This window comes from Pteronotus mesoamericanus, unplaced genomic scaffold, assembly GCF_021234165.1.
Source record: "Pteronotus mesoamericanus isolate MK-2021 breed Mesoamerican mustached bat unplaced genomic scaffold, CSHL_Meso_final contig_166, whole genome shotgun sequence".
Lineage (NCBI taxonomy): Eukaryota > Metazoa > Chordata > Mammalia > Chiroptera > Mormoopidae > Pteronotus > Pteronotus mesoamericanus.
In genome coordinates, this window is record NW_026555066.1 from 152,385 (window position 1) to 294,427 (window position 142,043).

Here is a 142,043-nt window from a genome sequence, read left to right on the forward strand (position 1 = left end):
AGGTGGGGAAGGCTGGCTTGAGGGAGTGGGGGAGAGTGGGACGTGCTGCCTCCACTTAAGGAGAACCTGGTGGAACTCCATTCCAGAGCCCAGAGCCCTAGCGCTCCCGCCAGCTCGGCAGCTGCTCCACTGACAGGTGATAGAGGCACTCACTGTTTTCCCCCTTCGAAGAGAAATGCACTTCAGAAACATGTTTCCAAAAAATGTTGCTAAGGGTTTTATTTCTAACAAGAGGAAAATAATAAAATAAAATTAAAATAGGCTTCAGTTGGAACCAAGTTTCTTGTTTTGCTTTTTCTTTTGAACAAATTAATTACACACCAACAATCTTGTTTTATTACAACATGAACCCAGGAGGAGGAAAGGAGACAGGGCAGAACAGGGAGGGAAGGTCCAGGTGGTTGTGAGGACAAGCACCAAAAGCTTTCTTCAGATCGCAGGGAGCCCTGGTGAGCTCCCCAACCAAATCATTTTTAAAAGAAACTGTGAGCACAGCTATGTGAAGTTTCCTCCTCCTGGGTGGCCCAGTCAGGAGAAGGAAGGAGAAAGGAGAGGGAGGCAAAGGGGAGAGGGAAGGAGGCGCAGGGGTGAGGGAGGAGAGTGAGGGGGGGAAGAGGTGACGTTAGTGTAGCCTGGCCTGGCCAGGGCTGGAACTGGGGCAAGGGAGAGATCCCCCCAGCTTGCATATGCACTGGCCTTGTCTCTGGAATGGTGCTGGCCCAGCCCCAGCCACACCCTGCCCCGCCCTGCCCCCCGCCCGTCCTTCTATCTGCCTCAGGTGTCTAGGAATGCTGGTTAGAGGCTACCAGGGAGGGGGACTCCAGGGGCCGGCCCCCAGGAGCTGAGGTCTGAACAATACCTTGGAGTCAGAATACAAAAGTCAAGGGACTTAGGGGTGGGCTGGGGTGGGGGGGGTGGCCATCCCCCCTACTTGCCCACCTCCCAAGAAGCAGGCTTGATGGTCAGAAAGAGGATCCTTGAGGCCAAGGGGGGGGGTCTCTGTTGGGGTCTGTGCCAGGCTCAGCCACTGTCACAACTGTTGGTGAGGCGGCTGCTGTGGGCAGGGCACATGCAGCCGGGGAGTCAGAGTGGAGAAAGGGGCCGAGGGGCCTGAAGTGGCCCCTAGGGCCGGCTCCAAGCCATTCTCATTCTCCTGGGAGCTGGGGCTGCCAGTGGTAGGGAGGGGTTGGGGAGGACCCTCAGCCCCAGTCTCCTCCTCCAGCTCCTCTTCCTCCTGGGCCTCCTCGGCCTCTGGCCCTGAGCTCCGGACCCTCTTTGGCTCTAGCTCCTCTCGGGCTGGGTCATCACCCTCCCCACCCCGATCCACCTTCCGCCGCCGCCGCCTCTCCAACGCCCGGCCCCGGGCCCGGCTCCCATGGCGCTCTGCCTTCTCCAGCTGTGATCACAGACAGGCAGAAAGAGGTGTGGGCCAGTGGTCAGGCCTGGGCTCCCCTGCCTGCCTGGCCTGATCTCCTGGCTCTGCCCACAATCCCTTCCTCACCTCTAGAAGTGTGCGGATCCGCTCCAGGTCTGGAGGCTGCCCAGCCTGGAGCAGCTGCCAGATGCTGTGGTTCTCATCCAGGGTCACCTCAAGTAGGTCCCCCTCCAACATGAGCTCCTCCAGCGGGGCCCGGGTTGCCTCAGGCAGCTCCAACACAGGGCCAGTCAACTGTGGCAACAGCGAGGACAGCAGCTCCAGGTCTGGGGGTTGCGGAGACAGGCTGGGTTAGAGGCTGCCCCTGGCTGCCTCCCTACTACCTTGACAGAGCCAAGGACCACGTGGGTCAAGTCTGGTGATATCCCGTAAACAGCCTACCCACATCTAGACCTACCTCTCTTACCTGAGCCTTCCCCCGGGGCTACCTTCTCAGGACTGGTCACACTGTCTCCATTCTCCAGCAACCCCTGGACCTGCCAGAAAGAGCAAGAACGGGGAGAGTGGTAACTGAAGACCCAGGACCTGTTCTCCCCCTCAACCCGAGACTCGGGACTCCCCACCTCCTGGAGAAGGGGAGACACAGGCTGCCAGCAGGGACCAGTCTAGGAATCTAGACAGAACAGAGGATGGGGCAGGGAGGATGGGCCAAAGGAGACCGAAGGTCAGAAGGTCAGAGATCGGAAGCAGGGCTGGAGCCTAAATAGGGGTGGGGGCTGGGACAAGGATTTGAGGACAAGAGCTAGGCTGGGCAACTCACCTTAGGCATATCCTTGCCACTGCCTTCTCTAAGAGGATCAGAGGCGGGGGCTGAAGGGTAGGTGGGGGGCTCCTCTGGTCTGGGTTCAGCCTGTAGCCGCTGGCGAAGTTCAGCCAGCCGTCCCAACAGAGCAGTCACATCCTCAGAGGCCAGCGCCTGTCTGGCACGACCCTGCCAGCTGATGGCCCTCTCTGTGAGGCACTGCAAGGCCTCGCCCTCGGGCAGCCGTACAGGCAGTCTCTGCAGGGCTACCAGCAGCGCCAGGATGGTCTCCAGGCGCGGACGCCGTGAGCGCATGCACAGCGGACATAAGAATTTGGTGTCCCACTCCCACCAGGCCAGCAGTGGGGATGAGGTGGGACTGGCCCTCGGGGAGCTGAGGAGGCGGGGTACTGACACACACCGCCCATGGAACCAGTCCTGACACAGGTCACACTGCAGGGCTCCCACCCCAGCCGGCACCTGCCCGCACACACAGATGGAGGTTGCAGAGGAGGCTGTGGTCGATGATGCCAGTGGACTGGGTTTGGCGGAGTTGGTGCGTCGCAGTTGCAGGATACCCTCCTTCTCCTTCTGTTCCCCCTCCTTGAAGGCCACAATCTGCATGCCCAGGATGAGGGAGAGGTGGTCAGCGGCCCAACCCTCCCTGGTCCGATGCCACGAACAGCCCACTCTCGGGAGAACTGAAGCCCAGGGGGCAAGCAGCCTGCCCAGGATCACCCAGCTCAGACACTTGTCGCCGGGCTCTTCTCCCCATTTGGCCCAAGCTCCTTACCACAGAGCCTGGGTCCCTGAGGTCCTGCGCAGATAGCCCCAGCAGCTCTGTGTCAGACTTGTACAACCCCAGCTCCTTTTCCATCCACCGGCTGCGTTTGGTGCTGTCTGAGCCGGCGTCTGCACACGGGCAGAGCACCTGAGGCAGGCGGGCAGGCAGGCAGAGGAGGGGCAATGGGCTTCCCCTGCTACTTACCCTCTCTCCTCCCTTCCCCAGCACCCCCGAACCCCCGTGTTCGTATATGAGCCGTCTCACAACAGTCAGGCCAGAGGCTGGAGAAGCTGTGGGTCAGGTCCCGGCCTCACCTCCAGCAGCGTGTAGCAAGAATTCTTCTTGAGGAAGGTCTTAGAGGCCTTCTCCCTCCAGGAGTGCGCTGTCAGTACCTGCAGCTCTAGCTGTCTCAGCTCCTCCAACCCCACAGGTAGGTCCCGGCCCACAGCCACCAGGCCCTCCAAGTCATCCAAGCAGGGGTAGTGGTCACCATTCTGGGGCAGGGGCAAGAGGAAGCTCAAGTCAACATGCCAATATCTACTGATGTCACTCTATGCCCGACCTTGAGCTGGGAAGACGAGATGGACTCGCAGTGTTGAGGCAGAAAAAAACAGCAATCATCCTAAGACAAGTATACCCACCGGGCTCTACCCCACAACTCCTATATCCTACGTCCACTGGCTCAGCCCCCAGATATCCACTCAGTCCCCAGGACCACCGGACAAGTTATTTTGTTGTGGTTTGCCTCTTCTACTCCTTGTCCCCACCATTGTCACCCTCACCAGCAAGCGTCCTCTCTTCCCTCAGGCCAGCCTCACAATCCCTCCTGACGCTGCTCGCTAAGCCCATTTTGCCTCTTCACAATGTGCCGGCCCGTTCCTCTCTCTAGCCAACCCAACCCAAACAAATGTATGTCATCTCTCCTGGCTGGACTGAAGGTCTGGGGTGGAGGCAGGAGGCAGGTGACAGGGTCCTCACTTGGATTTCATCCACATCAGCAATCCAAGCCCGGGCCTTAGCAAGAGCCTCCTTGAGAGCCTGGATGTTGGGCAGGTGAACAGGGATGTTTTCTGCCTCACGGATTATGGCCTCGAGTGTGGCTGGTGGATGCTTCTGCCTAAAGGTAGGGAAAAAAAGAGGCTTTAGTCTGGGGTGGTCTGCCTGACCAGAAACCCAGCCTGACCACCAGATTTATCGGCATGAGCCCCTGGGGCTGCCATGTGGGCCTACTTGCATGTATTCTGCCTACGGGTGGCTGCCAGTCAGTCACTGCTTGCTCCAGACTGCACGCACCCAACTTCTGCCAGAGCCCTCGTGCCTCTGCTTGTCCGCCAGTCTGTCAGCCTGCTGGCAGTGCCTACACACACAACCTGAGGTATTAATCTTGTGCTGCGATTTGTCAGACTGCCCTATGCGTAATGTCTTTCTACCAACATCTGTCCATCTGCCTGTTGGTGGATGTGCTCGTGTGTGGGAACACGTCAGCCTGCAGAGCTAGCTTTCTATATACTTCTGTATCTGTCCATCTCTGCTTCCCCACAAGCCTGTCTCTGCTTCTATGTGTATATGGAGTTTAAAAAAAAAAAGGATAAGATAGGGAACAAAAAAGGGAAGGAGAGTCAGTACACCAACACAGGAGTCTGGTGCCCAAGGCCACCCATGGGAATCATCTTCAGCTTCTCCAGTAAAGACTGAAGGTTGGAGTAGCGCAGGGAGGGGAAGAGGCTGGACTTACCTGGCCTCCAGGCAGAGGTGGGCCTTTTCCTCCCAGCGTTCAGCAATGGTCAGCAGCTCCTGCAGCTCGGCCTGGGCCTTATCCACAGCAGGGCTAGGGGCTACACTGGCACCCGCGACCAACAGTCCCCGCATGACAGCCAGGGTGCCCCTTCGGGCTGAGGGGGCCAACGTGCGTTTCACCTCATCCAGCCATCGCGCCTGTTCCACCTGCCGCTGGAGCTGCTGGGCCTCAGGCACCTCCACCCCCAGCTGCCGCCCCCTCTCCAACAGGGACTGCAGTAGCCCTGGACTGGAGGGTAGTGAGGCCAAGGCCTCACGGGCCTCAGCCTGGTAGGCCTCCACCTGTTCCAGAATACCCTACCAGGACACAGATGAAGAACAAAGTCTTCAGCTGGGCCCACTCAGAGGTCCCGTCACCAGATCCCCTTACCCCACCTACTTTCTCACCCTTCAGTATTTGGGGAGAGAACCTAACATGGGCTGGACTCTCCTCCTTCGCCATGCCCCAACAGTGGTTCCTAACACTCACTGCCTATTGGAATACCCCGGGGAATTTGTTAAAAATGCAGATTCCTGGGCCCCACCCCTCAGATTCTTAATAGGGGCTGGTAGCAGTCTGTGCTTTAAGTTCCCAGAGGATTCTGATGTATAGGACCAGGACACCCTCCGCGCTCTGCTATGCTTGGCCTTCTCACAAACCCCTACACTCACACCAGTGTCCACGGCCTTCTCCATCCCACTTTTCTACCTTCCTGAACTTGACTCAGCTTCCCAAACCCACAAACGCCCTCGTTACTTCCCCCTTTTCCTCTTTCACCTCCGCCAGGAAACCTTCCCTTGACTCTGCATCCTGTACTCATACCCTTGCCACCTGTCCCTCAAATCCCATTTCTAAGAGGCAGTCACAAGACCCTTTGCCTCCGACCTCCCATTATTTTCTCACATGTGCAACCTGTCTTCCCTAAATACTTGGTACTTTTTAAGGGCGTCAAACGTGGCCTGCTGCTCAGGTCCCCCAACCCTCCTGGTCATTCTGCAGCACTCCAAGTCCACCTTTACTTACCTTAACATCCCCAATCTGGTGCATGGCACAAGGCAGGTTGTTCATCTGGTCCAGAAAGGCTCGGAGCTCAGCCAGGGTCATCTGTAGACCAGCTACCCTGTGGGGACTATGAAGTTTCATAAGTGGAATTTCAGGTCAAAACCCAGTCCCCTCCTTCCGTGTCTATGCCGAGACCCAACACTTTCCTCACACTTTTCCTCCTTGATCTCTCATGCTTCACAGTTCCCCTCAGCTGCCCAGGGTAGGAGGAGGGCTCTAAGATACAAGCGCATTCATACGATGAGGGGAAAGAATTACGAGAGACGAATATAGGATGTTTCGGAAGGAGGGCACGTGCTTAGAAATTAACTATGGTAACAGAAGCTGGACTTTTCAATCTATCCTCTACCGTGAGCTCTATGGTCAGGTTTATGCTTCTCTGTCCTTTTCTTGCCCCAAACCTTCCACAGCTCCTCCCTGCCCACAAAATCCCTCAGCCTGTCTGAAACCTCCTCCAGGTACTGATAAAAGAACATTTCTAGCTTTCTTAGGACTGAGACTCTTCTCCACTCTAGTTGCCTGGTTTCTCTGCCCTCCCCAACACCCCCCAGGCCACCTCGCACTGCAGTACTCGTCAGCTGCCTACTGACGTTGTTGCCCAATGGTACTCAGAGTCCACCCCTTGTAGTACCTTTCCTAGGTGCTGTCTCAACAGGCTACCTGTGCCCAACACTTCATGCTGCCATACCCAGCTTCCTGGCCGCTGACCAGTCCCAGAGCCCGGGACACGCAAGCCTCTGCCTCACTCAGGCAGTTCTTCAGTCTCTGCAGCAGCTCACTGTTAGGAAACCTCCGCTCACGGGCCTCAGACTCTAGTGCTCTCAGCTCTTCAAGGCCTGGAGAGAGAATGAGAGCAGCAAGGAGTAGGCAGTATTGAGTAAGTGCAGAGGAAGGGGGTGGGGGGTACAGAAGAAAAGGGAGTAGAACTTGCCTGTGGAGTCCCTCTGTCCCCCCCATCACTCACTGCGCTTCCGCCCATCCTCCACCTCCAGGGCCACTCGCACTTTGTTGGCCCAGGTGTCAAAGGACTCAGCCCGAACCTTCAGCTTATGTAGCATGGCAGGGAGCTCATCCAAGGTGTACCGATACCTGGAGGAAGAGGGCAGGGAAGAGCACCTCTGGCCCAGCTCTGCATCTCCCTCCTCGGCCCACTTCCTCCAGGTAGGCCCCCTGCTCACCGCAGGTACTGCCGGCTACTGGAGCACTTGCAGAGGTCATTGATGTGGGAAAGGCAGACAAGGCCGTCTGGGCAGTCGTAGCAGGCCAGGGCTGATAGGAAGCATGTGGTCTTACACTTGATGCACTGGCGCTCATCATCCGGGAGCAGCTCAAAAGCCTCTCGCTCAGCTTCCGTGATGCCCTGGGGGCGTTCGACCCATGCACATTATATAGAACCAGAACAGGGCCGTAGAAACCCACACCTCAGCCACTACTGAGCCCCATGTTAGAAACAAATCTGTCCTGAGAGCTGTAGGGGAGACCAAACTTCAAGGAGCACACTGCTTCTATGAAGGCCAGACTCTCACAGCTGTGGGGAATCAGATGACCCCGGGGACAATCAGTGTGGGCTGAGCAAAAGAAAAATTAGATAAGACTCAGATCAGCTAAAAGGGCCTTTTGGATGGAAGAAGGTAGGGAAAGTGGTGGGCCAAGGCACCAGAGAGGTGGCAAGGTGTAAGAGTAGCTAAGAGAAAGGCCACGTACTGGGGGACAACGCTGGCTTCCACTCACTCAGCGCCCACTGTGTTCTAGGCACTGTGCTGGCTGCTTACCAGGCAGGACACACTGCATACACATATGTAAGTTACAGAAATAAAACTATGTGCTCGGGTCCACTGTTAAGAGATACTATATATTTTTAACAGCATGGCTTCTAAACCTAAACAATGACTTCATCTGTTGCTCAGATGAAGAAAAAGCAATCCATTCCAAAAATGTAGGACCAAACGGCTTTGTGGGAGAAACTGAAAGAATACAATGCTACCACTGTGGGCAATTTTAGAGATTTTAAAGGGACATTTTGATTAACAGTTTTTAATCTTCTGTTTTGACTTAACACCTAACCTCTGCATAAAATATGAGTCCAGTGCACATTACAAATCCCACTTGGCCATTTATTAGCTGTGTGATCTTGAATAAATTATTTAAACCTCTCTAGGTTTCAGTTTCCCTATCTTGTAAAATGGAGATAACAGTACCATCCTCATTGGGTTGTTAAGAGGAATTAACAGAGATAAAGCAACTAAGGACTTAGGAAAGTACCTTAACACTTAGAATAAGTAGAACCACATAAGACCCAAATAGCCAAAGGAATCCTTGTGAAAGAAGAGCAACGCAGGGGGTATGACACTTCTTGATTTCAAACTATTACTACAAAGATATAGTAATCAAAACAGTATAGTACTGACATAAAAACAGACACATAGACCAATGGAACAGAACTGAAAATCCAGAAATAAACCTGTGTGTATATGTATATAACAGCCAACTAATATTTGACAAGGGAGCCCAGACTATTCAATGGGGAAAAGATAGTCTCTTTAATAAATGGTGCTTAGAAAACTGGATAACCACATTGCAAAAGAATAAAATTACACCCCTATTTTACACCACTCAAAAAAATTAACTTTAAAGAAGTAAAACATAAGACCTGAAACCATAAAACTCCTAGAAGAAAACAGAAAAAAAAATCTCCTTGACAAAAAAATCATGCAATGATTTTTTTTGCATGATACCAAAAGCACAAGCAAAAAGCTAAAATAACTAAGTGGGACTACATCAAACTAAAAAGCTTCTGCAGAGCATCATTTTCAACAAGATGAAAAGCAAACCTATGGAATGGAAGAAAATATTTGCAACCATATTATCTGATAAAGGGTTAATATCCAAAATATATAAGGATATAAATAAAGTCAATGGCAAAAAAGAAACACTTTAAAAAATGGACAAAGGACCTGAAAAGATATTTATTTAAAGACATATAAATGGCCAACAGATATATAAAAAGATGCTCAACATCACTAATCATCAGGGAAATGCAAATCCAAACCACAATGAGATTATCACCTCACATCTGTTATTAGGGTAACTATATAAAAAAGTATTGGGGAAGATAAGGAGAAAAGAAAACCTTCATGCATTGTTGGTGGGAATATAAAATGGTGTAGCCACATTGGAAAACAGTACATAGATTCCTCAGAATATTAGAAATAGAACTACCCTAAGATCCAACAATTCCACTTCTTTGTATTTATCCAAAGAGATCGGAAACACTCATTCAAAAAGATATATGCACCCCTATGTTCATTACAGCATTAGGTACAATGACAAGATATGGAAGCAACCTTCAAATGATGAATGGATAAAGACAATGTATATACAGTTGACCCCCGAACACAGGTTTGACATGCATGGGTCCACTTACATGTTGATATTTTTCAAACCCTCTGTATCCCTGGGTTTTGCGCCCGCAGATTCAACCAACTATCAAAAACTGTACTTTTAATCTGCAGTTGGGAATTTGCAATGTAAGGGGCCAACTGTATGCATTGCCATTTTATATGAGACTGGAGCATCTGTGGATTTTGGTGCCTGTAAGGGGTCCTGGAACCACTCCTCCAATGTCAAACATTAGATGCAAGTTTCCACGTGCATGAGGCAGTGGGGAGTAGGGAGGGGGCTGGTGCCCCTAACCCCTGTGTAGTTCAAGGGTCAACTGTATATAAAATGAAATATTACTCAGCCATAGAAAAAAAGAGAGAGAGAGAAATCTTGCCACTTGCAACAACATGGATGAACCTAAAGGGTCTTATGTTACATGAAATGTTAAAGAAAAACCAATACCACATGATTTTACTTATACGTGGAATCTAAACAACAAAACAAACCAATAAAACAAAACAGAAACAAACGCAGAGATACGGAAAACAAACTGATGGCTGCCAGATGGGAGCGGGTGTGGGTGATGGGTGCAAACTGTCCATAACAGAGTAAGTCACAGGGATGTACTATACAGTACAGGAAACACAGGGGTGGGCAAAAGTAGGTTTACAGTTGTAATACAAATAACTAGTGCAATAATAAATAATAATATAAGAATAAGCTCCATGTTTCACATACTCACAACTGTAAACCACCTTTTGCCCACCCTGGATAGTCAATAATATCATGACTATGTATGGTGACAGATGGGTACTATACTTCTCAAGGTGATCACTTCCTAACATATATGCATGTCTGGTCACTATGTTGTACACCTGAAACTAATATAATAGTGTATGTCAACTATTGTTTAAAATAAATTTTAAAAAATAGAAAGAAAATAAAAATAAATTTTTAAAAAAGAAAAAAGATGATACACACACAATGGAGTATTATTCAGCAGTGAGAAAGAAGAAAATCCTGCCATGTGTGACAACATAGACAGGCATTGAGGGCATTATACTAAATGAAATTAGACAGAGAACTACTAATAGGATATCACTTATATGTGGAATTTTAAAAAGCTGAACTCACAGAAACAGACAGTAGCCTGGTGGTTGCCAGGAGCCTGGGAGGTAGAGGAAATGGGAAGATGCTGGTCAAAGTTATAAGTTTGGGGGCTCTAATGTACCGTATAATGACTATACAAAAAAAAAAGTGCTTGACAAATATTTATTGCTATTAGCTGTAATTTTCAGGTAAAAATACCTATTTCACAGGCCTATCTCACTTTACTAAGGAGGAAGAAGCTAAGTCTCAGAGAGAGAGTGTTACTAACTTAGCCAATGTGAGACTCTGCCTGCAGTCAATTCTGACTGAAGACAGAGAACACTCTAAGGACGAAGCCCCAAGTATTTTTAGATCATGGACTCCTGTGTGAATTGGATGCCAACTATGAGCCCTTTCCCCAGAAGAGTGTATACATGTACACACACAGAGTCTTTTACAGAATTTCAAGACTGGGGGTCCAGAACCATTCTCTAAAGTAAGGGCCAAGTATAAAGAAAACCAAATGATAGGATGAGAACAGCTAGTCTTCCCACCTTGGTTTGGCCTTCTTCCTGTAGTCTGGCATGGCCCTAGGGTCATTATTTAATAACAGTACTGAACAGAGAAAGAAAATGATGCCTGAAAATGCCCAGGGGCTCACCAACTAATGCTACAGAGAGGCGCCAGACTTCCAACACATATTCTTACTGCAATTCTCCTTACAGCCCGTGCTCATAGGGAAGTTGTTAGTGAGCTTTAAAGTAAGAAAGTGTTACCCTAAATGGGCAGCAAGGGATCCCTCAGGACTAGCATTCCTTTGTAATCCTATGGAGGGCTCTAGGTTACGTAATTCCCTAATTGGGCAAGTGTAGAGCTTTAAGACGGCAGCTGAACTGTACTCATCTACACACACAACTGACACATGCTTATGAGAAATCTATTAAAGGAGGACTGCTTTCTACTTGGAAATATTACCTTAGTGTAAGCTTCTAAACCATCTGAATGTAAAAAAAAAAATGGCATTTCCGAAGAAATATTCGTATTTTATTTTCTTCATGTATTATTATTATCAACAACAGCAGCTGCTATACAAAAGTGCAGTAATAGGTGCTTTGACATAAATCACCTTATTCAAGCTTTACCACTTTGCAAGTATTTATTTCCATTTCACAGAGTGGAAAAGTGAGACTGTGAGAGGTTAAGTGATTTGAAAAGGTCATCCAGCTAATCTGCATATGTCAGCCTGCCTTGTTGGGTTATTTAAATAATAATAGCAGCTATACTAGCACCTGCCTGGCTCAGCTACTTAATAAACATCATAATCTATTTAACTATTCAAAATATAGGTGCTATTATAATCCCAATTTTTCAGACAGGAATACTGATATTCACTGAAGTACTTTAACTTGTTTGTGGTTGTTGGTAAATGGTAGAGCATGGAATGGAATGTGGTTCCCCATCCAAATGCATCTAGTTCTTTTTACTATTTCCCAAAAACAGACATCCCATCTACTTCTGGAGGCTGCCCCTTCCTCCCCCACCTCTGATCCAGGGCACTTTCCCCACCACCCACCTTCTCCAGCAGAGCCTTTCGTAGACGCCGCTCCTCTTGCACCATGATGAACATCTCCTTATGCACAGCTGCTGCCAGGTTCAGGTCCAGCTTCTCTGGGCAGGCAGCCATCTTGCATATGAGCTCCTCATGGGAGAAGACGCAGTATCTACGGAGGCGGCGGTAGTGCTCAATGCACTGGCGCCCAGCTGGCAACTGTGAACAGGTTCAAAGTTGAGTTTGGCCAAGTCTGGAGGCCATGGTGCCTCAGCTTCCCCATAACCCTTCTGCTTTTTCCCTTCCAGCCCACCATACTCCAGACTCACCCAGTCAGCAGTGCAAAAGTTGACAGCCTCGGCAAAATTGTAGCCTTGGTTGAAGCCACTGTGGTAAGCCCGAGGGAAGGTTATGACAAATTCTCCTGCACACTGGTTTGTGCGGACCACCTGAGGAAGAAAGGCCAAAGTCATTGAGACAGAGGTTTTCCAGTCTGCGGAAACCTAAGAGCAGGGTTCTTAAGGGGACGAACGAAAGCCTCAGTGAACACAGTCCAACAACAGGTTCCCAGACCCTCAAATTCTTGAAAGGAAGGACCATTGGTCTCTGCTCTCAAAGTTTTGTATTGACAAATGACAGAAAAATTTGAGTCAAAAGTAAAAAACATACACACTAAAACATTTCAACTTCACTAATAATTTTTATAAAAATTTAGAACATCACCTTTCAGTAAACTAGTCAAGGTTCATTATTCAAAACTAATGAATAGTTTTATTCATTAATAATGATTTTTATTAGTCATATCTACAGCTTGGAGAGCCAAATCGTTCTGCAAGGTTTGTTATAAAGTCAGTGGGCCCTGCCATTCTCCACTCCCCAGAGCCAATCACTTTCACCTCTTCTATTTTGGCATTTACCTTAACACTGAATAAATAACTTGTCTCTATATGAAAAAGAGCCTACCTTTCAACATGCTTAATTTTCTACGCATGTATTAGTAATTTAATCCCCACTTAAAAAAAAAAGATTTTATTTATTTTTAGAGAGAGGGGAAAGGAAGAAGAGAGGGAGAGAAACATCAGTGTGTGGTTGCCTCTTGAGTGCCCCCTACCCAGGACCTGGCCTGCAATCCAGGCATGGGCCCTGACTGGGACTCAAAACTGGCAGCCCTTTGGTTCGCAGGTCGGCACTCAATCCACTGAGCCACACCAGCCAGGGCTAATCCCCACCTTTTGGACAAGTGTCCAACTCTACTACCAGTTTTCACCTTTCTTTAACAAGTCTCTCATACAGCCTTATTATCTGTTCCAATCTGGCCCCGCTGTCCTCCCTGGATCATCACTCTCCCATGAAGGATCACCTGTGTTCCCAGATCCCATGTTTTCCTTGCTTGGTTTATTCCTTTGCTGTGCTTGAGCACATTCTCCTTTAGCTTCCTGAGAAATAACGGAGAGCGGTTTTTTGGGGGGGGTGGGGGGGCTTAAATTGCATATAGAATTCTAAGTTGAAAATCATTTTAAAAGCATGGCTCTAATCTTCTAGATTCCAGTGTTGCTTTTGAAAAGTCTGACACTATTCTGATTTCTAATACTTGGAATTAAACCTGTTTTCTCTCTCAGGAAACTTGTAGATTTCTCTGGTCCCAGTGTTTGATATGAAAATCCACCAAACATACCTTGGTGTGAATTTATCTTCATTCATGTACTGGGTAGGCCCTTTGATTCTAGAAACTCAGTCTTTCGATTCAGGGAAATTTTCTTGAATGATTTCATTAATGATTTGATCCTTTCAGTTTTTATCTATTTTGTTTTCAGAACTCCTATTTGAACATTAAACCTCCTAAACAAATTCTGGCTTTCTTTGCATTTTTCCATCTTCATCTTTTTATTCTATTTTTTTTTTCCTGGGAGATTTACTTAACTATTCATCTTATAACCTTTTTAAAAAAATTTCTTTTAGTTATGCTAGCATGATTTTAATTTCCAAGAACTCTTTTTTGTTCTCTGTATGCTCTTTGAAAACAGTATTTGTTCTTATTTCATGTTTGCAATACACGTTCATCTCTGAAGACATTAACGAGGCTTCTTTTCCTTTCCTTTTTAAAGTTCACTTCTCTCTGCCTATGCTCCGTTTCTCCAAGTTGCTTTTCTTCCTGTTTGGTTCTATTTTCTACAAGTTTCCTTGGTTGTATGTTAATTTGTGGCTACTTATATTGAAGAGTAAGAAACAAAAAAGAGGAATAGAAACTCTGAATATATAGGTGAAGTTTGTCAACTGAGAGCTTCACAGTAGCGTGATCTGATGGAGACATGTAGTTTGGGAAACTGCAGGTCTTTCCTTTTGGGCCAGATTCCCCAAACTCTCCCATTTTTTGCCTGAAGGAAAAAGGTCTGATTGTCAGTGTTCTGAGAGCCAAGGGCAGGAAAATAGTTGGGAACCTCAGCATCTAATATGTACACAATAACAAATCCTACTATTTTCCACTGTACCTCCACCCTCAACTGTACCTAGAAGACCTCAATCCAGAGATCGATTTTAACCTCTTCAAAAGTAAATTTCCAGGCTTTTGCTTGAGTGAGGAAGGGTCACCTTTCCAGCTGCCCAGCATGGGAGGGTATCTCACAGCTTCTTATATAGAATGAACCAATCCTTATTTTCACCTCATTCTTCTTTATCCCCATAATGCCTGGTGCCACCAACTACTAAACCTTTGGGGGATTCTGAGGTATAGATCAAGTGGGTTCGCAGATGTACCAGTACCCGTTTAAGACTGAGTTTTCTTAATCTGTTTTCTAGTTTCGAGTATTTTGTTTATCATTGTCTTCTCTCATTTATCCATTTTTATTCTTTTACCTTAAAAAGAAAAAACCTTTTGTGCCATTTTAGTGGAGTTTCAGTATAGAATGGAGGTATCCATGTGTGTTTAATTCATCATCTTTACCAAGAAGTCTCATAAAGTTTTCTAAGATGAATAATCAATGTGATAAAGACAAAGTGAAGTAGGTACAGTGTCAATAAGGGGACCAATAACCTGTACTCTCTAAAGACAAAGCTGCTAATACCCATCAAGAACCTAAGACCTTTATATCTTCAATCCAATGATTCCTCTGCTAGGGTTCTAGATTAATGTGGAGAGAATTAACATCCTAACAATACTGAATCTTCCCATTTGTGAAAGCATCTAAACATTTATTTGGGTCATGCATCAACGTCCGCCTCCAATATATTTTCTTCTCAAATATATCCTTATTTAGAGACAACATTAGCATTTCTTGCCTGTATTATTGCTCTGGGCCCCATTACCAACTACTAGAATTATTTTCCAAAATGCAAATCAGACCCTACTAAGAAGCTGTCACTTGAATCCCCATGGCCACATATAAAGTGACTGACAGACACACTAACTCCTGCTCTTCCTTCCAGAGTCATTTCCACAAATGCTTTCTTGACCACCTCATATACCTCCCCCACCCCCCGCTCCGCTTCTTCCTAAGGACTCAGCCTGCTCTTTTGAAGCACCTCTAGCATTTTATTCTACTTGTTTACTCACCTCTGTCCTCCAGCCCTCTGCATACCCACAGGCAGGGACTGGTTTATTTACCTTCAGGGTGATGACCAGAGGCCTTGCACACAGAGGGAGTTCTAGCAATATTTGTTGAATGATCTAGTTCCAGTCTTAATTTTACAGACGTGAAAACTGAGTCCCAGAGAAGCCTCAAGTAGAAGAGCCAGAAACAGAACCTAACATTCCTGATTCTTTATCTCAACCTACCCCTTCCCTCATTTGGCAATGTCACTTTACTACTTCCTATGCAGTTATTTTAAAAAGCTCTCTTCACTTTCTGCAACTGTTAAAAAATGACCCAAATGTCTATCAACTGGTGACTGGATAAACAAAATCTGGTATACCCATACAATAGAAAATTATTCCATTATAAAAAGGAATGAAATTCCGATGTAGGACATAACATGGATGAACTTCAATAACTGTAAGGTAAGTGAAAGAGCCCAGACACAAAAGACCACATATTATTCCATTTATATGAACTGTCTACAAAAGACATTTGAACAGACAGAAGGCAGATTAGTGGTTGTCTGGGACTAGGGGGTTGGAAAGAAAAGTGACTGCAAAAGGGCATGAAGTAACTTTTTGGGGTTATGGAGATGTTCTAAAACTGGATTGTGAAAGCACAACTGTAAATTTGCTGAACTGTACCCTTAAAATGCATGAATTTTATGGTATGTAAATTATACTGCAATAAAGCTGTTATTTAAAAAGACGGTATTTTTTAAAAAAGATTTTATCTATTTATTTTTAGAGAGGGGGAAGGAAGAGAGGAAGAGAAACATCAACGGGTGGTTGCCTCTTAAGTGCCCCCTACTGGGGACCTGGCTGCCAACCCAGGCATGTGCCCTGACTGGGAATTGAACTGGCAACCCTTTGGTTTGCAGGCCAGCGCTCAATCCACTGAGCCACACCAGCCTGGGTTGACTTGGTATTTTTTAAAAGGTGCTTATAAATAGTTCATATTAAGAAAGCAAAAATCATTCTAAACCAGCACTGTCCAATACAATGCCAGTCACATAGGCTCTTTAAAATTCTCTAGTAGCCACATTTAAAAGAACAGGTGCAATTAATTTCAATATATTTTATTTAACTTAATATAGCCATAATAATATCACTTCAACGTGTAATTGGTACACAAAAATATGAGTGAGATATTTTATATTGTTTTGTACTAAGTCTTGAAACCCAACATGCGCTTTAACTTTTAGCATTTCAGTTAGGACTAGCCATGCTTCAAGTGCTCAGTAGCCACATGTGGCTAGTGGCTACCAAATTGGACAGTGCCATTCTAGACCACACACTCGTTATTGCTATGTCAAAATTTACACAGAAAAACAACACGTGGAAACATAAAATGTGAAGGAAATAAAGACCTTTCTATTTCCATTTTTTGGGAAGGGGGCATGTTTCTTTTATAATGAAATTAATACTTATACTATATATCTATAAAAAGAAATGGCCTTCTCTCACCAAAGAGGAAGGTGGGGCCAGGCTAAAGATAGCTCTGGGGGAGCTCCAACTGGCTAAACTGCAGCCTGCCAACACGAGAATATGAAAATCACAGATGTCTTGGATTGAGGGATACTGCCATGAGCAAGAGAAATGCTGTGGAAGCAAAGAGGACATGTTTAAAAGTCTGTGATAAAGTTTTCTAAAAAGAGGTAAAGGTTAAACAGCTACATATATATATATGCATCTTAGCTGTCTGAATCCTTAAGGAGAACCCTCCTTTACTCTTGTAATTTTTCTTGACATTGTAGGCAAGGTTTGAGGAAAGGTCAGACCCAATGTCTGGTTGAGAAGAGGACTGGAAGGGCCCTTGATCATCTCGACACCTCAACTTCAGTAATTCCTAAATGGAGTGAGGTGGAGATGGAAAAGGATACTCCACCTCTAAGTGGAACAAGGCTGCCCAAACTGTTGTAAAATGTTTCCTCTAACTCCCTAGATATCTCAATCCCTGGTTAAATATCACTAAAATGTGTAATAAAAAGTATTACTCAAAGAGTATGTAGTATATCAAAACAAGGTTAAGGCAAGAAAAAATTCAGATGAGAACCACTGACCCAGTCCAAAGCCTTACTGTACAGATGTCCAGGGATCTCAAGGAGACATCAGTTCAATATATACTGACTGCCTACCATAGCCCCTGCATAAGACTAAGTCGCAGGACAGGTAAGGGTGGGGGTGGTGGAAGGGAGTGGGGAGGAGTACGGAGTAAGACTCAAAGCAGAGGTGGTGAATATACTAATCCCTGTCCCTACAGGACTGCTGATTGGGCTGTTTTAAGATCCACCGCAGAAAACCAGCTGGTGCTAATCAATGCTGGAAATTCCCAGGAACATAAAAATCTCTTAAAAGTAAGCCAGGCTGTACACCCAGAGAAACGTTTTATACAGCGAGAAAGATCCACAGAGGAGGACAGTATAAGCCAGGACTTTAGATTCAACTTTTTTTTAATGTTGAAAGATATTAGCACTTTTTTTAAGGTTACTTTTTCCTCCCCCCTGGCTTTACTGAGATATAAAACATCGTGTAAGTTTAAGGTATACAACATATTGATTTAATAGACTTATATATTGCAAAATAATTACCACCAAATTGTGACCTGTTAAGTAAAAAGACCTACCCACTGCTCCAAGGGTTATAGTATGGGATGTATGGCAGCAACTGCTAGTTATCCCGATATTCTCTCACCTTCTTTCATAACATGACCTCCAATTTGTAGCTGGTACATAACCATCCAGAACAAAAATGACATTTCCCAATCTTCCCTAAAGCTAAATGTGGCCATGTGAGTAAGTTGTGACTAACAGGAAATGAATGGAAATGATGTCTGCCCTTAAAAATAAGGAGACTTGTCTTGCCCTGTCCTTCCCCCATTTCCCTCTTCCACTGGCTGAAATGTAAATGTCGTAAGAAGCCATTCCTAAGGTGTTGCCCGCAAACACATCACCCAGATGGCTCACCATGACACTGTATATCTAACCACTATTATTTTGGGTATCTGTGAGAGTTGTCAAATTGATAAACCAATTAAGATCAACAGGAATGAGAAAGGGGGAGGGATAGATTCCAGAAAAGGACCACCACCACCACTACAAAGGACAGCACTAACATCATTCCTACCCTTTGTCCCTGTTTCCTGCGCACTCACCGGCACACCATGGGACATGAGGGTATTGGGATTCATGAGGGTGACAAGTTGGTGCAGGAGGTCAGGCTGGCTGTCAAAGAGCTCAGGTGTCAGCTTCTTCATCACCTCCTCCAAATGTTCTGCTGCAAGCGAGGGCACCCCGTACCAAGTCTTCGGTTCACCCCTGTCCAAGGGAAAAGGGGACATACAGAGTGGTCATACCTGTGGTCCTGAGGGAGTCCACCCTGCTTTCCTGGCTCCCCAGGGTCCCACTCACCAGTGGAGGTAGTTGATGGAGTAACTCCAGTGATCTTCAATATGCCAGCAAAAGGCTGAGAAGACCATGCCTACATAGAGCCAGGGCACCTTCATGCCGGAGATATCTGCATTGATGTGGCACAGTACAGACTGCTCCAACACCGGCATCACATTCAGGTTCCAACCACTGGTAGCATATTCCTGTTAGGTCAATGATTTGTGGAAAGGGGATGAGGGTTTTGATAAGGACCTGAGATCTTTATCCCACAGAATCTTACTTTTGAGGCCACAGGCCTTTCTGAAACATCTAAGTATTCTTCCTCCCACAAAACGCATATGCACAAAATTTCAATTCAATTCAATTTCAGGGAGGTTGACAGATATGCCCACCCACCAGAATACCTGCGAGTTAAAAGGCCCTGCTTTGAACCAAAATGTACCCTTCCTTTCAGGCAGGCCTGGGCTCTCGTTTTGTCCTGCACTCACAATCTCGGCCCCTGAGCTTCTTATGAATGAGCCGGGTACCCTGCTAGGCATTTCACACACCTTCTCATTTAATTCTGGTAACAAATTTGTAAGGCAGATCCTATCCCCATTCTACAGACAAGAAAATAGCCAACCTCATGACTGGAGATGCCATGCCAGTACTAGGTTGTGTTCTTTACCACGTACCATCTCACCTAAACCCCACAGCAACCACAAAAGGTAGGCATAATTATCTGCACCCAACAGAGCCACTGAGTCTTTCAGACACTAAATGACTTGCCTAGGCTCAGAGAGCTGACATGTAACAATCGAGCATTCACTCACCTCCTCCTCGGGGGTTAGGTGCCGCTTACTGTCGCTCACAGGGAAACCGCTGCCAAATTCTTTGGAATGGATGTCAGCCCCATACTCAACCGTCACATCTTCCTCAATGCTATTCACCAGCCGCCAGAACTCCTTCTCCACAAGTTCTGTGGGCACCATCTGGGGAACAGGGGTAGCAAATGACTGTGGCCCACCATATCCTAGCCCCAATGACCCAGGAGAGCTAAGATCATCAGACACCGACACCTACGACCCTAGCCCTGACACTACCCCAGCCCTCCATCACCTACGTGCACGGGCATGTTGAAGTAATCGGCTTTAAAGGAGTCAGCCATCTCGCCAAAGCTCTGCAGAGTGTATTCCCGGGTAGCCTGCTCAAAGCCAAAGGCTTCGGGGGGGCGCTTACACTCCTGAAACCCAAAGGAGAACATGTCACCAAGGCAGAGGCAAAGAGGTGGAGAAGCCTCAAAAGCAGAGCTGGAATATGGGTAGGAGCAGGGAAGGAAAATAGCCCTAGGTCCGCACTCAAGGGCCCTGAGGCAGGCCTCATTTAATAGCTCCACCTTTTCTTCTAGCACTTCAGCTTAATTCATCTTTTCATTTCCCACATGCCTGCTACCATGCATTTGCTTTTCTCTTGCTTTAGGACTTGACTATCTAAACCACGGGCTCTGATTTAAATATACTATCCCATGCTCTTCTGCCACCATTTTTTCTCTTGAGGTAAAATATGAGTTTATACAGGGTTCTTAGGAAAGCTTTTTCATGCCCAGACTGAAACTACAGGCCTGGGTAATCGGCAGTAAATACTGTGGTATCTGGGCGGATGGGAAACAAACGCACTAGCTTTTATAGTGCCAAACCCTACACTGTTCCTGCTCTTTAGACTGTCTCAGAAGACTGGATGTGGGTCGATCTCACTTTGCACCTACATTCATGGTTTTAGATGACAGCCGTTATGTACCCCAGAGTCAGACACACACTCTTCTCATGTCTGAAAATAAATGCTAATCGGTCCACTGGCCCAGAGCCACTTACAGAGCCAAGCAGAGCTGAGAGTCTTTGCTGTGTATAATACTGTTGGTATTCAAACTCCTCCCCAAAGGAATCTCCACCACTACCAAGCCCATTCATTATGCACTGCCCTGCTCTCTTCCCTCATCTGTGTGTGTGCATGTGTGTGAACATGCACACCTGGTCTCTACAACCCCAGTTGCGTCCTTAAGATAAGGCTCAAGAGACTATCAACATTTGCTCTCCAGAAACCCAGAGAGAAATACAGATGCGCACTGAGAATTTGGATGAAGGTTGGAAGCTCATGAAACAGACCTGGCAGACTTTCCAGGCCTCTTAGCCCTCACTGCTGCTTTAGCTGCTCTCCTTACTGCCCCTCTTGCACTAGGTACATTCTCCCCATATACCCTTGCTTCTGCAGTCCTTCCCTTCTCCAGTCTAGAACTTCTGCCTACCTTTTCTAGTGAGAGTCTGCATCACTGCAAACCAATTTAATCATCACAACAGAAGGAAAGCAAATAAATATTATACCCATATGATGGACCCCCTATAAGAAAAGCAAACCATACCCATGAATAAATTTAATAATATAGAAAAATGATTATAAAGTAACAAATGAAAATATGCAGTAAGATCCCAAATTTGTTAAAGATATATATATATGCAACAACAAAAAGATGAGAAGAAAATATACCAGACTATTAACAATGGTTGTCTCTAGGTGGTGAGATGATAGGTAATTTGTCTATTTTCCAAGCTTTCTAAAAAAACAAAGAATAAAAAACTTGGAAATCAAAAGAACAATTTTTTCTTCATATTCCTGTCCTCCAAATCTCAATCCTGACACCTACCCTTAGTCATTTTCCTCTCCTCAGAACTTCTATACTTTCGAGTTTCAAACATCCTCTCCAGCATTTCATTCCATACAGTCTGTCTAATCAGGACTCTCACCGCCCCAGGCGGTCTGGGAGGTCCCAGAGGACACAAGCAAAGGCTGAGTTTCCCCCTCCTCCTTTTCCCGAAGCTCTGCCTAGACTAGCCCCATCCCAGCGGCCCAAAACATACAACTGTGGCTGAGCTAGAAGGCTGCTCTCAGTAAAGCCAGATGAAAGAGGGCAAGGATACCCTATAAGGCAGACACAGACTGCGGTTAGGGAAGGCCTTACCGCCATGACACACTTTGGGCACCGCCAGACACCCTTGGGAATCTCAGGCAGAGGAGGCAGCAGGCAAAAGATATGGTAGTTGTCATCACAGCCATCACACAGCAGGAGTTTGTCATCCTCATCCCCTCGGGAACACATCCGACATACATATGACTCAATCTGCCAGGGGAGGGAGGCAACAGTTATCCACCAAAGGCCTGTCCAGCCTTCACACAGCAGACTCCTCCAGTAAGGACCCAGGTCCACAGAGCTTTCCATCAGGAACCCACAGTGCCTGCCAGCGGGGGGTCATTCTCGGCCCTGTGTAGGCTAGTCATGCTGGGTCGGGAGTTGACCTGCATGCACGCACTGTCTCCCCAAATAAACTGGTAGAACTGTGAAAGCAGAGTCTCTATCATTCAATCTTGACTCCCCCATTTTTATTCATTCAATAAATACTTACAGAACACTTATGTGTTCTACAGAGTAATGGACTCTGCCGGGCAGCGATGAATGTCATCATAGCATCTGCCCTCTGAAGGCATAAGTACACAGAGACATGGGTTCATAGAAATTAACAAGCAGTGTAGAAACTACCTACAGTGGCCCGTAACGGGTACTATGGGACCCTAGAAAAGAAAGCACTCAAATCAGCTGGAGATAAGGGAGGAAAGAGTCTTAAGGGCTCCCCTGAAAAGGTAACACTTGAAACTGAAACATGAAAGCAAACTGTAACGAGGCGGAGTGCATGGGGAAACTCTTCCAGGCAGAAGAAACAGCATGTCGAAGGATGGGGAAGAAAAGAGGATGGTGTGTCAAGGTAACAACGAACACACCTGCAAGTACTACAGTGTGGCTACAGCAGAGGAGCCAAGGGGGCAGTGCTGGGGAATGAGGTCAGAGGTCAGCAGGGTTTGCATCAGGCATAATAATGAGCAGCTTAGCCTTTATCCTGAAACAGCAGAGAGGGAGTCTCCTTCTTTGGACCCTTGAGCCTCCTCTGGACCCTTTCTGCACTTCATGTTGACAGTATTTGATCACCCTTTCTTGTTCTTTGTTCATTGTGAGCTGGCCTGAGGGCAGGGCACACCAGGCCCACTTTTCTGCTTAGTGTAACCTGGTCCAGTGCCACGCTGGGGAAATGCTTGTTGAAGGGAAAAGGAGCAAAGCATTAGGAAGTCAGTCAGGGCTGGGTCCTTACAAACTGGGCATTGCTGTGGTTCCTCCGCAGCCTCATGGTCATCTTGGTGCAGGGCTCTGGGCTGTGACTCAGTTCCTCCTTGCTGTCCAGGAAGGTCTTCGGTGAGGTTGATTCCACCTTCACGTCCCCGCTTGACTCCTCCTTCACCACTACGGTGGGGGGACACTCAGGCCCTTCCTTATCTGGGAGAGAACAGAACAGCTCTAAAGTACAGATCTGGAACAATCAGGGCCCCGCCTCCTCTCCCCAGGTAAGGCCATCCTTTACGCTGCTCCAGCCTTTCAGGCCTCACCTTTCTTCCGCAGGGTCTTATCCTTGGCCATGAGGCCCAGGCCCATCATCTTGGGGCCTGCCCCATAGATCTGTAGCTTCTTCAGCTCTGGATTCTTTTCAATGTCTTCCTCCGTGGGTTCCGGCTGGAAGAAAGAAAGAAATGAATCAAGGCTGCCACCTGGGGCAGACTGACCCATCCTAAAAGAACAATAGCTTAGAGTATATATCACCTGAGCTTATGCCAGGGGCTGAAGCAGGGATGGGCCAGGGCAAGAATTCAGAGCTGCTTTTTGGGTTCTGGGGGTAAGTGAACTCCCACCTCAGCCCTCTCTTAGAAATGAATTAAGACAGTATCCCAGTTTTCCCAACTCTAAAATTGAGAATATTAACTCCTACCTTAAAGTTACAAGGGGGTTTGGCGATTATATAAATAAAGAAATCTAAAAGTATTTGTCACTACCAATAAATGGCAGTGACTAATATGATCTGCTAAATTGCATGCTTTGTTGAGTCCAGGGACAGTGTCTTGTTCTGTTGTATTGCCAGTGCCTAGAATACCTGGCATGTAAGCTTCTGCCTGAAGCTAGGATATAGGCGTGAAGAGAAAGAAGAGTTCTGCCCCTATGAGCAGAGTGAGTCAGGAAAAGAACAAGGCAGGCAAGAAGGGAACACACAGAAAAGATACTGCATGGGCAGATCAAGACCCAGCTCAGAGGCTCAGCGGAGAGTGCAGGGAAGAACGAGAGTGAATTCAGAGAGGCCCACCACTGTTCAGAACTAGAGAACTGAGAAGGGAGAGTGGAGTAGGTAACAGAGCCTTGACCAGAGGGAGGGAGAGGACTCTCTCCACCCTAAAGCCCTAAGTTAGGAGAAGGGCAGTACTCACATCAGGCTGCAGTCTCTTGGCCCGCCGGCCATAGCTGTTGAACTTGGAAGGCTGCACAGACTGTCGAAGGGGGATGCTGTGGGGTTTGTATTCCTTGTCCTTCTCCTCATTATCAAATGGACGTGTGTTGCACTGCTGAGAACAAAAAAAGGGTAGAGGTCAGGGCATGGGGTCCTAGCCCCCAAGAGCAAGGACTTCCCTCTACCCATACCCAGTGGCAACCAAAGCTGTGGCTGCACCTCGCTGACCTACACCAATAGGCCCTGCTCAACTGGTCTTTACCACTGATAACAGCATACACTTTGGGACGTCTTCTTGCTTCTCTGTTTATGCCATTCCTCTTTTCAACCACCTCCCCACAACTATCTCCCCAACTAAATCAGACTCCATCTCTTCCCAGACCTCTCCAGCCCAAAAGGTCTCTCCCTCCTCTGAATCCCTCTCTCAGCTAAAACGCTGTCATAGAACAGATAGTCAGCTGGCCATGCCGATGACTCCAGGACCTCTGACCCTGGGCAGTGTGGGAAGAGAATGAGCACTGCTAGAAAACAGTGGAATCTAGCTCCCAGGTCTTTAGTCCACTGAACCAGATTCATTAAGAGCAAGTGTGAAAATCTGTGTCTGGGAGAGGAAGCCTCCTTCCACCCCGGCCTGGCATCCTTACCACCAGGTTGGCTCCAGACTGGTACATCTCATAGGGGTAAACGATGCGTTCATAGTGGGAGCGTAGCAGGGAGCCAATGTTTTTGCCTGGTGGGTAGTTGAGGCGCTGGGCCACCCGGGCCCACCGACGGTCCTTGCAGATGGCTTCATAGCCACCTTCCTCCACCACGATCTGCAAGGACAAGCAGGAAGGGACGTGGATGTGCTGTGTATGTACATGAGGGAGTAGGCCTGAAGGAAGGGCAATGAGGATAACTCCAGCCCCTCACTGCACGGGGGGGCTACCCCTCCTCCTACCACCAACACGAAGACTCAGATTGCAGCAAGAGATGCCCAGAAGTTCTGATGACAGCTTCTGTGCTACCAGGCTGTGCCCCTTCCATTGCAGCCTAGAGATCCAATATCCAAACCAAGGGAACCTCCAGAACACCAAGGATATTAAGGTGTGGGGTGGGAAGGAGTTTGAGAAAAACCTGTTCTTACTTTGCTGAGGCTGTAGAGGTCCAAGATCCGCCGTTCGACATTGGGAATCTTTAAGGATGAGCCCTGGATTTCCCAGAATTTGGCAATCTGATCCAAGTAGTTCAGTTTTACTCTCGTCTGGGCCTGGAAAAGAAATGGTTCAAAGAGGCTGACCCTTCCACTGGATTCCGGTCTTCTGGTCTAATCTCAAGGGTGGAAGAATGGTACAGAGCAGACCACTACCCGGGGACTCTCCCAATGAACCGGACCTCAAACTCTAGGCAGTGGTTAGCCCACCTCACTCTCATCTCTGCCACCTTCTAGTCAATAGCATAAGCCCAAGGTCCCAAAACAGAAAGAGTTGGGTCACAACAGCCAAAGTTTTACATGTACTCTCTCTAAATCTCCCTGACAGGGCTGGATGAGTATAATCATCTCTTTCACAGAGGACCTGTGTCCTCTAGTGACACAGCAGGTACCAAGGCATCCGAATGTTAGTATGACATAATGATATAATGATACAATACTATAATATGTAACGTGGTAAATACTGCTACATCAGCAATCATATCACAATGTATAAGTGTATCAAAGTAATATGCTATAGGTACACGAACTTATACAATGTTACATGTCAGATTTATTCAATTAAACAAGAGAGAGAGCAATCTGAATGTCAGGTAACAAGTGTCAGCTTTTTGTCTGCTACTGATTTGTTGAACTGCCTGGAGCACAACAGTTTTACGCTCTGGATCCTCATTTTCTAATTGTAAAAGGGAAAGAAAATAAGTGCCCAGTCCACCTACCCCAGAAGGGTGGGCTTATGAAAGGAACAATGAAGGCCCTTTGGAAATTCCAGAATTTCATCTAAGCTCTAGGCATGTTTGAGAGAATGAAGGCTCCGAAAGAGCACATTCACCTCTTATACTCCACAAAACTTGCTCCATGGCAGATGAAGGGTGAGAGTGCATGCTACAGACAGAATGGCCTAAAGAACTAAGACATGGTATACTAAAGCAGCACTGGCACCTGGCCAACCCAGGACCCAGTGTGGGCCAAAGGTCCTAGGAATAAAGCATGTATCATGCTTCCCTGAAATCTCAGTGACCCAAGTCTATGACCACCTCACCCTGGTCAGAGGGCATGATTCTAGGGAGACCTAGGTAAGTCACTACTCTTTACTGCTTTGCTCTGACCCTATTAGGGGAAACAGGGACAAGTCTATTTAATAGATGAGGAAAACTAAGATCTATTTGCAGAAAGAAAGAACCTACGGATCCTTAGATGTCACAACCCCTAAGGGGCCAGGAACTCTACTCCTTCCATCTCGACCCCTTAGATTTCCAACCCCGGCCTCATCCCTGCTCCTCCCCATCATTAGACGGTACTCTTTCTAGAAAACCTGCCACTGTCCCATATTAGATGACACCTTGCCCTAGTTGTACCCTACAGATCTGGTCAGATCCATTTCTCTAAGTAACTTGTACTCCTTACAGGAGATGATTTTTGCCCTGATCCAAACACCACCTAGACTGACCCTCGCACAGTGGTTCTCAATGAGAGGCAATTTTGCCCCCAGGGACATATAGCAATGCCTGGAGATATTTTAGGTTGCCATAACTAGGAAAGGGTACTACTAGCATCAATGGGTAGGAGCCAGAGATGCTGATAAACATCTTGAAATGCACAGGACAGCCTTCCATGACAAAGTATTATCTGGGCCAAAATGTCAATAGTGCCAGGACTGAGGAACTATGGTCTAGGAGACAAGTAACCTTTTAGGTCATAGATATTCAGCTGAGTCTAATATCCCCCCAGGACATTTGGTAAGGCTTGTGGACACACAATAACAAGGGAGTAGAGTGGTAGCGTATTTCTAACCTACATGTTCCATGGGAAGCTCCAGGATGTTACCTGGAACAGCTTCAGGGCACCCATTCTCATTTGCCCCGGGACAGTCTAAAGCCCTTGGTGGAAAACCCCACCTACCCATGCAAAGGACCTGGACTTCCTGTACAGAACAAAAGGGAGACGGAAAAGTCTACCTGCCTGGCCCCCTGCCCAAATTTGTAACTATTCCAGCCTCCACACAGACAAGTTTTTGTGTTGCTCCCACCCATTCAGCTCATCAAGCACCATGGAAAGAAGATAGGAAGCACAGAGCTGTGTGGATGAATTGGATAATGAGGCCACATTTAGTTGCTGAAGCAAGAAAGGGTCTCAGCCAGCCCCATACATCCCTTTTGTTGAGCCAGCTAGGATAGGTTAGTTGACAAGGGATCTTCAGAAGTACCAACTCTCGCCCTGGCTGGCGTGGCTCAGTGGATTGAGCGCTGGCCTGCAAACCAAAAGGTCGCCGGTTCGAGTCCCAATGCAGGGCGCATGCCTGCGTTGCAGGCCAGGTCCCCTGTAGGGGGCGTGTGAGATATAACCACATATTGATGTTTCTCTTTTCCCCTCCCTTCCCCTCTCTAAAAAAAAAAAAAAAAAAAAAAAAAAAAAAAAGGGGGCAAATCTTTATGAGACAGGGATACCCCCAGTCTTTGGGCTACCAGGTCAGAAATGCTAAATGTCCATGTCCTTTGTTATATTCAGAGCCCTAAAGTTTCCTCCATGCCCTCCACGCAATTTTGCAGAAGACAGAATAAAGGCCTAGCCAGTAAAGTACCTTAGCCAGAGAAGATACGAGAAGAGGGGTCAGAGCTCAGGTATCCATTCTCCCAACCCCATCACCAGCTATTAGTCTTCTTACCTCTAGTTCATTCAGCCTCTGGATTCGGGGAGTAAATCTGAAGTTGTCCACTTCTACAGCAAAGGGTGGCTGCCAGTCCTGAGGGGGTACAAAGGGGAAAGGGAGTTGGGTTATTCCAGCAGAGTGCAAGACCAGAGGACACCAAAAGCAGCTCGACACCCTATTCACACCTTCCCAGACCTTTAGCCACCCCAGGCCTTTTATCCTGACAAACACCCAACCCACTACACCACACACAGAGCTCACAACAGGGCCTTAGCAGCTCCTCAAGTCCACACTCAAGGCCCCATGGACAGGCCCTGGGAAACTTCTCCCAAGTCCCTCCCAACAGTACAGTGTGCTAGGATTTCAAGAAATAGAGAGACGGGGCCCAAAACATTTGACCTGAAACTTTCTCTACAGCCACATTAACCCTTCATCCCCTAGGCATGTGCTGTAGGGCACATAGTCTTAAAGTACAGAAAGCACACAGGATTGGAGTCAGAAGACCTAGGTTTGTGTTCTAGCTCCACCACTTACTAGCTGTAAGATTTTATCTTTCTGCACGTATTTTTACATCTATAACGCAGGAATATGAACTCTTCTCCTGGCTTCATCACAAGACCAATATGGAAAATTAAATTGGTTTTTCAAGTGAAAATGTTATTCAGAGGTGCCATCGTTAAGACTTGACATCTAACCCTGGCCAGTGTGGCTCAGTTGGAACATCGTCCCATACACTCAAAGGTCATATGATCGATTCCCAATCAGGGCACATACTTGGGTTGCAAGTTCGGTCCCCAGTCAGGGCACATACGGGAGGCAACCAATCAATGTTTCTCATACTGATGTTTCTCTCCCCCCCTCTAAAATCAATAAATGTATCCTCAGGTAAAGATTTAAAAAAAAAAAAAAAAAGAAGAGAGAGAGAGAGAGACTTGACATCTAAGGCTGACCCTACCACACAATACACATGCAGGGTAGATCAGCTCTGATTCTGGCAGGATTTAAAGGTTTGGGTCTTCATGTCTGTTCTCTCAGTTTAAAGGGCCTGGGACACCCACTGCAAGGAACAAGGAATGAGAACGTGCACCACTGACCTAGTAGGCCCCTTGGGTCCTCTCTCAATCACCTGCCTGGTACAGGAAGAGCAGGGGAGAAAGCCCCAGGGGTAACCAGGAGGTATAATTGCAGGGATGTCCAACTATGGTGGCTGAGAACGGGAGGTTTTGGGGAGGAGGAGGGAAGTCAGAGAAAGGTAATAAAAGTGAGGAAGACTCTGTCCTGCCAAGCTGGAGCTTGTTGTGTCCTGCCCAAAGAGTAGCTATGGAGACCCGCTCCCCAATGCCCTCCCATACAGTCCTCTCCTCCCCAAAGCCCTGGTTCCTGCTGGGGTGGTGAAAACAATCTATAGTAGCCTAGACCCATGCCCTCATTTTACAAATGGGAAAGAAATGTGATTTCTCCAAAATCATATGCTGAGTCAGTGGTAGACCTAAGACTAGAACCCATGTCTTCTGACCGCTAGTTCAAGGCTTTTGCACTTCATCAGGCTACCAGTGGTCATATACACATGCATACATATGGGAGGGGGGGGGACAGTAAAAGAAAAGAAAAAGATGTTGGCCTCTTCCGCATGCACATTTTTAGAAAAGCAGCCAGAGCACTCACACTTGCATTGCATTCCACACATACTCCCTCTACTCCCCAAGCAGGTAGCAACACCTGGGGCTCAGTGAAGCAGGGGTAAAAAAAAAAAAAAAAGAAAAGAAAAGAAAAGAAAAGACTACAACATTACGGCTGAGGCCCAGACAAACTCTCCATGCCCTCTCGCCTCCCATTAGTAGGGCATTTCCCTCAGCACAGGTAACCCAGGTAGAAAGGTGCTCAAAAATAAGGGTGCCCAAACTCCTGGCACCCTTCTTTTCTGCTGAATCAAGTTCTAGATAAGAATAAGCACAACATCGAGCAAACTGACAGGAAATAGCAGAACCGAAATCCTAGAGCAGGAGCTGTGGGTGCAACAGATAGCTGGCGAAGGTCCAGCAAACCGCCCTGCCTGGCTCTTCCTGGGACCTATGAGCTCCCTCATCCTACCTTCAGTCCCATACTCCTATATGCTAAACACTCAGTATGCCAGTACTATCGGGATGGTGCTAAAAAGGTTGGCTACCTGATGCGAAAAGCAAGGCCCTTTAAGCACCCTGGGTCCACTCCAGGGTACTAACACTCTCCTCCAACCCATCTTCTCCAGGAGCAGTAGTTACCTGTCTATCAATTCAGAACTGAAATCGTCCTTCCTCAGGCAAACTTTTATTTCCAAGTACCCACCCGTACAGAAGTTCCCACCCTGGGCCCAAGCACCACTTGGGTGAGTGCTTCAAATTCCATACAGAAGGCCTGGCTGCCAAGGCAGCCCAGGAGCAGCCCTACAGGAGGGATAAAACAGAACAAAACCAGAGAGCCAGATCTCCTGAACTGGAGAAGGACACTGTTGAGGTAAAGAGAAGCATAACAAAGGACAGTGCCCCAAGTGTCATATACGCACTAAGGACATGTCACTTTTCCCTTTGTGGTCCCCCTCCCCCAAGGAAGAGTAACAACATCTGCGCAAGGCCGGGCTGCCCGGATAAATCCAAGAGAGAAAAATGAAAATTCACACCCTAACTACTCCCTGTGTCAGATGCCGCCTCCTCTGAGGCTGCCCAGGACTCCCGCATCTCCTTTCTGCTAGCCTTCCTGACCTTTCTCTACCCACCGCCACTCCCTCACCATGGACAAGGATACCTCAGAGATCTGTGGCCAGGCTCCAACAAGGAAGAAATTAGCTTACCCAACACCTCCCAGAGGATCCATTTGAAACCAGCCTAGATCTGCGGCAGAGCACCAGAAAGCACCAAGTTGAATAAGAAGGCCTGTGGTGCCCTCCTCAGGTGGCAGCGAGGCTTCCCAACCCGTTTCAGCCAGAGACACCTACTCAAAAACACCCTATTACAGGCAAACTCAATTCCTGCCCTTAGAATCCCAAGTGGTGACTGAACACACATATCATCATTTCTCCTCCAAGTCAGCCTATCCTAGCCCTTGGGCAACTTCTCCTGGCCTGAAGCCAGGCCTAGGAGCAAAGATATGCCCTTTGTCCTTGACCTCTGGGAATCAATTGTTCCAAAGAAGGCAGGCTTCCATAGTTCCATTCTGTTTCTGAGAGTCCAAGAATATCCTATCCTCTGGGACCACCTACATCCTGGGACAGGGCAGAGTAGAAATCCTCTTGAGGACACATACCCCACCCCTCAAGCCAACTGGTCCAAGCCTCTCCACAGAAGTCACAAGTCTGGGGAGGGGTGATGTGCAGGAAAGGCCCAGATAGTGTCTTCAAGTAGGAAAAGAAGGGGACACGGGGAGTGGGGAGCCTGGGCGGAGGGCAAAGGGGGGCGGGGAATTGGGACAACTGTAACACAATAAAAATTTTAAAAAAGAAAAGAAGGGGACAATTCCCTGAACCCATCTCAGGGGAGCCAGATAGAGCATTCTCTGTAAGACTGATTTTCTATCTGACCTACTGGGCTAGGATATCATCATAGATGGATTGGCTTGGCAGGGTGTGAGTAAATGAGTCAACTCACACAGGAGCAAACCAATGACTACATCAAACACCTTCACAGTCACAATAACTGCCACTTACCTAGTGCCTACTACACATAGACGCTACCTAGTTTAATCGAATTTTTTAAATAACTACTCAGGGGACTCATTTTACAGGCTTGGAGAGATTACGTTACTTGTCCAAGGTCACACAGCTTGGAAGCTGCGAAGTGGGATTTTAAACTCAGGTCTGTCTCCCCTGAGAGCGCTGGTCGCCCACTACAACACACCGCCTGCCTTAAGAGAAGTGATGACAGTAGACAGGAGAAAGGCCTTATTTAGTGCAGCCTTGACCTGAGTGGTCCGGGGTAACTAAGAGACATGCGTGTCACTATCTGCGAACTCTCCCCGGCCCACTAGGCATCCCTGCCTGGACCCTTACCAGGGATGATTCTCAAAGGCGAGGTGGGAGTGGGGGTGGGTTTCTGAGCCCAGGTCACTCGGGGGCCTCACATCACGAGGGCCCCTGGCCCCAGCATCCTTTCTCCGACCCACTCGCACTCACAACGGCCCCAGGCACCCCATTTCCCCACATCTCGGGATGCCCCGCGCCCAAGACTCCCCCGCCGGCCACCCTAGTTTCTCATTCCCGGCCTCACCGCCCGGCCTTACCGCGGGTGGGCGGATCTTGCAAATGCCGGACTTCTCGGCGATGGGCCTGATTTTCGCGATGTAGCCAAGAGGGTCTCGGAACTCGGCCCAGCTAGGTTCGAACACCGGGCACTCCGGCGGCGGTAGGAAGTCGTCAGACCCCGGCTCCATGGTGGACCCTAGGACTGGAGGGCTCGGACAGCCCTTAAGGACTCATGGCGGATGCCGCCGTATGAAACCGAGGCACTGCTCGGGGACTAGGCCCTAAGCGGGGCGGCCGCCGCCCGCCGAGGGCTAAGGGGGCGTGTTGAGTGCCGCACTCTGAGAGGCTCAGGCTGACGCTACTGCTGCCTCCTCTTAATCCTGCTCCGTTCCTTCCAAACTCTGCCGCTGCCTCCCAACTCCTGCAGCTTTCACTACTACAGTTACCTCCCAACCGCCGCGGCCTTCATCGCCGCCGCCGCCGCCATCTTGGTTTGTCAGCGTCCTCCCCCCTCCCCACACCACAACAAACCGGATCCCTCCGCGGTTTGCCCCCTCCGAGCCTCGTATATTTTGTGTGAGGCCGAGCCCTAGGAAGCCTTCGCCCCGTGAGGACGGAGCAGAATCGGCAGGCGTGGGTTCCCTTTATGGAAGCTGGAACTCAAAAGAAGCTCCCAGACAGAGATCAAATAGTTCCCTTCAGCGGCGGAGGGGCAAAACTGTAATTAACATGCCGGATCCTTTTTCCGGATGGACCAGCGGTGCACGTTTAAAGGCCAGTGGTGCGCATGCGCGTTATGAAGAGAGACCGGAAGAGGAGCACGGGTTGGTGGGCGTTAGGCGAAACTGGCACCCTCCCCCTCCCCTGATGACCTCAGCCCTGGCTGGAGCCCCGCCCCAACATTCTCGCCCTCAGGGTCTTTCCGTGGTCGGCAATTGCTAGCCAAACCCTGTGCTCTGGAGGTTTGGAAGAAGGAAGGCTAGAGGCTGCTCACTCCCCGGGGATTATGGATTTTTCGAATTCTGGGACCCAATGAAAGGAAGAAAATATTTATTTCGTCCAAGGTTATGTGTGGAGGCCTCTCAAAGATGGGGCTTCCATTCTTACCCCCAAAGAGTCATTGTGAACCAGCATTTTAATCAACTTTCAACTCTTCTGTATGCACTTTTATTGTGTGCACATTTATGGCATGTACTCCTACAAAATAAGTAGCTTGTAGTGTATGTATTTTAAAAACTATTAGATGTTTAGCAACAGCTTATTTATCTATCACCTATTAGTCCCTCCCATATGAAACACCTTGTACACTTGTGAGCCTACAGTGGACTTAGCAAACATCTGTGTACAAGGATAGTATTTATTGTGTATAGCCCGTCATATGCTTTTGAGTACCTACCATGTGTACATCTGCTCCTATTGTGTACATGTTCATTGAGCATAGGTTTATCGCAACTACTTCAAGTGAGTATCAAACCAGTACTTTGCCCATATATTAGGCATCTACAGCATTTGAGGATCACCTTTGTTATTCAGTAGTTGTGGTCCTACTGCATATAGTTTGAACACCTGCTGTGCACATATTACAACACTTGTATACATGCTGATTAAGTGCTTATTTTGTGTTCCCCTGTCAGATTGAATTTCTTCAGGCAGGGACAATGTGGCTTTATACATCCTTAATGCTTGGCATGGTGAACAGTAAATTAGTGTTGAGTAAATGAAAGAAAAATAAATGTGTATTTTTTGAGCAGCCTTAGTATATATTGACTGAAAATAATATAAACTCTTTGTAAACACTTTCTGCGTATACTGTGTTAAGCATCTGCTATATGCCTGAATATGTTTGAAGAGGGTAGGGAGTGTTATTCCTTCATGCAGTCCATTGTGCCTCATCACATACAGTGTCGCAGTTAGGTACATCATTCTGCCTGCGTCAGGACTGAGCTAAGGGCAACCTATCTGCCGGAGCAGGTCACAATGGTAGGAGCTTACACTCTAGGGTCAGAGAGGTCCAACTTCTAGTTCTACCAGCTCTCTACAGTTTTCTAATTATACGACCTTGGGCAAGTCCTAACCTCTGAAACAAAGGAGGATTATAATACCTACTTTGCGGGACTGCTGTATGGTATCTGGCACATAGAAGGTTCTTGGTATCTGTTAACTGTTATTTTTATTTCCGAGAGTCAGCAACCAATATGTCAAGTCTCACTGAGAATCTCTTGTTCTAGGCATTGTGCCTAGTGATTTCTTATTTTTTTAATCACCTGAATCCTTATATTACCTTAAATGTTTAGAATCTTTATCCTCGCTTCATTTGTGAAGAAACTTGTCCTGAGTAATACAAACAGTGACACCTTTCTAGTTTTCTAGGTGTCAGGAGAAACCATGGTGCCTTCCACCGGCAACACAGGTGAATGAACCAAATGAACAACTGTCTGGATAGGAAACAGAAAGCTAGGCGAGGTGATGCTAATAACAGCAAAATCACTAGCCTCCCATATGTGTAGGAATTGAACAGTCCACGCAGCTCTTTCGTACCACTTATCTTCCTTAATCTTTGCAACAGTCTTGGGAAAGATGTAGGTTAATTTACCCATTTTGAAGATGAGGAACCATGTTCCAGAAAGATTGAACAATTTGCCTACTGTTAAACAGGAAGTTGCCGACTCTTGGTCAAATGCTCTTCCTGTCATTTGCTCTCATCAGGAATACAACTGGGCAGAAGGGTGAGGAGAATGAAGAAGGTGGGAGAATATGCCAAAACCTAGGCTGAAGGAAGTTTGGCCTTTCCACCTGGAGGCAGCTCAGTGAAGGACAAAGAGCGTGCATGAATCAGGAGTTGGGAGACCAGGTTTGATCCAATTCATTCATTTACTACAAATATTTATTAAATTCGTACTATGCACCAGGCATTTTTCTGGGCCCTGGGAATATAATGGTGACCAGGACAGTCATGATCCCTGCTTTCCTGAAGCCGATATTCATCTCCTAAAATCTGCCAACTACCTTGTCTTCCTGAGCCTTGATTTTCTCATTTATCCAATGAGGCACCATAATCTCTTCCTCGCAGGGTAGTTGTGAAGATTAGAGATGATGACTGACATTCATAAAGGGCCAGGTGCTATGAAATAGGTATTGTTATCCATGTTTTAGAGATGAGGAGACTGAAGCTCTGGGAAGTATAAACTTACCCAAGTCACATGGCTAGGAAGCGGCAGAGCCAGAATTCAAACCCATCTGTCTGACAGCCATGCAATTCTGCCCATAAAAGCCTCAGGTGGTGCTTCTTCCCCAACACACAGTAAGGTGCCTGGGAAGTGAATTCCTTTTCCAAGCCTTAGGCCTTGCCGAGGACTAACCGCAGCCTGGGCACTGCAGGGTTAAGAACTGGGAAGCACCAGGGAGCTCCCCTTGGACCAGGGGCCGGCAAGCCCCTGGGAGAGGGTCTGGCCTGGAGCTGGTGCAGAGCTGTCATTGGAAGGCTTGGCGGGCTCTTGACCACACTCACCCCATCCGTGTTTTCTGGGTGAACTGGATGAGTGTGACTTTGTGCCTCACTTTTTTGATTTGTGAAATAGGGTCCCTTCCAGCTCTGAAGTAGGTATGAGCTGTGAGTTCTGATTCCTAAAGAATTCTGGAATCCATCCCCTCCTGGCATTCCATTTTCTAATCTTCTACCCCTGTGAGCACCATTTACTATCTACTATCTCTAGCCTGTATTGAAAAAGCCTCCTCAAGGTGTCAAGGTATCGGTGTGAACTCATATATGTGTGTGTGTATATGTATATATATATATATATATATATATATATACACACACACACACACACACACGTATGTGTATATATGATAGAGAAATATAGGTATATATTATGTGCTTAATACATACATATAACAATAAAGTATATTCAAAGTGATAATTCTAAATGAATTATAATAGTAGATTATAACTCATTGAAAAAGATAAAAATCCATAACATTGATATAAATAAATGATGGAAAAAGGAAAGCTCATTCTTAAAGGAATGATGGAGTTAGGAAATCATCAATAGATGCTCAAATATTTTTCAAATAAAAAGGCAAGCTCTTAAAGCAGCTATAAAACCTAGTGTGCAAGTCTTGGTTCCTAAGTGCCATTCTCAATCCAAAAGAACCAGGATTTCTTGGAAAAAATGTTTGATGCCAGGCCTGGGGCAGAGAAGGCGCAAGATGGGCCTGGAGCATCTTGTGGTGCCAGAAAACGAGCAGTCAATGAAAGATGAGGACCTGATGAAAGGGCAGAGGCACCAGCCTGGAGCGCCTCTGAGTGGCCAAACGTGAGGCGTATGAACATCAAAATAAAGAATGATGTTACTGGGTTATACGCAACCCATTGGATAAAATAGGCGTCCATGAGTCCAGGAGGATAGAAATAAATAAATGTAGGGCGGGGGAAGCTCTCCTTTAGAGTGGAAAGCCAACTAATGGAAGCCAAAAGAATGATGGCATTTGAAAAGCACTATTTGGCTGCCTGGAGAACCGTCAGTGAATGCTAAAACTGGTGTGTGAACATTTGAGTAATAGAATATTAACATTGTTTCAATGCCTCTCTTCACAAGATAGTCCTAAATTACAAAGGGAAAAATAGTAACTTTACAGCGGAGACCCTATGTGGCCCAATGTATCACCTGGTCTTACTTTAACGCCTACTGAAGCCCCAGGAGAAACTCTGTGGCAACAGAGGAATGGCAGCCCACCTTCACGCTGTCAGCCCTGGGCTGCCCTCTCCTGTTCCTTTCTCGTTATTCCACGAACACATCGCAGACTCCCAAACCTCCATGCCTTTTCATATGCGGTTCCCTCTGACAAATGTCCTTCTTTACTGGGACAATTCCTACTCACCCTTCAAGACTCAGTGAAAGGGGCAGTTTCAGAAACATGGCCCTGCCCCGCCCCGCCCCACCCCACCCCACCCCACCCCAAGTTGGGTTTTCCGCTCCTCTGCATCCCCATGCACGCTGTGCTGACTTCTGGGCCTGTACTTATTACAGTGTATTGGCATAGTCCCACCAGGCTGCCCACTCCTCAAGGTCTCGTCCTGTCCTGTCCAATACGGTAGCCACTACCCACATGTGGCCACCACAATTTAAATGTAAAAATGCGGTTCCTCAGTGGTGCTAGCGACATTTCAAGTAGCCACATGTGGCTAGGGGTTATCGTATTGGACAGGACAGTTACAGGACATTTCCACCATCACAGGAAGACTATTGGACAGCACTGGCCTGGGACAAAGGTAAGAGCTCTGTGAGATTCCAGGACCTTTGTCCTTTGTTATGTGTTGTTCCACCCCATCCACATTCCTAAAGAGACTGACAGTAGAACCTTTGATATGACAACAGCCAATGGGCTTCTTGATGTCAGGCCCTCAAAGAGGTGAGGAGCTGAACTAGGCCTCCACTGTTTGATCAGCGAGCCTTGAGCCTCGGGGGAAGATGGGGCAGGAGCAGCCCAGTGCGGGCTCTGCAATGAGCCGGGGAGGAAGAGAACATCAGATAAGAGCTGAAGGAAGCATGAGGATGTTCCAAAGGGACCCCAAAGCTTGGTACACAGGAGCATCAATCAACAAATGAACCGAAGGTAACTTACTCTAAGGGTTAGCTTACAAGAACTGTTCAGTCATTCACTCAAATCAGCCAAGTTTTAGTGTCATCTGTGCTGTACCAAGCGCTGTGCTGGGCAATGCGCTGGACACAGATGATTCAGCCCAGGGTCACTCTTGAGCAACTTCATATAGCCTAGTGCGGGAGACAGGTAAAGATGTGAGGGGTCTCAGAAAATGTGGCCAAGGGCATATTCTGTGAGGGATGGGTCCTTTAAGCCCATCTCACATAGTGAGAAAACCTTCATCGGGGATGGTGAGGAGAGCACGTCTGGCAGGGAGCCAGCACAGGTAAAATACAGTTGGACCCTTGAACAACGTCGGGGAGCTGGGTAAGGGTGCTGACCCACTGCAGATCAGAAATCTGCATATAAATGGACCCGTGGAGTTCAAACCCGTGTTGTTCAAGGGCCAACTGTTTGGAAATCACACACAGGCGTTTTCAGGGAGCGAGTGAATGTCCAAAATGTGGGCGAGGAATGAGAGTTAGGACTCCAGAGACCGGCTGGGGCCACATGATGGAGAACCTCCAGTGTCAAGGCAAGGAGTTTACTCCTCTTTCTGTAGGTGGCCGGAAACAGCTAGCTCTGTGTCTGGCAGGAGGTAGGCATTTCATGTGCATCAATTAGCAATGGCCCTGCAAGATTATTATGCCTGTTTCACAGGTGAAAGATCAAGTTCTCAGGGGCCACAGGCGACTTGCTAAAGGCAACAGAGTCAAGTCTGTGACTGAGCCAGGAGTTGAGGGCCAAAACTGAGCTTTGGGAAAACAAAACCAGCATGGAACTGAAGTTCGGAGAAGAGGGGCACGACCAAAGGCAGCGCAGCTTGGTCTGCCAGGGGAGAAACAAGAGAGTGCCCGTTGGACCCAATTGCTGACTCTCTGGGTCTAAGCTCTGCAAATGCTTAGGTCTGGTCCTCAAGGGGGCATTACATGCTTAGATGGCCCTAGCTGCTGCTTTTGCTTAAATGTGCACATGAAGAAGAAAACAGGCATTGGTTGAAGATGCTGAAGAGCAGGGTCAGCCAAACCATGCCCTCTTAGAGGCCATCCCAGACTCTAAAAAGGCAGCCAAAATATTTACTGACTGTTGCTCCCAGGGACCCTGCTGTCCCTAAGTAAGAGCCATTGCTTTGCACTATTCCTCCTGGGCTGTGTCGAGGACCAGGACGTAACCAGTGGTGCTGGAAACATGTCCATTTCATAGGGACGCTGTTTGGAGGCCTGGAAAGAAGTCAGGAACCCCCCCACCCCCATGGCTTGTTTTGTGGCCTTGGGAAAGATTCTTCTCTTGTCTGGGCCTGTCCCCTCCTCTGTAAACTAAAGGGAATCCAGTTATTTGTTATGTAACATTCTAAGTATATACACAGAACTCTGATAACGTATCTAGCCCCTGGCTCCCCGGCCCAGGTCACTGCTCTCCTCAAGGACAGAAATGTGGCCAGCCGTGGGGAGGGAAGTGGACTCCAGGGCCAAGCCAGGCAAGCCACAGGAAGGATAAGTATAGATGCCACAAGAGTAGAAGGAAGTACCCAGCCCATGAACAGAAGAGAAGCGAACTAACTCGCCGAGCACCTACTCCACGCTGACTGCTTGACATTTGTTACCTCTGTGTGGCAATGGCTCATCGCCCCCGAATTTTAAACTGAGACACCCACTCAGAGATGGTATCTTTCCCAAGTGCGCATACCTAGCAAGGAAAAACCCCAGCATTTGAACTGGATCAACTGCACAGCTCAGAGCCTCGCTACTGTCTGTTGCAGACCTTCAGTAAAATGAGACAGGCGAAACTCCCTCACCCTTGCCTCCCACCGGATCAAAGCGTCTCACCCACCCAGTTGCCTGAGGGTCTCCCAATAGTGCCTCATCTCCCAGGGCTAAGGCCTCTCTCTCCAGGGGCTCCGCCATGGGGGAAGGGGCATAAGGAGGAGGCAGAGGCGGGAGGTGAGCACAAGGTCTTTTATGAGGCATCAAATATACATTCTTATATACAAGGAGGAAAAAAGACAATGCCTGAACCCCAGCTCCTCTCCATACAGCCCCTCCCGCTGCCGCCCTCCCCTGTCCCCAGGCCCCACAGCGCCTGGCCCTTCGTACAGCCAGGGTCTGTCTGACTCTACTGTAGTCCATGGTGGAGAGGGGAGAGGGAGGCGGGAGCTGAGAAAGGAGCTGGAGATGCGGGTCCAGAAGAGGAGCTGGGGCTTGTAAAAAATATATTTATAATAAATAAACAGGGGTTTAAAGGGGCTGGAGAGGCAGCGGAGATTTTGATGGACAGAAAGACTCAGGCATCCTGGCTCCCAGCCCCCACTCTGATGGCTTCAATCTCTGCCTCAGGAAGGACATCTTGGGCCCATGGTGGCCATCTGGAAGCCTCTCTCCCCAGGGCTGATGCTGGGTGCCCTGCCCCAGCGAGGTGTGTGTGGGTGATATCTGTAAAGTGCATTGTCTTCAGTTGTAGGTGGGGTAGGTGTAAGGGAATGGGGGGGCATGCAATATGGGTGAGGGAGGGTAGTGCCCTCCTCATCCCAGACCTGAGCCCCCACCAAACCTGTCTGGACTTTGATCAGGATAAGAACGTTACAAGGAGAGGCAACGTCCTGAAGCTGAAGAGGCCAGGGCTGGGGCATAGACTGGCTCTGGAGAGGAAGCACTGCCCCGTCTGGGGGCAAGCATAAGTGGGGGCCTACCCACCTCGCGTACGGACAGTCCACGTCCTCCGGCAGGCGGAGAGACACACGGAAGGGTGCAGTCAGGCCCTGAGGTCAGAGAGAGGGCCAAGCCCTAAGGTTTGGCCGCAACTCTACGGAGCTCCCTTCTAGCCCCACGTGGCCAGAGGCGCCCTGGGGAAGCCTTGGCCTTCAGCCCTCCTGACACCTGCCCTTCCCTACCAGCCAGAGCTGACAGGAAGCTCACGCTGGTGGGGAGGTCTGAGGCCACCCAGCTAGACCTGGGTGCGGGGGAGGATGAAGAGAGGAAAAAGAGGACGAGGATCTCCAAAAGGTTCCCCTAGAGCTCGAACGCTGTGTTCAGGCTTCAAGTGGCAAGGACCCTCAAATTTGGCAGGAAACCCCACGGCGACTGTTGGGGGTCAGAGGAGGGGGTCCCGAGGCAGGGAGGAAGTGGGGAGGAGGACATTTCTATGTGCACATATATTTTGGAAAAGCTGAGGAAGCAGAGAGGGTGCAAGACCCCTCTCCTGTGGATTCCCCAGACCTCCCTGGGCGCCAGCTCACTCTTCCCATTCATCAGACCACGGTGCTGATCCGACCTGGCTTGGCCTTAGGGTTCGCAGTGGGTGGGTTGGCTGTGCCGGGGGGCCCAGAGGCGTGCAGTGGGCCATGGGGGGAAGTGGGTGGCAGGGGTGAGTGTGGGGTATGGGGTGAGGGCGGAGGCAGGGGTGGGTAGGAGGGGTGGGGTGGGATGGGTGAGTGTGGTGACAATGGTGACTGGGGGTGGTGGGGGTGGGAGTAGGAGCCCCCTGGCGGCCGGGATCCGGGGCCCCCAGAGGCCCCTGCTGCTGGCATCATCTGTGGGTGGTGGCTGAAGATGAAGTGCTTGGGGCCCTGTTTGTGAGCTGGAGGGTGCTGGGGGGCAGGACTGTACAGGGGCAAGGGCGATGTGGGTTGGTGCAGGGGGTGGCGGCCATGTGGAGCGAACTGAGGGTGTCCTCCAGCCCCCCGCCTGGGAGCTCTGCCTGGCCGGCCCAAGGTATAGTGTTGGGGGCCCGGAACTGGGCCGTGGGCATGGAAGTGGCGATGTGGCCCCACAGGCGGGGCTGAAGCGGGAGGCGGCGGAATGGAGCCCAGCTGGGGCAGGGGTGGGGGCTGCTGAGGAGGTGGCGGGAGAGGGGGCTGCTGGGGTGGGAGGTAGGGCGGAGGGGCGGGGCCTGGTCCTTGGCAGTACTGGGCATGCAGGGCCTGGAGCTTGGACTGCCCATCAGGCAGTGCCCCCAGGCCGCCGTGGCCGTGGCCGTGGTGGTGGTGGTGGTGGTGGTGGTGGGTGGAAGAAGCAGATGAAGAGGAGGCAGAGGCCTGGCCTGTTGGCGGTGGTGGCATCTGGAAGGGCCCCTTGCCCCGCTTGCTTCCAAATAGGGAGCCCAGGAAGGATGAGGAGTTGGAGACGGGCCTCTGGCTCTTGTACTCCTCTGGCGGCGGGGGTGGGGGCGGAGGTGGCATCCTCTGGTGAGGGCGTGGACTGCTAATAACGGACCCCTGGAAGGGGGAGGGGGGGCAGTCAGGCCAGTCTAGACGTCCTAAATCCCCAACCTTAAACTCCCCCTGGGCCCTGAGGGCTGGAGCTGGGGAGACAGGAAACCCCACGGCACCGTGAAAACCGAGCAACATCCTGTACTTGTACATGGAGCTCCCCAGCTTGCAGAGCTCTGCTGTCACATCCACTATCTCATCTGAGCCTCAGCTGGGAGAGGAAGAGGAAGAATTAGCAGTTCCTCCTCCTCATCCCCGCTCTGTAGGCAGGCAGAATGTTAGGCACAGAGAGGCAGAGTAACTCGCTCAGGCTCCAAGAGCAGGCATTGGAAGTAAGAGCTCCTCGTGGCCCGACTCCAAGGGCCTGGCTACTCAGAGTCGGCCCAGGGGTTGAGAGGGGGCTCGGGAGAGTGGAAGACAGACTGAGAGACAGGCAGAGTGAGGACAGACAGAGTTGAGGACAGATGGAGAGAGTGGTTTGCTGGGAGAGGCGGCAGCAGGGTTCCCAGCAGGGAAGAGGCGGGAAGCAACAGGGCCCCTCCTCCTCTGGGGTCCAGGCAGGGCAGGGCTCATGCAGAGGACGAGTTGGGCAGGAGCTGGCACTTACTTCGATGGTGCTGTCCAGCGATCCCACGCTGTTACGCCGCCCCCGCTTCCCTGCACCCACAAGCAAGGAGCCCAGCGTCAGAGTGGCAACCCCCCCTCCCCACCCTGCTGGGCTCCAGAGCTGGGCGCCAGGCCTGGGCCCCTCCCGGGGACAGACACCCCTATTCCCTTTCCCCCATTAAAGAGGGGGGGTGGGGAGGAGGAGAGGTGAAGAAGGAGGAGGAGAAGGAGGAAGAGATGGAGGAGGAGGAGAGGTGGTACTGGAGAAATAGAAGAGGAGAGAGAGGAGAAGTGGAGTAGCAGAGAGGGGCTAAGACTGTGGCCCCACTTCACACTCCCTGGCCCAAACCCTGGGCTCCACCTGTTCTGATCTGGCTCCCAGGCCCCCTGCAGCACAGCGCCCAGGGCTCTGGACGAAGGCAGGGGCATGCATGTGTGGCAGGTGCAGGGAAGGCTGGCGGTCAGTGAAAGGAGGCAAAGAGGACACCGGGTCCCGTGTCTCCCCAGCCAGAGCAGGGGCCCGGAAGACTTGCCTGCATCTGAGAGGTCTCGCAGGGAACTGCTGAGCGCGCCCCTCTTGAGCCCATCGCCTGCTCCATACGTGTCCTCCAGGCTGCTTCTGGCCAGAGTGCCATTTACTGAGTCCTTGGCCCCTCCGGGCTGTGAAGCGTTAGGCCGCATCATACCTTTCTGCTTCTCCAGCTCCGCTGGGTGGCAGTGGGGGTGACAGGGATCGAAAGTCAAGAAGAGGAGTGACAGGCCAACTGACCGACCCAGCTCTCCATGGGCCTTTCCCCTCCTCGCCCGCTGTGGCCCCAGGGCTCCTGCTTTGCCCCTTGGACCTCTAGCATGTCCCCGCAACCCTCAGCTACATTTCCCAAGCCCCTGCAGCGTCCAGCCCCATCTTGCGCCATCTTCTCTGGCTTGGTCTTTCCTCCCTCCCTCTCAGCGCATCCTCCTCCTCCCCCACTTGCCCTTCTTGCTTTCCCCTTCCCCTGCCCGTTCTCAGTTTGGTCTCCTAAACCAGACCTGCCCTTCAACACAGAGCTTTATAGTGACTGGTTCACAGTAGGGGCCATTCTAGATTACAGAGAAGGGCAATCGCTCCCGAATCTGCCCAATTCTCAGATACTTTGCTCCAGAGCAGAGGGCTGCTGGAAGGCCAGGAGCAGGAAATGGACAGGAGCCGTGCCCTCTAGTATGTGCTAGCAGTATGCTGGGCACTATGTGTTCTTGATCTCTGTCAATCTTCATGAGAGTTCAGAGATAAGTGTTATCATCCACATTTTTCAGAGGAAAAAACTGAGAATCCGAGAAGTCATAGCGCTTAACCAGGGTCATACAGCTGGAAATGGGGGAGCCAACATTCTGGAAGCAGGTCTGCCTAAGTCCAGAGCCTGTGCTGTTCGGCCTCCTTATACCCCACCACCCTGCAGAGGTCATGGAACCATGTGTCCCCCGCCCCCGGTCCTCGTCTTGCTATGCTTATCCCTCTGAATGTCTCAAGGATCTGGTGAACTGAAATTTGTGACGCTGCCTTGCTGAGGAGTAGAGGTGACCCTGGAACTGTGAAGGCCTCACCAAGAAGCTGTCTGCCATCTCTCTCTCTCTGCGCCCCGCCCCCCTACCATGTTACATAACTGTAACTGCTTTGTTTAGAAAAGAAAAGATTTGGACAGCATTGGGAAGAATGAGATGTAATCACACTATTTTCCATTATACATGATCAAAATGACTTGGCGTGGCCCCTGGGGGCTGGGAGGATGGGTCACTGGGACTCAGTTGAGGAACTGGCACATGGGGAGAGGAAAGGGGAGGCTGGGAAGAAGAATTACATTTGCTGGTCACCTAGGTTATTCAACACTAATGTCCTACTAGCATGGAGGACACTATGTCGGCCTTATCTCATTCAATCTCCACAACTCTGTGAAGGAGATTTCATTATCCCAATTTCATGTAGGAAGACAGTCAAACAACTTGCCCCAGCTCGCCCAGATAATAAGTAGCATACCTGGGATCTGAAACTAGAGTCCTACCTCCAATACCCTGATTCTTCTCCCTGATGCCTTTCATTAGCAAGAAGAGTTGCTCATAATTAAGGCTTGGAATAATAATCAGAAGTTGACAGGTAATGAGCCCCTTGTCACTGAAGGTATTCAAGCAGAGGCTGAAGGGTTCCTGGAATGAGGGTAGGAACGTTGGGCAAGCTAACCCTCAACTCTGAGATTTTCAGAGGACAGGATTCTTGGTGTCGACAGGGTACTGTATTAGGACGGGGTGGGGAGGGGGAAGGAAAGATGGCGGGGCTACTCACACTCCACGCGGTATTTCTCCATCTCTTGCACCTCAGCGATGGACTCACGCAGGTCAGATGTGAAGCGTAGCCGATCCTGGAGGCTGGGGGCGTTGAAGATGATGAGGACCTTTCGCTCCCCGCCAGGTACTGCAGACAGCAACTTGATCCCAAACTGGTAATCTGTGGGGCAAGGGGAGGGGGGGTGCCCTCTGTCAGGACTAAAGCATGATGGCTCATATGCAAAATGAGTTTTGCAATGCCCAGCTCTGACTGAGCCTCTTATCTGTTTGAGCCTCTTCAGTGGTTCCCCTTTGTCCCCAACATCCCCAAGAGCCACCTGGGAGTCATGGCCATGTTACTCTCGCTCCTGTAGGATGTAAGGGCAAACTCAACCCTGGCGACCCTCTAGAACCCCTTTACACCTCTACCTCTACTCACATTGCTTCTTCTGCTCAGAAGGCCACCCAAACAAGGTCTTCTGGCTCAGTCCTTTAAAGTGCAGCATTATTGCCATCTCTTTGGCTCCCCAGAAAACATACACACTGTGGGACCGTGCACTCCCCAGGACAGAGACCCAAGTCATACTCCACCTTATCCTCCCCTATATCCTGGAACCAAGTAGGTGACCTTAGCCCAGTCCTCAAGGACTCCAAAACTGGAGGTTGGTGTGCATGTAGGATGAGCAGGGGGGCCATGGCATAGACTCTTGGGATGACGGGATTCAAGAAGGGACTCACATGAATTCTGGAAGAGCTGCATGTGCATTTCCACTAGGGGAAAAGACTGACGGAAGCTGTACGTCACCAAGATCTTCTTCTTCTGGAAAATTTTGGTGACCTTTGGCAGGGGTGGGAAAAAGACAAGAGGCAGGGTTTGGGGTGGGGAATTTCCAAATGGCACCTATTTCTCATCACCTCCCTCCCCTCTCACTGCCACTGACAGTTGTATACACACAAACACACATACCCACAAACTGGGGAGAACTGAAGCTTGAGGAGCAGAACAGGAGACAAGAGAAAATGCAGGTTCCTGATGTAGTGACTACGCACAAACTGCTATTTACAACTTTCACAGGAAGTAACTGAATGCTGCTCCCTCCAGGAAGCCTGTCCTCACACACCATACAGATCCACCCCTGCCTCCCAGAGTGCTGCTTCAGTGCCTTTCACCATCCTCAGGCTTGAGGAGAACACCCTGAGTGTGTGATCGCTCCTTGCTGGACCAGGAGCGCCAAGAGGTAGGAGTTCAGCTTTTGTGTATCTCACCCACTCACTCGGGGCCCAGCACACAACGGTAATTGCCGCTGAACCAATGTATGCAGTTAATGTCTTCCTTTCAACAACCCAAGGTCTTTATCAAGTACTTGGGCACTCTGGACTCCACTAACACAGGTTGTGAACACCTCAGACAGTCTGCAAGCAGAGAAGTCTGCAATTTGCATTGAAAAGCCAATGTTTTGAGCCCTGCCTGGTGTGGTTCAGTGGGTTGGGCTTCATCCCACAAACCCAGTTGGGGGCAGGCGAGAGGCAACCAATCCTTGTTTCTTTCCCTCTCTCACCCTCCCTTCCCCTCTCTCTAAAACTGAAGAAAATCTTTTTTTAAAGCAAATTATTTGATTTCAGGAGGGTTCCAGTGTATAGTTAGGCAAAATATTTGTTTAGTCTTTCAGACTGTTAGCTCCCCAAGAATAAGGACGAAGGCTCAGTCATCTCTGTAAACCCAGTGTCTATCATAGGGCCAGACACACACAGGCATCGTTGTCTGACAGATGTCGAAACATTTACTCAGCAATTGTATGAGCCAAGCACTCCTCTGGGTTAGGCTATTCCACATCTGACCTCTTATTTCGTCCTTAGGAAAGCCCTATGAGATAGGGAGTAGGCTCATTTCACAGAGGAGGAAATTAAGGTTCGGAGAGGGCATCGGAGGGGCTTCATCTTAAGCAGCGATTCTCAGCTTGGAGTGACTTTGCCCCCTAGGGGACATTTAACAATGTCTGGAGACATTTTTGGTTGAAGAAGTGCTACAGGCATCTAGTAGGTAGAGACTAGGGTACTCCTAAATATCCTACAATGCACAGAACAGGCCCCACAACAAAGAATTACCCCGCCCCAAGTGTCAATAGTGCCGATGCTGAGAGAAGATCTAGGCTCTAGGCGGACAATGTACTGTCCTCAAATCCTGGAGCAGAGGGAGAACTTGTTCGCTGTGATCCCAAGGGCTGAGCGACAATCGTTGGAGGAAACCCACTGGGAGACAGATTCTAGCAGTCAGAGCTGTCTGACTGGGAAACCAGCTGCCAAGGCAGCCTTCTGTCCTCGCAGTCATACCAGCAGGGTGCCATGCAGGAAGCCAGTTTTTGCCCTGGGTAAGAGGTTGAACAGGAGACCCTGAAATTCCCTTCCCTCCTGCAGAGTCCTCAGGGTCCCAGCTGTAAAAGACGCACATCAACACTGGTGATGAGCTCCGTTTCAAGAATCACTTCAAGCACCCTGACCAACGGAAGGTTTCAGACTGAGCCCAGGGTCACAGGTTCACCTTCCTCCACCCAACCCTTCAGGTTATTGAGGTGGATAGGGACATTTCCTGGCACTTCTGAGAGTGTAAGCCTATCATCTCCCCTGATGCTCACGTTTTCTGCCCCTATGTGGCTGTCACTACCTCCAGATGGATCCGGGAGGTAAAGAGGGGACAGGGTGGCCTATACCTCGTCCAAGAGCACACAGGGAGAACACATGGCAGAACACCGCATCGCCCACCATGTCTGCGCTACTGTTAACATGGTCCACAGCTCACAGGGGCCCAGCTCACCACCTCCTCTCCACCTCCTCTGCTACAGTGCTCTTACCACGAGGAGGTCATTGAAGAGGAAGACCTCCCGCTGATGCAACCCTAGCCTCTGGGGGCGGTTTGGATCTGGCACCTCATAGAGCTGGCAGCAGCAAACCAGTCTGCGGTGAGGAAGAGACAGGACCTAGACAGGCATGAAGAAATGGGTGTCAGCAAGACCAGCAGGGCAGCTTCAGGCACCTGAACATTTGACCACAAGAGGACGTTTACCTCTGATACACACAAGGAGCCTAAGAAACTAAGGCCCAGGCTTTTCTGCTGCCTTGCTTTTGGCCTGGGCGATCCCTCCATCTGGAATGCCCTTCTTGCCCAGTTTCATATGGCCAGATTCCATTCTTCCTCCAAATCCCAGATCTAGTGCCATTTATTCCGAGAAGCCATTCCTGCCCTCCAAGGACTGAAAATGACCTCTCCCTCCTTTGTGCTCCCCTAAACGAACTGTAAGGCAGAACGATTGTGTCTCTGTCTCACACCCCCTCTCACCCCGACTCTGGGTCTGTGAGCGCCCCCAAGGACACAGACCATGTGTGATTCATATTTGCATCCCTGGTGCCTAGTGAAATGCTGGGCTCAGTGGAAAGGCATCCATCAATATTTGTTGACTAAAAAACTAGACTAGAGTATGTTCTTGACTTTGGTTTGTTCTTGGCTTGGCTCCTCACTTGGGATGGACAGGCAAAAACAGAGGTGGGAAGGATGCTAAGATTTATACAGCACCCACTGTGTGCCCTGCGGTGTACTAGATGCATTCCCGTAGAGTGTCTCAGTGCACATCGTGACCCCTGAGGAATGCACTGTCACCCACTCCATTTGGCAAGCGAGGTGGGCCTAGGGCCCAGAGAGGGGTACTGACTTACCACTTGGTAGCAGAGGCCAGCCCAAACCCTGTCCCCTCTGAAGTCTCACAAGTCACTTACTGGCTTCTTGCCCACAATCATGCGCTCCACAGCCTGCACCTGGGACACATGGTCATCATTGGTTCGCAGTTCGCGCCCCTGGATTCGCTGGTAGATGCCCACCAGGAGGTCTCGAGGGATGTCTTCGCCATTGTCAACCCCTATGTAGGGGGAGTAACACATAGATACATGGCATAAATGTGGGGAGTGGGTAGCAGGTGTTCTCCACAGCGCCCCACACACAGGCCTGAGCCATAATAGCCAGGAGTAGAAGGAGTAGGCACCCTTGATCCTTTGATCAGGATCGGCCAGGAAAGGCGTCATTCAACTAGACAGCCAGTTGCTTTCCTCCCCAGCGAAGGGATTTTGTCTAAACAACCCAGACAATACTGTGATTAAGACAATCTGATACTTTTTTTGGCCTTTCTAACTGGCAAAAATAATGTTAAAAGATAACATCCAGTGTTAAAAAGTATGCAAGGAAGTGGGCATGTATATTAATGTAACTATTTTGGAAGGTAATTTGGCCAGAGCCTAAGTATTCAGTAATTCCTCTTCTAGGAATCTGCCCTAAAAAATTACACAGAGATATGTACAAAGACATATGTAAAAGCACTACTGAGGGGAAATTTTTGAAAAACCTAAGTTCTAAAAATAGAGGAACAGCTATATCTGTTTAATAAAATAATTTATAGCTATTAAAAACTTGACATTTACAAAAAGCATGAGAAAATTCCTCTAGCAAATTAAGTGAAAAGAGTGGAATAAATTGCATATATGATCTTTACTTTATGAAAAGTTGCATGAGCATAGGAAAAAAGACTGGAATACACCAAAATATCAACCATGATTGCCTCCAGGGGGCACAATTTTGGGTGATTAAAAGAAATGCCAGCCCTGGCTGGGTTGCTCAGTTGGTAGGAGCGTCATCTCTTGCACCAAAATGTTTCTGGTTCAATCCCCGGTCAGGGGAGCCAATTGATTGATGTTTCTCGATCACATCAAAGTTTCTCTCTCTTTCTCTCTCTCTCTCAAATCAATAAAACATATCCTGGGTGAGGATTCCAAAAGAAAGAAAGAAAGAAAGAAAAGAAAGAAAAGAAAGAAAGAAAGAAAGAAAGAAAGAAAGAAAGAAAGAAAGAAAGAAATGAAATGCCATGCTTGCTCCTTGGACAGGTGCTAAAGGCACATCCTTCATCACACCGCCTTTTGACCTCAACTGTCAGAAGGGTTAAGCTCATCGACTGTGAAAACCCTGAAGGTCAGCAAATTTGTCTTGTCTGCTTGTTTTTCCACGATTCTATTTCCCTCTTTTGTTTCTGTTTGAATAATCCTAACATCTGTGCCATTTTTAGAAGGCTTCTCTTTAGTGAGAGGCTGGGCCTGACCAGCCAAGAAAACAGGTCAAGGTGACTCCTTTAATCTGGCACTCAGGGCCCTCGTATATTGGTTCCAACCGACCTTCCCAACTGGATCATCTACCCCATCTCTATTATTAGCCAGACATTTTTACATTTTCCTACTTCTGTGTCTTTGTTATTCTTTATCACCCCCGTTCCGCCGCACTATCTGTGCTTTCAAGGTCCACCTTAAAATGAATGCTGCTTCCTCCAGTTCCTCCTCTGAGTTCTGAACATACTTTCAGCCTGCCTGACAACACGGTCTGACACCACCATTCGCTTTCTGCCTTGTGCTGTGTCTCTGGTACTACAAGGCGGTTTCTCCCGCAAGCAGGGAGTTCTCTTAGGGCAGGGACTATGGCGGATGCCCTCCCACTGCCCTTAGCACCCATCACAGCACCCGGCACACATGAGGCACTCGGTTAGTATCAACTGGCTGGCTGGATGGTTGAGTTAAAAAATAAATGCATAAAGAGAGAAAAGGGTACGAAAATAATTAAGTGAGTCTCTATGGGGATAAATAAAGGAGAGAAAAAAGGAGGGAGTGATGAGTGAATGAACACATGAATGACTGGGTGAATTAGTGTAAGCTCTGTCAGAGTCGGGGCTTTTATCTCATTTAGGACCCGCTCAGTCAATATTCAGTGTGGGAATGAGCAGATGGACAAACAACTGAACGAGTTAACAAGGGAATGCCCTGGGAACATCCAGCCTTAGCAGAAAGTGAGAGCATCACATGTTAATTTCCAGGGAGCCTCCCCCCCACCCCATCCCCCTCACCCTGCCCGCTCTCCCTTCCCAGGGGAAGGACAGGAAAAGCCGATAGGGAGGTGTAGGGTCACCTCTCAGGTTCTTGATGAAGTCATCTAGTTTCATCTTGCGTTCAGCCTTGACGCTGGGACTGTACATGTCAGTGTTGAGGAGGATGATGGCAAAAGCAAGGATGAAGATGGTGTCTGGGTTCCGGAACTGGCGCACGAGGGCTGGGTTACACACACAGTACCGCTGGCTGCAGGGCAGGAGTCAGGGCCAGGGTCAGGCACCAGTAATCTCCGCCTTCCCACCAGCCTCCAAGTCTGGCATCGCCAGCCCTCCCCTTTGAGAAGTACTTCCAAACCCTTTACGTCTGTCTTTTTTTTCTTCAGAGTTTCCCCAAGACCAGCATGTAAAAATCCACAATCGCTACTTTGTACTGAACTCTGTCAGAGGATTTATGCACATATCTTATGTAATCCTATCACAGTCCTGCAAGGTAGCTATTAGCAGCCCCATTCTACAGTTGAAGTGACCTGAGACCCCAAAGGATAAGGTGACTTGCCCAAAGTGATAGATCTGGTAAACGGGGAAGCCAGGATGAAAATATGGGTTGCTCTGACCATGTCTCCTCTAACTATCCTCAAAGTGGTGGGGCCAGGGTTTATACCCAGGTCTGCCTGAACCCTGCAGCATTCATAGTAGAGGGTAAGAGTTAAGGGTCCTGGAGTCAGACACACTTGAGTTCAAATCCCAGTTCCACCACTTACTCACTGTATGACTCTGGGAAAGTGACTTCATCTCTCTAAACTTCTAATTTCTCATCTGCTAAGTGGAAATAATAATAGAGGCACCTGCCTTATAGGGTTTTTGTGAGTATTTGGTGAAGTAATCATGCAAAGTGCCCTGGTACCTGGTAAATACTCAATGAGCATTAGCTATTGTTGCTGATGTTGTCGTCGCTTATCGGAGGCCCATTTCCAGATGCTAAGCTAGGCACTTTATGCACGTCACCTCGGATCCTCACAACTTAACTACCTTGCAAGATAAGATTTATAATTGCCACTTTCTGATGAGGAAAGTATGAGGCTCAGAAAGGGGACCTGCAGACACACTATGCTGCTCCCTGAGATAGGGAAAGGCGGCTTCAGCAGTGGGGAACAGGTGCACCTGAAGGCTTCGATGAGTCGCTCCACCTTTTGGGCCTCGCCCTGAACCCGGATATGCGATTGGAACTTCCTGAGTGCATCATCCAAATCCATGGAGGAGAAGTCCATCTCATCCACCACACAGCTGAGGAGGAAAGAAGGGGGTGTGGCCCTGTTAATTCCTCTGCAGAAAACCTGTGACCCACCCTGACCTGCTCAAATGGACAAACTCCTCCACTGACAGACGTCCACACAATATGGATCCAGGGCCCAAGTAAGCACATACGAGGACGGAACATTTGAAATTGAATCCACCCCTAAAAAATCAGGTCCAGACACATGGTTTCTGAGAGTCCTTTCCATTGACCCACTCATTTCAGAGAGGGGAAAACTGAGGCCCAAAGAAGGCCATAGGATAAGCATGTCTTACCTGGGGTCCCCCAGAAGACTTTAGGAATAGGGTCAATAGAGATCAGGCCCCTTTGGGGCACAAGAGCATAGGAGCTGGAAAGGCTACTCATCCCGCTTTATAAGTTTATCTGAGCAGAAAGGACAGGCTGCCCCTTCCTCCCTCCTGCCCTCCTTTTCCAGGAATCCCTGGCCCGGCCTGCCCCATCCTGGGGTCCTCACTCCAACACATCTCTGTTGAACTGCTTCTGCCGGTTCCCTAGGAATTCCCCTATCATCTGCCGGCTGAGGCCTTTCCGTTCCAGGATGAAGTGAGCCACTCCCACCGGTGTGTCTGACAGGAAACCCCGCTCGATCAGATACTGGATACCCTTCTCTGGCTTCCTGCAGAAAGAGGAGAAGTAGATGAGACAACTGTCCTCCTAGAATGGCGCCCTCTGTCCCACTTCTTGAACTAATTTTGGGCCCAATCATGACCTCAGAGAACCAAGGAAGTCAAATACATAATTTGGTCCAATCCCTTTGCTGTACACATAAGAAAAGGAGAGGAAGCCACTTTCCCATTTCACACAGTTTCAAGATTCCAAGGTATCCTCAACCCAACTTCCTCCTTCACTGGAGCTACACTATAATGGAAAGAAAATTAAGACTTCGTGAGAGCCTGCTCTATGCAAGGAACTTTGATATTCCCAACAGGCACTGAGGACTCCTGAGAGAGGGCCAGAGCTCCAGGCTAAGCCCTTTTTTATGAGTCCCAGACACTCAGAATAGGAAAGGAGGTTACTTTGCTCTTTATCCCATATCCTACCTAGACAGGTATCGTCCAGCCTCTGAGCGTTTCCATAGACAAGGTGCCCTCTGCTTTCCACTAGGTCAAATCTGGGTCTGAACTATCCCATATTCAGAAACCAGAGCCTTAGGATCCCACGATGCTAGAGTGTGAAGGATACTATGGTAGGACAGGAGTCTTAGACCCATCACTTACCATGCATGACTTGGGACGATTCCCTTTCCTTCTTCAAGCCCCAGTTCCTTCTCCATAAAATAGGAACACTACCACCCACCTTGCAGAGTTATTCTGAGAGCTAAATATAGGTGGCAGTGTCTAATAGGCTACATGTAAGGCATTTATTTTCTAGCTATTTTCAAATCACATGTCACACTCCCACCCCATTTCTAAGCACCTGGCCCAGGACCAGGCATCTAGAAAGAGCTTGGTCCTGGGTAATGACTAGTCTAGCACTCCATCCTGCCCTCCCCAACACCTCAAATATACACACCCTGCTAGTCAGGAGATAGAAACACTGAAGCCTAAGGAAGAAACCCACCTTGCCCAGGGCTACACAGTGAGTCTGGCTGACGTCAGGATAGGGTCCAGGTCTCCTGTTCCTCAGAGCAGGGCTGTTTATATACCACATTGGCTCTCCACCAAAGAGGGGAGGTGGGTGACCCCAGGTTCTGAATCCATTATATAGGTAGCAAACTGGGGCCCACAGAGGAGAACATCTCACCCAAGATCACACAGCCAGTCAGAAGCAGTGCTCGGACTAGAAGTGCCTCTGATGGGTGTGTTGGGGGACTTTCTACTCTGCCACCCTGCTTCCAATCCTCTTCACTGAACAGCTGGGGAGAAACACCATCCACAGAATGAGAAGATGGCAGAAGCAGATCACTGCTTGGAGTTCAGCCCCAGGGGTCAAACTGCCCAGGGGCAGGGTAGGAAGGGGCAAGGCGGGCAGGAATGGGAAGCACATACTTGTTGAAGAGGTTGAGGCCGATTCTGTAATGCCGCCTCTGCACCACGTCGTTGTTGAAGGCCGGTGAGTCCCAGCTGTGCCTCGTCTCTCGCTGGTAAGTCTGCTTGCACAGGCCAGTGGCTGGAGGCTCCCTCAGGCTGTCCCTCGAAGAGGAGCCAGAGCTGCAGTTGATGGTCTCGTTGGAATTGCTGGAGCTTTCAAGGCTCTCGTTATCTCCACCATCAGAGTTCTCCCCTGCTGCCTCGCACTTCCCCAACCTCCGACCCCCAGCCACACCACTGGGCCCAGTGCCGCTGTTGGGGGCTGGTGGCAGGGGCCCTGGCGGGGCCGGGGCTGGGCCCTCTGGGGCTGGGTAGTGGCGGTGTGGGATCGGGGCCCTGCCTGGTGGCCCCTTGTGCTTTAGGGTCCCATGGGGGCTGCAGCCATCGGCCTCATACACCAGCTGGCGGTGGACAGAGCCGCGATCTGAGCGGTCACTCAGGTCCACAGAGCTGTCACTAGGAGGCTCAATGGTAAGCAGGGGAAGGTGGGCAGCCCGCAGCCGGAAATCTCGACACTCCAAGCACCCAGGCCCCCTTCGAGTGCCTTCCTCACGGCTACCATCTTCCCGGGTCCCTGGTGGCCCCGGTGCAGGAACTGGTGGGAGAGGGGCCTGTGCCCAGAACTCAGGTCGGCCCTGGGGTGGGGGCTCTGTGCTGGGCAGTCGTTCGGGGGATGGTGGGGGAACTGGGTCATCCAAGTAGAGGGGAAGGTCACTGAAGGATGTGGCTGAGCTGTCCTCTTGCTGTTCCTTTGACTCTCGTTTCTCCAGTTGGGCTGATCCTGTCTCCTCAGACATGGGTCCTGATGGGTGGCAGTTCAGGGCCTCATCAATGGATTCAGCCAAAGACTTTACCTGTGTTTGAAGGGAAGGGGAAGGAGGGAAAGGGAGAGAGGGAGAGAAAGGAAAAGAAGGTGAAGGGAAGGTTGGTGGGATGGTAGAAATGTGGGAATGAGGGAGGAAGGGAAGGGAATAAGGGAAAGTTCTTGGTGGGTCAGCCAAGAAAAGGGATTCCCCACCTCCCACCACCCCCCTCCCAGGGAACCATTGTGAGGTCACAGGAGCAGGGAATAATGCCCACAAGTTTCCTTCTCAGATATCCCAGTACCTCCTTGATGTCCATATAAACCCAAGCCAAATGCCACCTCTTCCTTCATTTGATCCACATTTCTGCCTCTGCCATTCCCTGGGTGAACCAAAATCCCAGCCTCCTCTGGGCTTCCAAAGCTCTCTGTCTCGTTCTGTCTTAGGGAACTCATATGATTTAGCCTTGAGAATTCAGACCATGGCTGGTAAACTCTTCCTCCCTCTGGTATTCAGCCTCTCAGTTGGCCCTCAATGATGCCTGCCTCCTGGTATTCACACCCTTGTGTACCACACTGTCCTGGGGTTGGTCTGTGGGATTGATAACATATGGCAGAAGTGATGACATATCACTTCCAAGATTAGGTTAGGGAAGACTTCAGCTTCTGTCCTAAGGGCTCTCACTTGCTTGTGCCTTCTCTCTCTCAGACCCTTTGCCCCCAGGGAAAGCCATGCCATGAGCAGTCCTATGGAGAGACCCATGTAGTGCCTAAGTCCTCCTGCCAACAGCCAAGGGAGTGAGCTTGGAAGCTGAACTGTCAGCCTTAGTCGGGTCTTCAGAGACTGCGGTCCCACCCTTCAGCTTGACTACAGCCTCATGAGAGACCCTAAGCCAGAACCACCAGCCAAGTCACTCAGAGATACCCAGATGCCTGACCCTGAGAGAAAATGTCTGTTGTTTTAGCTCAGTCTTTAAATTCTGTTTTAAACTACTAACTTTTGGGGTTATTTGTTATGCACCAATAGATAACTAATACACTTCTCCATCAGACTTGGATAGCACTGAGAGCTGGGCCTAGGCCTGGTTCCTTGATCTCCTTACCAGACTGTGAGCCCCTCCTCACCTCTCCCCATTGAGGGATGGGTCCAGGCCCAGTTTCTTTCTAACTCAGCTCAACACATTTCTTGACAAAGAAGATATGTTCAATTAATGTTGGTTGTATGAATGAACAGATGAGTGATTTAGATTTTTCTTTAATACTTCTTTACTTCCCTGTACTCCCCACCCCAGCACACACCCCTTCACTAGCTCTAGGGAGGCATGCCAGGCTGATGGCAGGACCAGATCACAGAGGTCAGAGCAGAATGATTTCTTATAAAGCTTCATTCATTCATTCAATTTACCTCCTTAGGCTTAAGAAGGAAACTAACATGTACTTTATAGCTACCGCATACTAGGTATTTGTGTATATACTACCTAGCTGAACTGAATCTCCAGAACGACTCTAAAAAGAAAGTTTTATATCCATTTTATTGGTCATGTTTCAGTGAGGTTAAACCGTTTGCCCAAGAAACTGGGAACAAGAAGGAGGAAGAGAGCTGCAGTTTGCACCTGAGCAGTTGCGCTGCCACACCCAAGCCCAGAATGATCTCCCACTACCAACAGTGCCCTCTACAATCCCACCCTTCCATGCTTTTGCTGATGCAATGCCTATGTAAGTAATACCCTGCCAACTAGCTCTAACTCGCTAAATCTTATCTGTCTGGTAAGGCCCAGCTCCATTGCTGTTTTCTCAAAGAAGCCTTCTCTGGTCCTCCCAGAAGAAAATTTCTTCTCCTTCTTCTGGGCTCTTGTATGATCCTTTCTCAATGGCTCTGGTCACATTCTATTTCAGGAGACAGTTATGTGCACACGTGTTGGCAATTAGATCCTTGAGAGCTACTGGCCTGGGAGGTCCTTGAGAACAAGGACCCTGGCGGTTGGTTCATCTGTCTCGCCTACTGCGGGGTCCAGCACAGAGCCCAGTCTATGGTAGTGTGGTGTAAGTGAAAGGGCATGGGCTTTGGAACCAGACAGAGCTGAGTTCCAATCCAATTTGGAACAGTCACTTCGCCTTCAGGGTCTCAGAGCCACAGTTACCCGCTCTGTAAGGTTGGGGTAACTCCCCTTCACACAGGTTGTTATGACGTATGCATAGTAGGTGCTCATCACTTGTTAGTTGCTTAGTTTGATAGTGGATCAAGTTCCAAAGAGTGAGAACTTTAATGTCCTCATGTGTCCTATACACCCAGATTTTTAATTTGCTTGTTTGAACTATATAATTTTTGCCTTGCCAATTCTTTCCCTACCCCCAACAAGCACCCTGGGGTTCCTGCCTCCCCGTGGGCGGGCCCCCTCCGAGAGGGCTACAGGGCGCAACACTCCACCATGGAGATATGAGCCAGGCCTCCCAAGTCCTCATGCCAATGAATCACCTCAACCCAAGAGTGACCCCCAAGGATCTATAACCCTCTGGCCCTAGGTACCTGGAAAGAGGGAAAGAAGCCTCAAAGGCTGCAACCTGCACTCAGACCCTTGCGGTTCTCGCATTTTGCCAATTGTTCCCCATTGTTCTCACAGTCCCTACTGGTCATTGTTCTTAAGTGCTTGTCGGGCAACAACACCTTTTACTTTGAAGTATACGTGTAAAAAGTCGTAGGAGTAGCCAGAGCATAGACATGGGAAGGAAAGGCCCTTTTCGGGGATGCTGACCTGTTTGGAGAAGGAGTCCTCGAGCTCTGTGATGTCATTAGAAAATTCTCCAGATGTGGTGACAGAGCTTCCTCCACCATCGATGCCCCCTCCACAGGAGCCTCCATATGGGAGTCCTCGTTCAAGCCGGTGGCTCCGGGCACCAGCCATGGCACCCTCGTCCAGCGAGGCAGGCTTGCCCTCAAAGTACGCGGGGTTCTGTGCCTTCTCATACTCCTCAAAGGAGAACTGCATCCTCATGTTGGAAAGGATGATGCGTCGCGACATGCGGCTTTCTGAAGCTGAGCTGCGGAGCCGCTCAAAGTTCTTGTTCATGCGGTACTGGCGGAAGGCTGTCTGGATGGTCCTGGCAGCCCTGCGGCTCAGAAAGGAGCCCCCATACTTCCTCTCCAGCATTTCCACCTGGCAGGGGAGGTACGACGGGAACAAGGTCAGACATTCACTACAGCCTCATCTCCCCCGACCTCAAAGACACCATCACCAATTCACAGCTCACTGTTTACAGCTGCCTGAATGCGCCAGGCTTCCCTCACAGCATTGTCTTCTCACTCTAATCTCAGGTAGCACTTGTCACATGGGACTGGGCTGTGGTTTTTCTTTCTTTCTTTCTTTCTTTTTTTTTAATTTTACAAGATGTAGACAGTATTCCAAAGAAAAAAGTTAGAAAAAACAGAGAAGTCAAAAAAGGAAAGAAGGAAGGAAGGGAGGGAGGGAGCGAGAAAGCGAAAGAGAAAGAAAGAAAAGAAAGAAAAAGAAAGACAGACAGACAGACAAAGAAAGACAGAAAGGAAGGAAAGAAGGAAGAAAGAAAGAAACTGGGAACAAGAAGGAGGAAGAGATAGAAAGAGAGGGGAGGAGAGGGAGGGAAGATGGGGAGGGGGAGAGAGGGAAAGAAGGAAGGGAGGGAGGGAGGGAGGGAGGGAGAGAGGGAAGGAGTAAGGTTGGGTCACTTAAAGTCCCAACACCTAGGCATACCCGTAACATTTTGGTATATATCCTTCCAGCTTTTTTCTATACATAGTATTTTGTGGCCCCACTTTTAGCCAAACAATATCTTGTGTGATATATGCAATATACTGCCGCACACTCTTCTGAAACTGTCAACTGACGTGTTTGCTTCTCCCATTAGACGGAGATTTTTGAGAACTGGGTCCAGGTCTCATTCATTTTTACATCTCCCGTGCTCAGCATGGAGCTCAATCAGTGTTTGCTGAGGGAGTCGAGACTCGGTGACTAGGTGGTGAATGAGCTCCCAATAGGGTGAAGGGTCCTGGAGCCAGTCTTTCCCCAGTCTAGTCTCTCTCTCTATGCAGACCACCCCCAAGTGCCACATCCCGATCCCTCCCGTGGTTCTCTCATTCCCCCATTCCTACTCCCATTCCCAGCCAGAGCCATGTCCTCTGTACCTTCTTGTCCTGCAGGTCCGTGGAGAGTTCGTAGCTGTCCGATAGGGCCTTGGAACGCTTTATCTCCTCCTCCTCCTGCTTCCTCAGTGCAACACTGGCTGGCTGGAGGCGAGCCCGCTGGGCCCAGGGAAGGCCCACCCCAGCAGGGGAGCCTCCCATGTGGCTGCTGGTGGCGGGCAGCTGGCTCAGCCGGTAGGGGGGTTGGCTCCCAGGGCTATCAACCGCTGTGCTCAGGTCACTGCCTGGGGCATCACCCTCCACACTGTGGGGATGAGATAAGATGAACCAGGATGTGGGAACAAAGGACAGGTCTGCTGGGCCAGACTGACCAGTTTTTTCTTCCCTGCAATCCCGCCTCCCGAAGCTTCTTCACAGATACAGGGACTCTAATACTTAAAGGCCAGAGAGGAGTCCTACCCCCCAAGCTGTCTCCTCCCTACCCTCAGGGCCCCTTCCCTTCCTTCACAGTCCTATCCTCATTCCACTTCAGCCCTACCCCGCCACAGCTCTATCCTCAAGCACAGTCTGCTCCTCCCAGACCCCATCCCCGCCCACCTTCCTCCTCTAGACTCCTTTCCCCTGAGGCTTGGTCTTCTCAGTCTTGGCCCCAGTCCTATTCACCTCTCACTGTCTGGTGCCCTCATGGCCAAACCCTGTCGCAGGCTTACTCCCAGACTAGTTTCCTCCTGATCTTGTCCCCATGAGCCCCCTTTTCTAATAGTCCTGTCCTAACAGTCCCATTTCCAAATCCTCCTTCCCTTGAGGCACCAGTTCCCTTAGAGCTCCATCCCTCCCCCCAGACCTCTTCCCCTCATAGCTCTATCCCCTCGTGGCTCTGTTCCCAACACAACTGTGCTGTGGTTTTCTTCCCTGCCTGAGCCCCAGCACCACCCCAGATCAGCCCTCTCCCCAGGCCCAAGGCCCACTCCTGGCATCCTGGGCATCCAAGCTCTCCCCTCCCTGCCCAGCCCTGCCCCCTGCAGCCCCACCCCTGTCCTTAGATGCCTGGACTTGGGCCTGGCCAGCTCCCAGGGTTCCCTGGCTGTGAAGGCACAGGGCTCAGCGACAGTGGGAGATGCCTCCCATCTAGCATCCTCACAGGTAAAGAGCTGCCCTGCGGGGCAGCTTCCTTTTTCTCCTCATGGCCTCCTCTGCTCAGCTGGGGGAGGGAGACAGGGGTCTCAAGGCTGAATAGAGGCAGGAGCTGGGCACTGGGCCTTGCCTGCCTTGGTTACCCAGAGCTGTTGTTCCACCTGATCTGCTCCCATGGTGCCATGGCAACCAGGCTGCCAGGGAACCCAGGCTGCGACAGAGCTCAGACGCCTTGAGCCCAGAGGGCATAGTGAAGAGCCACAGAGGTGGGCCAAGAGGGGAGGGGCTCGCGAGGGGAGATCTAGGGAGGCCTGGAGGGGGTTGTGGTGTAGGGGGGAATGGGCATGGCTGGGCCCAGGTAATGGTCTGGTTTGGGCAGGCACCGGGTTGAGGGAGCTATTGGCTGGGAAAGGATTAAGGGGCCACTTCTCAGCCCCTACTTGGCAAAGGCCAGGGTGCAGAGCAGAGGAGAGCTGAGGTGGGTGCCAGGCAGCTCCCTACCAGTGTAGGAGCTTGAGATGCAACAGGCCTCCCGGCCTCACAGAAGAGCACTCTGGGCTGGGCGCTGGACTCAGTGGGGAAGCTGCAACAGCGAGGCGGGGTCCCGGGCTGCAGGGGAGGAGCTCTGCTTCTCCCTAGTGGGAGCTCCCACCCGCTGCTCATCTTCCACCCTCCCAAGCATTAGTCTGCAACACTATTAGGAGCCAGGCAGAAACAAACCGGGGGGCTGCCCTTTACCCCATATTCTCTTTCCTCCTGGGCCTCAGGGGCCTGTGAAGTCCCCCTCCGGGAGTCAGACTCAGCCCAGCCCCTTGAACCCTACCACAGGCATTTAACACGCTTCTCACCACCCTCTGAGGACTGTGGGATCTTGCCCACCACCTCGCAAACTTCTCTCTCCCAGTACACAGCTCCAGCTCAGTTTTGATCAGCTGTCTCCTTTGTTCACGAACTTTCTAGAGCTCCCACTGCCCACAGGAGATAGCCCAAGTTCCTTATTGTGGCATCTGAGGCCTCTCTAAGATAATGATAGCTAATGCTTAGAGAGCACGTAGTGTGTTCATGCATTGTTCTTACCACTTCACATATAATTTCATGTTTACTCTTCAAAAGAACCCTATAAGATAGGCATTGTTACTCATCTTCATTTTACGCATAAAGGAACCGAGGCCTAGAGAGGTTAAGTGACATGTCTATGATCACACGCAGCTGCTAACAATAGAGCCAGGATCCAAATCCAGGCAGTCTGACTCCAGAGCTCACACTCTTAAACATTAAGCCGTGCTGCAGGGTTGGCTGCCAGTCCCCCGCCCCATCCACCCTTCCCTCCAGCCTGGCTCGGATCCTGTTTCTTCCCAGTACTCCTCTGTTTTCCCTCTCCAAAGCTGCTCGCGCAGTCCCTTTCACCTGGAATGCAGTCCCTATCATCTCTGCCATCTGCAATCTGAAAAATCCCTCCATACCCCAGTTCCATCAAGATTCGGGTCATATGCCACCACTAAGATACCATTCTGAAGCCCGCCTCCAACCAGAAATGATGCCCAATCCTCTTCTGAGCTTCCCCCACACAGCATGTCTGTCTTTCTTTTTATGGCACAGGTTAGCTTTGGCAAAGCGTGACAGCTGTTTGTGGTCATGACTCCCAGAATCCCAGCACAAGGAGAGAATCTGGGAGTCTCCTGACTAACACAGAGCACAGGGCCTGGGGCAGAGCAGGCGCTCGGTAAAACCTTCCGGAGTAAGGAAGTCAGAGAATGAGCTCTGGTGGGCTTATTAGGTGAGAGGAAACACAAGTCCTCTCACCTAAATTTGGACCACAGCATCCAATCTGTTCTCCATCCTGTGGCCAGAGAGAGAGAGAAAGAGAGCGCGCTTTCTGAAGTACCAATCTGACTATTTTGCTCTCCCACTAAAACCCTTCCATGGCTCCCCATGACTCATCCAGCAAAAAACAACGACTGAGCGCTTTCACCATGCCAGGCACAGTGCTGGGTGCTGCAAATTTAACAGTGAACAAGATGCGTAAGATTTGTTCCCTCAGGGAGATGACATTCTAGCGGGAAAAGCAGACTATAAATATGTACTATCACTGCAGGTAGAGATAAAGTGCTAGGAAGGAAACTATAGCACAATAATAAAAAGTGCTGTTTTAGATGTGGTGGTCAGAGGAGGTCTTTTTGAAGAAATGGCGTATAAGCAGAGGCCTGATGGAAGTGAGAGTGGGCTGTGTGGCTATCTGAGGCAAGAGCAGTGCAGGTGGGGGGCGGGGAGGAGGCCAGGGAGAGCCAGCGCAAAGCCCCTGAGGTAGAACTGTGCCTGGCATGACTGAGGAACAGTGAGGGGACCAGTTTAGCTGGAGCAGAGTGGCAGGAAGGAAAGTGATACGAAATAAGATCAGAGGAGAAACAAGGGGCCAAATCATGAAGGGCACTGAGCCCACGATAAAGACTGGCTTTTGCTCTGATTGAGAAGCCCAGAGGAGGGACACGATCGATCGAACAGGTGTTTCAGGAATTATCCTCCATGGGATAACCTCCAACTTCCTCACCATAGCCTTGGGTGGCTCTCCTTACCTGATCTCTGCTTCATATACCCGCTGCTCCAATACCCCAACCTGGCCACCTCCTGCTCACCCTTCAGCGTTTAGCTCAGGTGCGCCCTTCTATGCCTGCTTGCCCCCTCTACACGGGTTGGCTCACAGGTCTTTCTCTGTGCTGCCATAGGGCCCTCTAGTCACCTTGATCCTTAAGGCAGGGGTATTGATGAGTTCACTGAAGCCTTGCAAGTTACCGAGGCAGGCACCATTGGTACTGTTTTATAGACGAGGACACTAAAGCTCAAAGAGGTGATGTAAACTGGCTCAAGGTCACACAGCTATTAAATGAGAAAGTCGGTTTGCAAATCCAGGGCCCAGACTGTCTTTTCACAACATCTCACTGCCTCTGTCCATTTCTGGCTCTGTGCTGCCCCCTGGCTCTCCACTCTTTAGCAATCCCCCCCCCCCCGCCACACCAGGGAGCTTGACACCCAGTTTTGGTGGCAAAGGGAATAGTGGCAGGGAAATGAGGCTGTCAACTCAGGCTCCCTCTAGAGGGCCTGGCCAAAAAGGACAGTGCCTGAGGACATTGCTCCCGACGCTGAGACTTAGGGGCGTGAAATGCCTTAACGCACAGCTCCCAAAACATTCAGGGACATGTTGATCAGATGGAAAATCAATCTCTCTCCCCCCACCCCATGCACAAACACACACACACACACAGACGCACACCCCTGGTGCACTCTCTACTGGGCTATTATATTCTGTGGGGGAACCAAGAGTGTCCTCTGCATTGGGGGAAATAAACCACATGTCACAAATAACCGCAGTCCAAAGCTGGAAGTTCTCAGGGCCGGGGAACAGAGCAAGTGTTGGGGGAGCTCAGGAGACAGATTCCTTCTGCTTGGGGGTGGCTGAGCAGAATAAAAATAAACTCACACTTACAGTGTACCTTCCCTATGTCAGGTATTTTCTGCACATTGTTTAACCTGCATGGCAAACGTGAAGGAAGAATTAGGATTCCTACTCTGCAGGTGAGGAAAAAGGCTCCGAAGGGGGAACTGACTGCCAAAGGTCTCAGCAAGTGGCAGAACAGGGACTCAAAGCCCAGAGCCCTGCTAGTTCTTCTGTTGCCTGAAGGCATCCTGCGGGAGAAGCTATTGAATGGGGCCTTGGCTAAGAGGAGTTGGTAGAGATGAGGAGTAAAGGACCTTGTGAGTCAAGGCACTAAGATGGGGAGAAGCAGGGCAGGGTGTTCTGTATGGATTCGTGGTAGCCTGCTGATGGCAGAGTTACCAACCCTCCCTGCTGCTGTTCCTAATGGGAGGTCTCTCTCCCTCCTTCCCTTTATTGGCACTGCCCAGAGCCAGGCAGCCAGCAGGGGATGGAATCAGGATGCAGTTGCCATGGAAATGAATGGGGGCTGTTGCTATAGATACCATAAGATGAGGGCAAGAGGAAGCCAGGGATGCTGAGGACTATCCCCATGACAACTTGGGCTGCAAGGGGGGGACTGGAAGTGAGAGACAAGAAAACAAGATGAGGAGATCAGCACACCTAGATGACGCCAGGGGTTGCGCGCTCTGGAGGAAGGCTGGGCAAGGAGACAGGACCCAGCGAGGGGCCGAGGGACTCCAGTCACCTCCCTTTTCTCGCACAGCTCTTTTGCAAACTATTTCTGCTGCCCAGTCCCAGCGCCACAGAACTTTCCAGCCCGAGGTCAGCCCGTCTTGGCACAGGGGGTGGCAGGGGAGAAGGAAGCCATCAAAGGGCTGACTGGGTAGACAGCGGGCAAACACAGTTTGGCAAGCACACAGACCTGGGTTTGAATCCCAGCTCCGCTTCTTTGCAGCTCTAAAAATAATAGTTGCCATTTACCGAGTACCTGCTTCTTGCTAGGCCTAGCAACCCTGCAAGGTGTGGGCTGTTCTCCTGAAGGGGATAACACAGATAAGGAAACTGAGGTGCCGAGAGATGAAGCAGCTTGCCCACAGTCTCAAAGCCTAGCAGTGGTAGAGCCAGAAGTCATACCAGGGTTCCTGCTCTTACCACCCCGCACTGAACAGCCCCTCCAGGATGGAGTCCCGGCATTCTCCAGCCCCCGTCTTCCCACAGGGACATGCAGAGGGCCAGAGGTTGGATGAATATTTGTGGAGTGTGTGAGTGAGGAAGGTACCCAGGGGGAAGAGGAAAGCCTGAAGGGAGAAGGCAGAAGTGCCTGGCTGCGAGAGCAATGGCACATGGGTCTGGCTGGCTGAGGGGAGAAGACCCACAGAACTGGATGGACTTTCTGAACCCTCCGACCCCACCAATCCCAAATGAGGTCCCAGCAGTCAAAGTGACTTGCCCAGGGTCACACAGAATGAGAACCCGAGTCCTTTTAGTTTTTTAGCTGAATCTGTCCAGCCTCCTTCTCGCCAACCTTTAAGCTCCTAAACAAAAGCAACAGCAGGCTACCTGCACTTCCTAGGCTATGGCAAGTTCATCCGCATTGCCATGCATGTGCTCGGGCTCTTCCTTGGTTTCTGCTGTGCAGGATGCCCTCTCTCCTCACTTCACCCGCAGACTCTGTCAGTCCAGGGAAGCTCATCTGTATCTTGCAGGTGAGCCCTCCTGCGAAGTCAGTTCTGACTCAGAACCTGACAGGGTCAGCTACTCCCCACTGTGCACACTTGTGTCACAGGTGGTCCTCATCTCCAACCAACTTGTGATTATCTACTGAAGTGTCCGTTCCCCACCCTGTTCCTGTTTCCCAAGTGCAGCAGCTGGTGTGATTCATCTCTCTGGACCTTCCAGGCCCAGGCCAAGGCCCAGTGCACAGCGAGTGCTCAGCAACCACCTTGGCAGTCTAAGAGCACAGGTAGTATTCATGCCTGTCTGTGTGACCATCTTGCCCGACAACGATCACTCTAGAAGCCACAGCCCCATATGTGCAAAAGCCACCCACACTCAGTCTTGTGATTATCTCCACCAGGTACACAAAGTCGCCACCTCACACAATCGACCTCACCCACTCAGAATTCCTCACACCCAGCCTCACACAATCATACTCCCTCAGATATATAACAGTGCACAGTCTCTCAGTTCTGTTACATCTGCCAGCCTCATGCAAAGACATGCACACATACGCACAGGCACACACGTTTCCGTCACAGCTGATAGAAACCTACCCCCTTTCCAGAGCACAGGCCCTTAGTCATTTCGGTTGCCTACCCAGGAGTCTACACCACACTTCCCACGATGGCCATCTGACCTGGACTTGCCTTGTCCCTCCATTTAGTTGGATCCTTGCCCCCCTACTTCCTTCTATCTCCAATCAAATGAAGACTAGAATGTTCTGCTACTCAGGCACAAGTCTTCTAGACCCAAAGCCCAAGAGGGCCAGACAAACAGAGCAATCTATGCACCATTGCGCAACATGACCCTAGAACTCTCTACCAGGTTTTTGTCCATTCTGTCTCTCTCTCTCTCCTGTAATGACTTCTCACCTCTCAACACCTATTCAAACCCTCCCAACCTTCTACTCTTGCCCTTTCTCCTCCAGCAAGCCCTCTTAGATACCGCCATCCCCACCCACCCCACCCCCCGGCCCACCTCGATATCTCCCTCCTCTTTGGGCCAAGAACATATTTTGCTCATTCCTAAAGCCGTATCTGCTTAATCATTTCAAGCCTTCACACCCTGCCTACTTTCCCAAAGGATTTCTCACCTCCCCTGGCAGATAGAGAATTTATGGCAAACACAGGCACTGTCTTACTTTCAATCCCTCACAGTATTTAGCTTGAAGCCTTGCACACAATAGGTGCTCAAGCAATGCCTCCTGGAAGAGTAAATAAGGGAGAGATGAAGTAAGGCAGGGAGGAAGGGAAGAAATAAATGAGTTTGAATGAGTAAATGAGTAGATAAATTGAGCGACTGAAGTAATGAGTGAGGGAATGAGGTGAGAAAAACGATGGGATCAATGTGATGAAGATACGGAAGGGAAGGAAGAAAGAAAGGAGAGGAGGGACTCTCACATTGGCCTTAATCAAAACAAGTCCCGCAATCGCTGTGCACTTGCCCAACCGCACACCAGACCGTATGCTGGGCTCTTTGTGTTTTCTTGCTAATCTTCATGACAACCCAAAGAGGTAAATACATCCTCACTGTGATCAGGAGGTCAATAAAGCACAAGGAGAAGAAAATCCTTGCTCCAGTGTACACAGAGAGCAAGCGGCAGAACCAGAGGTAAATCCGGATTCATCTAATGCCAAAGGATCAGAAAGGGAAAGTCAGGTATGAGCCCACTTGTGGCGGCGGGGCGGGGGGGGGGGTCTCCTGGCTTTGCTCCTAACCCAGACACATGATACAAGATGCGGGCTCTACAGCCGTTAAAAGACACCTTTCATTCTCCTGCCAACAGCCTCCAGGGGTTCTTAGAACCAGCTTCTGGCAGGTGCAGGGAACATTTAGGGGCATTGTATCTGGGATAGGAGAAGTGGCTTCCCGTCAGACTCAGATATCCCTAAAACTGCAGAATCAGAGACTTGAAAGTACAGAATCATGGACTCTTAACATCCCAGAATGTTTAAATCACACCATCAGAACTTTTTTGAAATGGTAGAATCGTGAAATCTTAGAACCACAGGATTGGAAAATCCAAAACTATTCTAGACACAGAAACCACAGGATTGCATAGAACACATCACTGAATTATATCTTAAATCCATAGTTTTTAAAAATTGTGGCATCTCAGGTTGACAGAATGTCAGAGCTGGAGAAGCCCTTGGAGATCCCCTGGGCAAGCCTCCCTTCTTTTACACACGGGGAAACTAGGTAGCAGAGAGGCCAAGTGACATGTCCAAGTTGGCCAGCTCACGCTTCCTCAGGTTGATGGGCTGGAGAAGGCAACAGACTTGCTCATGGTGAGAATGCCACACCATTCATTCATTTATTGGGTGCGTTTGGGGTGTTGACAAGACCACCAATTAAACCCTACTCTCTCTCCCAGCCCCTGTTCCCAGCCCTGGATAGGAAAGCAGGTAAGGCCCTGGTGAGGACAGGGAGAGGGAAACAGGGGTGGGGTGGAACATACATCAGACAGAGAGAAGAGATCAGCTTTTATTGATGGAAATTCCTTTGTACACAGCAACGCACACTCTGAAAGGCCTTTTCCTCCTGATCATATTTACAGAGCATTATGGGAGTGGCAGGGGTCGTGGGACAAGGCCTTCAAGCAGTGGAAGAGATGGCGGCAATGGCCATAGCAAGGAAACAAGCGATGGGGAACTGGGCAGGCTGGGTCCCACCCCTGTCTGGTCCTCTGAGCCCTAGGCACCCTGCATCTCTGTTTGTGCTCACAGAGGACAGAGGTAGGTCCTTGGGATGTCATTTGGAGACCTCTCCAGGAGTGGCAGGCTCCAGGGTGCCTGGGAAGTGGGGTGCAGGTATGGGAGGGTCCAGGTTCCAAGCTCCAAGCTCCAAGCTCCAAGCTTTGCTGCTCCCACATTTGAGTCAGACCTAGGGCTCCAGCCTCTGTAATTCGGGGGCTGGAGTCCAGGGGAAGCAGCAGTGGGGGTAGGAATTCCAAGAAGGAGGTGGGGGAGGAAGGGGCACGGCGCTTGCCCATCTGGTTCTTGAAGCAGGGATGGGATCCCATGGGGGATTGCAGGGAGGGGGCTGGGGAGCTGGTTAAGGCTTTTGCTTCTGCATAGAAAATGGCCCTTGTCCTCTCAGTTACCGAGAGGAGGGACTGCTGCACTCGGAGGCTGGACAGCAGAACTGATGAGCGTCTTCCTCTTCCTCTTCCTCAGTCTCCTCCTCCTCCTCTTCCCTGGGACCAGGAAGGGCAGGGTAGAGGCCACAGGCGGCGGGTGACAGAGAGAGGCAGAGGCATTAGTTTGCAGAGCAGGGGAGATACATGAAGGGCTGGAACCAGGGAGTTGGGGCTAAGATGGGGGTCAGGATGGGGAGGCCAGTGTGACGGACTGTCCGGGACCACACCAGACTAGGTGACTGGTCCCCTCCTAGGAGACCTCTCCCCCACACCCAGGCCGGGCTCAGGCTTCAGGTCTTACCCAGAGTATACAGACTCCACTTCTGACCTGACTGGGACCCAACCTTCATTTGAGTATCTAGTAGCAACGTGCTCTCTAGGGCACTTTGCATACATCTTCTCATTTAAACATCCCCCTCCCCAACTTGCAATAATGCTGCAACATTCTAGAGATGAGGGAATTGAAGCTCAGAGAGGGTAGATAACCTGCTCCAGGTCACATACCTGGATGGTATGTGGTAGAATCAGGGTTTAAATATGGAGTTCCTGGAGTTCCAAGTCTCAGACTCATCCCACCAGGGCCTTTGGGTGAACCTGGCACTAGCTCTAGAAATCCACCCTGCTCTCAAAGGACAAAGATTCGTACACTATTTCCTGAAGGCTCGGGATTGGGAAAATAGGAGATGCTTAGAAATGGAGTGTGAAAAGCTCACAGCTTTGGACACAAACAGACCTGGGTTCCAATGCCAGCTCTACCAGTGATTCCAGGCTATGTCCCCAGGCATATTATCACCCCTCTTGAAGCCTCAGTTTTCTCATCTGTAAAAATGGGGCTCATATGCTAAACCCACGGGATTGTTGCAAGGACTGGAACATATGTCAAGTGCCTTGTAAATAAGAGCAATGGGAACATGGTGGCGGTTATTGTTCACTGCTCAGGAGCTGAATCTAATTCCCAAGGTGGCCGCTTGTAGCCACACAGAAGTGCCACAGAGTCAGGGAGGAGTCATTGCAGGAACAAATGCCTACTGCTAGGGAACTGTGGAGCGGTACCAGAGGCCAGTCTGCATGTGGCAGCGACCGGGGCTGCACTACAGCTTCAGGGGGTGGATGGACAGAGAGTAGATCTGGGAGCGGTGGTGGAGGAGGGGCAGGTGCCTTGGAGTGATGAGCCTGATCTTCTGGGGAGACCCAATGAAACATATCACCCCACTCCCAGACCCCTTGGCTTGGGGGAGGCAGCAGGTACGGAATCCAGGAAACTGGAAGACTAGGAAGAGATGGGAAGGAAAGAGGATAGGCAAGGGAAGGCACTGCTGTCCATCTCACAGACAGACAAGCACGCACACGCGCACACATGCGCACTCAAGCACACACACGCATGCACGCAAGCACAAGCCTCCTCATACTCAGAGTTCCCTCTGACACATTGTTCCGCAGAGCCCCTGAGTCAACAAAATCACATGAACCAGGGCTCAAGTCCTGAGCAAGCAGCTCCTCATTTCTGAGTCTCCCATTCCTCGTCTATAAAAGGAGAAGAGAACTCCATACCTCTCAATGCTGTCATGAGAACAAATAATCTTCAGGCCCACTGCTCACTTCCCTCATATCCAGGCCAGGCCCCTGCTACCCTTCACCCTGGCACTGCAGCCACTTCCTGATTTCTTCTCGCTGCTCTCTTGTACTACATTAGCCTTCCTAAAGCCCACCTTCAACCATGAATCTTCTGCTCAGACACCCACCTTGGCTCCCCATTGCTTCCTGGATAAAGTTCAGACTCCTCAATTTGGCATTCAAGGCTCCCCCACATTATGGCTTCACCTGGCCTTTCCTGTCAGGTGAAAAAAGCACGGGCTTTAGAGTCAGACAGACCTGAGTTTGAATTATCAGCCCCACCACCTACTAGCTGGATGAACTTGGCTCCATTTCTTCATCTCTCTAGGACTTATTTTCCTTATCTGCAAAAAGGAGGAAATACCTCTTCTGCAGGGCTTGGTGGGTATAAATTCAAGTGTGTAAAGCACCTACCACCGGGTAGGTTTGGTGCTTCACACATGGTAACTGTTGTTATTACTGTCATTATCAGTGGTATCAACGTTATCCTGCTCACTCATGCCCAGCTTTCATCAAACTAGCTTGTTCATGATTCCACCAGCATGTCCAGCCCCTATGCCTTTCCTAATTCTGTTTCTTCCTTCTGCACAGATCTTCACCTATTGAAATCCCGTCTGAACTTCATGGCCCAGCTCAAATGCTGCTTCCTGCAGGAAGTCCTCCCTGACTCCCAACCAGAAGCATTCTTTGCTTTGTCCTGGCTCCAGCAACCGTGCCTTTGGTTAGGGATCTCCATTTATTGTTTTGAAACTTCCTGAAGCATTTCTTTCACCATCCCCTCAGCGCCCTTGTATTCCCTCCTCTACTACCACCCCCATCCCTGCTTTCCTTTCCTATGCTATTTAAGGCCAGGCCCTCCACCTGGGCTCTGGAGCCCACCCCTGCTACCTCCTCCAGAGCAATCATCCCCTCTCCCTCCTGCGTTTCAACCTCTCCCTCTCTGTGCCTCCTTTCTATCAACATTTATAGAAGCTCAACTCTCTTCCATCTGGGAATAAAAAACCCCCTGTCTGCCCCCACATCTCCCTCTAGCACTCACTGCCCCTCTCTCCTCTTCACATCTAAGCTTCTTGAGAAATTTGTCTACACTGGCCATCTCCATTTCAGTACCTCCCACAAGCTCTTCAACCCACTGCAATCTGCCTCGTGTGCCCACCAAGCCATGGAAACTGTTCTTAGTAAGGTCACCCAGGACCTCCTAGTGGTTAAAACCAATAGACTCTCTTCCACCCTCATCTTATTTCCCCAACTGTAACATTTGCCACTCTTAACAAGCCCTCCCCCGCTCCCCGTGCACGGAGGGCTCTTTCCTTCCTCTGCTTCAGTGAGCCCACTCCCTGCTGGTTTTCCTCCTACTTCTCTGTCCACCCCCAGCTCCTCTTCCTTTCCCCATTCCTTATGTGTTTTAGTACCTCCTACCCAGTTCTGCTCTGGTCCTCTTCTCTTTCATTCCATACTGCCACTGATCCCATTCTATCCCATAACTTAGGTCTGGCTGAGGACTCCTGCAGCTCTCTCTCTAGCAGGGTCTCTCTCCTGGGCCTCCAGACCCATCAAGCCTAATGCTTGCTGGAAGCTCCACTGGGATGGTCCTTAGGGACTTCAGAGCTCACAGGAACCTCTAACTCACCATCTTACCACTGCAAACCTATCCTCCTGCATTTCCCACCTTAGCCAAAGGCACCACCAACCATCCAGGTGTCCAAGCCCAGAATATACCTGGGAGTCACCCTAGATTCTCCCTGCTCCCTTAGCAATTCCAGTCACCAAATCCTGCTGAGTCTATCAGCTAAATAGCCCCCAAAGGCTATAAATACATCATCTGGCCCCTACTACTTCATTGTCTACTCTTCTTGCCCCTTGTTCACTCTCCAATCGTACTGGTCTCTCTGATGTCCCTCAGACATACTGAGCACACTCTTGCCTCAGGACTTTTGCACTGATGTTCTTTCCCCAGGTGTTACACTAGACACAGTCTAAACATTTAGTTCCTTATTTACTGATTATCTGTCTCACTCACTGTAAGATCTATCAGGGCAGGCAACTGTTTTGTTCAGTGCTATATCCCTAACCCCCAGCACAGTGCCTGGGACTCAATGAATATTTGTTGAAGAAATGAACGCATTGTTAGGTCTGAACACTACAACTTACTGTGAACTCCACCCTCACTCATCTCCACCCCCAACCCATTATCTTCTTTTAAAATCACACATAATGCCTTTATTACATTGCCAGGTGATTGAAATACAGTGGGGGTTTTTTTGTTTGTTTTTGTTGTTGTTGGTTGTTTTGTTTTGTTTTGTTTTGTTTTGTTTTGTTTTGCTTGGAATCATCTACCTGGGATGTTCCTAGGCTGCTTTAACCACCTATTGGTGTCTCAGATAAGAAAGCCCACCTCAGTTCTGCCTGGAAGTCCTCCACAGGTACTTGCTGCTGCTCAGATCGCTGGGGACAGCTGATCCTCTTGCTTGCTCAGAGAGGCTGCCCTCCTACGTTTGACCTGGACTTCCTCCTGGGGTAGGTGCTGTTCCATTGTCCTTCTCAAGTATAAGTGGTACCTTTCTTGGCCTCCAAGCCCCCACCCCTCCCCTCTTGGTGCCATTCCAGGCAGACAGGCACTGAATGTACCAGTCGCCCCCTCTGCAAGCCCCAGATCTCATCGCCTTCCCATTCCACTGAGGCACTGTGGAGAGAGGGCGCCGCATGGCAGAGGCTAAGCAAATGGCATGTCGCTTCTCTTCTTTGCCATAACTGCAGCATGGCGAGAAGCGGCAACAATTATAACAGACAGGTGAAGGAGGTGGCTGCCAGCCGTGCTAGGCAGAGGCTGTGCCCCCACCCATTTCCTTTTTGGTCTCTAACTCCAATTCTCTCTTCTTCCCAATCACCGCTCAAATCCATCTCCTCTGCTCCATCCCCACAGCCACTACTTCAGCTTAACTCTCTCTTGGATTACTACAACAGCCTCCTCCCTAGCTTCCCTTTATTCTAAAGTGCTAACTTGATCATGTCATTTTCACTACTCAAGAATTGCTCATGGCTCTCCAGTGGCTCTCTACCGCAAACAAGAAGCCCGAACTCCCCAGACAGCTGTTTAAGGTACGTCTAACCTCCGCACAGTCCAATGTTTAGTTTCACCATTTCTCACTTCCAGGCCTTTGTTTACACTCTCAGAGCATCCTCTCCTACTTCTGTCCCTCAGAATCTTTATGGACTTCAAATGACTGGCTCAAACACTACTTCCTTCAGAAAACTCACAGACCAGAAGTACTTCCTCTCCAAAATCCATAGAGTCTGCAACTGTCTGCAGTGTCCCGCGGGATCTCCAAGTATCAGGAGTAGGATGAGAGGTAGTAATTATGTTGGGGACCAAAGACTTTGGGTACTGGGTAAGCACTAATAGGGGTTCCCTTTTCCTTCTGCATGATTACCCTGGACTCATGTCGCCCTGGACCTCTGTTAACACAGACTCATCCTTGCCCCCTCCTTTTCTCTCACCTTTTATTGGGTCTATCTCATTAATAACTCTCAAAGGATTTACATCCCATAATTTGAAGTTGAAATGCTTACATGTGAATGGTTCCCACTGGAGTGGCGCAAGAATAGCCCTGTTAGAATCCATTTCTTTATTCTAACGCTCCAGTTTGGGCCTTCCAGCTGACCTCCATGCATAGAATCCATTTTTCATACTGTTAATATGATGTTTCTAAATCACAAATTTTACCAAATTTCTCTCTTATTTATAATCCATTCACTTCACAGTTCTTCACCAGAAACACTGGTCCTTAACCTTTTGGGTGAAACACAAACCCTCTATGCATTTAATGACAGTCATTAACCATCTTCCTGACCAAAAAAAATACACACCCACAACATTTTTCATTCAATTTCAGGAGGTTCATGGGCCACTGAAAGCCCATCTGGGATCCATACACCCCAGGTTAAGGACCTCTGGCCCTATCCAATAACATCCAGGTTCTTTGACATATGCTGTTCCTTCTGTCTGGAATGTCCTTCCACACTTTACCCTTCTGTCCCTGGCTAACTCTGACTCATCCTCTAAGGCTCAGCACTCAGGCTAAGCTGAGCTGCACCAAACCTAGATGGGGCCAGATCCCTTCCTCTGGGCTTCCACAGCTCCCTGTTCTCTCCTCTGTTATAGCCCTTCTCAGTCTCCCCAACTGGCCTGGAACTTGTGGAAGGCAAGAACTATTACTCAGCATAGGCTGGGGCCACAGCAGAGCTCCCTAAGTGTCTACTGAAATGGATACTAATAACTGTTATGCTCTTTTTTAGTACCCATTGTGTGCCAGGCACTCAGCAAGGTGAATTCTATTTATGATCTCCTCTACTCCTCAATAAACAAACCCCATGATGTTGGTGGTATTGTGTCTTTTTTAATAGATAAAGAGCTAGGCGCAGAGGTGTGAAGTGAGTTGTTTAAGGTCACTCAGCTAGTGAGTAACAGAGTTGGGAATGAAATTGAGATGTGTTGGCACCAATGCAAGTATTGGTTCGCCATGCTTGCCTGCCCTGGACTGTGGGATTGAGAGATGGCACCAACAAACAAACAGGACCAAGAACCAAGGCCAGAATGCCCTGCCTGGGCTCCATTTCCCAGAGCCACCTACTTTGACTTGCCCTCCTGTGTCACCTTCATGCAAGGCTAGGCACCTGGCTCTTGCTCCTTTTGGTGCAATCCCCTCCGTTCCCATGTACTACTCTCAGCCTCCTCATCCCAAAGCCCTGCTACGGTCAGGCCCATCCTCTTCTCCAGAACCATCCCCAGACATGTACGGCTTTTAGATCCAAGCTAATCCAATGCTACACACTTGGCCGTGAGGAAAATAAGACATGGCTAGTCCCTGCCCTTCAAGAGTTGATAGTCACCCAGGAGCTTTACATGTGTCATCTCCAATCCTAAAATCAGCCCTGAGAGGTAAGTAGGTATTGTCCTCACTACACAGATGAGGAAACAGAGGCTCAGAGGTTAAATGGCTTGCCCCAAGTCATAGACTTGGTAAGTGGCAAACTTTGACTTGAATAAAGGTACTGATTCAACCTTTTCCCCCTCATTAGGTCGTCCCATTTGGAAGAGCCAAATGTGGGCAATCGTTTCTGTCAGGGTTGAGGGAAGAAGGAAGGCTGTTACTCTTTCAACACTCAGTACACATGTCCCCTCGTGTAGGTGGACATATAGGGTTAGGTGCCCCTTCTCTCACAGCCCTCTGAGCCTACTTCTGTCTCATCCCAAACCACACTATGCTGCCACTGTCTATGTGTCCTTCTTCCTTCTAAACTTGAGCTTCCTAATAGTAGAACCAGATACAGTTCATTCCTGTATCCCACTCAAGGTTCAGCACAAGGCCTAACAGAGAACAGGAAGGACAAATCCTTGCTAAATGAATGGGGTGGCCTTTAAGCTAGTTATTAAAAGAAAAAGCAAGATCTAAACAGTGGATACAGGAAAAAGACATAGAGGAGGAGGGAAAAGAGTTAGTAAAGTTAAGAAAATGGGACCAAAGAAATAGGCCAGTACTTTTGAAATTGTGACAGGGTGTAAATAACATGTTGTTGTTGTTGTTGTTGTTGTTGTTGTTATGGGGGTTTTGTTTTCCTTATAAGAATGGGATTGTACCATAAGCCCTGTTTTGCAACTTGCTTTTTTTCATATAACAATAAGTCTTGGAGGTCTTTCCATGCCAGTACGTGGAGATAAATCTTTTACTTTTCATCTGCTACACAATAATCCATAGTATGGATGGATCACGAAGGAAAAGCTGTTCCTTACTGATGGACATTTAGGTTGTTTTAATTTTTCACTATTACAAATAATGCTTCAATGAATATCTCTGCACATGTCTGGAAGTAGTTTTGAAGGACAGGTTCCTAGAAATTGAATTGCTGAGCCAAAAGAATGTACACTGTGTTTAAAATGTAGATAAAAGTTATTTCTGTTGCTTTAACATTTTTATAAACTGGTTAAAAATAAAGAGTATTTCTACTCATATAATCCTGTTTTTACTTTGAGAGGCGTATGACATGCAACCTTTTCATTAAGAGTTGGTTGAGAATGCTATCCTACAAGGGCCTATGATAAAGAGTTGCAAGTATCACTTGCGTTTGCAGTTGGGTTTGAGGTATTTCAGGAAAAGCCTCTGCTGGCCAAATTGGGGTCTATCTAGTAATAAAGCTGTAGAGAAATCTAGCTTCCAGACATGGTTCCCAGCTTGGGAGTATATGACATTTAAGATTCTGGGGGCAACTAACAAATTGTCCCATTTAACAAAAAAATGGTACCGATTTGCACTCCAATCAAGGTAAGCGAGGTTCTGTTTCCTTACAGCCCTTTCAATATTTTAAATTTTGGTACTTTAAAATTGATACTTCGTTGTTGTTTTAGTTATATTTCTTTAGCTATTAGTAACCTTGAGCATCCTTTCTCATTCATTAGCTAACCGTCTATTTCTTCCCTGGGTTGCCAAATCATGTTATTTCTCCATTTTAAATGGCTTACATGTCTTTTTCTTATTGATTTCCAGGAGACTACATAGATACAGACAGAGATCTGAACTTTTGCCTGATATCTATGTAGCAAACACTTTCTCCTAGCCTGTTGTTTGTGTTTTAACTTTGTATATAGTATCTTTCTCCACACAGAAGTTCTTAACTTCACTGTAGTCAAAATTATTGCTCTTCACTTTATGGCTTATGTATGGGTTTTTAAGTCATGCTCAGAAAAGCTTCTCTACCCTAATATTATAAAAAATATTCTGGATTTTTCCTTTAGCACTTATACATCTTTATTTTTCGTATTTGTTTATGTATGAGGTAAGGGTTTAACCTAATTTTTCCCCAAGTAGTACCCAATAGTCCCATCCCATTTATTGACCCCCCACTGATTTGAAATGTGTTCTTTACCATAAATTCAATTCTCATTGGATTTGTTTCTAAACTCTCTATTTTGTTTCATTTATTTATTCTTCTATTTCTGTGATGATATAATATTTTTAATTACTGCAGTTTTATGGTAAGTTTTTGTATGTAGTAGGGCAAGTCCCCCCTCATTGTTCTTTTAAAAAACTTTTTTAGTAACTCATGGGCATTTACTCTTCCAAATGAACTTCAAAATCCAATTGCCCAATTCTCAAAGAAAATACCACAGGAAATTTAATGAGAAACACATTGAACCTTTTGACCAAATTGGGGAGAAAATGTCATTTTTTACCATGTTGATTCTTCCCATCCAGAAATAGGATAGGACTCTAGATTTATTCCAGTCTCCTTACAGCCTTTGACAAAATTTTTTATAGTTTTTATAATTTCTTTGGCTATTGTGAATGAAATCCTTTTCTATATATTATGTCTTCTAATCAGTTATTGCTAGTATTCAGGGAGGCTAATAGTTTAGGTGTATCTTTATCTCGTACCTACCCATCTCATCGAATTTTCTTATTAGCTCTAATAATTTTTTATTTTATTCTGTTTGGTTATCTAAGTAGACCCATATCATCCTCAAATCATGCTAACTCTGACTTCCTTTCCAATATTTATACCACTAATTTCTTTTTTTAAATCTCATTGGTTAAACTTCCAGAAAAACAGTGGTTAATGACAATGATAGCAGTCATCTTATTTGTTCCTGAATTTAATGGAAATTTATCTAGTAGTTCCTTGTTACATTTGATGATTGTTTTTGGTTTCTGAGAAAAATTCTTTACCAAGTTAAGGAAGCTTTCGCTGAGTCCTTGCTTACTGTACTAGTTATCTTTTGCTGTAACAAATTACCCCAATGCAGCAAGACACTAAGAGTTTTTATTTTTTTATTTTTTAAAGATTTTACGTATTTATTTTTAGACAGAGAGGGAGGGAGAAAGAGAGGGAAAGAACCATCAATGTGTGGTTCCCTCTCGTGCGCCCCCTACTGTGGACCTGGCCCGCAACCCGGGCATGTGCCCTGACTGGGAATCAAACCAGCGACCCTTTGGTTCGCCGGCTGGCGCTCAATCCACTGAGCCACACCATCCAAGGCAGAGTTTTTAAATTAAGAATGAGTATGTAATTTTATCAGATGATTTTTTTCAGCATTTATGGAGGTAGTTATATGATCTTTTCTGTTTAATCTATTAATGTAATTAATCACATTGTTATCTTTCCTAATGTTGAACAATCCCTGCACTTCTGGGACAAACCTTCATTTGTTGTGATGCATTCTTTTAATACACTGATGGATTCAGTTTGATAATTAAAATATTTGTTTATTAATATGTGAGATTAAGCTATAGTTTTCCTCTTCTTCTTCTTCTTCTTCTTTTTTTTTTTTTTTTTTGGTCTAAACCTGTCCAGTTACACTAACCTTATGGAATGAACTGGGAAGCTGTTGATCTTTTCCTGTTACCTGATCTTTCAAGAGTCAATAGAACTTCCATAATGCCAAGTGGCCTGGTACTATTTCTGAGAACACTTGGCCATCTTTTAAATTTATTCTATGCTGTTATATTCTGCCACTCCTTAAGTCATTTGGTAATTCATATTTTCCTAGAAAACCACCCATTTCATTGAGATTTTATTGGTATAAAATTATACAAAGTATTTTCTTATGACTATTTTTTGTCTCCTCAGAATCTGTAGTTAAATCCCTTTCATCATACCTTATTTTATTTATGTTTTCTTGCCTTTTTCTCAGATATATCTGTCAGAGGATGGTTTGTCCAGTTTACTGGTCTTTTGAAAAACCACCTCTTAGTTCATCAAATCTTTTGTTTTCTATTTTATTAATTTCTGTTTTTATCTACAGCAATTACTTTATTCTTCTTTCTTTTGGTTGTTCATTTTCCACATTCTTGAATGGAATAATTAGTTCATTTAATTTAAACTGTCTTGTCTCTAGTAGAAGCATTGTAGACTACACATTTTCCTGTGGGAACCCCCTGGTCATATGCCATAGGTTTTGATATGTAGTGTTGTCATTGGCTTTTATTCTAAATAGTCCATAAATTCCATTCTTATTTCCTCTTTAACATAAATATTTTTAAACTTTCAAATGGACCTAGCCTTTTGGCCATTGATATTGGTATTTCATTTTATTGTATTATAATTAGAAAATATAAAATGTGTTTTCCAATTAACCTGGAAATAATGTTGTTCTGTAAAGGTGTGAGCAGATTGTTCCTTGTGCTTAATACCCTTCCCCATCCTATCCAACTGGCAAACTCTTACTCATCCTTTAAAACAGTTCAGATGTTACACATTCTAGGGCCAACCACCCCTGCATTTGGCATCAGGTATGTAGGGGAGAATTTTTAAGGAAGGACAAACTACAAACAGGTTCTGGATGTCCTTTTTGATCTGCTGACCTGGTCCCCCAGTCATTCTGCTCACATGCTCAGACACCCATTCCACAGCCACTCTGGGGGGCTAGAGGGAGATGGGGAGAGGGTCTGGCAATGATATTGCACATTTGTCTGGATAGGTGAGGGATTGGGGGAGGGATGGGTCTAGCTCTTACCTGCTCTCTGCCAGCCTGCCTGAGGGGGTAAGCTTCATGGTGTCAAGGACCTGAGTAGGACAGCAATACTGGTGTAGAGTATGAGACGCTGTGGACCTGAGAGACAGCGAGAGACAGAGAGAGAAAGAGAGACAGAGAGAGACAGGGAGGGAGGGGAGAGGCAGGGTGGGGAATGGGGACAAGGAGGTGAGAGTGAGTGGGGAGGGGGAAAGGGGAGAATGAGAGGAACAGGCGGTGGAGCATAGGGAATGGAAGTGGGGGTTGGGAGGCAGGGAGGTAAGAAGGAGGGAAAAGAGGGAGGAAACGGAGAGAGGGAGGGAAGTAAGGAAAGAGGAAGGAAGGAAGGAAGGAAGGAAGGAAGGAAGGAAGGAAGGAAGGAAGGAAGGAAGGAAGGAAGGAAGAAAAAAAGAAAAAACCACAAAGTCAAGAAAGAGAGGACGGCACTCGAACCACAAACAGAACACAACGACAACAGGGGGCAGCAGAGACAAAAGAGCTGGGCTGGGCCTCCTGTGTTCCAGGTGACTCCGTGGGGACCTTGGCCACGGACACACTGGCACACCACAGCAGGGAAGGGGGAAGGGAGCCCTCCTCACACCAGACGCCACACGTGTAGGGTAGAGGGATGGGGGAAGTGGGGATGAAAGAGAAAGGCAAAAGTTGTAGGGGGGCTCCCCCTTATAGAATACTCCTCACAATAAGGGAGGGGGGATGGAGAGAGGCAAAGCTCTGGGTCAAAAGACGAGGAAGAGCCCATGCCAGGTGGGTGGAAGGAACACTGTAGGGGGAGAGGAAGAGAGACAGCCAGAAACCGAAAGAGACAAGGAAAGGGTGAGACAGAACTGGAGAAAGACAGAGGAAGAGGAAGACAGAGAAAGGACCAGACAAAGGACACAGAGAGAAGACAAGGAGAGGCAGAAAGTGCAAGAGGAGAGGAGAGGAGAGCAGAGGAGAGCAGAGGAGAGGAGAACAGAGGAGAGGAGAGGAGAGGAGAGGGGAGGAGAAGAGAGGGAGGAGGAGAGCTGACAAGGTCTCAGTGGTCTTGGTGACAGGATGGGACTAGAGGGTAGGTGGGCAGGCGGAGCCCAGCTAGCCAGAGGACGGGGTAGTTCCAAGGAGCGGAAGTCTTTGCTTCCAGGGCAGTGCTGCACCCCCACCCCAGGACAGGGCCCATGTTTTGCCCCCCAGCGCTGTCCCCACCCCTAGTGCAGGGTCCAAAGGCCCCTCTGCCTCCTGCTCCCCCTGATTAAAGTCCAGAGAATGGAAAGGGAGAGGAGTGACAGCAGGGTAGTGAGGCTGAGGGCCGGTCCCTCCCCTACCCAGCACAGGGCAGATGCTGGCAGCGGGGCAGGCCCTTCCAGGTCAGCCAGCCCCTGTCCCCCAACAACCACCGAAGGGAGGCTGCTGTCAGAGCCTGGCAGTCAAGAGCTGAAATAGAGGCATGCAGATGTGGCTGCAGGCCAGGCCAGCTGCCCACGATCTCACTTTCTGCAAATTTGAGGATACCCAAATCTTAGAACCTTTCAGAATCTTGGAATCTGGGGCTCTTCTTATCAGACCCTCTGAATCATCATCATCATGAGGACAACTGTTTCTCAGCTGCCATCTATGTGCCAGGCACAAGCCCAAGTCCTTGATTCATTATCTCATTAAACCTGAGACTCAGAGACCCTGAGGCTGCTGGAACATTGGTATCAGCGAAGCCCTGGCTATCTGGAGCCCTGCAGCGCTGGGCCCCGCCAGCACCCCAGGGCGGCCACCAATCACACCTCTCCCAGGCCATGGACTGCGCTACTCAGAGCTCCAGGGTCTTAACGGTGCTGGGCACCCTGATGTCCAAGGGCTTACCCGCTCCAGCTGGCTCCCTCCTCCAAGCCAAAGGCCTCCTAGAGTCCAAGAGGGGAGCCAGGAACCAGGAAGCCAGGAGGCTGCTGAATCAGCAGCCCAGGGACTAGGTCCAGGCCTGAGCAGGAAGGGAGGGGGTCAGGCTGCAGGGATTGGGGGGGCCGGGTTCCTACCTGCTACTCCTCCCGGGGGGCTCCATGGGTCTGGACCTTTCCCGCGGGCAGGCCCCCTGGCCCTGGCGGGCGGTGCCTCCACCGTGTCACCAAACCCTCCTCCCCAGCCCTTCCCTAGAAGGAGGAACCAAGGAGGCGGGGCCAGGCTCGCCGGGCTGTAGGCCAGACTGCAACTGGAAACTTTGCTCCTTCCCCTGCTCCCCCAGGAGGGCTGGGAAGTCCTGGTAAGAGGAAGCAGCTCTGAGAGCTCACAGTGCCTCCTCTGGGCCAAACCACAGGCTGGGCTCCCTGTATGCACCTCCACTGGAATCACCCCAAGCGCCCTGTCAAGCATGCGTCACGAGCCCTCGTCTCACGAAGAGAAAATTGAGATCCCCGAGAGATGTTAGGCAACACAGCACAGGTACTACAGCTGGTGAGTGGCAGAACTCCAAGATCAGGACCTGGTTTGGCCATTCCTAAACCTGTAACCCGTCCCCTCAGCCATTTTGCTGCCTTGCGAACACAGAAACCTTTCCATTGAAGCTTTTCGCAAACATCCTCATCTTCAGCACAACTAACGAGACCATTTGGTGGTTGTTCTGGGATGCTCCAGATCAAGTGAAATTCAAATCACTCATTTTGGGAAATCAAGATGAGGCCCTGGCCAATATTCCTGACCACAGTGAAAGCTCTCACTCTATACTGTGTTGCTTTCTGGACTGGCTGAGAGAAAAGCTCCCTGAAGAGAAGAGCAAAAATCAGAAGAAATGCCATTCACAATCAAGAGGCTGTTTCTCCGAGGAAACTTCCCTGCCTGATTTTATGGATGGGGAACCTGAGGCCTGGAGAGGGGAAGTCTAACTGGAGTTCATACAGCCCGTCAGACTAGAATCCAGGTGCCCTGACTCCCCAACTACCTACCACAGTAATCTCTCCCCTCCACACGGATGGGGCTGGCAGACGGAGAGAATGTGGAGGATTTGAAGGATGTGGGGTTCCTGAAGAGTACCCCAGATCCAGCTCACAGCGTTCCTGTCCTTTCATGTCCCCAGAGCCCAGGCCCCTGGCTGTTCTGAGCAGAAGGCAGCCCTGGGAGGGGCCAGAGGGCCAGTGATCTAGAAGGAATAGGAGCTGACAGGCAACAGGCCAGCCTTCCTGCCTCCCTGCCGGGGCAGCTGGTTCCTCTCAAGAAAGCCAAAGCTGCTGAGAGAGAGAGGCTCTCCGGACCACCACAAAGTTGGCATCTGTGGGCCTTTCGTGGCCTCCTCTGCCTGCCCTGTGAAGCCCCCTAGTCCTCAGGACTCTGGACTCAGCCCCTGCTCTTCTCCCTCTCCTTCAGCAACTCTCCTGGTTCTTGCCACAGCTGCACCTGGTGCCCATTTACAGGTTATGTGTTAAGAGCTGCACCTCTGGCCCAAACCTTCCTCTTGGCCTGCCAGGAGTTGGGAGACAGAAATTCTAGTCCTGGCCCTAAGGCTGATGCTGTGTGACCTTGGGCAAGCCCCTTCCCCTCTCTGGTGAGGCCAAGAGCCTTCACTTTGGTGCCTGGTAGAGCCTCGTGCAAGTCCCAGGTTGACCACTTTTCAGGTGATAACCCTTCTGAGGCTCAGTTTATAAAAGACGAGTGGCAAGTCCTCCCTCGCAGGTTCTTGTGAGGATTCAGTGAGAAGAATGTGCACATGATGAAGTGTCTCAGCTCGAGCCTGAGAGAATCTGACCCCTCTCCCACAGAGGCAAGGGAGACCCATGGGAAGACTGTTTGTTTCAGGGAAGGGACTGTTTCTAGGAAAATATCTTAATCCAGGCCATTCCTGGAAATCATACTATCTGAACATGTTGGGTAGACTCATGTGATGACCCACTAGGGGCTGAAGGGAAGAAGGAGTGATGGGCGAGGACTTTGACCTGGCCACAGGGTACTGGCGAGGCCTTCATTCACTTATTTACAGACCCTGCAGGCCAGGCACTGGGCTGGGGGCTGGACACAGCAATGACTAAAGGTAGTCGATGTCTTGATCTCATGGAGCTTATACCCAAGTGAGAGGAAACAGATGTTTAACAACTAATGGAATTAAGCTGGGCAAAAGTGGAGGCAGCAGGGTAGAATGTTCCAGGCAGAGGCAACAACTTGGGCAAAGGACCTGAGCGGGTATTTCCTGGAACTGTGAAGAGGCCAAAGGGGCTGAGTGGAAAAAGCAAAGGGAAGAGAGGTGAGACTAGAGATGTAAGCAGGGGCCCGATCTTGTACAGCCTCAGAGGCCACAGTGAAGTTTTAGTATTTATACTAAGAACAATTTGGCAACCTGTGGCTCATGAATAGGCATAGGAGGTGTCTCTGAAGCCCCTGAGGTCAAATGGCAAATATTAATGAGTGACAGCATGTTTCTGGGGAGAACGTAGCTTTCATCAGATCCTCAGGTGGCTTTGTGATCCCCCAAAATGGGGCAGCTCCTTATATGAGTCAATTCACAAGTGCCTACACTGAGCTAGTGGCAGGCATCCTAGAACCTTCTGTGAGCTGGCCCCCACCCCTCACCTCCGGCTTTCTCTCCAGCTTCACCCTGTGCTCCACCCAGACAGAAGTGCTTGCGATTCTCTGTTGCTCTGCTGTCAGCCTGACTTTGCCTGTGCCGTCCCTCTGCTCAAAAGACCCTTCCCCATCACCCCGTTCCCATTTCTACCTTCCCACGTCTTTAGCTCCCCCTTGTTCTTTACAAGTTGGCTCAGAAGTTGTGGGCCTCTGGGAACCTGCTCTGACCCCGCCTCTGTGTCCTTTCCACCCTGTGCTTCTCTCAGCGCTGTCTGTTGCCTCTTCTGGGCGAGGAGCTCTGTGGGACAGGGACAGTCCCTTATTCATCTCAGTGTCCCCAGCATCCAGTACAGAGCACCTAGTCACACAGGTCAGTGTTAGTAGGAGACACACAATCCACACTGAGGTGCGGCCTGCAAGATGGGCTGCTGGACACTTGAGGGCACTGTGACCACTGAAATCGTGGCCTGACGCTGGCCAGAGCCCGGAAGCATGGAAACTGCGCTTGCGTCCTGCAGCTCCTCAGCTCGGGGCCTAACTGACCAGGCTCCCCATTCCAGCCTCCCAATTTACTTTCTGCCCCCTTTCCAGACCAGTTGTCATGACAGCGCCATCCCACTGCACATACAGCCTTCGTAATTGACAAATACAAGTGCCAAATACCTCTTCCACAGCCCTAGCATACATTTTGGCTCTGCCTGCAACACTCTCCACTTCACCTCACCCCACCCCACCCCCACCCCTCACCTCACTAACTTCTACTCATCTTCCAACTCTCAACTTAGATGTCAGCTTGGAGAAGCCTCCCTGACCCTCAGGCTGGGTTGGGTATACTTCCTGGGTGCTCGCACAGCACCCTACACTTCCCCTGTAATTCTCTGTAATTGTCTGTTTCCTTGCCCATTGCCCTACAAGACAGTGAGTGTCCTCAGAGCAGAACTCTGTTATTACTCATTGTTATCAACTGCATTTAATTTAGCACATCAGTGCCTGGCACATCATCCTTAAGTGAATGATTGAATAAATGGATAGGGAAATGGATGGATGACCTCTCACAAGTCACTTTACCCTCTCCAGTTTTGTTCCCTATTGGTAAAGTGGATATAATCATCACTACTTGGCAGGGCAGCCAGGAAGATTAAAGATAATGTGGGTTGAGTGCTCCCTAACAGTACCCTGATACATAGCAGACATTTTTAGAATCAAAGCAATTCTTAATATTTGGAATTGTGGAAGAAGGGAGGGGAGGAGCTGAAGGAGACTCTCCCTGAGCCTGGGATGATTTCACCCACTTGGGTTTACCATTTACATGTGGAAGATGGCTTTTAAAAGAAAAGATTTTATCTATTTATTTACAGAGAGAGGGGAAGGGAAGGAGAAAGAGAGGGAGAGAAACATCAACGTGCGGTTGCCTCTTGTGTGCCACTTACTGGGAACCTGGCCTGCAACCCAGGCATGTGCCCTGACTGGGAACCGAACCAGCGACCCATTCACTGAGCCACACCAGCCAGGGTGGAAGATGGCTTTAACAATAATAAGAAAAGTATCGTTTTTATTAGAAATAACAACAGCACCTGCTATGTGCCACAGCAGAAACAAGAGGCTCCCGAGAAGGAGGTGGGCAGCCTCTAGCCTCAGCCAGGAAATGGGAGGCCAAGGCTGAGGTCAGAGCCGTGGACATTGCTCCTGCGTCTGGAGAACAGTCATTAAAGGCACAGCTGGTTCCAAACTCTTTACTCATAGGTGAAAACTTGTCCAAGGGGTCATTAATTCCCTCTGTAATTAATGTAAAAACTGCAGGGTTTGTATTAATGGAAAACTAAGCTCAAGCGTCAAGCTGATAATATTGATAATGTGTGCTTATAATTATATACTGGGGATAACTATAAATTCAGTTGCTGCACTAATAAAATGTAAAAATTCCTGAAGCAACCAAGAACTTGGCAGCAGCTGTACCATGAGTAGCATTATGCCAGTTGTTCTGAGGCTATGAAAATCCCCACATACTGCGAGCAATGGCAATAGTCACTGTGCACTTAAAAGCTGTTTCGGCATAAAATAAGGGGAGATTTTTAGATAAAACAGGGCATTTTGATGCAAGAACATGAAATTTGAAAGCACAGTGAGCAAAGGTCAATTTGCATTACAGTAGGAAACAAAACCTTGATGCAACCTTACAATCATGGGCCTCTGAGCAGACTGCCACCCCGGCTCCAGCCTTACTGTGGACACAAAAACTGTGGTTGCTGCAGAGGCCAAGCATCAAGTATTTGACCTCTCTACCCTCGTCTGCTTTGAAGGGAATTGACTCCCACCTCGAGCCCCTTGCCACCTCGTGTTACCACAGGCCAGACAGAAACGCTGCAGTCATATGGCGGTGGACCCTGAAGCCAGAAGGTCACATTGCTTCCAGGTTGGTGGCCACATCAGGCTGTGTGAAAGCAGAGGAAGACAGTCCAGAGACAGGAGTCAATGACAAAGAGATGACAGGGACCAGGCAAGCCATGAGAAATGGGAGCCAAGGCATGGGCGCCAGAGATAGAGATAGAGATAGATAGATAGATAGATAGATAGATAGATAGATAGATAGATAGATCGATCGATCCTGGTCCCTTGGTCCTTGACTTCTGGGTCCCACTTCCAGTGGGTGAGGCCTGGCTCTACTTCATTTACTGTTCTTAGATTTTGTGAGAAGTAGCCTCACAATAGATTCCCCCACCCTTTATTCTTGAGCGAATTTGAGCCGGCTTCTGTTCCCTGCAACAAAACGCACTCAGGCTAAGACGAGGGAAAACTGGGGATATAAGTGCAGGGCTTGCATAAGCAAAAACGCAAAGAGAACACTTATGTAGGGAGGGGTGAATGTAATTATAAAGCGTTTGTGTTTGTTCACCCAAATGCTCCCTCATTTCCTGACACTTTCTACCACAGACAAACGCTAAAGCCACACATGCACACACACTGACATCCAGTGGCACACAGGAACAAAGGCAGCAACAACCAGATATGCTCCTATGCAGACACCCTGACACACACACACGGACACGCAGTAGCATGTAGTGCTGCCTCTGCACTCCTCACGCCCGCATGGAAATGGCTGGCCGGCCGGCAGGAGTGCACCCACGTGCAGGAACACAGCGCGTTGCTTGCGAGGCTCCGCTTGGGCCAGGAGTGGAGGCTTCGCTGGGCGCTGAGCAGCCTCCCTCCCCAGCTGCCAAATGACTCATCCCCAGGGCTGCTAATTAAAGCCAGGACAGAGGGGACAGAAGCGAGGGGAGGGGAAGACAGAGAAGTTTATTTTGGTGCCAACCAGGCACGCAGCCAGCTTAGGGGTCACCTACTTCCTGGGGCTGGGCCAGGTTGGGGGCAAGGGAGCGCAAACGGGAAGAGGAGGGAGGCCCCCTTGCTCCTTCTTGTCTCTTGTGAGCTTCCTGGAAAGGTACCTTCTTTGGGAAAATTACCCAACTTCCCCCGCCTCCCTCCTCCTCTGTCCTACTGTCAGATTTCAGCTCCACCCCTTCCAGACTCTTGTCCTTACGACTGGCTTCTCCTCAGCAGCACGCTCCCATTGGGCTTGCCAGAACTGGCTTATCTGCGTCTCTACCCTGCTTCTGTCTCAGCTCTCTCTTGCCCCAAGGATCACACAACACAGGCCTGGTATATCGGGAATGCTCTGTGGTACTTGTGAATGTGACCGGGTTAACCCCGGTACAGCACAGCGTGGCGACTGCAACTCCGATAGTCTAGATTCCTATCCTAGTTCTACCAAAGGGGGAATCATTTTAGCTCTCTAAGCCTCCGTTTCCTCATCTGTAAAATAACAAGAATATATACCCTATAGGATTATCGTGAGGATTAAATGGGAGGATACAGGAAAGTGCCCAGCATGGTGCCCGGCATATAACATAGCTTTCATGATCACCCGCCTTAGGCCTGGCGCGGCAGCACTTACACGGAGCTGGGTTCCAGGCCTGGCTCCACCACATACTACCCAGGGGACCGCAGACAAGTCACATAAGCTCTCAGGGCACTGTCTCTTATGTAAAATGGGATTTGCGACATGACACCATAGGTTTACTGTAAAGATTTCAGCCTGTCAAGTGTCCTGTGTGGAGCCCAGCTCTTAGAAGCAGCTTGATAAATTGCAGCAGTGATTGCTAAGGAGAGCAGGAGGAACTCAGGCCTTTGGAGCCAAAGAAGCCCAGGAGGGAGGAAGCAGGCAGAGAAGCCTTCCCAGAGTGGGCAGGACTGCAGTTGTGCCCCGCAGAGCGCTTTCAGCAGGTAGTAAGTGACAAGCTTCCAGGCAAAGGAAGTGATTGCAACAGACAGCTGGACGGGGCGGGCACCCAGGCTGTAGCAAACAGGATGCAGCACAGGAGGGAAGAGTCCATGCCGTTCGGGCTGCTCTGGGGACTGGTGGCGTCTTAGACATGCAAGCCCGTCAGTGAGGAAGGTCGTCCGTCAGTGAGGTCTCGGCCACCCCAGATTACCAGGAGGTCAAAACAAGGAAGAATTTTCGGGATTATCTAATCCAGACTCCCGATGGACAGATGGGGGCACTGAGGCCCAGAGTGGGAGGCCTCCTCTGGGAGCAGAGCCAGCAGTGGCTCCTCCTCCCACCTCTCTTCCTGAGATTGCAGCGGCTCCAGTTGCCATGGGGACATCCCTGGCTCCTCGGTGTCAGCCGCTCCCCACTCTCCTTCCCTAGCAACAGGCCGCCTCCTCCAGCTCTCATCTTTGCATGCCTAGCAACCCCAGCCTGGTCCCTAGTCCCCCCACTGCCCAGTTCCAGCCTGACCCCAACTGCAGAGGCGGCGCCTCTAGGAACGGGCTCCTTCTGCTTCTGGTGGCAGAGGTATGGGCCCCTCCTGCTCGTTTTCAAGTTCTACACTTCACACTTCTCAAGCTTGACTATTCAGCATATGACAATGGACTGGGTTAGGGGAGGGCAGAGAGCACACCAATGTCTTGCCCACTGTTTTAAGCCGAGCTTCGCTTTACTGTTAAAGTTGTCTCATCGACCCACAGAGGTCAGAATTATTATCCTCACTTTACCGATGAGGAAACTAATATGGATCGGAGAAGTTAAGTGACTTCACAAAGAACACACGGCCAGGAAGCAGGCTCTGCTGAGAGCTAGCTTTGTGACCTTGAGCCACTGCCAGTCCTGCTCTGGACCTTGGCTTAAGGTGCCTGGAGGTTTGACAACTTCTCAAGGATCTACAGGAAGTCCAGCCACCTTCCTCTACCCACAGCCCTCCTGCAACACAAGCTGTTCAGCTCTAATTAGACTCCACACTTCCTCTGGCACCCCGCACTTGGAAGCCCTCAGGCCTGGGCCTTGCCCCCAGGGCGTTCAGTCCACCAATTCTGCTCACTCCTTGCTGTTTTGCTTCCAACACAGCCGCGGCCTAATGCTCCTCCATGGTGTTTCTCCTATCCTCTGAACACTTCCCCTTAACTCGCACACACGTTCATTAGAGGAGGACACTGGGGTTCCAAAGAATGAACAGATTTGTCCGAAGTCATGTATCTAGAAAGTGACTTAGCCATAAACGCAGCCCTTTGCTTCCTTTGTTACGCTGCAGAGCCCAGCCTCTCCTCCAAACTTCCCCGGCTCCTCACTGATGACAGGTGTCTGTGACCCAGCCTTGACCAACGCTCCCATCTTTAACATTTGAGCCTTTCCTTGCCTTTCCCAGATCTGTTTTAGCTCAGCTGACCACCACCATCTCTAACCCCATGCTCACTTCCTGGGCACGCTGGTTCTGCTTCCAGCGATGCCCTCCATACGCAGAGTCCTCCACAGCCCAGCTTAGATGCCGCCTTCTCCTGGAAGCCATCCCCGACCCCTAGCTGAAGTGAGCTCAGGAATTTACACGCAGGTACTGAGAGCATCCTCAGACAGTCCCAGCTGGCCACTGTTCTCAGTTAGTCTTCCTGCCATGTTTGCAAGATCTTGCCCCACAAGTGCTATGTTTTAAGTCCCTTTCATAGCCCAAGTCCGACCCTTACTTCTCCAGTTGCTGAATCCTCAAGGCCCCTGTATCTTCTATGACTGTGAGCCCAGGATGGAGGCTAGGAACACAGATGCTGGCTTTGGACCCAGATAGCCCAGGGTGTGGGTCAGAGCGATGCCACCAGGCCCCACTGCTCTTTCTTGGGCAAGTCACTGACCCCCTCAGGAACTTCATATCCCTCATCTGTAAATCAAGGATCCTAATCTATGTCTAATAGGGATGCTGTGAGCATTAAATAAGAACATGTTCAGAGTTCTTAGAATGTGAGGAGCAAATGATAACTGCTATTATTACTAATATTAGGATAAGGATAAGGACGATTACTATTATCTGCAAGGCTTCTAACAGCTCCCGCAGGGGCGTGGGCTGGGCTCTGGGCTTTGTGCCAGGCAGACCTGGGTTTGAATCCAGGCTCAGCCAAACATTAGTTGTGTGGCTGTGGGGAAACCAGGCCGAGCCACAGTTTCCTCAACTGTAAAACAATGATGATAAGGCCGGCCCAGGTTCCGCCTACAGTGTCACTGGGAGGATCAAACAAAAGAAAGTCCTTGACAACTTCAGTAAGTTGCAAAGGCCCAACTTATAGCACCATGTGACTTATGATTATGATAATTACTAAATGCCCTGAGTTACAGGTCTCAGGAACTCCCCTGCTGGGAGGAGCTCAGAGCAAGAGACACCTTCAATCTGTCCCTCGACAAGTACCAGGCATATCAGCAGGAATGCCTGGGGGCCTGTGCTGGGAGTCAGCCCAAATTGCCTTTCTCTAAACCCACAGCGGGCCAGTAGGATCCGTGTCCTTTTTGAGACTAGTGCCTTCCTAAACGCTAGATCAGGCTGTGCCCATGTCCTATTCTTCACTGCGTGCACGGGCAGGGACTGACTGTGTCCTGTCATGGACGCAGGGCCTGACTGTGGCCATCACATTCCTCTTGATTGCCTGCTGGCCCAGGCATGCTCCCATTCCACAGCCCCGAGCCTGGCCCTGGGCATCAGTGCGCTCACCCCGTACCGCCTGCCTGGGATGCTAGGTACAGCGTGTCTCATTATGCACCTCTGTCTGTGTGCTAGGTTCTTCTGCCCCCTCCCATATCCACTGCCCGGATGCCAGGACTTGGGCTGCTGCATATGGTTGGACAAGCTGTGCCCTGCGCAAGGGTTCACAGCCAAGAGGGCATGAGTGGGGGCTGAATCCAACCTGTGCTCTGCTCACTGAGCCGGAAACCCTGTTGATGGGCTGCTTGTAGGCCAGTGGAAAGGGATCATTCCTCCAACTGCCACTCTCCGTGGATTCTACTCATTATGAAGGTGCTGTATACGCTAGTTGCAGCCCTGGCTGGGACCTCACTCACCCATCCCCTGCCTCTGTTGCCTGGGCCCATCTCATCTTCGAGGCCCACCCCGTCACCCCTGACCTGAATGCTAAGACTAGTGGGCCCTCTTCTGAGACCCCTCCACCATTCCCACTTCGTTCCTACACTTAGCACTTGTGTCTTCATGAAGCCTCTGATGGGTTCAGGCCGGGGAAATAGACAAATAGCCCTTGTCTCTAACCCAGTTTTATTCCTGCCTCTTCAAGTGGCAAATTGATCACACCCTGAAAACTTACTGAAGCTTGTAAACCTTTTTCACCAAGCACACAAAAGCAAACAAACAAACAAAAAACATGTGCACTTGTCACCATGATGTGTATTTCTAATATGTAGAACATGTCCCATCAAAAGTCCATCCAAATCCCACTCCTCAGAGCTACAGTCGTTCAGGGTGGAACATGAAAGCCAGACCAGGGAAGTCCCACATTTATTGAGCCCTCTTCTAGGAGGAGAAATCTGAGCAGGTCCCAGGGCCAGAGCTGAACGCTCTGTGGGTCAGTTTTCCCACCTGGGCAGTTCCCATGAACCCCTCCAGGGTTCAGCCTAGCCCGCGAGTCCGCTCGGATCAGAAAGACTGAGGAACGGTTTCAACTCCCTCCCCACGCCTGCCACACTCGCCCCAGCCCTCCCGCCCGACTCCATACCCACCCCTAATAGCAATGGGACAAAACCCTTGGAGTTGGCCCCCACCCCTGCCCATGGATCCTGAGGTAGCAAACCAAAGGCCCCCCACCCCAGTCCCTGCCCCATCTCCTGACTACTATTAAAGAAAGAAGGTACTGACCTGACTGTTCTGGAATTTTCACCATCGGATCTGAAAGGGAAGCAGAGGGAAAAAAATGACAGTCAATATACACTCTCACTCCTTCTCCCTCTACCACATACAGTGGCCTCGAATCCTAACACACATCATGAAAATGAGGGGTAAGGTATTTCAGGCAGAGCAAAGAGCTGGTACAGCTTGAGATGGCAAAGGGCCTGGACAGTTGCTGGGACAGGGAGAAGGACAGTGTAGTTGGAGTGGAGTGAGCAAGGGGAAGAGTGGTCGGAGGTGAGGTCAAAGAGGTGCTGGGAACAGGCCATGTGGGCCTGGTGGGTCAAGGTGAGGAGTGAGGTCTTCCCTCAGTGTAGCTGAGTGGCAGCCAGCAGCTGTGGGCAGGGACAAAGTCCAGGCTTTGAACACAGACAGACCAAGTCTCAGATATTGGCTCTCCCACCTTCTAGCCCTGGGACCCGGGCAAGTCACTTCCCCTCTCAGAACCTGAGCCTCAGTTTCCCCTCTTGTAACATAAAGCCAATTCTCACAGGGCTGTTGGGGTGATTAAGTCCTTTGGAAACCAGCAGACAAGTGCCAGGTATTATTAACAACATAGAAAATGCTTTGGCAATTGCCTGGTCCAACCTGCTTATTTTCCAGATGAAGAGAACCAGGCTGAGAGGGTGGGTGAGTCAGCTGCTGGTCTCCTTTCTACTACATTGGTCTGCCCTCTTCATTGTGAGCCGCCTCAGAGGCAAAGGAAGGGCAATGAAAGACAATGGAATGGGGGACGGCTTTGAGGGAAATGAGGGAATGAGTGAAATCTGAACCACACCCCTCCGCTGCTCCTCTGAAGAGCTGGGGGTGGGGGTTGCACCCGCAGAGGAGTGGGGAGCACAAAGGAACTTGGTGCATTGTCGCTTTGGGGGTGGCCAAGGGCTGGAAGAAGGACCAGGGAACTTGGAAGAAGTGGGAAACTATGGGAAGTGCCTTCATCATGCCTGCTGTCTTCTCTCTCCTTCTTTACCCCCCTCCCCCAACCGTCCCGCACTCCAGAGGCGAGAGACATGAACACATTGCGGGCTCTGTTCTCAGGTAAGAGAATCATGATGTGACCTTAAGTGAGGGGAGCATCATCTATGCTGAGTGCAAAGTGAGAGAGGGACACCCAGGAAGCAGGTGGACCTCAGAGAGTAGTTTTTGGAAGAGTGAATGGAGCACCCACCAACAAGGTGGGGCAGGCAAGCCTGAGGGTGCTGGAGCTCAGACAGTGGGCAATTCCAGTTCTGCTACTTACTAGCCGCATAATCCTGGGGGAAGGCACTCCCCTGTGACCCGCCTCAGCCTTTTCACTTGTAAAATGGGGGTGGGATGGTAAGAATCCCTCCCCTTGTGGGTGGGGCTGTGAGGCTTGGCTTGGCATAGTGCCTGCCAGTGGGTCACACCTTTAGCCTTCGCCGCCCCCTAAAGGGATGGAGTACCCGAGCCACAGAGCACCTTTTCACATTTAGTAAAACTTTCCATCTGACTCTGCAGCAACAAGATTGCTTCCACGGCCTGGCCCAATTATTCACAGGTACCAGGTCGGAGGGCCCTAACTTCAGGGACTCCCCAATTACCAACAGAATGGAAGCTAAGCCCCTCAGTCTCTATTCCTAACATTAACCCTCTGCTCCAGGCAGGCAGGTCTCCTTGCTACCCTACCGCGCCCCCAAACCCCGACACACACTTACGCAGTCTACTCTAACCAGGTCCCTACCCGGGAATACAGACCCTCAAGGAGCTCACGAATTGGCCCCCTGCCCCAATCGACTTTAGAGTGACACACATTCTAATCTCCTTTCTTCTGTGAACAATTGCTAAGCACCTACCACACACTGGGCAAGGTGTCAGGCTCTTTTTGTATGTTATTTCCTTTGATCCTGTAAAGTGGAAATCCCTCATCCAATTTTAAGATGATAAAACTGAGACTGAGAAGTCAAAATGTCACACAAGTAAGGGGAGCTTGGTGTGAACCCCAAAGCTTATGCTTTTACTACCACGTTCCACTGTCCTTGGAACGTGGGCACTTGCACATGGTTAATGTAGCTTTCCTTATCCTGGTTCCCCAAAGTCAAGATGGACCCTTCCTCTCTAGAGCCCTTCTGAGGGATGTTACAGTCCTCAAGATGGCAGCTAAGGGGAGCCATGATGCAGAGTGAATTAGCCAGTCCTCCTCATTGCAGGCTGATTTTTACTGGTCTGGGGGTATACGACATCATGTGACCCTCAACATAGGGTGCTTCCACCCCAGGGGTTTGCAGCCCCTTATGCACTTAGTGTATTATTAACTATGCATAGATAATAATCCTGATTAACACCTCTTCGGGGCTCATGGCCTACCCAATGGTCAATCCACCTCTTACTCCAAGAAGTTGGGCCACCATTCTTTTGGGGGGCAGCATAGACTCATAGAAAGAATGCTGGGTTCTATTACGGCTCCTTCCCTAACTGGCAGTGTACATAGACTTGGACAAGTCACTGCTCTCTGGATGTCGATTTCTCATCTATAAAACAATGAAGCTCTGTTAGTTGAGTTCCAAACAATCTTCAGGCCTAAAACATTTAGTTTCTTCAGAATCCCAAAGTTGCTCTCTTTTATCAACCAGGTTCAGCTGTCTACATGAAGAAGCAAAGACCGAGGTAGCAGGCCTCCCTTTATCAGTCCACGTCGGGAGAGGAGATGGATTACTCCTGCCAGTCGCACAGGCTTCTCCTAAGGAAAGGCCACTGAGGACCTCAAGCTTCTCAAAGGATCAGTTCTGCCAATTCCCATCCTCAGGGGTGATGCTTACTGGACAGTAATGCACTGAATCCTATGAGTATAATGACCATATTTTCTTAACTAAAAACTCAGGCATGTAACCTGACCAAGGATTTCCATGTTTCTGCTTCCAGATACAAGAGAAAATCTGGCAGATGGAAAAATACAGAAAGTTCCTGAATCTTTTGGAGAGTTATGAGGACAACAGGGCAGAATAATGGAAAAGAATGTAGGTCCTTGAGAGCTATACTGGGGTTTCTGTCCTCACCTTCTGATTGGATTCCTTGCCTCTAGTTTTGATCCTCTGCGCAATCTACAAATAGTACCCAGGGAAACTATAAAGCACCTCTTCCCAAGAAGCTGGAATTAGATAAACAAGGTTGTCCCCTGGGAACTAAACTATTTATTAAAAAAAAAATAAAGTGCATCAGAAACAAGATATGCATAGTTACCTGAAAGAAATAGACAGGTCCTCTAGCCAGGATTTGAGTAACATGTCTAAAAAATCAGGTGTCCACCAGAAAGGAGATTGGATGCCAATGAAAGTAGATTTTTTTAAAGGAGACTTGAAAGGCAACTGCAAACAGGGTACCTCCCAGAAGTGTCCCGAAGAAAAGGAGGTGGGTACCCTGATCCAGGAGTCATGCAGGTCTCTCCGAAAGCTGAGAACTAGTCCTGGGGGCAACCAGGCAGTTCCTCTCCTGAACATCACTCCATCTAACTGCGTGTTTCTTCAATGGACAACTTCCTTCTCTAAAGTGCAAACCAGTTGATGCGGTTCTCCTGCTTCCATCATTCAGTAATTTCCCCACCAGCACTCCTGCTGGTCAGGCTCAGCTCCCCAAAGCTCTAAATCACACTCTGCCCTTCCAGCTGGTTTTTTTTTTTTTTTTTTTTTTTTTTAATTAAAGCACATTTAGTGTTTGCTACCTGGAATGGTCTTGGGCCCTTTAAATGGTTTTTAAATTATTTTTAATTTATTAAAGTGATACATGAAATAGTTAAAAAGTCAAATTGTAAAAGGATCTTAAAATAATAGTCTTTTTGTAAACTAGTTTAGTTATTTTTTTCCCTGAATTCGTGTTTGTGTTTCTAAAGTAGATCCTCATATTGCTAATCTGTATTTGAAATTTGTGTGTACACTTTTTAAATTTTATTTTTACCAAAGTAATATGCGTATATAGATTTTCATGTCACACGGTGTCACAAGGATTATAATAAAAAAACACAAATTCCCCACTCTACCTGTCCTCCCTCCAACTCCCACTCTCAGAGACAGTTTCCAAGTCTTTTAACTGCTTTTCTTTTTGTATTTACCTCCTTGTTTCTAAAGAACACACTCATACTTCTATTTCTTGTTTTATTTTTTTAGTTTTATGTATTATTATGGAATTCCTACTATTCAGGGAGGATACAGCTCTGTTACACATACTTCCACCTCCAGCCGCCAGTTCTCATGAAGATGTACACGTCCCCTCCTCTCATTCTACCATTGTAGTCATATTACAAAGTTTTGATTAAATCAATATTACTGGTTTCCATTATTATGACTTTCTCAATGATAATAGTAAATTAATCACATCATACGCTATAATTACATTTACTTTCCCATACAACTTTTTCTTTTCCCTGATGTTGACTAATATTATTTTTGCTTCCATAGTTTTCTTTGTATAAATGATCAATTCTCCCCAAACTCTGTCACAAGTGCAATTCTTTTGTTTTGACATAGGTAATCCATCAGATATATATTGTTTTCGTTCAAGACGTTGTCCCTGCTGCAATCCAGATCAGCTGCTCTCTAGACCTGCATAAGGTTGTCCTGAAATCTTCTCCCTTCTTCATAACCCTGGGGTTCTGTGCTGGGCTTCCTGTTTCCTAGATTCCTAATCCTTTTTTCTGAGTTCAAATCTTCGTTTCACTGGAGCACTTTCTCCAGTGCTTCCTGAGGAAGAAGGCACAGGACATAAAATCTTTGTATCTTACATGTCTGAGAATGTCTTTATTACACCCTCACCTTTGATTGATATCAACTGAGTATAGGCTTCTAGGTTGGAAATTATGTCCCCTCAGAATTTTGAGACTACTCTAATACTACTGTGTCTCCTAGCTTTCAGTGTTGCTGTTGAGAAGTCCAATGTCATTCTTTTTCTTGATCCTTTGTATATGACATGGTTTTTCTCTGGAAACTTTACAAGATCTTCCCTTTATCCCTGGTATTTCACAGGAGCATACATTGGTACGGATCTTTTTATCATTTATTTTGCTGGTTACTCAGTGGGATTTTCATTCCTTTGGTTCTGGACATGTTCTTGTATTAGGTCTATGATCATTTCTTTCCTGCTGTTTCCTCCATTCTCAATTACTGGAATTCCTATTGTTGGATGTTGAACTTCCTCAATTGATCCTCCAATTTTCTCACCTTTTCTTTTCTGTTGTTTATCTCTTTGTCTTGTTATTCTGCTTCCTGGGACATTTCCTCACCTTTTATTCTCTGGTCCTTCTGTTGGAATCTTTGTTTTGACTCTCCCTATCTTTTATCTCCCAGATTTCTTCTCCTCCTTTCATTACCTCTGTCCCTTCCAAGTTCTTTTTTTTTATGTTTGTTTGTTTGTTTGCTTGCTTTTTTGGTCACTGTTACAGGTTGATGATCTTCCTCAAATAGGCTTGTACTAGCTGATCATCTCTGGCTACCTAAGGCTTCAGGCTTTTTTTTTAATGTCAGTTTAATTTACAGGAAGTGAAATATACCTATTTTAAGGGCCTTTGACTGGTGCTCCTTGGCTATTGGTTCCCATGACACTAACAAGTTGATGGGAATCTCTGTGTGTAGATGGTGTTTGCCAGGTGGTGGGCTTCACTGCAGAGTTACTGAGCTGCAAGCCTGTTCTTCTGTTGGAAGACTGGCAAATTTCATCTTTTGGAGGCCTTTTAGCTCCCCCAGAGAAGACTCCTTTGCCCTTTCCTGTGGTCCTGACTTTGGTGTCCTGGATGCAGATCCCTTTGCTTGCAGTCTTGTTTCGACCCCTGTTCCATTGTGCCTTTTGTCCCCAGGCCCAGAGCCTCTTCAGTTTCTCCAAAGAATTGACCTCCAGCTGCAGAGTTAGGGGTGGGGTGGGAGGAGTCCCTGACTGAATGGGGTTGGGGAAACACCAAGAGAGTCTGTTAACAGTATTTTCAATATTCTTCTGTTTTCAGTTCCACACTTTGTCCTACCTTGTGGTTCATAGCACCTCTGAATCCCAAGCATTTACGGAGCTTTTTGGATGGAACAGTTTACTTCTGATTAGCATTTCCAAACTTATGTGTTTCTACCTTTTTTTTTTTTTTTTATTCCTGTGGTCATATTTCAGTGGGACTTGGGGAAGCAACAGAGATAAATAACTTAATTTAACTTGTGTTTAACAGGAAGTTTGCCTTCTTATTCCAGCCAACTCCTATTCATCCTCTGGTGACTTATTTAGGCAAGACCTCCTCCAGGAAGCTTGTCTTAATGTCCTTAGGCTGGGTGAGGAACCCTTCTTCTGTTGTCCCACAAGATCCTTTTCTTGACTCTATCAGAGCCTTGATCACATTGTTCTGAAAGTGTCCATTTTCACGTCTGACTCTTCCTGCGGACTGGGAGCTCCTGGTGGTCTGGGGCTGTGTCTTAGCCATGTCCATATCCACAGTTCCCAGCATCTGGTCTACAGAGGTACAGAGCAAGTATGTGGTGATGGAATGAATGAATAAATGAATGACTCTAAGAATAAATCAGAGCGGTCAGAGGGACCATCTAGGAAGGAAATAAGCAGCTGAATACAATTGTTCCTATACAAGGTCAGTTCCCTGAAAGGTATATAAGTTCCCTAAAAGCTGTATGTGCAGAGGTGCCCACTGTAGCACGATTTAAACTACTAAAAAACAAAGGGCCCAGCTTCTACACCCAATGTTCAGAGGATGGTTAAGTACATATGGTATATCCTTGCCATTAAAAACTATGCTTATGAAGAATGTGCCGTGCTATGGAGGAATGCTCTAACAGAAAAAAGCAAGAAAGCCCGGACCTGACCGGCGTGGCTCAGTTGGTTGTAGTGTCATCCCGCAAAGCGAAAGGTCGCTGGTTCAATTCCTGCTCAGGGCACATGCTTGGGTTGTGGGTTCAGTCCCTGGTTGGAGTGCATGCGAGAGGCAACTGATCAATGTTTCTCTCCCACATCGATGTTTCTCTCCCACTCCTTCTCCCTCCTTTCCCCTCTCTCTAAAAATGAATAAAGTCTTTTTTAAAAGGCAAGAAAATCTCATATGTGCTGTATCATTTCAACTATACGAAAAGAAGGCAGAGAATGAGGGAAATACAGTAAGTTTTCTGAGTGGCTGCCTTCGTGTGTGGTAATGATGGGAAACATTTTTCTCCTCTACTTTTCCAAGTTTTTCTAAACTTTCTAATGGAAGAATGCATTCAATATATAATTTTTTAAAGTTCCTTAAAAAAGAAGATAAGTATCCTGAGAGTGCTATGAACAAAATGCTGCGAAGGGGACCTAAGGATCTGTGTGCACATCTAGCAGTGCTTGCTGAGAAGGCTCGGTTCTTCACTGGCCATAGACCCTGAAGGCCCGGGCCCACAGAACACCACCCCATCCCCACTGGAAAGCAGGACCTAGCTCAGAAAGCCAAAGGGGCCCTTGAAGCCCAGCCCGAGACAAATCACAATGCCATAGGCCTGTACTGGGAAACAGAGACTGCTACACTGGTCCCCACACTTCAGAGGCCCTTCTTCATGAGGTAAAGGGTCTTACGGGGCAAAAGGAATACATCCATCAGGATCTTTGGCCCTCTCTCTTCCAGACTCCACTCTAGGTACCCAGGACCCCAGAATTCCTCGTCCATGGTTCTTGAGCTTAGTTGCACGAATTATATGGTCTTATTATCCAGGTCCACCGGCGAAGCCCAGCATGTAGCCAAGGGGAAGGAGAAATAGATGGGGCTCGGCTCTGGACTAGGGTGTCCATATACATGTCAAGGTTCCATACGAGCCGCAGGTGGGAAGAGAAGGGTGGAGGGCCAAGGGCTTCCAGTGTATCTTGCCTGTGCCCCCAAAATATAGATGCAGGCAAGTCCATAGGTCCCTGCTGAGCCTCAGGGTTTGTAGAAAGGCCTAGGCCTTGAGTGTTGGAAAGATTAGGGTTCAAATCCATTTATTTGCTATGCAACCATGGGTGAGTCCATTGCCCTCTCTGAACCTGTTTCCCCAACAATAATATAGGTATAATAATTCCAACTTCCTAGAGTTGTGAGGCTTGCTGGGAGCACAATGGCTTCGTGGTTACGAGCACAGGCTTTGGGTCAGACAGGCCTAGGTTTAAATCCCAGTTCTGCCCCTCCTAACTATGTGATTTATATCTCTAAGGCACAGTTTCTTGATCAATATTATAGAGATAATAATATCACTACCCAGATAAAGTTGTTGGAAGGGTTATGGTTGCAACGAATATGTCATAACATTGGAAAATGCTTAAGCGAGAAAAGTCTGCTTAATAGTGGTCTTGCGAATACTGGCTATGGTGGAGCTGACTGGGCTCTGCAATCTCCAATACCCTGCCCAACCTTATTTTTCTCCATAGCACTTACTACTATTTGATATATTCTGTATCGTCTTGTTTCTTTTCTGTCCCTGCCCCCTACATTCACACACTAGAATGTCTGCTCCACAGGGCAGAGGTTTTGTCTGTTTTGTTCACTGTTTCCCAGTGCCTGGAACAGTGGGAGTGTGAAGATGTTTTTCAGTTGTCAAGTAGATATCTGCCATGTAGACAGGGTAAAAGGCCTTCTTGGCCAGAACAGCTGGAACATAGGCATGGAAGCATAAAGCAGTCCACCATGCCTAGGGGACCCTAGACAGTTCAATACAATTTGAATGCAAGGTCAGGAAGGGAATAGAGTAGCTAGAAAGATGTGTGGAGCTGTGGTCTGACCCAGGAGTGCACACAGGAGCTTTCCTAGACCACAAGTGGCATGGAGACATACTTGTGGGAAGTGCAGAAGCACTACGGGAGAAGCAAAGTTGCCTCCCAAGTTCAAGTGCCACCTAAATCGTGACCATGTAGGAGGTGAAAGTAAAAGCCATCTGAAAGATAATTCAGGTGGAGAGAAAGACCCCTTTCTAGGGGTCCCATCTGAGCCAGGAATCAGACCTAGAAGTGACAAATAGGCAAGTATTGAAGACAGGTGGAAGAGGTAATGGCGACATGCTAGAAAATCTTATAAAGATTTATTAAAAGAGAAGGACAACTAGATGAACCACAGGACAAATCAAAACGCTTGTTGGACAGTGTAACTGTTTTCGGCAATGGATCCACCAGGATCAAGGCTAAGACAATGCTGGCGATGCAAAATAAAAGCCATGGTGGTTTCAGCAGCTGGTTATCTTTTTGCTTCTAATTACTCTCCCTATAGTCCTTGTTACCACTACTCATTGGACAAGTTCTGGATGGTAAGGATGGTGGTGATGACGGCGATAATGATTGCTGTATACTTCAAAGGAAATATCTATCCCTTTTTAAATTTCTCTCTTAGTAAATAAAGAGGCAAGTATCACTTCACATTTTTATTTTAAAGAGAAGGAAAACAGGCAGAGACTGCAACAAAGAGAGCCTTGAACAGCAGCAAAAGTGTAAACTTCACCTGGTAATTAATTGCTGGAGAGGGTCTGGGGGGCTTGGCCCAAGGAGTGACAAGGTCAAATGCTGTCTTCCCTACCCGACCCCCCACTGCTTTCAGTCACTAAAGCAAGCTTTATTTAGTCCTTTGCATATTCTATCTTGTAATAACCTAAAAAGAACAAAGTGACTATTTATTAAGCATTTACAATGGTCTGAGACTTGTATTACTTCATAACAGTTGTGCTTGGTAGTCATTCTTCTCATTGCATACATGTGAAAACTGAAGCTCAGAGTAGCAATGTGATTTACCTAGAGTCACACAGCTAATAAGTAGTGCAGCTGAGATTCAAGTCCAGGTTTGCCTGACTCCAAAGCCAAAGCTTTGAACTGCTACAGCTGTGGCTTCCTTTGGTCCTGCCAGAGCTAGGCGATCCTTTATCTCCCATATCAGCCCGTAGGCTTGGCCCCCTTCCTTGCCTGGCTCCAGTCTCCCCTCCACACAGTGCAGCCCAAGGTCCCCCATACCACGAGCATTCAGGGAGTGCTTCTGGAAGAGATAATCACTCAAGGATGGAAGAGGGGAGCACCAGAAAGGGGAGGCGGGGTTAGGCACAGGTATTGCAGCCCAGATCAGCTCAGCACTATGACAGAGAGCTACAGATAGAGGGAGGGAGGGAGGGAGGGGGAGAGAGAGAGAGAAGACAGGAAAATAGGACCGGCTTTCCAGCCCTCCCTTCTTGCCTCCCTCGGCTGGAGGAACAGGGATGGAGGTGCAGCCATGATGAGAAAGAGAGTGGGAGGGAGGGGAAGCAGCTAGAGCAGCCCGCTGTTGCAGAAGCCTGGGCTCAGCCTCAAAGCCCCTTTCTGTGCACCTGGGGTCCACCTCTGGCCCCCCTGCTCCCCACCACCTGAGCAAAGGCGGCTGGGCTGCTCTCTGAGCACTCACCCAAATCCTGCCAAAGCACAGCTCACAGCAGACCCAGGCCCTCTTCAATCACACAGCAAGGGCATCCTGAGAGGCGGAGGGGCTGACCCAGAGATCCAGAGGGAGGCGGTGGCAAGGGTCGGAATGCAGGTCTCCAGTTCCTCAGTTAGGACTCTCTAGTCTGCACCGTCTAGATGGCTGAGGTTGAGGAAGAGGGGTGCTCTGGAGGCTGCCACGGGAATACGCATGATAGGACTGGAGCCAGAGGCAACACATGCCAAAAGGAGGCCATCCAGCGTGGATATTTGGGGGCTTACTAATAATTTCCATTCTCAATCTGGCTTGAGAAAACAGAACCACCATTTCTAAAAGTAGCTTTAGTCTTAGTTTGGACCTCAAGAGCACAAATGTTTGTATCTCCCGTTTCCCAGGACCCCACTAACATGGAAGTGAAGGAATAAAATAAGGTATGAACTCCTAACAGTGAGGCAGATGCGAGAGAGAGGGTGATATCAATAGGTGAGAAATTGCCACAAATTTCTGGAAGCAAAAAACAAACAGAAGACTGTTCACAGTGCAAGGACAGTGGAAGGGACACGACTCGGGGGCTTGGAGCCGGGGAGGGAGCCAGTTGGGCCACCAGAGGCCCAGAGAGACTCTAGACTAGGGGATGGTAGGTATGAGGGAGAGGCTGAAAACAGGGGGATAAACTGAACATAAACACAACCCCCAGACCCAGAGCACAAGCTACCTGGCCTTCACCGTTAGGCAAAATATCATACGGCTTTTAGCTAAAGACATTAAACTAGCTGGGATGAATTAGGGCACCTACTGACATGTTGGCGGCGCTCCCAAATAAAGTACTTTTTATTCTGCCATTTGGAGGACCCCCGTTATAACAGCCAGCCCCCTGGTCGTTCACCTAAAATAAAGCCAGTGAGTGAACAAACCAGCCTGGGGAGACAGATGTCTCAGTCAGACCTTCTACTAACTCGTTTATAAAATGTAAAATGGAAAATATGGGAGAAAAGGTGAGTGACCTAGAGGATCAATCTAGGAAGTTCAACATCCAACTAACACATTCCAGAAAGAGAAAATGAAGGGGAAGAAAGCATCAGAGAAATTATGTAAGAAAAAACCCAAAGTGCATCAAATGGCAAGGGCTCACTGAGTACCAGGTGGGGTGAATGACAAGCAGACCTTGAGCGGAGTGCTGGTTACATAAGGCATGTTGGGCTTGTAAAAACTGACCAAGTCTCTCATTTGTGATATGAGCACTTTTCTATATGCATGCTATATGTCAGTATGAAGTAAAAAAAAAAAAATCCTCTCCTAAAAATCTCCAAATAAAATGTCCCCAGAAGATGTGTTGTGTTTATCTCGCGGATTCAAGAACTCCACGTGACAGTAGGCAACCAAGCAAATAAATAAGAAGGAAAGAAACAAGAGAGGGAGGGAGGGAGGCAGGAAGAGAGTCCTGGTTCAAATACGAAATAAAAAGTGGCATAATTTTGAGCCATTTGTAGAGCATAAAAAAGGAAATTTCACTTGCTTTTGAAGCTAGAAACATTTTCCTGGGAGTACAGAGGTTGTGACAGTGGACCCGTGGGAAGTGATGTGCAATTATAGTGCATTACTTGGTCCTGCGATGAATAATATTGACACAGTCATCATCACATAAACACAGTGTTTCTTGGTGTTCAACTTTTAAAATCAATTTGTCTAGCTAAAGCACTGGAAGCCAAATTATTATTACAGCACAGGATAAAAATGTCACCAGCCTCACTGGATGCCAAACTACTGAGAGCAGAAAAGTTGGGGGGGGTGTGTGAAGGACAGAGAGGAGATGGAAGGAAGGAAGGATGGGGCACAAGTAACTACAAACTGAGTAGTCAAGAGATATTGTGGAAAATTGATGGGATAAGAAATCACATGTTAAAATTTAATAAAGTAACAAAGGTAACTTATAAAAGAAAATAATAGTAATATAATTATTAAAATTTAGGAGGGGGGACAAGAAAGAGCCAGATGTTATAAATAAGCTTAATTCTCATTTGTCATAGCAGGGAGAATTCAATAGATAATGTTTACAGTTGATAAATGAAGAAATAACCATTGGAGTATGTTATTTAGAGACAGGAAGTTCCGACCAGAAAATCTAAGTGGTAAAAGTGGTACTTCTGGGGGCTAAGAAGTGGGGGCATTGGCTTTGTTACTATATATGTCCTTGCATGCTATTTGCCTTTTTTTAATTGTGTAAATGGACTGCTTTGATTTAATTTTGAGAACAAGTCCCTCCTCTTTCTTTGGACCGCAGTGGCCCAGTCAGTACGCACAAAAGGGGAAGGTTGATGATTCCAGAGGGAGGTAACCCGAGGACCTGTTCTCCAATCAATGCTTCTTTTTAGAGGAGAGGCAAGAGAGGCAATTAAAGGACTGGCTCCTCCCTAACTAACCTCTCAACTCCTCCTGGGACCGGTCACCCATGCAGATGCAGCCTTCTCAGCGGCCCCAGCCTGCACCATCCTCTGTTCCCCTTCAGACCTCGCCATTGCCAGTCCAGCTGCTCCAGCCTTCCATTCATTCATTCATTCATTCATCTGTTTACACGCATTAGTTATTTATACCCACCTGAGTCACGAAGGATTTGAGGTGGCTTACTCCAATAACGCAGATAAGAATAAAAACTGAACTAGAAAATAAGAACTCGAGAAAGAGATCAACAAAGATACTAGAGCTGTTCTTCAAATTAACTGATAGCTGAGGCAGAAACCAAGACACAATGAGCTAAGACAGCCTCATATTAGGAGGAGGAAGTATACCAGTTTTCAGGGGAAGCAAATCTTTGCCAAGCACTAAATTCTTCAAGTCATTGTCCATGGGAGATTTCATGAAGGAGAAGAAAATGACTGTTTTTGTTTTGTTTTGTTTTGCTTTGTTTCTTTTCAACTTTGTCTTATTTGAGTGATATGCTATTTAAATATTTGAATGAGTTACCTCCTATAAAAACTGAAGAATTCCTGGTAATCAAGATTATGAAATGAGGTATAAGAGCATATGTTTTGGCACAACTGCAGATTATTTCACTGGTTTTCTTCCCCTGGAAATAATTCTTTATTGAACACCCGAAAGTAGCAGGGAGTGCCATTCTAATGATCTTGGGTGAACCTGAGAATTGGGCATTGTCGTCCCATTTTACAAATGAGGGAACTAAAGCTCAGAGAAGGTAAAACAACTTAGCTGAGGTCATCCAGGGGGCTGGGGCAGAGCCTAGATTCAAACTTACGGTCGGTCTGTCTGCCTCTAACACTCATTTTTTATGTATCATACCATGGGGTCTCAAAACAAAAGCACCCAGGCTGGAGACACCCGCCCAAGGCAATGGGGACACACTGATGACAGACACAGGCCTGCCCTCTCCCATGAAAACAGAATGGGGGGTGGTGACAGCCTGGCTGTTGGGCCAGAAACTGCCTCTGAGCTGCCTCACTCACATGAAACGAGGACCTCTAAGGCATAAAGCAGCAAAAAGAAGGCTGGGCCTAAGCTGACCAAGGGAGACCATGAACCCCAGCTATGAATTTAGCAGATCTGACTTCTGAGGGGCTGAACCAGGGCAGAGGGCTTGTCTGCTGTGGAAGCAAGAGACCCTTTATTTAGGTGATGTCTCCTCTTCATCGCTTCCTCCCCCACTAGTCATCTAGCTTCCTTGAGTCCCGGTTTTCTCATCAGTAGAACACAAAGATAATGATCCCTGCAGCCTCCACAGGATTTCAAGGCATAAAATAGTTCATTTAAGGAATGATGCTTTGATCACTGGCATTAATATGAGAGTGACTCCTCTAATCAGAGCTCCTCTGCTCACATGTTGAATAGTATTTTATAAGTCATTTCTCTTTCTGGACCTCAGTCTTCTCATCTATGAAATGAACAGCCTGAGCTGGATGATTTCCTTTTAATTTAATCCTTACCCGAGGATATGCTCATTGATTTTAGAAAGAGAGTGGGGAGAGAAAGAGAGACAGAGAGACATCGATGTGAGAGAAACATCGATTGCTTGCCTCCCATAAACACCCTGACCAGGGATGGAACCCACCACCTAGGTATGTGCCCAAATGGAAACAGAACCTGCAACCTTTTGGCGTACGGGACGATGCTCCAACCCACTGAGCCACCCGGCCAGGGCAACTGAGCTGGATCATTTATAAGGGTCCTTTCAGCTCCAACTTTCTCGACTTTTAGTATTATTAAAACTCTTCGGGTCATGAATGGTCACCAGTCTTCTGAGCTCCGGCAGTAGGCTGCACTTCCCTCTTGTCACAGCACTTGTCATTGTGCTGTCATTGCCTTTATTTTCTCCAATAGATTATCTTTCCTTGCACTGCCCAAGCTCAGGCCTTATCATCTCTCATCTAGACTATCATATCAGCCTCCCCACTGGACGCCCTCCAAACTACCTTCCAAACTGCCCTCTAGCAGGATCTCTCCAAAATATGATCCTCAACAGTTCACTCCATACTCTACGATGCACACCTTTTCCCCTCAGCTTAAAAACCCTACACTGGCTTCCAATTCCCAACAGGATAAAGCTCCTGACCCTGCCATTCAAGTGTCCTCATGATCTCGGCTGACCAACTCTTCAGGCCCTTCTCCAGATACTCCCTGCCTCCCTGTTTGTGCTCTAGTTTGTACTGACTTGATAAAAGTACTCTTCCCCTCCCTGTACCCTGCTGCCTCCGTGCCTCTGTACTTCCGCTCATGCTGTCCCCTCTGCCTTAACCTCCCTTTTGCCAATTCCCACCAACCCACATGCCATCCTTCTCCACCTAACTCACTCCTACTCATCCTCCAAGCCTCAGTTCAGGCACGACCTCTTCCAGGAAGCCCTCCCTGACAGGGTAGATGTTCCTCCTTTGGGTACCCAGAAACCCCTAGCTCCCCTTTGGCACAGCACGCACAACACCACATGGCAATCATCTGTTCCCATGACAATCTTCTCTATCCAAATGCGAGTGCTGAGAGGCCAGGAACTGTATGTTAATCAAAGAACCCCCTGCCTGCAACAGCACAAGGTGTGTCACATACTAAGCGCACAATAGTCACTGGACTGGCCTCTCTCTCTCAGAGACGTGGTTAGTTCCCACATGACTTCTCCCTCCAGCCATTCCATGGCAGCGTTTTACAAAGTTATTATTAATAATAGAAATGCCTACAACAACTGAGCAAACACATACTATGTGCTGAACACTTTATGTGCACCATCTCTTTTAATCCTCACAACAATCACCATAACATGGGTTACCTATGAATTGGTTGGCATAGCCGATGTGTACAGTTTTGTGAGATGCCTCCCAGTTTTATAAGGAAATTTGGGGGAAGGAAGGAATTAGGTACTTTTTTTATTACAGATATAATGATGATAATTCTAAAGTGGTTATATAGAGAATACTGGTTTTATTCAGGTGAATGCAGTGTACTGCATTTTGGAATCCAGTCGGAAATTACAAGGCCCAGATATGCAATTATATTATTCCTTTACAAAAGGGATAAAAATCAGATAGTTACGAATAAATGCATTTGATATTAGTGAAATGGCACATACAGAGTGATAACCATGATAGATTTCCTTCTAAAATATTAGAGGAATCACCCTGGTCAGCAGCATACCTCTGGCTTGTCATCTTTGTTTTGAAAAAGCAGTGATGCAACGATCTTGGCCGGGTTGTTTCGGTTGCTATGCTCCACCTCTAGGGGGCAGGGGAGCTCACATACTATTTTCCATCCTTGTCCCTCAGCTTTCTATCCTGATCAGGAGCTTGATGAGTGTGCTAGGCAGCCAGGGAATTTTCTGATACATTTTTGTAGGGGACAACATGAATCTTACATATCAGAAAACACAGTTTCATCCCCGCTTCCGACTTAAGAAAACAGAGGCCCTGAAAGTTAAGTGACAAAATCCTCCTCCTCCGGCACCACGCTTTCTCTGAATGTTAAGTTCCCAGAGAACTTCAGTTTCTAACTGCTTGAGAACGGGCTTGCCTGTGTAAATGCTTTCAACATGGACGCTTGGAGGGAGACGCAATGCCACAAGGAAGTGAGAGTGACTAGCAAATGATCTTGCTTGAAATGAGTTACCTCAGAAGAGGAAATAAGTCACTTATTCATCATTTTCGTCTGTGACCAGTGCTATTATTCTTCCAGGAAATACAGCGAGGAACAAGCCAGAGGGCCCGAGTCTTATTCTGACTCCAAGATACTGTACCTGGCCTGGCATCTGAGCCGAGAAAAGGTTTGATGGATAAATAACTACCTTCTCACTGGACTAGAAGGGCTGCACAGAGGTCCTACGCAGGCCTCTTTGCTCCTTTCAGAACAAAATATTCTTGCCTTGCGGGCCAAGACCATGATACAACATGGCCACAGCATGGGACGAAGAGGTGACCACGGCAGATGAGCCTAAATGTCTCCAAAGTCTCGCCGGACTCTGTCACCCTGACATTCTATGAACTGGGAGACTGCTGAGTGTGAGGGGCACCAGAGAGCAGAGGCCAAACAGCATCAGGGCACATGGGGGAAAGGCCACAGAGAAGCCAAGAGAATTCTAAAGTTGAGTCATCTCTCCCCATAAAAGTTCTGGAATGAAGAAAAACGTAGGCACCTGTGGCCATTAGTGCACCAGGACTTAATCTGACAGTCATTTGTCTACTCAACACTTATTGAGCGGCTACTATGTGCTGTGCCGTGTGTTTCCAAGCCTATAGCTCCTTCACTCATGCCCAGAGCACCTGGCATAGATACAATATGCACTCAATATATGTCAGTTAAATGACAATCTGAAGGGGCTCTCAATCTAGTAGAGAGGACACAAGATGTAAACAAATAACCATCAAGGTATGAAAAGGGCCAGAGTGCTCATTTCAAGGGTCAGGGATAGATCAAACATCAGGAGGGACCAGCGAACAAACATGGCAGAGATGACAGCAGAGGCGAGTCTGGGAACTGAATGGAGGAAGCCCAGGAGAGGCGAACGGCATGAGCAAAGACCCAGGGGCTATCAGAAGGCTGAGTGAGCTAGCAATGGGGAACACAAACCAGTCTGGCTGGAGCGCGGTCTGCGGTCAGGGGGGCTATAAAAAGATGAGAGGAGAGAGGTAAGTTGGGAGCTCATCCAAAGAGGGACTCATCCAAAGAGGCAGAAGACTTTGAACACTTCAATTCTCTTGTGGGCAGGAGAGAGAGTGAAACCACTGGAGCCCTGCCCAAAGCCTGGCCTGGCTGCACTTCATCAGAGGCTTGGCGAAGCATGAGCAGAAGGGGTATCTACTGGGAGACCACGGCAAAAATCCGTGAGCCAATCAGGAGAGGGAGCCGGACTGGGGCAGTGGTCCCAGGAGCTCTGCTGGGGGAAGCCCTGAGCCACACCTGGAGTGTTATGTCTTTGCACCCTGCCTGCCTGCGGGAGGCAACAGTGTACCACAGGCTCCGGAGCCAGAGGGTTCTGGGCTCCATGCCGTTGTGTAACCTCAGGCAAGTCACCACACCTCTCTGGTCCTCGTTACCTTGTCTGAGAAATGAGGATAATACTAATATCCACCGGGCAGGGACCCTGTGAAAATGAGATAAGAGGCAGTACTGCCTGATGGGTAAGAACACTGAGGAGAGACTCTGGAGCCTGACCAGCAGGGTTCCTGGCTCCTTCTCAGTTCTTCCCCTTATTCGTTGAATAACCTTGGGTAAGTTATCCAACTTTTCCGGGTCTTGGTTTCCTTACCTGTAAAATGGTTTTAAAAATGATATCTACATCAAAGGATTCATGTGAAGACTGAATGAATTCATACATGGAGAGCTCTTAGAACAAATAGTGCTTGGCACACAGTAAATGCAGTAAAAGTATGTTAGCTATTATTACATAAATCCACATAGGGTGGTGCCTGGCATACAGAAGGCTGAGACTCACTGAGAACACGCATGGCCCCCTCTCCATGCTCCAGGACTTGACGGGGCCCCCAGCAGATTCAGAAGCCACAGCAGGCAGGGGTGGGACAGACTGGAGACCAGCCGAGGGCAAGCTTGTATCCAGGGGACACCTCCTCTCTTCAAAGCACTCCCGTCCAGGTCTCTGACCAGTGGCCTAGCCTATCCTGATCCTCTGGAGAACCTCCACTCCTCACCAGCCTTGCTGCGCATTTTGTCCTGGGCACCACTGAGATGGGGGGCCAGCCTGGAACCCTGTGTCTCTGGCTGGGGGAGGGGGGCTTCCGAGCACGGAGAGCATGGTGTTGGCTCAGCCTGGTGGCCCCTCCTGCTGTGTGTACGCAGCTAAGAAATGTTTGTGGATGACAACAACCCCATTCTTGCCCCAGATCTAGACAGAGAAGGAAGACTCCTCTAATTCTCATTCAACTCAACATTATCATTTCCTCCCACACAAGTATAATGCTCCCAACACAGGAGGGGGAAGATAAATGGTTTTCCCTCTTGAGAAGAAGGAGAGACCCTCCTGGGAAAGGCACCAGAGACCCCACAGGAGACAGAGTTCCCCAGGGCCCCTCCCTGGGCTTGCTCCCTCCTTCCCAGTGCCCTCAGCCCCTCTGGGGAGCGCTCTGACACCCCACTGCATGTGGGAGACAGCTGTGTGGTAGACCAGACATTTCCCTGGATGTCAAGCAACCTCTGGTTGCTGTTCCCTAATGGGATCCAGCTTGCAGGGTGGGCAGGAGGTGGGAGCAGAGGATGGAGAGTTACCACCAAACCAGCTTCAGCCCACCACCGCCTACAGCAGAGCCAGAGCTGGGCCCGTGCACAAAGTGTGGGGAACGCAGCTCTCTTCAGCATGGAGCCGCTCAGCAGTGGCCCCCCGCATGCCTGTAAATCATTCCAGGTGCCTGACCTGCCAGGGGGCCAGGCCAAGATCAACAAAGAAAGCAGGGCTCTTTTCTACTGATCTGGGGGGGAGGGGAGCACAACAATTCCAGGGAAAAAGCCCTGAGCATTGATAGCAGTCTGCAGCTACTAAAAAGCAGGCAAACAAACAAATAAGCAAAGCTCCGATGTACAGGGGACCAGTGGCCAGAAGGAGGTCGGGCTTTATCTCACTCTCTGCTGTACTAGAAAGGCCACACCCAGACCACAGCAGAAGGCATACTGGCATCTGGGAACTTGTCCAGAAGAGACAGTGCGGGAGGATGTGGGAATCCTTGCAGGGACGGGGGGGGGGGCAGTATGGAGACGGGGTGGGGGGGGGTGTGACAGCTGCTATCAACTCCAGCAGAGGGAAAGTTCACAGGATTAGGAGACTGTCCTATGGGTAGTGTGATTTCTGCTGTGTCGTTTCACTTCTCTGGGCCCTCAGTTGCTTCAGCTGTGAAATGTGGATTGTGTTGACAGGCACACAGGGTCATGGGGAGGGCTCAGTAAGTCCCAAGGCAGAGGTGGCCCTCAACAAGCAGCAGCTGGGTCCAGGGCCCTCTCTCCCCTCTTCCTCCACCAGAGGGAGCCTGGGGACCAGGAGCGCCCAGCCTGTACCAGCATCTACCTATCCTCCCCCAATGCCGCAGCCTCTGCTGCTAAACTCCCACCCCGCCTGCCCTAGCTTCCAGAGGCAGCCTCCTCACCCACTCTACAAACCCAGAACAGGCCTGGCAGGGGAGTCGCTTGCAGCAGCTGTTGTGGCAGCAATGGCTACTGCATCAACAGGCCCTCCTGTCGCCTGGCCAGGAGGGAGAGTAGAAAGGAGGGAGACACAGACTTCTTTCCTCCCTGTCGACTCCCCCACTAGTCCCAGAGTCATTTCCTCCCTCTCAAATCCTCTAGATACCTAAGGTTCTTGTCGCCTCTACCAGTTTGTGGCCCAACCAGGTTCCTGAGGCCAAGAGATTCTTGTGGGTTGGAAAGCTCTAGCGGAAAAATAATGGGCGTCGAAGACACGTGGACTTGGATTCTAGTCCCAGATCCATTAGGAACTAGCAGCATAACCTTGAGCAAGGTCTCTTCATCTTGAAGCCTCAGTCTCCTCAGCTCTAAAATGGAGTTATTAATGCTCACTGCACAGGGCCTGTTGCGAGGACCAAAAGAGAAAATACTGGATGTGCAAATATTTAATGTGTGGTTAGGAGAACTCCAAAGAACTGTCTAACCCCCCTTAGTAATCCAGTAGGAAATGTGAACGCAGGAGAGCCAACAAGAACTGGGAAGGAGCGAGAGGCTGGCTTGTGTGGATAGCAGAAGCACAGAGCTCAAGAGCAAATGCGCTGCCAGCCAGCCATGAGATTCAAACCAACGTCTGCAGGATGGAGAGTCTGAGTGTCATGGAATCCTGGAATCGGGGGAGGCCCAGGCCATTTTGCTGGGCTTTACACCCGATTCAGGACCTGTGCTTTCTCCACCTCTCCTCGACCCCCACTGGGCCTCTGCCGGACATGCCCAGCCAGCCCCCACCCCTACCTCTTGAGGCAGCCCGCTGCGTCGTCAGCCAGCCAGGTTGGAAAGTTCTTCGTGATTTATCCCAAATTTTTCCCACTGCTCCTGGTTCTATTCCCTGGAGCTACACATAATGAAGCTGCCTCTTCTGTCACAGGCCTGATCACCCTAGCAGAGTCCACAGCCAGGCTGAGGACCACAACGCCCAGCCAGTCCCTCTCTGCTGTCATCCTACCGTGGCCCTCTCCTGAAGAAATACTGACACTGTGCTTGGTTGATCCAGACCCTCCCTCCAGCGTGCGGCCCCAAGCTTCATGCAGTCAGTCCTCCAGGAATGGGCTCCCAGCAGCCCTGCCTGGTCAGGAGAGCTTATCTCCCTGGTCCCCAGGCTACCCTAGGACAGCCCCCACCAAAACTCAGCCAAGGGTGTACTGCAGTGGAGCCCAGTCGGGCCCTTGAGCTGCAGCTGCTGCTCCTGGGGCCCAGCCATCTCAACCCAGCACCCCAGTCTGCTGCCTCACCACGGGGGAGTTGCAGAGAGCTGTCTCCCGGCAGATTTCCTGAGGCAGAAGGCTTCCCCACCCCCAGCCCAGCCTCCGAGAGACACTCCACTGGTTGTGGCACATGGTAGGACCAGCTGAGCGGTGAGAGGAGGGGGAAGGCTGTCCATTCGCTAGAGGACTTCAGACTTGCTCTGTAGTGTGGCTGGATTAGTTACAGAACCATCATATTTAAGCTGGAGTGGCCCTTAAAGAGCATTCAAGGCAGACCTTGCTTTTGAAAAAGATATAGGGGAACTGACAGCCAGAGAGAGGAAGGTACTCAGTCAAGGTCACAAAGCCAATCTGCAGCAAAGCTGGAAGGGGAACCCAGGTCTCCTAACTCCCAGTCCAGTGTTCTTTCCCATCCAGCAGAAGAGAAATCAGGGAGCCGTTAGGGCAGTCCTGGGAGTCTTCATGCCCTTGACATTTATCAATTTAACATCTCTCAGCCTGACATTTATCCTGACCAGCAGCTTACCGTGGTATCCGCGTGGAAGAAGTGGACCCAGCCCATGGCCCCCAACCCGAGATAATGCCCAGGTGTCCCACATAGGAAGACACACAGACCCCTGCACGGAAACTGGCCCTGATCCAAGAAGAGGGAAGCTCTGTAGACTTCTCTTCCTTGTATGCTCTTTCACTGGGCAGTGTTTTTCTTTAGGGTGGAGAGGGGGTGGTCTTTGAGGAACTAGCCACGGACTAGGCCTCCATCTTTGCTCCCCAGGCCAGGATGTGCTGCAGTTCCCCTCAGATGGATGTCTCAGCCTCCAGCAGCCATTCTGGTCCCCCCCACCTGCCTCCCTCGGAAAGGATGGAGCTGAGGCTGCCAGAGGAGACAAGATCAGGCCTGCACTCGGGACCTGCAGAGAAGACCCCAACAGACCAAAAAAAAAAAAAAAAAAAAAAAAAAAAAAAGGAGGTGGGTTTTCTTTTCCTTGAGGCTCTGAGTTGGCACCTTCACAGACAATAAACACATCCAAAATAAATAAATAAATTGGAAAGCCATCCTCTGGCAAGGATACAGCTAAGGGAGTGAAAAAAGTGGAGGGGCGATGACTGCCGTAGGCTCCCACTGGCTGTGGCTCTGAGAAAGAAGAGATGCCTGCTCTCATCGGGCCAACCCAGTCCGGGGTGGCTAGAGAAGGGGCCTCTGCCCCATGAGGGGTCCCAGCTTCTCCTAACAGAATGGGACAGGACAGGAGGACATGGAATCAGGCACCGGGTTCTGACTTTACCAGCTGGACAAGTTGGAGAGGGAATGAAAGGGGAAGAGGCAGGAGTACAAACACGTTCCTTACTTTCTCTGGAGGGTTGTGGCCGGGCTGGTGCTGGTACTGGTGCTGTGGCCGCCGCCGGCCCCGGGACTGGAGCTCCTGGATGCGCCACGGCTTAGTTGGCCCCGCTCCCGAGCTGAATAGCCGCCTTCCTTTTCGCGGCCGGGGTGCGTTGGTCCGGCCTCCCGCCCGCCCCGCTCGCGACCCAGGGCTGGGTTCTCGTGGTGCAGGTGGCACTGGGCCACGTCGCGCTCTCGGGCTGGGTAGCCGGTAGTGTCCTGGAACGGGTAGGAGGCGTCCCGCTCCTTGTCCCGATACACCGCCTCCCGGTTCTGGTAGGCGCCGTCCCGGTTCGGGTACCCCACGTCCCGGGCCGCCTGGTGGAACTGGCTCTCCCGCAGCTCGCGGTGGTGGAACTGGGTGTCCCGCAGATTCTGGTACTGGCTCTCGCGGCCCGGGCTGTCCCGTGCGCCGTGGGGGTCCCTATGCAGCTCCCCACGGTGCAGCTGGCTCTCCTCCCTCAGGTCACGGTTCTCCTGGGTGAGCTGGTCCAGCTGGCCCTCCAGCTCCTCGATGCGCCGCCTCTGGGTCTCCAGCAGCTGCTGCTGGCTCTCAATGATGTTGTTCAGCTCCAGCAGGTACTCCACCGCCCGGTTGGGGCTTTCGGATCCCGGGCCGCCCGGGGGCCCCGACCCCGCCTCCATCCTGGCGGCCCAGGGACAGGGGAAGGGGCAGGAGAGCCCGGTCCCCGCTCTCTCACGGCGCCACCCTCCCCCGGGCCCAGCCGGGGGAGGGGGCCGGCGGGACGCGAGGGCGCGCACCGGGCTCGAGGGCCCGGGGGCCCGGGGGGGCCCGGGAGACAGCGCTGGGTCCGGCGGCACGGGGAGCAGGAGCTGAGGCTACCGCTTCTGCCGCCGCCACCACCGCCAGCACCACGGCTCCGGAGGACGCGGCCCACGGCGCTCCGCCCGCTGCGGAGTCACTGCGCAGCGCGGCCGCGCGGGACCGCCCCGGCCGCCGGCCCGCCCCCCGCCCCCCGCCCCTGCCCCCACCCAGTTCTCCCGGCCCGCCCCCGCGCTCCCCACCTGCCACAGCCACCAGCATCCAGAGCGGGACCCGCCCCGGGGACCCGGGCCAGCCCCATTACAGGCTGCGGGAGATCGCTCCCTTCACAGGTCCCAGGGTCCTCACCCAACGCAACCTAATGAAGCCCTCCCTGCCAGTCCGTCCCAATGCATCCCCGGCCCGCCAGGCCCAAGATCTTCATCTAAGATATCCCAGGAACCCCCATTCCAGGCAGCCCCCAGGGCCAGGCATCCCACGGACTCCTCATCCCCCTGGGTCTTCCAATCCCAAGTGTCAGATACCCCCCAGGTTAGCCAGTGCCTGGGCCATCCAACCGAAGCAGCCTCAGGATCTCCCATCCCAATACGCCCTGGGACTCACCATCGCAGACAGACTGAGGATCAAAGCTCCGTATATTCCTTCAGGCTTCATTTTTTTATCTTTGGAAATGTTCTCCCCCATTCAGTCCATTATCTCCATCCAGTGAAACCGTATCTATCCTTCGAGACTTAAACGCCACCTTACTGAAGCCGACCCTGATTTCCCCAGCCAGAAATGCTCACTTTTTCTCTCCTCTTGACTTCCCACTGCACTTCCTCTACACTTCTCTTGCGGCATTCGTGGGACAAGTGGAATTCTGCTTCATAGTGCATTTGTTTGTGTTCTTGTTTTATGTCCTCTGCCAGACTGAACTCCTTAAAGCCAGAAACATGCCTTCATTCAGCTTTGTGAGCACATTGGGATAGAAGAGAAAGCATGAGTTTTATAGTCAGAAAAAAAACCCTGGATTTAAATTTCATCTTCTCTCTCAACTTTCATTTCCCTATCAATAACACCTACCTCACAGGGTGGTCTTGGAAAAAACCATGCAAAAACATTTGGCTCAGAAAAGACAACCCACAGAATGGGAGAAAATATACGTGAGTGATATATCTCATAAGGGCTTTGTGTCCAGATTATGTAAAGAACTCTTACAGGTCAACAACCCAACAATGATTTGAATACACATTTCTCCGAAGATGTACAAATGACCAGTAAGCACGGGAAAAGATGTTCAACATCATTAGCTGTCAGGGAAATGCAGATCAAAACCACAATGAGCTTCATGTGCTACCCCCAGGGTGTTTTTCTGGGTTCCTATTGTAACTGAAAGGAAAACTTTCACAATGTCCAGAACCCTTGCTGTTCTGTGGATGAAGGAGGGGGATGTCCTTAAATTTCTTGCAGCAGAAACCCACCTAGGTGGCACCAACCTCGACTTTCAAATGGAACAGCACATCTACAAAAGGAAAAGTGATGGTATCTGCACCATAAACCTGAAGAGAACCTGGAAGAAGCTTCTGCTGGCAGCTCATGCCCTTGTTACCACTGAAAAACCCTGCTGATGTGAGTATCATATTGCCCAGGAATACTGGCCAGAGAGCTGTGCTGGTTTGCTGCTGCCACCAAGGCCGCTACTATTGCTGTCTGCTTCATTCCTGGAACCTTCACCAACCAATTCCAGGCAGCCTGCTGCAAGCCATTGACTTCCCGTGATTACTGATCCCAGGGCTGGCCACCAGCCTCTCACAGAGGCGTCTTATGTTAACCTGCCTACCATTGCTCTGTGTAACACAGACGCTCCTCTGTGCTGTGTGGACATTGCCATCCCTTGCAACGACAAGGGAGCTCACTGAGTGGGTCTGTTGTGCGTGTGCGGGACTATCTCCTGTGAGCATCCATGGGAGGTCGTGCCTGATCTCTACTTCTACAAAGATCCTGATGAGATTGAAAAGGGAGAGCAGGCTGCTGCTGCAAAGGCTGTGACCAAGGAGGAATTTCAGAGTGAATAGACTGCTCTGGCTTCCCGAGTTCACTGCCGCTCAACCCAAGATCACTGGGTGGATAGGAATAACCACTGGGTAGTCTTAGGCTGTTCTTCCACAGGCTCCTAAACAGAAAATGGAAATAAGGTTGTTGAAAAATAAACATCAGTTTCTTAAAACACACACACTGAGCTACCACTTCACACCCACCATGATAGCTAAAATAAAAAAGGACAGACAAGGAGAAGTATTGGTGAGCAAGTGAAGAAATTGGAACCCTCACTCTTTGCTGGTGGGAATGCAAAATGGTGCATCAATTTGGAAAACAATTTGTAAGTGTCTCAAAATGTTAAACACAAAGTTACCATATGACCCAGGAATTCCACTCCTAGGTGTATACACAAGAGAAATAAAAACATATACACACAAAAATTTGAACATGAATAGTCATAGCAGCATTATTCATAATAGTCAAGATGTGGAAACAATCAAATGTCCATCTATTGAGGGTGAATAGATAAACAAAATGTGGCACATGCACACAGTGGAACATTATTCAGCCATAAAAAGGAAGGAAGTACTGACTCATGCTAAAACATGGATGAACCTTGAAAACATTATGCTAAAAGAGACTCAAAAGGCCATGTATTGTATGATTCCCCTTTATATAAAGCTCCAGAATAGTCAAATCCATAGAGACAAAAAACAGAGTAGTGATTTCCAGGGACTGGGGCATGGGTCAGAAAAGCGGAGTGACTGCTAACGGGTATGTTTTTTGGGAGTGGGGGAGGGAGAATGAAAATGTTCTAAAAGTAGATTGTGGTGATGGCTGCACAACCCCGTTAGTTAAAAACCACTGACTAATAAATTTTTAAGGGAGAATTTTATGGTATGTGAATTGTATCTTGATAAAGCTGGCTTAAAAAAAAACAGCTTGCAAAGACAGAGTCTAGCACATAAACTAATCACAGTAATAATAACTAACACATCCGTGGTGTTTACCATGTGACAGGCACTATGCTAAGTTCTTTACATGTACAAACCCACATGATCCTCACGACAATCCAATGAGGTAGGTACTGTTATTACCTCCATCTCACAGGTGAGAAAGGAAAACCCAGAGGTTGAATGGCTTGCCTAAGTTCATCCGGAGGCATAGCCAGGATACTCATATGTTTCCTTCTCACTTCTTTATACCTTTTCTCATACATTGTATAAAATTGGTGCTCCATAAGTGTTAAATCAATACATGCATCAAATTTCTATTCATCCAGAGAACATTTACAGAGCATTTATTATGTTCTAGGCAATTATTGCATTCTGCCCTTATCACTACTTCTCTCATTCAGAGTCCATATGGGGTAGGGACAGGCAGATACAAAGATTCATTCATGAAGTATTTACTGAGTGTCTACTATGTGTCAATCACTGTTGTAGACACTGAGAATATAGCAAGAAACAAAATAGACAACAATCCTTAACTTTATAGAGCTCATAGGGGGAGAAAGACAATAAACAAATAGACTATAGAGAGCATGTTGGATGGCGTACTGGGCTGAATAAAATTCTCCAAAACTCGATGTCCATTCTGTAAATGTAATCTTCTTTAGAAATAAGTGTCTTTGCAGATTTACTCAAGTTAAGGTGAGGTCATACTCTATTGGTGCAAGTCCTATTTCAATGATTGGTGTCCTTACAAGAAAAGGGAAATTTGGACACACACACACACACACACACACACACACACACACAGAGCGAGAATGCCATGTGAAGACAGAGGCAAAGATTGGAGTCTACAAGCCAAGGAATGCCAAGGATTGCTGGCAACCACCTGAAGCTGGAGGAGGCAGCGAAGGATTGTTCCCTAGAACCTTCAGAGAGCATGGCCCTGCTGACCTTGATTTCAGACTTCTAGCCTCCGGAACTGAGAAAGAATAAATATCTGCTGTTTTAAGCCACCCAGTTTGTGGCACTTTGTTATGGCAGCCCTAGGATCCTAACATAAATGGAGAAAAACAAAACAGAGAAGGATGATGGAGAACCTTTGGTGAATCAGACATTGTCTGCACCCTCAGGGAGCTCCCAATCTAGTCAGAGAGCTACAACCATAAGTCTCAAACAGCACTAACAAGACAGGCTGTGCAAGGCGCTAGACTGGAGGCACCGGGACTGTGGTGCTGGGATGCCTTTATGAATGTGAAGGTATTTCAGCTGAGCTTAGGATTTCTACAGGAGGAAGTGGTAGAGCCGAGAAATTCCTGTTGAAGGAAGCCATGTCCAGTGGGAGGAAAGGAACAGTAAGGAAAACAGTGCTTGTCTGGGGAACCAATGTAGTTTGGTTGAAGAGAGCACGAGAGACGCGCGCGCGCGCGCGTGCGTGTGTGTGTGTGTGTGTGTGTGTGTGTGTGTGTGTGTTGTAAGGGATAGGAGGAGATGGGAAGACGTGGCTTGATTCAATTTGGAGAAGATTCATTGCCAAACTAGAGCATCTGGGCCTTCTTTCTCTCTCTCTCTTTCTCTCTCTCTCTTTCTCCCTCTCTCTCTCTCATTATTGATGGGGGGGGGGAGAAGAGAGAGAAACATTGATTTGTTGTTCCACTCTTTCATGCACTCATCAGTTGCTTCTTGAATATGTCCTCACCGGGGATCAAACCCACAACCTTGGTGTCTCAGGAGAATGCTCTAACCAACTAAGCTACCTGGCCAGGGCTGGACCTTCTCTCATAGACGATGAAAAGTCACGGAAGGTTTTTGAGCAAAAGAGTAACATGGTAGGAGGGGAGGGAGCCCGCATGGATATTGTACGTACCGAATATTACACACTACGAGGTGAGTCTTGTACTGGTTATTTGTTGTGCGTACTGCCTCCCAGAGGCATTTCCCAGAAGCTTCTGGCCCTGGTGTGATTGTTCCAGTCCCCCTTACCCTAGAGCCAGCTTTGCCAAGGAATGCGGAGCTAGAGCAGAAAAAAAAAAAAACTGAAAACCACATCTCCCCACTGCCAGTATCCAGTCAACAAGAACTTGTCATGATAATGAAAGCCATGAAATATTTTCCTCCGATGCAAAGGCGGCATATGTTCAAATTGGTTTTTCCTATTGGATTCTCATAGCTCTTCTCATAAGCAGACCTTCTGTACCTGTTAGCTGCCAGACACGAGATGGGAAAATCAGATTTTAAAACAGAAATCATTGGTCTTTCTCTCAAAGACTTTACAGTCCAGAATATCAGAGCTGAAGTGACCTTAGAGATGAACTTGTTTTTCAAATGAGGCCACTGAGAACCAGAGAGAAATGATTTGCACAGACTTGCTGTATAACCACTAGGCTACAATTTCACTTGGGCTATTTGCTGAGGTTTGGTGTTCCAAGGAGTCTTAAGATTGCAGGCTTTAAAGCAAGAATGGTAGGAAAGTGACCATCTGTGAGAAACATAGGAGAAGGAAAAAGGAAGGGAAAAGGAAGACTCTCATCTCTGTGGAGATCCCTAAGGAGAGAGCAGTACTTAAAACTGAGACAGCATTTATCTAATTAATTAATTAGCCTTCCAGTCCTCTTCCCCCTACTGGGGGAAGCGCCAAGACGTAGCCAAAGTACCTGTCAGTCTTGAGCAGTCTCACAGAAAGCCATCCTAATAGGGTAGTCTGGAGTTTCATTTTAGGAAAAATTTTCTCTGTGAAGATGATTTGTAAGCTTGATCCTGTCAGAACATAAAACCACATAGCCCAATGCGTTTCCAATTTTGTCCTAGCTGCCATAAAACTTTGAGCCAAATTCAGAGTCCAATTATAATCCAGTTCATTTTAGGTACCTGGCAACATCTATTCGTGCTTCTTTTACATGGTCTCTGCTCTGTTTTCTTCCACATTTTTATCCCTAATTGTCTTTCTTTCATGTTGCAACTGATGAGTTGCCTAAGAGCCTCTTTAAGGTAGGCAGGATATAAATCTTACAAAAACTAAACTATGTTTACAGATGCTAAGGGGATTTGAACCAATAAAGAACATTGGAAGGAACAGATGATATTTGGCCTAGAGGAAAGCTGGCTTATGAAGACACGATTACTGGCTTCAAATAACCAACAGGCTGTCAGTGAGGTTGGGGGGCAATGTAGTGGAATTATTCTGCTTAGCTCCAAAGGGTACAGCCAGGAACAATGGGTGAAAATTATAGGGAGACAGACTCCCAAAGAGAAGAAACCTCTCACAGGCAAAACTTAGCGGAGACGGTGAATTCCCCGTCACTGGAGGTCTTCAAATAGTGGCTGGGTGGCCTCATTTGGAGGGTCTGTTGCTCAGAGAATGTAAATGCTAGATGGAGGGGTTGGATAGGAGGATTTTAAGGGCTCTCCCTGATATATGCAAAACAGTTCTAGATGTAAAAAGACGACTGGGGGTGGAGTGGGAAGAGGGGACAGGAAAGAAAGAAAGGTTCATCGAATACTAGAACATTCTAGCCCAAAGCAGTGAACCCTAAATGCTCCCAAGACTCTTGCAAAAGGACAAAATGGTCCGTAAACAGAACCCAAGCCCGCATTTCTCCAGTCCTAGTCCATGTGAGTCCTATAGAACAGGAAAAATAGAAGAATCAGCCTCATTGTTCTCACTGTCATCTAACTGGCCCTTATTCAAGGAAGAGCAGACCAAGTCTGTTAGAGCTGGAGGGGGCCTTAGAGATCCTGTAATCCTAATCCCTCATTTTAGAACTGGAGAGAAAGAGGCCCAGAGAGTGAAAGGGGTATGCCTGTCAGGCACTTCACCTGATCATGTGCAGCTGCAGGGAGATTTCAATCCCCTAACTGTGCCTGGCTTGAGGTCCTTGCACATGGTGGGCACCCAGCAAGCAGGTAGAAAATTGGATTGAATTGCCCAGAAAGGCAGGAGCTAGAAGCTAGGCTTTTTGACCCTGGCCTACGAAGCTTTCCAAAACAAAATTTCATTCAATTCAATTCGACAGACATTTATTTGGCATCTCTGTGTGCCAGGGCTGGAGCTATAGCAAGAGATGAATAAGAGGCAGGCTGTGCCTTCAAGGAGGAAACAGCTCCTCCAGGGAGCTGGGCTTTTTCCTTCTCAGGCCCTGTGCACCTGCTGTTCTTTTGGCGTGTAAAGCTGTTTTCGCTGCCTACTTACCGCCTATTCATCCTTCAGATCTTGGTTCAAATGTCAGTTCATCAGTGGCGCCTTCTCTCCCAGACGACGTAGATCCCTCTGATATAGCCTCTCAGTGAGTCTTTCTTCCTTAAACTTAGCAAGTGTGTAATTATATATTGATTTGTGTGGTTCTTTGTTTGCTTCCCTCCTGCCTCCTTCATTAGTCTGTTGGCTCTACAAGGGCAGATACTCTGTCTCTTGCTCCACACTGTAGTGCAAGTCTGGCAAAAAACCTGGGACATGGTAGGTAAGCAATAAGCTATTCATGTTTGTTGAATACCTAAATCAACAATCTAATGGGATATCTGGCAGATAAATTATAACTACAATTCAATGTGATAAGGGGTATAAAGTGATATAGAAATCAGTTCGTTAGGAAGGAGGAAGCCAGCTCCTTTATCTATGGAGCGGGCCTTGCAGAATGTGTATGCTGCCAGACATCAATGCATGGGTTGAACAGCACAGCCTTGAGAGAGTGCCTGTTGTATTCAGACAAACCAAAGCTGTGTGTCGGCCTTTTTCTACACCCCCAGCCCCCTGAGAAGCGGGTCCATTCTGCCATAGAGGGACAGACTGGGGGACACCTGAGTGCCATTTGGGGTTCTGACACGATTGGCAAAATTAGACACATGGGGCTGGCAAGTCCAAAAGAAAGCTCCTGACATTCAAGATTCAAGGATCTCTCTGTTCTTCAGTGTTCTCCTCTAGAAGAAAAGGACTGAGAGAATTGGTTGGTCCTGGAACGAGGGGACAGTTCTGTGCCTTTTGGGTGGGGTTAGGCTTACTCCCAGGCATAAGAGAATGTTGCCCTCTAGTGGTAATAATAATGGTGATGATGATGATGATGATGATGATGATGATGACGACGACGACAAGTAGTGGATGTGGTCCTTGCTAGAGTGACCAACTATTCTGTTCTGCCTGCGACTGCTTCAGCACTGAAACTCTGCTTCCTAGGGTGCCTCTAAATCCCAGGCAAACTGGGTCAGTTGGTCATCCTACCCCTCAATGGCGTTCAATGCACTCTGCATACACATGATTTCATTAGGTGGCTCATAACCCCCAAGGCCAGGAATCAGGACTCAGGCTCCACAGATCTGTAGAGCATTAGAGATGCAGCCCATTTTCCAGATGAGGAAAGAAAGCCCAAGAGAAGGGAAATAACTTCCTTGTTCTCCATCACTTTGCAAATCGATGACAGAGCTGGGATCCAGGTGTCCAAACCCACAGCCAGGTGTTCTTTGCCTGTGCCTGGCATGCCTTTGCCTATTTAATCATTTTGTCAAGGTCCTACACCCTCCAAGAAGCCTTGCCTAAACTACCCACTCCTTAACCCTTTCAGAAAGCTTCCTCCTCTGAGAGCCTGAAACATTCATTCGGCACTTAGCATGGGTTTTTTGCAATCCTTTAAATGTATAACTAGGGAAAAAAGAAAAGTTCCTCAGACCGCCCAACCCCCTTGGAGGTACTGGAGAGGAGAGCAGCCTCTGGGTCGAAGAGTCTCACGTGTGCCCACAGTTTGTCCAGGGCCCCGAAGAAAGGGGAATTTGGCATTACAGAGAAAAAAAAAAAAAAGAAGAGGAAGAAGCAAAGGAAAGGCTTTTGCAATCACCAGGTGGAATGGATTTGAGAGCCAAGAGCTGAGCAGAGGCAAGTAGGTATCCTTGCAGCCTTGAGAGGAGAGAAATTGAGAGCTTTCCTCACCACAGTGACGCCATCAGAGAATGGACCCTAGTTTTCTTCCTACCAGAATTGCAGTGTCCTTCCCTGTTCCCCTGGTCCCTCATGAGGACCCCTCAAATCAGCTCTTGCCTCTCCCCTCCACTGAGACAAATTTGCAAACTCCCACATCTCTGTGGAAACGGCAGAGAGCAGGGGAGAAGAAAAAAGGAGAAAAATCCACCCACATGCCAACAAACTGGAAAAAAAATAACCCAGGCCTTGTCTCACTCAGCTGTTGGCTTGCTGCTCCCTCCCCCTGTGGCGGCTGCTCCTGCCTCCTGGACAGGGACCTGGTTCTGTGCAGCTTCCCCTCCCCTCCTGACTTTTGTCAATACCCTCTCCCCACCCAAGATACACAAAGAAGGGTCCTGGAGCCCACGGGTAGGACAGCTATAGGAAGGACTGACAGAGCCACTAAATGCTTGTGGCCAACCACAAACTCAGTTCCCGTCACTGTCCCCAAAACCATGCAGGAGACCAACCCTCCTCCCATCGCAGGGAAAGAAGTCAAGGAGCTCTCTCCTGCCAGGCAATGTCTCCCTCAGATGCTGTCCCCTGCCTGCCCCCCACCCAGCCCATTTCCTCTGCCGCCTCTCTCTACCATTTCATTTTTAGGCTCTGTTTTCAGTCTAACTCCCTGTACTTTTTGTGCTCTATTTTTTCTTCACCTTCTGTCCTGGTGTGGGGCGCCATATATTTTTTTTAAATAAAACAGAGTATGTTGTGAGGAAAGGGGGGCCCTGAAAATCATCACTGTCAGAAACTGTTGAGGGAAATTGAGAAGTTTAGGCTGTAGGAGAGAGGATGTGGACCAATATGACCATGGAAGGATGGCACCACAGGAGTGTTTACAATAACCATGTCCAACATTCATTTCATGCATGAGGTGACTAAGGCCCAGAAAGGGAAGAAAAGCTGGGCTGTCACACAGAAGAGGGGACAGTTTATGGTCAGTGGACCTCCAGGAAACAGAAGGAAGACCAGTGGGTGAAAGATAGGAGACAATCAATTTAAGTGACCTTTGTTTCTTCCTTCCAAACCCTTATTCCTGTTATGTTATCTCCTCCTCTTATTGTGCAGGATCTCCAGTTCAATGCTGAACAAAAAGGGGGATAAAAGGCAAACCTGTCTTGTTACTCATTTAAAGAGAAAATGTTTAATGTTTCACCATTATATATGTTTGCTGTAGGATTTTGGAGGGTGGTTTTATCATTTTAAGAAAGTTCCTTCTCACTCTGGCTGGGTGGATCAGTTTGTAGTGTTGTCCAATACACCAAAAGATTGTGGGTTGGATTCCCAGTCAGGGCACATACATATGTTGCAGGTTCAATCCCCAGTCAGGTTAGGGCACATATGGGAGGCAACCGATCGATGTTTTTCTCTTACAGTGATCTCTCTCTCTCTCTTTTTCTCTCTCTCTCTCCCCCCCCTCGCTCCCTGTCTCTCAAATCAATTTTAAAAAACCATATCTTTGGGTGAGCATAACAAAAGAAAATTTTTAACGACCCTGAATAGCTGCAGCAATTTTGAGAAAGAAAAACAAAGTAGGAGGGATCACAATACCTGACATCAAACAATATTACAAGGCCGCTGTAATCAAAGCAGTCTGGTACTGGCATAAGAACAGACACATAGATCAATGGAACAGAATAGAAAGCCCAGAAATAAACCCATGTCCCTATGGTCAATTAATATTCGACAAAGGGGGCAGAAGCAGAAAATGGAGTAAAAGTAGCCTCGTCAACGAACAGTGTTGGGAGATTTGGACAGCTACATGCAAAAAAATGAAACTCGACCACCAACTGACACCATACCCAAAAATAAACTCAAGATGGATAAAAGATTTAAATATGTCACAACACCATAGAAGTCCTAGAGGAGAATGTAAGCATGAAAATATCAGATATTCCACACAGCAATATTTTCACTGATATGTCCCCTAGAGCAAGAGCAATAAAGGCAAGAATAAACAAATGGGACTTCATCAAAATAAGAAACTTCTGCACGGCTAAAGAAAATATCAGCAAACTGAAAAGGGAACCAACCATATGGGAAAGTACAGTTGCCAATGATACCTCAGACAAGGGTTTGATCTCCAAAATATATAAAGAACTCACATGACTCCACTCCAGGAAGACAAATAATTCAATTAAAAAATGGGCAAAGGATCTGGACAGACACTTCTCCAAAGAAGACATACAGAGGACCCAGAGACATATGAAAAGATGCTCAGCATCACTAGCCCTCAAAGAGATGCAAATTAAAACCACAGTGAGATACCACTTCACACTGGGCAGAGTGGCCATCATAAACAAATCAATAAACAGTAAGTGCAGGTGAGGTTGTAGAGAAAAGGGAACCCTAGTACACTGTTTGAGGGAATGCAGACTGATGCAGCTATTGTGGAAAACAGTGTGGAATTTCCTCAAAAAGCTAAAAATCGAACTGCCTTTTGACCCAGCAATTTCACTGCTGGGATTGTACCCTAAGAACCCTGAAACACCAATTCAAAAGAACCTATGCACCCCAATGTTCATAGCAGCACAATTTACAATAGCCAAGTGTTGGAAGCAACCTAAGCGCCCAACAGTAAATGAGTGGATGAAAAAACTAGTACATTTACACAATGAAATACTACACAGTAGCAAGAAAGAAGGAACTCCTACCCTTCACGACAGCATAATGGAACTGGAGAGCATTGTGCTAAGTGAAATGAGCCAGGAGGTGAAAGACAAATACCATATGATCTCACCTATAAGTGGAATGTAATCAACAAAACAAACAAGCAAGCAAAACATAACCAGCGACATTGAAATAAAGAACAAACTGACAGTAATCAGAGGAGGGGAGGGAGATAATGGGGGATAGAAGGGAAAGGTCATCAAGGAACGTGTATAAAGGACCCATGGACAAAGCCAAAGGGGTAGAGGATTGAGGATGGGAGGTGGGGGTGGGTGGGGCAGGGGAAAGTGGTGGCGGGAAAATGGAGACAACTGTAGTTGAACAACAATTAAAAATATTTTGTTATGTAAAAAACATAGAAAATTTTTTTTTAAAAAGAAACTTTCCTCTTATTCTTAGTGCACTAAGAACTCTTTTGTCACGAAGAGGAGTCAAATTTTAAATGCTTCCTCTGTATCTTTTGTAATGATCATACATTTTTTTTCTCTTCTAATCTGTTTATATGGTCAAGACTGCAGTATTTAGTTCAAAAGGAGGATGAAATTTCTGACATTAAAAAAAAAAACATTCAAAGAGGCATTGGCCACCTTGTGGATCAAAGAAGGCAGCTCCGAGTCAGTGAATGTTCAAGCACAAGTGCAGCCATTCAGAAAATATGTAGCTGCCAGGCTCTGCTCTAGGTGCTGATGACTCAGTAGTAAAGAAGGTCCCTCCTCCCCTGAAGCTCACATTTTAGAGAAAGGATGACAGACACAAACAACCAACAAATACATGAACAAGATTATTTCAAAAAATCAAAAGTGCTTTGAAAAACGAATGTATAAGGGTAGTGTGATTGGGTGGGGATAGGGATTAAGATTAAGTAGAATAGTCAAGGAAGGTCTTTCCAAGGGTGTGACAGTTGAGGCGAGTTGAATGAAAAGAAGAAGACAGTCATTTTAGGAAGTTCTAGAGTCATGTCTTTTCAGACAGGGGAAACACAAGGGCAATGGCCCTAGCGTGGGAATGAGCTTGGTGTATTCAAAGGACTTCAGAGAGAAGTCTGACTGGAGGGACCAAAAGGCACTGGTATTAGATGAAGTAGGAAAGAAGTTCTGGAGCGAGACCATGTAGGGCCATGTCAGCCATGGGAAGGTGTTTAGATTTTATTCTAGGTACAATGAAAAGCCATTGGAAGATTTTGAGCTGGGAATCTGATGTGTGGAGAATGGATTATAGTGGGGGCAAAACTGTAAACAAGTAGACCAGTTAGGAGGTATAGGCAAGAGACTATGATAGCTTGGGCCAAGATGGTGATGATGAAGAAAGATTTGGGACATGAAAAGATTTGGAAAGAAAGTGGACAGATTTGGGATATATTTTTACCTGAACACTATCAATCAACTTGATCTCATTGGCATTTATAGACCATCCAACAACAGCAGAAAGCACATTCTTCTCAAGCTTACAGTGAACACTCATCAAGATAGACCATATTCTGAACCATAAAACACACCTTAACAAATTTAAAAAAATAGAAATCACACAAAGCATGCTGTCAGAACACAATGGAATTAAATTGGAAATCAGTAGGAGAAAATTTGCTGGGAAATCCCAAATGTTTCAAAATTAAACAACACATTTCTAAATAACATATGGGTCAAATAAGTATCAAGAGATACTTTTAAATATTTTGAGTGAAATTGGAATGAAAATACAAATTTATCAAAATGGGTGGGATTGTCCAAATTCTCAATCTACAAAAAACCCCTCCTGTAACTAACAAGAATATACATAGCAAGGTTTCAGAATACAAGGTCAATACATAAAAATTAATTGCTTTCTTGTATACCAATTAACTACTAGAATTTGAAAATTTAAGAAAGAAGTTATTATTTATAATAGCTGCAAAACAATTAAATACTTATGTATGAATATAACAAAATACATGCAGGATCTGAATGTGGAAAACTATAAAACACTAATGAAAGATATCAAAAAAGATCTAACTAAATGGAGAGATATTCCGTGTTTGTGGACAGGAAGACTCAATACCGTGTTGTAAAAATGTCAGTTCTGCCCAAACTTGATTTACAGATTCAACATAATTTCAGTCAAAATCCCACCAACTTATTTTGTAGATATAGAAAAAGCTATTCTAAACTCTATGTGCCAAGATTTTTTAAAATTAATTTTATTTTTAAATCATGTTTATTCTATTACAGTTGTCTCAATTTTTCCCTCTTTTCCCTGCTCCACCCATCCCACCCCCACCCTGCTCCCACAGTCAATTCCCACTCTGTTGTCCATGTCCATGGGTCATTCATACATGTTCTTTGTTTAGTTCCCTCTTTCCCCCATTGTCCTCCTTCCCCATCCCCTCTGGTCACTTTCAGTCTGCTCCATGTTTCCTTGCCTGTGATTTATTTTGTTCATTATTTTGTTGAATGGATTCCACTTACAGGTGAGATCATATGGTATTTGTCTTTCATCAACTAGCTTATTTCACTTAGCAGGATATTCTCCAGTTCCATCCATGTTGCCGCAAAAGGTTGGAGTTTTTTCTTTCTTTCTCTCTTTCAAATGCAGATTGATTTTATTTATTTTCTTAAATGTCAAGATCCATTATAAAACATTAAAAAATTTAAATCCATTATAAAGTCTCAGCAATCATGACACCTGCAAAGAAATAATCAAGTAGATCAATGAAATAAAATGAGCATTCTAGAAACACATGTATATATCTAACAATGTAATATATGATTAAATTGATATTTCAAATCAATGGGGAAAATAAGGCTTATTCAACACATAAGGTGCATGGATTACTTGAAATAAAACAAATATAGAGCCCTATTTCACACATTATACAACAAATATTCAGGTGAGTTAAAAATCAATATGTAAAATCTAAGGAGGTTTAGGAGAAAATACAAAGCAATATTTTTCTTACCCTGAAGTAACATATTCAAACCCAGAAGCTATAAAGTAGAATATTGACAATATGACTATATTAAACATTTAAGATTATACAGTAGTATTCATGTAAAAAAAGTTAAAGGGCATTTTGCAACACATCTGTAAAAGAGTTAATGGTAAGTTTTTGTTTGTTTGGTTGGTTTTTTAGGGAAAAAATTCTACAATTAATCAAAAAATGGATAAAGAATAGCCAAAAGTCATTTAAAGCTTTTTTTAAAAAAATAGGAATAGGCAAGAAATATACAAAAACAGGTATAGTTTCAACAAATAATAAAGTAACAATTAAAATAACACATCATTGTCACAACCAGATTAATTGGTAATATCAAATATTGGTGACTGTGAATTGAACTGGGTATTCAAGAGTCTTTTTCTTCATCTTCTTAAAGCAGTCCCTTTAGCATATCTTGCAATGCTGGTTTGGTGGAGGTATATTCTTTCAGCCTTCTTTTCTCTGGGAAACTCCTTATTTCGCCTTCCATTTTAATTGAGAGCCTTGCTGGGTAGAGCAGTCTTGGTTGCAGGCCTTCGCTTTTCATGACTTGGAAAATTGCTTGCCACTCCTTTCTGGCTTGTAGTGTTTCTGTTGAGAAGTCAGCTGCTAGCCGTATCGGGGCCCCCTTACGTGTTACTACCTGTTTCTCCCTTGCTTCCTTTAGGATTCTCTGTTTGTCTTTCATATTTTCCATTTTAATGATGTTGTGTCTCGGAGTGGGCCTCATTGGGTTCCTCTTGAATGGGACCCTCTGTGCTTCCTGGACTTGTGTGACTTTTTCTCTCTTCCAATTAGGGAAGTTTTCCATCATGACTTTTTCAAACAGATCCTCTATCCCTTCCTCCTCCTCTTCTCCTTCTGGTATCCCTATTATACAGATATTATTACGTTTCAGGTTGTCTGTCCTTCATTCCCCTCAATGCTTCTTCATTCTTTTTTGAGTCTTTTTTCATTTTCTTACTCTTTCTGGGTGCTTTCTTCTACCTTATCCTCTAGCTCGCTGATTCGATCCTCTGCATCCTCTACCCTGCTCTTCATTCTCTCTACTGTGTTCTTCAACTCAGAAATTGTATTATTCATTTCCTCTTGCCTCTTATTGGTAGTTTCCATGTCCTTTTTCATGCTGATATAGTTTGCAGTAAGTTCCTTGTAGTTTCACTGTAGTTTTTGGTAATTCTCTCTGAGCTCACTGAGCTCATTGAGCTTCCTTAGAACTGTTGTTTGGAACTCAATATCTGATAGTTTACTTGCCTCTCTTTCATTTAGTTCTCTTTCTGGGGATTCCCACTTTCCCTTTGACTGGGGGGTGTTTCTCTGTCTTCCCATTATTTGTGAGACTTTTCTCTTTCACTTCTCCTTCTTAAATTGATCTATCTTGATTTCCTGACTTGGTCGTGTGAACTTCTATGGTAGGAGACTGCTGTTTTTCTTTTTTTTCTTTCTGGGTCTGCCTCTGATGATATCAGCTGTTGACCCTGCCTGACCTTAGGCAGTCTGTTTGAGACTTCCAGGAATCTACTGTCTGTTGCTGTCTCCTTCAGCTGTTAACCTAGTCACTCTGTACTCAGCAGGCTGGTTTAGAGACACCACAGGGTGGGGCTGAGTCCCTCTTGGGGGCGGGGTTATTTGGTCCTAACACGTTTTTGCGGCTCAGGGGAGTGGTCTGCCTGAGCCAGATGGCTGCTGCTGTATGGGGGAGGAGTCAGCACCGGTATCCCGCCAGTTACTTTCTCCCTTCTCTCCTCAAAGCCTCTGCCTCCCGTCTCTCCTCAAGTGTCTCTAGACCCCCATTAGCCAGGTATCTACTATCTGTGGCTGCCACACTGTACTCAGCAGTCAGGTTTTAGCACTACCATGCCTAGGCAGAGCCTCCCGTGGGTGGGGCTATTGGGTCCTCTCACGCTGTTGCTGCTCAGGGGGAGTGGTCTGACTGAGTAAGATGGTCACTGCTGCATGGGGAATGAGTCAGCACCGGAATCCCACTGGCTGCTCTCTCAGTTCTCTCCCCAAAGCCTCCTTCCCCACTCTCTTCTCAGGCATCTCCAGCCCACTTTGCCCCTGCTGTTGCCGGAGCCCAGGGTAAGTGGCTGCAAAGTGGCTGAAAAATTTATGCGTTGGCCCTTTAAATGGCTCTTTGCATCTCCAGCCGCCTGTCTCTGGCAGAGAGCAACCCTGCCGTTTTTCACAGCTGGCTATTATCTGTGTACTTTTTGGGCTCTGTTGCTATAGGCTGGGGATCCCCGCCTATGGTTTAGATCCCGCTCTTCTCAGGGGGATCCAATTGGCGGTTTCAATATCCTTCTGTTGCTGCCATCTGTGGGTGCCCCACCCGCCTTCTCAAGTCTCTACCGCACTCCTTACCAGTTAGGTTGTGCTAAAGCTGATTCCTTGGTCTGTCTGAGGTTACAAGGCTCCCCTCTCGCTGTTGTTCAGTTGTTTCTTCCAGGTGATTTTTCCACAATTTAGTTGTACTTCCAGGTTTGTCCTGGGAGGAGGTCAGTGTGAGTTCCTCTCACTCCTCCGCCATCTTGATTCTCCCTATGTGCCAAGATTTTTAAACACAGTGTATTTTCCAGCTTCCCATCTTCACACCAAAATAAAGTATTGACACTCACACGCAAAAAAAAAAGTTTATGTGAAAAGGCAAAAGACTTAACACAACCAAAATGATTCTAAAGAAAAATAACAAAATTGGAGGATTCACAGTACCTGATTTCAAGACAGCCAAGGTACTATAAAGCTACAGTACACAAAAGAGTGGTATTGAAGAAAGAATAGACTCAGAGATCAATGGAACAGAATAGAATGTATTTCAGGGTAGAGCCAACAGATCTTGTTGATGTTTGCGGAGGGTGAGGAAAAGAAAGCAATCAAAAAGGACCATCTGTATGAGATGGAGGAAGGTGGGTTAGATGTCTTTTAAAATTTCTTCCAAACTGTGAGTTTTAATACAAAATTTGTAAAGCCTATGATTCTTTTACCTGATCCACATATTTCTCCTTTCCCATGACAACTATACTTAGGGCTGAGGTCTCCCTATTAACTGGCCCCATACCTCCAAGCTCAGTCTCCCCACTTCCCCTTCTTGTTCCACATTGGGGGTGGTGTTAGGGACTCTCTGCAAGTGAGAGCCAATGAGCTGGGTGAATGCTGCTTCCAGTCTTGGTTTTAAGAGGCTTCAAGCTATGTGTGTCAAAGATCTGATTACCCTATAATCAGTGTGTTAATGAAGCATGAGGAAGAATCTGGGGAAGGGAAAGAAGAAGGGAAGGAGAATGAGGAAAAAAGGAGAAGATGAAGAAGGAGCTATGGAGGGGGGAGGAAAAGGGAAAAAAATAAGTGATCTGTTGGCCTAAAAGGGGGAGATGAGCAAGCCACTGTGGCACACAGGAGTCCCCTGGGGCAGAGTGCATCAAGCCCTGCTGGCCTCAGCTCATGTCCTCAGCAAGATCCTTGCTTATTCACAGACCTAAGAGAGCAGAGAGACTGTTACTAGAGATAGAGTCCTCTATAGTGACTATATCTGGTCAAAGTGGGTGGATGGACCAGAGAAATAAATGTAGTACCCTGACTGTTTCCCACTGAGAACATGCGAGAGGCAACTCAATTGATGTTTCTCTCGCACATTGATGTTTGTCTCCCTCTTTTTTCCCCTCCCTTCCCCTCTCTCTGAAAATAAGTAAATAAAATATTTTTAAAAGAAATAAATGTAGTTAGGGTGTGTAACTTTTTGTTGAGTCACAAAACCTATATGAGAAAAATGTAAATATATACAATTATACCAAATTTTGCATGCAACTCAGCATGTTCATGGATTATTTGAAATCCTCCAGAGTCCATGGACCCCTGTGAAGAATCTCTGAATAAGAGAATATTTAGGAGGTAAAAGTCAACACAATTAGTGTATGGATTGTAACTGCTTGTTAAGAGAGTGAGTCAAAGAGGAAATTGGGATTTATGGCTGTGGTGGTTGGGTGGATGATGGAATAATTGACTGAGACAGGGAACACCCTAAGAAGAACAGGTTTCAGGGACAAAACACTGAATTAAATTTTGGACTTGCTGCCCTGGCCAGTGGCTCATTTGGTTGGAATGTTGTCCCATACATCCAAAAATTTTTTTAGAAATTCTTTATATATTCTAGATACAATCCCTTATCAGATATATGATTTGCAAATATTTTCTCCTATTCTGTCGGTTGTCTTTTCACTTTCTTGATGATATACATTGATGCACAAAATTTTTTATGAAGTCCAATATATCTTTTTTCTTTTGTTGCCTCTGCTTCTAGTGTTATACACAAGAATCTGTTGCCAAATCCAAGGTCATGAACATTTACCGCTATGTTTTCTTCAAAAAAGTTCTGCTGTTTTAATTCTTACATTTAGGTCTTTGATCCATTTTGAGTTAATTTTTGTATATGGTATGAAGTAAAGGTTTTAACTTCATTCTTTTGCATGTCCTGTCCAGTTATCCCAGCGCCATTATTAAGGAGGTTATTCTTTCCCCATTGAATCGTCTTGGCACCTCTGTTGAAAATCAACTGACCATAGATGTTTGGGTTTATTTTGGATTCTAAGTTCTATTCAACTGATCTATATGTCTATCCTTATGCCAGTATTACACTGTTTTAATTATGTAGCTTTTTTAGTAAGTTTTGAAAGTAGGAAGTGTGAGTCCTCCGACTTTGTTTTCTTCTTTCGAGATGGTTTTGGCTATGTGGGGTCACTTGCAATTCCATATGAATATTAGGTTCAACTTTTCCATTACTAAAAGACCATTGGAATTTTGATAGGGATTGCATTTCATCTTTAGATAGCTCTGGATAGTACTGCCATATTAACAATGTTCAATCTTCCAGTCATGAACATGGGATGTCTTTCCATTTATTTAGGTCTTCTTAATTTCCTTCTGCAATGTTTTGTACTTTTCAGTATATAAGTCTTAAATCTCCCTGGTTAAATTAATTCTCAAGTATTTTATTATTTTTGATGCTATTGTAAATAAGGTAATAGTTTTTTGTAAGATGCAAGAAACTTGAATATGTTTAAAGTCTGAATCGATAGAAAGAAAGAGACTAAAGATATAAAGGAGAGGAAACTGGTAGATCAAGTTCCTTAGAAGATAGAGGGAAACTGGGCAAAGAACTCTGGTGGAAATATTAGTTGAGAAGAAAAAGGGCTCCTCTTCCACTGTGACAAGAGGGAAAGAGCAAGAGTGTTCGGGGGGGGGGGGGTACATGAATTTGCAGGTAGTTTGTGGCAAGGAATTGAGAACATGGCTGTCTGGGGCCTTCTAGTTCAAGTGCAGTGGGAGGTGAAGCAAGGGGAAAGGAAGGGGAAGGCGTAGGAGGGCTGAGGAAGAAAGGATTTGGCAAAGGTGCTGTGGAGTCTTGGAGAACTGAGCAGGGAGACAGGATTGCCAGACAACATAGAGGACCCAGTAGAGGTTGGGGACCATGGCTTTTTAGTGGCTCCCATCTGAGCAATCCTATGAGATGGGGAATGACATAAAGAAGCGGTGTAGTCATCCAGGGTTGGGCTGCGATGGAAGGACAACAAAACATATGATTGAGGACGTTATGGGCTAGAGAACGGCAGACTGGGCACATTTCCACTTCTCAGGGGAGAGGCAAGTGTCAGTTAAGTCGAGGAGATGAAAGATCGGTCAGTGAGGAAGCTGAAGGCTGAAGTGAACATTCATATTTTGGCTGCTCAGCATTCACACACTCTTGCTATTTAGTAAGAACCCAAGACAAGTTTGGAGGCAGGGCCCTCCCATGAGCTACTGAAACCAGGGAGGGGGGCACGTATTTCTTCTCGCTCTACCCTGGCAGCCAGTTCCTGGGCATGTGACCTCAGCATGGCAAATCACAGGATCCTGCCTGGGACTTTGAATGTCGAGGGAGTGATAAAAGATGTGCAGGGTCAATTAGTGATATTTCAAGGCAGCTACCGCAGAGTCAAAAATCTGACAGGACAGAAATAGTATCAAGAAACAGCAGGATACAGTTGTAGTGACAGGTGTTGGTTGGCAATGGGGGCAAAAGCCTCATCCCATCAGACCAGTCCTGCAGCAAAATCTTTGCCATGTTGTGTCATTGTCACCCTTGGCTCCTGACCCCGCCTGGTTCTCCAGGCTTCTCCTGGATCACATGGATTACCTGACGCTCTTTCCTGTTAGCAGACTCCACATCTCAACTTACACATACTGACTTACACATACAAGTTTACTTGCTGTGCATGCAAAATCTACTCCAAGTCCAGCGGCTTTTGAAGACAGCCCCTTTCCACGCGGTAAGTCAGGGATACAGGCTGACGTCTTGTGCCTGTCTAATCTAGCATCTGAGGCCTCGCCACTTACCAGAGCAGAGAAGAGAGAGCAGGAGGATTGAGCACCAGTTCTCAAATGCACAGCTCTTTGGCCAGAACTAGCCACATGGCCCCATCTAACTGTGAGAGGACTGGGAAAGGTGGAGGTTGAGCAAACAGTAGTGACCCTGCCACACCTTTCAATCATTTCATGTTCTGCTACAGTTAACCCAAGTCGTCACTGGTGTTCCCATTCAAGTACCCTGACTAGTAAAGGATACGGGGCTTAAAAAGGTGTGTCTCTAAAAAAAATTTTGTCATAAAGTGATACATGCATTTTATAAAACTTTGAATAGTCCATAAACATGTGACGTAGAAGGTGAAAAGTCCCTCATGATCCCACATCCCCCAAGATAACCACGATCAATAGTTTGTTATACAGTGTTTCTCTGTGTATTTTCATGCTAATAGTAATGTGTTATCAAAAATAGGATCATTCTGTAGTTACTATTTTGCCAGGGTTTTCTTCACTTAACACTATGTATTTGACATTGTTCCAAGTTATATAAATCTATACTTTTCTTGTTTTCTACCATTTTTATTTTTAATAATTTTTACCCCCCCCCCGCCCCGAGGATATGCTTCTTTAAATTGATTCGAGAGAAAGAGAGAGAAGGAAACATCGATCGGTTGCCTCCCGTATGCACCCTGACCAAGGATCGAACCCACAACCTAAGTATGTGCCCTGACCGGGAATAGAATCCGCAACATTTTGGTGTACAGGACGATGCTCCAGCCAGCTGAGCCACCCAGCCAGGGCCTAATAATTTTTAATTACACAAGCACTAGAAGAGTAGGTTATACTTTAAGTTTTTTAAAGCTTTAAGGTGAGGCTGAAGTTCCTTTTGACCACCTCCTAATTATAATTTCTTCCCTTCTTTTTCAAGTGTTTGAATGACTGCATAGTATTCCGTTTCATGACTCCAACATAATTTACTTGAGAAAGTCCCTATCAGTGCACAATCAGCTTTTCCTTTTTATTGGGTGTTACATGCAAATATTTTTCCAAGTTTATCCTTTGACTTTATTTACAGTGTCATTCAGTAAAGTTAAGTTTTCATACAGTTAAATTTATCTTCATATTGTTACTTGGGAAAAAGTGAGGGGCAGAAAAGTATATACAGTATATTACCCTTTGTGTAAGAAAGGAAGGAATAGGAATAAATATTTATATCTGCTCATACTGGCGCAGGGAAACATCAGATAATAAAAAGTTAATACTGGTTATCTGTAGGATTCAAGGGAGAACAGGTAGATGGGAACAAGGTGTAGGCAATATATCTTGGTGTACACCTGTTTATATAGTTTTGATTTTTAAACTATGTACATTAGATTTCCTGTTGCTATTATAAAATATTACCACACACTTAGTGGCTTAGAACAACATGGACTTATTACCTGATGCTTCTGGAAGTCAGGAGTCTAAAACGAGGCTGAAGGAACTGCAATCAAAGACTGCTTTCCTTCCGGAGACTTTAGGGGCGAATTCAGTTCCTTGCCGTTTCCAGCTTTGGCTCATGGTCCCTTCTCCATCGACAAGGCCAGCAGCACAGCACCTTTAAATCTCTTTCTCTCCCTGACCTCTGTGTGTCGTCATATCTTTCTCCAACTCTGACCTCCTTCCTCCCTTGTGATTACATTGATCCTACACAAATAACCAGGTAATCTCTCTGTGTCAAGGTTTTTAGTCCATTTGTTTTTAGTGCTGACTAATATTCCAAACTATGGTTGTAACACATTTCTGATATCCATTCAACTGTCTATGAGCATTTGGGTTGTTTCCAGGGTTTTCTTGTGAATGAATAAAGTATGAGTGGATTTTGAACATTAATATTTTTCATACATCTAGAATTAATTTTGCTGTAAAAAATGGGATAGGGATCCAACTTTATTTTTTGCCAAACCAGAAGCCAATTACCCCGACACCATTTATTGCATAATCCATCTTTTCGCCAATGAATTAAAATATCATCTTTCAATATGTTAAATTCTCCATAGATTGCATATTTTTTTCCTGAGCTTTCAATAGTGTTCCATTCATCTAGTTGTCAGTTTTGAACCAGTACTACTGTATTTAATTCCCACAGCCTTACAATGTGTCAGTAAATGGTAACACCGGTTGGTACTCACCACTCTTCTCTTCCAGGATGTTCCTGGTTATTTCTAGATGTTTATTCATCTGTGCATCTTCTATGCTAATAATCATGTTCTAAAGCAGGGTTGTCCAACCTTTTGGCGACTCTGGGCCACACTGAAAGACAAAGTGTTGTCTTGGGCCACATATTAAATAAGTTGTGACACATAATCACAAAAAAAACAATTTCATAATGTTTTAAGGAAATTTACAATTTTGAGTTGGGCTGCACTCACAGCCAGCATGGGCTGTGTGCGACGCACAGACCGCAGGTTGCACACCCCTGTGAGGGATAGAATTTAGAAATTTAATGTGAATTAAAATTACTTAGGGTGCCTTAAATTCACAAATTAAATTGAATCTGGCCACTCAGGACCTAAATATGTCTTTTTGTTCATTCAAAGATTTTACATCCTATAGGGGTGCTTGTTAACTATAGAGTGAGGTTTTCAGAGGGTGCAGTGGAAAGGTTATGGAGGAAGAGAGGCAGTTCAACGTTGGCTTAAGGCAGGGAAAGCACAGAGTTGTGTGCAATACAGGAGAGAAGAGATGATTAGAAGAGTTTATATAAAAGATGGTTGCTATACTGGTTATCTATAGCTGAGTAAAAACTAACCACAAACTTAGCATCCTAAAACATTTATTCATCTCATGGTTTCTGTGGGCTTAGCTGGGTGCAGGTCCTCTGGTGGATCCTGTTTCAGGGTCTCTCACAAGGCTGCAGTCCAGGTGTTGGCCGGGGCTAGGGTCTCCTCTGAGGGTTTGATAGAGGAAGGACCCACTTCCAAGATCGCCTCGTCGTTGCCAGATTTTCAGTTCCTCCAGGACTGTTGGACTGAGAGACTCAGTTCTTGGCTAAATGCTGGCCTTCCCTTACTTGACACATGGACTGCCCCAACATGGCAACTTACTTCATCAAAGCCAGCAAGGGGAGAGTCTACTAGCAAGGTGGAAGTCCCAGGTTTACGGAGCCAAATCCCTAAGTGACATCCTACCACCTTTGCCCCATTCTGTCGGTTCGAAGTAAGTCCCTAGGTCAGCCCGCACTCAAAGGAAGGGTGTGAATACCGAGGCAGGGATCATTAAGGGGTCATCTTAGGGACTGCCTGCCACAGTTATTGGGAAAGGTAGGCTACGGTAGGTTTGGTAGCATTAGCTAACTCAGTTTGCCAGAGGAATGTCCGAGAAGCCCGCTGGCACATGGGGATAAGCAGGGACACGGGTCTACAGGGTTTTCCTATAGCCTACGTCGATTGCATTTCCAAGAGAATTGTGGTCTCTGATGGGAGACTCCAGACTCATTGGCCAGGTAAATAATAACTGTTTCCATGTGTGTAGCACTTCAGGCTCTACACATATGCTTTGGGAGCCATTAATTTGATTCTAATAACAACCCTGTGAGGTAGCCAGGCAAGGAAACTAAGGTTCACAGAGGCTACATGATCCCCTGACATCTCACAAGCAATGGGTGGCAGAGCCGAGACCTGAGCCTCAGTCTTCAAATTCCTAGCCTGTTTCTCCAGTGCTTTTCCCCTTCGATGGCCTCTCCTACCCTTTTCCTCCCTCTCGGCGTTCTTACTGTGACTCAGTTATTACTAGCTAGTCAGTCCTCCTCACTGCACCTTCAGGATTACTCTAAGGTCAGAGATGATGTTTGTAAATCTCCCAGCCCACCGTATGGCACACAGCAAGTTCTCACTAAAGGGCAGCTATTAGCCGTTATTATTGCTTCTACCCTTCCAGGCCAGCCTCATTGCTACTCGTCTTCAGTGCGGCTCCTTCCCTTGAATCTCTGTGGTCCCACATTCCAAGGTGCAACTTGCTCTCGAAAGACAAATACCCAGCCACGTTTACAAGCAGACATTGCCCATCTCCCAACACTCCAACAGAGCATTTGGTAGTCAGCCGTGTACTTTTTCTACTTATTGTAAACAGTTTTCTGTAAAACAGGATGCCTGTTACACAGGTAGCAGCCTCATATATCTCGTGTTTACCACGTCTCTTGGTTGCACCAACTCTCTTGTGCTTGATTTAATCTCCTGCTGTTTTATACGGTAACATGCTACAGGCTCGAAGCCTAGGAGCAATAAGCTATACCATACAGCCTAGGTATGGATCAGGTGTACCACCTAGGTTTGTGTAAGTGCCCTCTATGATGTTTGCGTAATGATGAAATTGCCTAAAGATGCATTTCTCAGAATATATTCCTTCATTAAGTGGCGCCTGGCTATATATATATATATATGTGTGTGTGTGTGTGTGTGTATATATATATGTATATATATATAATATACGTTATATATTACTATGTTATGTTTATTTTTAACAGAGAGCACTCTGTCGGGACAGGCATTCTAGCCCTCGGCCCTCCAGGGCCAAACTCCACCCTTTCTTTCAAAACCTGGCCCCCAGCAGGTCCCTCCTGTAGCCAGGCCACTGTCCTCCCAGCCGCTCTTGCTCCGCCCCCTTGCGGAAGCCAAGATCCGATTTGCACCTGAGCCTCTACACCTCCCTTTTCATTGCGGAGCCTGACACACCTATTTAAGTCAAACCCTTGCTGCTGATTAGGTGCCTAAACTTAGGAAGATCGCTTCTTCTCCAGGAGCCGCACTTTTTCAGAGATGAAACGGGATAATAATTTCCACATTAAGGGGCTGTGCTGAGTGTTAAAAGGTTATGGAGGCAGAGTCCTGAGCAAACAACAGGAGTTCTGAAATGTTTAAGCTCCGTCCCCTGTCCCCCCACCCCATTCCTCCTGGTGTCCGCACAGCACAAGGTCACAGTTGGTGTTCAGAATATGATTTCTTCTCTCTCTCTTCTGCCTTGACGGTTGCTACTTTAACACTCTGGTTTGAGGCACAACTCCACCTGTTATCCAAAGGGAATGTTGGGAAAGGCTGAGACAGCGTGGAACGTGATTGAAGTTGATCAGAGTTGAAGCCCCACCGTGACCTTATTTAGCTGTGTGGCTTTGGCAAGTGACAGAAGCCTCCCTGCGCCTCAGGTTACTTACATCTAAGGGGGAGGGCCAATAACAGCACCTACTTCAGTGAGCACTGGCACTTTCTATGCCCCACTGCCCTTCTTCCCATCCACCTCGCTCCACCTCCCAGCTCACCACTAGGCTGGTTGGGCCTCACCCTGCGATAGCTGCCCCGAGCCACGCCCCCTCCCAGAGAAACCACACCCCGAAGCAGATAGGAACCTGCCAGGCAACTA

At 48.1% G+C, this 142,043-nt stretch overlaps 2 protein-coding genes across 8 annotated transcripts; both read right to left on the reverse strand.

Annotated features, from left to right (window-relative positions):
* Positions 1-210: 210 nt before the first annotated feature.
* KDM5C (lysine demethylase 5C) lies at positions 211-32,718 on the reverse strand. 5 transcript variants are annotated; one of them, XM_054565710.1, is made up of 26 exons: positions 32,224-32,718; positions 27,988-28,065; positions 25,257-25,379; positions 24,775-24,945; positions 24,111-24,242; positions 23,244-23,367; positions 22,952-23,133; positions 21,772-21,930; positions 19,882-20,001; positions 19,592-19,750; positions 18,801-18,982; positions 18,545-18,707; positions 12,149-12,268; positions 11,844-12,038; positions 6,979-7,160; positions 6,765-6,889; positions 6,489-6,636; positions 5,762-5,867; positions 4,697-5,055; positions 3,940-4,078; positions 3,276-3,455; positions 2,971-3,108; positions 2,196-2,795; positions 1,842-1,911; positions 1,502-1,701; positions 211-1,396 (listed from the first exon to the last, which is right to left on the reverse strand). In XM_054565710.1, the coding sequence occupies exons 1-26, from the start codon at positions 32,371-32,373 to the stop codon at positions 1,031-1,033; spliced, it is 4,671 nt and encodes a 1,556-aa protein (XP_054421685.1). In that variant the 5' UTR covers positions 32,374-32,718; the 3' UTR covers positions 211-1,030. The 5 variants fall into 5 exon arrangements, with proteins under 5 accessions (XP_054421685.1, XP_054421683.1, XP_054421684.1 ...); XM_054565708.1 differs by having other exon boundaries at positions 1,833-1,911; XM_054565709.1 differs by having other exon boundaries at positions 24,111-24,245.
* Positions 32,719-39,916: 7,198 nt separating this feature from the next.
* IQSEC2 (IQ motif and Sec7 domain ArfGEF 2) lies at positions 39,917-115,865 on the reverse strand. Of its 3 annotated transcripts, XM_054565714.1 has the most exons (16): positions 114,965-115,865; positions 92,361-92,390; positions 79,654-79,749; positions 59,149-59,410; positions 57,743-58,144; positions 54,146-55,041; positions 52,612-52,773; positions 52,004-52,126; positions 50,923-51,089; positions 48,702-48,841; positions 47,783-47,908; positions 45,672-45,771; positions 44,953-45,114; positions 43,172-43,345; positions 42,640-42,689; positions 39,917-42,038 (listed from the first exon to the last, which is right to left on the reverse strand). In XM_054565714.1, the coding sequence occupies exons 1-16, from the start codon at positions 115,642-115,644 to the stop codon at positions 41,073-41,075; spliced, it is 4,536 nt and encodes a 1,511-aa protein (XP_054421689.1). In that variant the 5' UTR covers positions 115,645-115,865; the 3' UTR covers positions 39,917-41,072. The 3 variants fall into 3 exon arrangements, with proteins under 3 accessions (XP_054421689.1, XP_054421687.1, XP_054421688.1); XM_054565712.1 differs by lacking the exon at positions 79,654-79,749; XM_054565713.1 differs by lacking the exons at positions 79,654-79,749; positions 92,361-92,390; positions 114,965-115,865 and adding an exon at positions 81,672-81,794.
* Positions 115,866-142,043: the final 26,178 nt, after the last annotated feature.

Bases quoted from the DNA above. Each gene is read 5' to 3' on its own strand.
- KDM5C (XM_054565707.1), bottom strand. From the start codon at position 32,373: ATGGAGCCGGGGTCTGACGACTTCCTACCGCCGCCGGAGTGCCCGGTG. The intron at 12,039-12,148 runs GTGAGTCTGGAG...ACCTGTTCACAG, and splicing joins ACTTTTGCACTGCTGACTGG to TTGCCAGCTGGGCGCCAGTG. The intron at 6,637-6,764 runs GTGAGTGATGGG...TTCTCTCTCCAG, and splicing joins GGAGGATGGGCGGAAGCGCA to GCCTTGAAGAGCTGAGAGCA.
- IQSEC2 (XM_054565714.1), bottom strand. From the start codon at position 115,644: ATGGAGGCGGGGTCGGGGCCCCCGGGCGGCCCGGGATCCGAAAGCCCC. The intron at 45,772-47,782 runs GTAAGAGCACTG...CCCCTGCCAAAG, and splicing joins TCTTCAATGACCTCCTCGTG to GTCACCAAAATTTTCCAGAA. The intron at 43,346-44,952 runs GTGAGTAGCCCC...ACTGCCACCCAG, and splicing joins GGAGAAATACCGCGTGGAGT to CGGAGCTGGAGAAGCAGAAA.